This window comes from Callithrix jacchus, chromosome 11 (genome assembly GCF_049354715.1).
Source record: "Callithrix jacchus isolate 240 chromosome 11, calJac240_pri, whole genome shotgun sequence".
Taxonomy (NCBI): Eukaryota; Metazoa; Chordata; class Mammalia; order Primates; family Cebidae; genus Callithrix; species Callithrix jacchus.
Window position 1 is genome coordinate 98,065,851 of NC_133512.1, and position 141,416 is coordinate 98,207,266.

The 141,416-nt window shown below is 46.3% G+C and overlaps 3 protein-coding genes, 6 non-coding genes and 2 pseudogenes across 71 annotated transcripts in view; 5 read left to right on the forward strand and 6 right to left on the reverse strand.

The window, feature by feature from the left end:
• Nucleotides 1-5,429: 5,429 nt before the first annotated feature.
• On the reverse strand, nt 5,430-24,212 carry KRABD3 (KRAB domain containing 3). Of its 35 annotated transcripts, none has more exons than XM_078343495.1 (18): nt 24,160-24,212; nt 21,573-21,753; nt 20,072-20,198; nt 19,629-19,748; nt 18,780-18,935; nt 18,264-18,416; nt 17,131-17,262; nt 16,745-16,918; nt 15,796-15,951; nt 14,821-15,018; nt 14,092-14,265; nt 13,526-13,699; nt 11,259-11,411; nt 10,539-10,721; nt 9,583-9,783; nt 9,356-9,496; nt 8,161-8,271; nt 5,430-6,774 (listed from the first exon to the last, which is right to left on the reverse strand). In XM_078343495.1, the coding sequence occupies exons 3-18, from the start codon at nt 20,103-20,105 to the stop codon at nt 5,936-5,938; spliced, it is 3,099 nt and encodes a 1,032-aa protein (XP_078199621.1). In that variant the 5' UTR covers nt 20,106-20,198; nt 21,573-21,753; nt 24,160-24,212; the 3' UTR covers nt 5,430-5,935. The 35 variants fall into 35 exon arrangements, with proteins under 35 accessions (XP_078199621.1, XP_035110334.3, XP_078199623.1 ...); XM_035254443.3 differs by having other exon boundaries at nt 18,264-18,419; XM_078343497.1 differs by having other exon boundaries at nt 20,072-20,211.
• Nucleotides 24,213-24,550: 338 nt separating this feature from the next.
• LOC128928445 (uncharacterized) lies at nt 24,551-84,559 on the forward strand. 8 transcript variants are annotated; one of them, XR_013524160.1, is made up of 4 exons: nt 24,974-25,562; nt 64,572-64,877; nt 78,764-78,884; nt 83,586-84,559. XR_013524160.1 is itself a non-coding variant. In XM_078343544.1 (3 exons), exons 1-3 carry the CDS (start codon nt 25,352-25,354, stop codon nt 83,626-83,628), a joined length of 375 nt encoding a protein of 124 aa, XP_078199670.1. In that variant the 5' UTR covers nt 24,551-25,351; the 3' UTR covers nt 83,629-84,559. The 8 variants fall into 8 exon arrangements, 4 of the variants coding, with proteins under 4 accessions (XP_078199670.1, XP_078199668.1, XP_078199669.1 ...); XM_078343544.1 differs by lacking the exon at nt 64,572-64,877 and having other exon boundaries at nt 24,551-25,562; XM_078343542.1 differs by lacking the exons at nt 64,572-64,877; nt 83,586-84,559 and adding an exon at nt 79,090-79,370 and having other exon boundaries at nt 24,551-25,562.
• On the reverse strand, nt 30,644-30,715 carry TRNAC-GCA (transfer RNA cysteine (anticodon GCA)). The gene has a single exon. It is a non-coding gene; the product is annotated as a tRNA-Cys (tRNA).
• Nucleotides 51,237-51,308, forward strand: TRNAC-GCA (transfer RNA cysteine (anticodon GCA)). The gene has a single exon. It is a non-coding gene; the product is annotated as a tRNA-Cys (tRNA).
• TRNAC-GCA (transfer RNA cysteine (anticodon GCA)) lies at nt 65,141-65,212 on the forward strand. The gene has a single exon. It is a non-coding gene; the product is annotated as a tRNA-Cys (tRNA).
• On the reverse strand, nt 83,651-83,722 carry TRNAC-GCA (transfer RNA cysteine (anticodon GCA)). The gene has a single exon. It is a non-coding gene; the product is annotated as a tRNA-Cys (tRNA).
• Nucleotides 84,560-85,481: 922 nt separating the features above from the next.
• LOC144578416 (asparagine--tRNA ligase, cytoplasmic pseudogene) lies at nt 85,482-87,309 on the forward strand (annotated as a pseudogene).
• Nucleotides 87,310-94,939: 7,630 nt separating this feature from the next.
• Nucleotides 94,940-141,416, forward strand: part of LOC103794958 (zinc finger protein 746) — a 47,969-nt gene continuing 1,492 nt past the window's right edge. The window contains exons 1-13 of one of the 22 annotated variants that reach the window (XM_078343527.1): nt 94,940-95,148; nt 98,021-98,320; nt 98,401-98,527; nt 99,537-99,650; nt 111,863-111,991; nt 113,194-113,301; nt 114,783-114,876; nt 118,571-118,623; nt 119,543-119,758; nt 134,583-134,696; nt 137,214-137,369; nt 138,333-138,510; nt 138,707-138,886. In XM_078343527.1, the coding sequence (XP_078199653.1) occupies nt 94,966-95,148; nt 98,021-98,320; nt 98,401-98,527; nt 99,537-99,650; nt 111,863-111,894 (756 nt within the window). In that variant the 5' untranslated portion in view covers nt 94,940-94,965 and the 3' untranslated portion in view covers nt 111,895-111,991; nt 113,194-113,301; nt 114,783-114,876; ... (4 more) ...; nt 138,333-138,510; nt 138,707-138,886. Of the gene's footprint in view, nt 95,149-98,020; nt 98,321-98,400; nt 98,528-99,536; nt 99,651-111,862; nt 111,992-113,193; nt 113,302-114,782; nt 114,877-118,570; nt 119,930-134,582; nt 138,511-138,706; nt 138,887-139,656; nt 140,429-141,416 lie in introns of those variants that run through there. The other 21 variants (XM_078343537.1, XM_078343522.1, XM_078343524.1 and 18 more) reach the window with 21 other exon arrangements.
• LOC118143748 (large ribosomal subunit protein eL19 pseudogene) lies at nt 109,764-110,349 on the reverse strand (annotated as a pseudogene).
• Nucleotides 114,065-114,136, reverse strand: TRNAC-GCA (transfer RNA cysteine (anticodon GCA)). Its single transcript has one exon. It is a non-coding gene; the product is annotated as a tRNA-Cys (tRNA).
• On the reverse strand, nt 119,424-119,495 carry TRNAC-GCA (transfer RNA cysteine (anticodon GCA)). The gene has a single exon. It is a non-coding gene; the product is annotated as a tRNA-Cys (tRNA).

Below are 141,416 nucleotides of genomic sequence, written 5' to 3' on the forward strand. Positions count from 1 at the left end.
GATTACAGGGATGCACCAACACGCCTGGCTAACATTTTTTATGTTTTAGTAGAGACAGCTTTCATCATGTTGGCCAGGCTGGTCTTGAATTTCTGACCTCAGGTGATCTGCCTGCCTTGGCCTCCCAAAGTGCTGGGATTACAGGCATGAGCCACTGTGCCTGGTCCTACAGTTTCTTTTGTAAGAAGATGTTTGATCTTACAAAATGCATTTTTTTTCAATGGTATGGGACTATTCAGGTTTTCTTTTTTTTTTTTTCTTGAGTCTGTTTTAAGTTGCATTCTTGTGGGAGTTATTTTCATTGAATTTTTAGCATTTTGGCAAAAAGTTGCTTATAATATAATCTTATTGTCTTCCTATAGCCTGCAGCCACCTGCAGTAATGTCACCTTTTTCATTTCTGAGACTGGACTGAGCATTTGTGCTTTCTTTTTTCATTGATGATTTCTTCAGAGGCTAGTAGTCCATGTTATTAGTTTTGTGAAGAAACGATATTTGGCTTCGTTGATTATATCATTTACACGTACGCTATTTCAGTAATTTCTGCTCTTCTATTTGTGTGCCCTTTTAAACTTTTCTTTGGATTTCCTTTGCTGTTCTGTTTGTATCTCCTTGTGAATTCTGTCCTTCCTTTCCCACATACTCATTTACTTTGTCTACACATTTCTAAGTACTGATATCACTTTATGCCACACATTTTGATATGGTACTTTTTTTCTTTTCTTTTTTTTTGAGACAGGGTTTCATTCCATCACCCAGGCTGGAGTCCAGTGGCACAATCTCAGCTCACTGCAAACTCTACCTCCAGGGCTTGAGTGATTCTCCCACCTCAACCTCCCGAGTAGCTGAGACTACAGGCACATGCCACCACACCTGGCTAAATGTGTGTGTGTGTGTGTGTGTGTGTGTGTATTTTTTTCTGTAGAGATGGGGTTTTGCCATGTTGCCCAGGCTAGTCTCAAACTCATGGACTCAAGTGATCTGCCCACCTCGGCCTCCCAAAGTTCGGGGACAACAAATGTGAGCCACCATGCCTGGCCTGTGGTACTTTCTTAGTAGTGGGAAATATTTCACATTTCCATTATGATTTCTTCATTGACACATGGGTTATTTTAGCAGTATAATTCTCATTTTGAATATATAAGAATCTCTGGTTATAATTTATTTCTAGCTTAAAAGGTAAAAGTATTGACAGAGAACATACCCTATATAATTTCAATATTTTTAATTTATTTAAATTTACTCTAGGGCTTATAATATCATCAATTTGTGTAAATGTCCCATGTATGCTTGAAAAGAATGTGCGTTAAGTAGTCCCACAGCACAGTTTTGTTTATTTGTTTGAGATGGAGTTTCACTGCAGTGCAGTGACGTGATCTCGGCTCAGTGCAACCTCCGCCTCCTGCGTTCAAGCGATTCTTGTATCTCAGCCTCCCAAGTAGCTGGGATCACAGGTGCATGCCACCATGCCCGGCTAATTTTTTGTAGAGACAGGGTTTCACTGTGTTGGCCAGGCTGGTCTCAAACTCCTGGCCTCAAGTGATCCATCTGCCTCAGATCACTTAGATGTGTGAGCCACCGCGCCCGGCCACATGGATCACTTAGATGTGTGAGCCACCACGCCCAGCCCCATGGTGTGCTGTTGTGTATGTGCGTCAATCCGGCCAATTGTGTTAGGGAGCCTGTTCCAACCTTCTACATCCCTCCTGATTCGTTCTATCAATTTCTGAGGAAGATATGCTAAAACCTCCCAAATATGATTGTGAATATGTGTGTGTCTTCTTTTAGTTCTTTACATGTTGAGGCCAGGAGAGGAAAAACTGGAATGATTTTGTGTGTGTGTGTGTGTGTGTGTGACGGAGTTTTGCTCTTGTTACCCAGGCTGGAGTGCAATGGCGCGATCTCAGCTCACTACAACCTCTGCCTCCTGGGTTCAGGCAATTCTCCTGCCTCAGCCTCCCAAGTAGCTGGGACTACAGGCGCGCGCCACCATGCCCAGCTAATTTTTTTGTATTTTTAGTAGAGATGCGGTTTCACCATGTTGACCAGGACGGTCTCAATCTCTTGACCTCATGATCCACTTGCCTCGGCCTCCCAAAGTGCTGGGATTACAGGCGTGAGCCACCACGCCTGGCCTTGGAATGATTTTTTAAACCCACAACAGTGTTAATACAAAGTAAGGCAGGAAATCCCCTCAGAAGAGGTGGGATAAACCAAAAGCACAAAGCAAGAAGGTCTGTTCAAGCCTAAACGGATCAGTCATTCGATCACATTTAAATGGATTAAGGGCTCCCAGTGAAGAGCAAAATTTGTCAAGATGGTTTATGAGATAAAATCTGTAGGTTCTGCATAGGAGTCACATCCAGAACACAAATCCACACAAAGGGCAACAGCATGCCTGGTGCTCTTGACCAAGAACTCTTAGAGGGAGCAGTGAACTGTGGTGCTTGCACCCCCCCAGGCCAGCCTCCTTTCATTAGGTTTCCCAGGGTGGCCAGGAAATCATAGGGACACGAGGAGCCCATTCATTTGTATTTTGAAGCAGAACCTTCACATGTTGCTGCCTGCTGGGGAACTCTGACTGGCACACTGGGAAGGTTGCACCCAGGTCAGCCAGGACCTGTTCGACCAGCCACCCTCCAGGATGGGGTTAGCAGACCTGGAGCCTTCTCTGTCCCCAACCTCAACCCCTGGAACTCCTTTGAGTTCCAAAAGGTCCTTCAGTTTTCCCATCAAAGCGACCATATTTCCTCTTCCAAGCCACAGCGTACAGTTCTTAGAGGAGACGGGCACAGTACCGAAGACCTACACGCATCCAGATTTCCCAATGGATCCCTGATGCTAGAAAGTGTTTCAGTGACTGCGGACAGATCCTGTGTGCACCCCGGGAGTCCTGTGGGAATTCCCCCGATGCTCCCTGGAAGTCTCGAATGTTCTAGAGGATGTCTGGGAGAGGAGGCAGCATGCTGGTGGCACAACCAGCCCCAGCCCAGTGTGGGTCCCCATGGAGCTCCCTTTTACAGGGGTCAGAGCCTTTCTCAGCAACTCAGTATTTCTGAATCCACAGGGTAAGTCCAGCTTAGACCAAGGAGCTGAGTTCCCCCAAATGAAAACTGTGTCAATATTTACTCCAAGAAGGCAAGAGCCCAGTCCTTCGTGGATCCTGGGATCAGGAATGGCTGGTGGTCACAAGGACGAACTCTCCCGGCTGCTCTGTGTGGGGCACAGACCTAGACCTAGAAACCTGCTTCTGAGGGAGGGACATGGCTGCAGACCATGGGACTTCTTACCACTTAAACCTTATAATACACATTCTTAGAACAATTTCAAACTTATACAGTCCAGCTGGATCTGGACCACCTAGACCAGGCTGTCCTGAATACCGTCATCTGTCCTAGCAGGCAAAGGCCAGGAGGGGGCATCTGTGCTGGCACTAGTGAGGCTCAAGCTCTCTTCCCAGCTCTGCTGGTTGAAGTCTGCCTGTGATAGTCACTTAAAACTACCACGCTCATTTGTCAGTGCCTGACAACTAGGGTTTGTGTGATGGCTGTTTGTGAAGCCAGCAAAGCAAAACCACGTGAATGTGCCACACGTTAAGGTGGTCCCTCTCCCATTGAGCCGACAGCCCAGTGGCCTCAGCTTAGAAGTGAAAGGAGAGAAGGGGATACAGGCAGGCAGGATGGGATTGGACCAGCTGCAGCAGGGGTGGGCACGAGTCCTCTCCTCACAGCCAGTCAGGACACGGGTGGTTTCTCTTGTCAACCCTCCTGTGAAACTGTGTCCCACCCCTTGCTGTGTCCCTGAAAGATGCTCCCCACCTATTATCACAAGGAGAGCGCCTCAGGCCGGGGGAGCCTAGAGCCTTTGTCTCCCGGATTCTGTGCAAGCACGGCTGTGAGCAAAGAGCCTCTGTATTTAAACATCCTACTTGCATGACCTTAGGGTCTGTTTCCAGTCACTTTGGGGCTCACTCTAGACCTGAAAGCATCTTCCCATCCCTTTGTGATACTCAGTCTCTAACGGGTACTCCCTGTGCCTGGTGTCCTTGCCCTGCTACTTCCACAGGGTGGCTAAGGGCAAGGGCTTCAGCTCCCAAGCCCCTTGCTCAGCTGCAGGGCACTTAGGCTCCAGATGTGTTCCCAGTGACCCTTTATTTAGGGAACACACCAGGCCCTGCAGCCACAAGGCACTGCTCCTGTAGTCAAGGTGGGCAGCTGGCATGGCCCAGGCCACAGTGCTGGTATCCCAGGCTCCTCAGGGACCTGAAGGCAGGGCCAAGTGTGCCAGCCCACACCAGGCTGGCCCTGCCAGGCAACAGGTACACACACAGTTCCTGAAGCCGCCTCAGGTCAGATGAGGGATTTGGGGCACACAGGTTGCACTTTGCCTGTTGGGAAGATGCTGTGAGGGATTGATAGCCAGGCCGGTTCCCATGTACTGCCAAGCACCAGCTGAGGGGGCCGTGAGAAGGCACATTCCACTCACCAGCACAGAAGTGGGCTAGCAACACCTGGTCATGCCTTTTCCCAAGACAAACCCAAGAGGACTGGCCCAGCCCTTCCGGTGTGTTACAGGCTGAACCGTGCCCCTCCCCAAACATATATGGTGAAGGCCTAACCTCCAGTACCTCCAAATGTGACCTCCCTTGGAGAGGGGTTCTTCTTTTTTTTTTTTTGAGACGGAGTTTCGCTCTTGTTACCCAGGCTGGAGTGCAATGGCGCGATCTCGGCTCACGGCAACCTCCGCCTCCTGGGTTCAAGCAATTCTCCCGCCTCAGCCTCCTGAGTAGCAGGAATCACAGGCATGCACCACCATGCCCAGCTAATTTTTTGTATCTTTAGTAGAGACGGGGTTTCACCATGTTGACCAGGATGGTCTTGATCTCTTGACTTCGTGATCCACCCGCCTCGGCCTCCCAAAGTGCTGGGATTACAGGCTTGAGCCACTGCGCCCGGCCGGAGAGGGGTTCTTTAGAGAGGTCCTCAGGTTAAAACGAACTCATTAGGGTGGGTCACAACCCCATACAACTGCAGCCCTGATAGGAAGGGGGAATTTGGAGTCAGATGTGTAGAAAACGCCATCTGAACAGGAAGACAGACATCACAGGCAAGGAGAAGCCAGAGGCAGATCCCCACTCTCAGCCCAGAGAAGGAACCGACCCTGACAACACCTGGACTCCAGACTTCTGGCTTCCAGGACAGAGACAGCAAGTGCTGCGGTTGAAGCTGCCCAGTCAGGGGTCCTCTGTGCAGCAGCCGCAGGGGACTCACAGAGTATGTGTTCCGGGAGTCCTGTGGGAATTCCCCCACCCTTTCTGGCCCTCTTGAAAGTTCTCAAGGTTGTCTGGGAGAGGAGGCAGCGTGTGGTTGCACAACCGGCCCTGCCCCGGTGTGGGCTCCCCTGGAGCTCCCTTCTACAAGAGGCAGGTCCTTCCTCAGCTAGTCACGTCTTTAATTTCGGAATCCACAGGGGTAAGTCCAGCTTAGACCAAAGGGCTGAGTTCTGCCAAATGAAATCTGTGCCCATATTTACTCCAAGAAGGCAAGAGTCCAGCTCTTCATGGCTCCTGGGATCAGGAATGGCTGGTGGTTAGGAGGCACTCTCCTGGCTGCTCTAGCTGTGTGGGGCGCACATGGCCTGCGCACACCACCCACGTACAAGCTTGGGCAGTTCCAGTGGGAAGGACAGGAGAGGGAAGCAGCGTTGGATTGAATCCCAGGAAGGCCAGACAGAGGCTGAGCAAGGCAGCCCCACAGCAGCCTCCCGAGCAAACAGCACCTGCGGTATCTGCACAGTTGGGACAAAGGGCAGGGCTCCCAGCAACAGGAAGAGAGATTGCATCCCCTGGGAGGGTGGCCTGGGGTGGGGTGACGGGGCTTCCACGACACCACTGTACCCTCAGCAAGAATAAGCAGAGGTGGGGATGAGGAATGCCATTAATGCGCCCCCCACCTTGGATCCCTGTGCTCCCCGCCCCACAGTTCCTCCTGGAGGGCTCTTGGGACTCCTCCCAGCAGGCTGCTCGGCTCCTTGGGCCGGTCTGGGATCCCGGCTGGTGCCACTCTCGAGTTCAGCATGTCTGTATCCGCACTGGTGGCAGGAGAGGCTCCCTGCGGGGGTAAGGCAGCGGGCACTAAAGGGGGAACGGGACTCTGGCGGCCCCCGGCATGTCCCAGGAGGGAGTGTGCTGCTGGTGTCGTGTGGCAGCTGGGTGCGGAGGACCGCAGCTGCTGGGAAGGGCTGCGGTGGAGCCCTGGAGCTTCTGCCGGCGGAGCATCTGGAGGCAGCAGAGGTGCCCGGTGAGCGGTCCCTCTGGAGAGTCCTGGCCGGTCACCAGCCCTGCAGCCCTCTCCCTGGCTGCGCAGAATCTTCGGTTTAGGCCTGGTGGGGCCCTTCTGCCTCCAGTAGGGTAGGTGTCTGTGACCAGGGCCATGAGCCCAGCGAGGTCCCCGAGGGAGGGTCCACATCCAGGAAGCTTGGCCCATCAGCCCAGGGCCTTGGGGGCGCCTCCCCAGCCGATTCACCTGGGTCCTCATGGTGGCCACCTCCTGAGCCAGGCCTGCCAGCGCTGTGGCGAGCCGATCCAGCTTCTCTGCGAGGGCAGCACCAAGGCTGTGCAGCTCCTGCTGCAGGGGCTTCCCACAGGGGCACGGCGGCTGCGGGGACATGACTGGCAAAGCAGGAGGTGCGGCTTCCAGAGGGGGCAGCTCCGGAGCCAGAGACTCACGGGGCGGCTCAGGCGGGCCCTGGGGAAGCAGCTGCCCATGGGTCTTGGCTAAAACCAGAGCAAGGACTGGTCAGAGTTCCTGGTCTGTAAGGACCCGTCTCTCCCCAGCGGTACCCTGAACTAGGGCCTCCTCTAAGGCCCGGCTTCCAGAAGGGAAGGAAGGCGAGTCGGGACTGAGAACACTGATGCCAATGCTTATGACATGAAAACTGGTTGCATCTCCTGGCTGTTCCCCATACTGACAGGCAGGGTACCCGCAGGCTGGGTTTCCATGCTGAGCAGGCTTTCCTAGACTGCAGATTCCTACCGTCTAGGAATTGGGGGGTCTTTGTGTTGTTGATGAGACCTCATGGCAGCCCTGCCTGGGAGTCAGTGAGAAGGGCCCAGAGCACCCAGGACAGCATGAGGCCAAGGCCGTGCGGACCATCCAGGAGATGGGCCAGGAGGGCCAGGCCAGCTAAGGGTCTCCTGCACATTTCTTGTGGGGTTACCCTGGGGCCACTCCAGTACTCAGTGCTCTTGGCGACAGGCAAACCACAAGGGTTCCCACCCCCTTCTGCCTTTACTCTCCCTATTCAGAAGTTGCAGATTCATAGGATTTTAAGTCATAAGCCTTTTTTTTTTTTTTAAAAGGTCACCTAATCCCTCACCCTAAGTTCCCCTGGAGCTGGTCCCAACCCTGGGAAAACCACTAGGAAGGCTTGGCCAGGCCTATGCCATTCCCACCCTGCTCAGCCCCAAGATGGGTGCAGAGATGGCGTCTTCCCCGTTTCTCTGAGCCCCCAGCTATGGTTCTGTCCTTCTCTTTCCAGCACGTTCCAGGGCTTTAAACCCAGGAAAAGGCAAACCCTGGAGTAGCTAAAGGACTCAACCGCTGTTTGGTCAAGTTCTTGGCCTGGAGACTCCAGCCAGGACATATACAGAGGACAGGAGGCTCGGTGGCCCCAGGCAGCTCAGAGCTCTCAGCAAAGCGGTGGCGCTGGGACAGAAGCCAACACCAATAAGAGCACTTGCTGCAGGCCACACTGAAAGCTCCTGGTGTGGGGCTGTCCCCGAGGGACCCAGGGCACCAGGTGCCAGCCCCCTGCATGTCTCCACCATGGGTCCGCAGGGGCAGGTGTGTGACATGGCGCCAATGCTCTCACAATGACTGTGGCCAGGTCATCCTGGCCTCAGTTTCCTCACCTATTCTCTAATGTCCCCTCAAGCCCCAAACTTTGATTCATCACTTCTCAATTTCCACCTCTAAAAGGTGTGTCTGCTTTTATGAAAATCTAACTGGTTCTATAATAAACACTGAAATGAAATATGCAGCCTGAAGCGGCTTACAGGAAGCCTTCCTACCCATGACCCAAACCTGGAAAGCTATTTTCCCCAAGCTGGGACTCTGGGTCCTGGCCCGTGCAGAGGGAATGGGGGAAGCCACCAGTTCACCTGCAACTCTGGGTCTTCTGTGTCCAGGCTCCAAGCCTCTGGATGCTTCACTAACCCTGGGCCCAGGCCTTTTCTCCAGCCGAGAAACAGGGCAGGGATCCCCAGCTGCACCTGCAAAGAGAGCAGAGACCTTGGGGCAGGGAGACGATCGTTTGGCCAGAGCCATTCTGACATACCCTAGAATACCAACCTCTCAACTTTTAAACAATGAGGAAATGAGATGGAAGACGGACACTTGGCCCATGAGGGAGCCTAATTCTGGTGGAAAGGCCCACTGTGGCCCATGTGTGTGGTGCTCCTGCCCTGTCTGGAGGGGGCTCCAGCAGGAGGCAGTGACTGGGGAGGCAGCTGGGAGAAAGGGCTCTGATCTTCTGATATGTGAGTGCTGCCCCAGTGAGACTTCCAAGGGCGTGTGGGGGCATCCTGGGCATGCTGGTCCACACTCAGCCCACTCTGCCATTTTCCACTACGCCCACTGGGTAGTGAGGAATGTGGCACAGCACAGGGCCAGGGCCTGTAAATGGAGCCTGGCAGGAGTTGGGGAGAGCTCCCTCCCCTGGCCATTTCTGGCCTCCTCGTCCTCCTCCCCCTCCTCCACCACTGCTTCTCCCTCCACCCCCTTGTCCTCCAGCACTCCTGAGGGGCCAGGCCAGCAGGTACCCTCTAAACTCTCTTTTCTCCCAGGCAACTGGGACCGGTCTCCCGTCCCACCTTCTGCTTTTCCTGCTGGGAGCAAACAGTGGGTCACAGTGAGACTGAGAAGCAAGGTGGCCTGGGGCAGCAGGCAGCATTTCTAGCTTTCCTAATGCGACACTCTCCAAGACGTCCCCCAGGTGGGGAAATCTCACTTTTGAGACTTTTTTGTTGATTGCCAAGTTTTACAAGCATACACTATTATTGTAGAAATACATCCATATCTGTCTACAGACAGGTGTGTATATTAGCAAGTGTATAGGCCATGTACGTGGCATCAAGCAGGTGGCCCAGACCTCCCTGCAGCTGCTCACCAGCACAGCAGCAGCCCTGCCCTCCCTCTCGGACACAGCTCACCCTACAAGGAACTAAAGCACCGCCAATGTACAAGACTCCCTGGCAAGAGCCAGGCAAAGTGACAGGTGGGACTCAGAGGATCCAGTCTGGACTCCTGGCCCTCTGGGGGATGCACGGGCAACCCCTCAGGAGACCCCAGGCTCACCTGCACCAAGGCTGCTGCAGTATCTGGGCTCTGTTCTCCTGGGGTCTTCACCAGGGCTGCTGCCACTGCTGCCAGTGGGAGTCCCACCGGGGCATGGGGACAGAGGAACAGGAGGCTTACAGCTGGGAAGGCGGTCCCTCTCTAATACCACAAACAAAGCTGGCATCAGAGTGATGACCAGTGCCCTGGCACACACCCCACCATCCTCCCTCCCCACACAGGCTCACCCTGGAGGAGCGGCCTCCAGAGTTCAGGCTCTGGCCTCAGGTCTTCTCCTTCAGAGCCGCTGAAGCTGGAGCTGGAGCTGGAGCTGGAGCCAGGGCTGGGGCTGGTGCCTGCCACGCAGGCAAAGCGTAAGGGTCGCACAGGCAGGATCCCCCTCAGGGCGCTCTCCAGACAGTGCAGCGGGGAGGGCTTGGGGGCAGGCCCTGGGCAGGGGACCAGAGAGTGCTCTGTCATCAGTCTGAAGAGAGCCAGGCCTCTGCCTTAGCGTCTGGGCACACAGAACCAGCCCCCTTTCGGCTCAGCCCACACCCAACATGAGTTCTGGGGGACTCTAAATGGCTCCCTCTCCTGCAATAGAAGTAGGACAAAAATGAAGCCAGAGCCTGGCCAGGACCCCAGCAGCTTTGGAAAGTCTGCCGGGGAACTTTCCGGAAATCTCCAGTCCTTGCAAGCCATTAGCAGTCAGGTTCTAGCCAGGCCTGGGTCTCACAGGCCAGGCGGCCTCTCCCCCAAGGAGGTGCCATCCCTGCACCTGAGTATCTCACAGGGGTCAGAAATCCAAGGGCAGGGTTCTGTTGGGGCCCGCCCTCATCTGGCTGGAGGGTCAGCAACACTGCATGTGGGATGCTGAATAGCAAAGGCATCCCACCAGCCCTGCAGCAGATCCAGGAAGGAATCCTGCTGGAAGTTAAACCAAGAAGCAGCAGTAGACAGCGGGAGCCCCCAAGAAGCTTCTCCACTGGACAAAACTGATGGATGGACACAATGATCTTCCCACCCCCACTTCTTGTCACTTTGTGACACTTTATCTTCCTGTTTAATGAACCTTAGTTTCTGTCCTCTGGGGAAAGGATGAGGCGTAGGGAAGGAACAGAGGGACCGAGAGGGGAAGTCTATTTCCTTGCCAACACCTTAACTAAAGTGTGGCTGTCGGCACTAAGGGCAGGTGCCAGCTCACCCTCTGGGAGCCACCTCCACACTCGTGGCCTGGTGGCCCCGGGGTCTTTGAGCCCCCGCTGTTGGCAGGCAGGGACGCAGCTGGAGGTGAACACCTGTGGGCTGGCCAGATGGAGGCTCCGGGTGGGCGCTTCTCCCCCACCCTGCCCGAGACGGGCTGACTCACAGGCCTCGGCCCTCAGTCCTGTTTTAAAGAGAAACCAGAAGGCCTGTCATCCCCACTGTGTCAGCTTCATACTGCCATAGAAGGGACAGGGAACAGTTTCTGCTGCTGCTGGGCTCTCAGTCACACCAGCATCAGGAGTCGGAAACACCCACCCTGCTGTGTTCCTGGGAGCGCCCGAACCCTCCAGAACCTCTCTGTTTCCAGACTCAGCTGCATGGACCCCTGGGGTCCAGACACTAAGACACGCGGGGCCAGCACGGCCAGGACAAGGACTGGTCAGAGTCCACTCAGCCTCAAGGAGCCAGCTCCAGCTGGGATGGTGGAGCCACAGAGAGTGGCGCTAAGGTGTTCCCGTCCCCGTCACTTGGATGCCAGCAGGTCTGCACATGTGTGCTGAACAGACTATCCGGCTTTCTGGCCTCCAGAAGGCTCTGCCCAGGCCTGTTTCCAGAACACCATGCTGGCTCAGGTGGGAATCTGAGCCCACAGGTGCAGCACCCAGGGCATTCTTGGAGATGCCCTGTCTACGGGCAGGGCCCCGGCAGCCACTATTACCTTCCTTGTCTGCTGTCCAGGTCCTGGGCTCTGCTCTCCTCGGTCCCCTGTCTGCTGCTGAGGAGCAGGGCCAGGCAGGCCATGGCGCAGGCACAGCTATCTCCTTGAGACAGTTCTCCAGACCCTGCAGCGGGGAGCTTCCTGGTGGGCTTCCTGTGAAGAGCAAGTGTTCGAAAATGAGGAGGGCTGTAGCTCAGTCTCTGCAAACCGCAGAAGCCTCTCTTCTGCTGTGTCCAGGGAAGGAGGGTCGCGGGGGTGCTAGGTACAGAGCACTGGACTTGTCAGTCCTGGCCCTGGGGCAGCCCTGCTTTGGCTGCCGTGGAAGAGGCTGGACCTGTCTGGACACCCGCACAGAAGCCTGGCCTGCGGCTGTCATGAGGACACCAGCCACAGGTGTAGGTTCTAGTCCTCCTGAGCACACCTAGCTGCCACCACTGTGAGGGACGACGCATCCTGTGTGGCCAGCACAGGGGATGGCCCTGCAGATGGAATGTGCTAAGACTTCCTTCACCAATCACAGCAGGGGAACAACATAGGCCCCCCGTCGTCTGGGCCAGGACAGGCCAACACACATGCAACTTCAACTCAGCAAGAACTAAACACACCGCAAACGTCCTATTTCCAGTGACAGGTACGCGAGTAACGGGAACTAGATGGACTGAAACACTAGAGCGAGGAGAGCCCTTCCTATGGAGCAGACAGTGCTGCCACTCTCTTTCCTGGAGGTGTCTGCTGATGCTTCTGGGCCCAGGCATAGGGCGAGAGAGCAACCCTCAGAACTTCTGAATGTCCACGGGCTGGAAGGGCAGCGTGGAAAGCAGAGGACCTCCGCATGCATTTTCTCCACAGCACATCCACTGAGTTCTGGGGCAACAGAGGGAGCCAGGAGGTGGCTGGAAGCTTCTGAAAGGCAGTGTGAAATTTCCTGCAGTTTGGGTAAATTAGAAAACAAGCAGGATGCATGTAGCATGCTACCGAGTACCACGCTGCTGTTCCAAAGAAAGCGGTGCTGGTGGCCAAGGAATATGAACGTATACAAACAGGTCAAAGACAAAGGCTGACGACAGACAGGCTGGAGGGGACAACAGATGCTGCCCTCTGTGAGAAGGAGGGCAGTGAACTCACAGCAGTGGGGGGAGGGGCTGGAGGACAGACGAGGGAAGAAGACTTCATTTTTCCCACATAACCATTTTAGCTTTTGAATGAAGCTATGCGATCATATTACCTATGAAGTCAGTTGCATTTTGAGGAAAATGCCCCACACCCAAGGGGTTAATCCGTAGTGGGGCTTGGGATTTCAGGCTGCTGTGGATGCTGGCAGGTCCCAGGCCTTTTCTACAGGCCCCATAGGCCTGGCTAGTGCCGTGGCTGCAGCAAGAGGCCTGTTCAGGAAATATGTTTGCAGCCAGAACACGGGCGAGCGCGGAGGGACCAGGTCCACAGGACAACTCAGACAAAGAAGACTCGGATTATTTGGGTGGGGGAAAGAAGAAGGCCAAGAGGGGATGCTGAGAGTCCCACAAGAGCCCCAAGTCTGCAGCAATGACTCTACTGGAGTGACCAGGGAGGCACAGTCACCAAGCACACTCCTACGTGTCTCTGACATGAACCTCACTGTACATTTTCCTAAACTGCAGGTCAGTCTCATATTACAGGTAATTCTTTGTGGCTAGGGTAAGGAATTCAATGCAAAAGGAAATTGTTATATTTATTTATTTATCAGATGGGGCCTCGCTGTCACCCAGGCTGGAGTGCAGTGGTGTGATCACAGTTCACCACAGCCCCAAATGCCAGGGCTCAAGTGATCCCTTGCCTCTGCCTTCTGAGTAGCTGGGACTAAAGGCATGTGCCCCTCCACCCAGATAATTTTTTAAATTTTCTATAGAGATGGTGTCTTACTATGTTGCCCAGGCTGGTCTCAAACTCCTGGCCTCAACTAATCTTCCTGCCTCAGCCTCCCAAAGTGCTGGTATTATAGGTGTGAGCCACTGTGCCCAGCCCAAAAAGAGATTTTAAAATAAATCTTAGACATTATCCTGTCTCTCCTGAGACAAGTCACTAAAACGGAGCCCCCTCTCCACTCTCAGCTCCCACAACCCACCTAAGATAAGTCCCACCTGTGCTCCTGCCTCAGTATCCCTGGCTCTGCTCTTAGCACTGGCATAGGGGTCTGACCCAGTCAAGTCAGAGAGACCAGGCAGGGGATGTCTTGAGTCTTCCTGATGAGTCCCCAGGATGAACCCCAGCCTTGGGCTGGCCCAGCTCACCTTTTCCAGCCTGCTGCCCCTGACTCCCCACAGGGCTCCCAAAATCCAGGTCCCAGTCGGTGCTGCTGGATGAGGAAAAGCTGGTGGGGGTTCCTCGGGGGGCCAGGGGCCGGGCGGGGACATCTCTCACACAGCCTTGCAGGCCCAGAGGCAGAACAGGCTCCCTGGTCGCTTCTGCAGGGAACAGCACAGTTGTGGTCACCAGGGGGCTCACTGGAGAAGAGACCCCTGGGTCCTGGAGTGCACAGGCACCAGAAGACCCTGTCCTAGGTACCTCCCACTAGGGTTTCCCTATGGTACTGATTAAATTCCTGCAGCACGTTCCCCACAGAAACCCCACAGTGAGTCTCGTGTGACTGGAGAGTTCTGAGAAGGAAGTAGGGCAGGAAGATCTGCACTGGCTGTCACCAAATGCGGGCAGCTGTTTGGGGGTGAGAATGAAAGGGGATCTAGAGGAGTGGGCCTGTGCCTCAAGAGACGGGGAACACAATGACCTCACAGTCCTCAGCATCTGCCTCTGCAGCCCACCCAGGGACACACACCCCACACCCATAGCCACAGTCTACCTTCACTGTGTGATCTGTGGGGCTGCAGTTCAGGCCTCTGAGACCCACAGACTCCTGGCTGGGGGTTCTGTGACCAAGAGGTGGCCGGTGGCTGCAAAGGTGATGGCCTGCTTGGGGGAATGCCCTTCAGACAGGCTTCCAGGGCTTCCAGCGGTGAGCTTGAGGCACCGGCAGCTGGGATGGGAGAGCACCCTGTCACTACCTCCCACACACCCCAACCTTGCCCATCAGGACCGTGGCGGCTGCGCCTGATGTGCTTTCTGCAGGGGTGATAAGTCCTACACCAGGCTCTGGGACCCGACAGGCAAGAAACCCTTCTGTGGGGGACAGATCTGCTCTTGCACCCCACCCCGCTCCCTGGAAGGCATGAAGATAGGAGGGGAGCAAGGAGGGACACATGTTAGCAGGGCCAGCGTCTGGGGCCAGGAATCACTGCAAAGTGAAGGTCCAAGGCAGGGGGGCTTGGGCAAGGGCCTGGGCTGAGGAGGACCTGGAGGAAGGGGTCCAAGGAGGACCACTGCTTGGGAAGGAAGACCAGGGGACAGCTCCCTGCTGAGAGCTGCTTTCCTGGAGTCTGGGGTAACCCTGCCAGGGACTGACAAGCACATGGTGAAGACCACCGGAGCGGCCAACCCCAGGCCTCACCTTCAGCCACAGTCAACCCCAGGCCTCACCTTCAGCCACAGCCAAACCCCCTCACCTTCAGCCTCAGCCAACCCTAGACCTCACCTTGAGCGTCAGGGCCCCAGCTGGCCCCAGAGACTCCTCTGGTGTCTCTGATGGCAGAGGGGCTGAGGGACTGTCTGCCAGGCTGAGAGGATGTGGGTCCTGGGGGGCTCTGGACCCAGTTGTTCTCCATCTTCACAGAGACCAGGCCACCAGCTCCAGGACCAGGACGGGGAGCGGGGGTCAGGAGGTGTCCAGACCCTGCAAGAAGAGGCCACTAGGAAGCCCAGGATTCAGGCCTCAACTCGCCTTGAGAGTCCCTTGAACCCTTAATAGGGTTAGGAGGGGCTTCCAAGACCCCTGTGCCTCCATGGCAGTCACCGGCTCAGACTGCTGTCACTTGTCAATCACCAGTGTAGAGACTGAGTCACACAGCTCCTCTCCTACCACGGCCCCTTGGGGTGCCTCCGAGGTTTCCTCCAGGCCTTAAGTCCCTGGACAGCACCAATCATGTCTTTCCCCATGGCCAGCATGCCTGACTCCACCCAGCTGCCCAGGGCTTTGTTCTGAGAAGCAACAAGCTGAGGTGACATGCACGGAAATGTGAACCCATGTGTGGGCTGGGTGGGCAAAATTAGGATTTGGGGTTCCCAGCCCTCACACACATAGCAGGAACCCCAAATTTCAGTTATGCCAACCTGGCTCAAACACACAGGGACCCTAAATCACAACGATGAGCTGGCGTCTGCTGGGCTAGAACTCTACCCTCACTTTCTTGGTCTTGCTCCCTCCCCACTTTCCTTTTGGTACGTCCAGCTCTTCCTCAAAGAGCCAGCCTACGAATTCTCAAGTGCTGCCCAAGCCCCTCCTACACAGCTTACTCCATTTACACAGTGGGGATCCCCTGCATCTGGCTCCACTCCCTGACAGGCCAGTGTTGGGGCCTGAGTGTCTATGGTGGGGCCACATACAGCCCTGCCTGGGGCAGGGTAATGGAGGACGTCTGGGGGCCTTCCCAGCTCAGTGAGAAGCCTTTACCTCCAGAACCTCTTTTCCAGGCCCCTGGATCCTCCTGTAGTCGTGGGTCCCCCACTCCTGAGGGACTGGGATGCCTGGCCTGGGCCTCGGGAAGCTCCTTCAGACAGTTCAGCAGACCCTGGAGGGGACAGTCCCCTGAAGCTGCCTCTGTCTTCACTAAAGGAAAAAGGAACACGTTTTCACCTGGAGCCCAGTATCCTCAGCCTTCATGACAAACAACAAACAGAGGACAAGTTAGAAGGGCATAGGGCCAACTCTGAAGATGAGGATCTTCCAGCGGCTCACAGAGTCTAGTGGGAGCCACCGTCTTCTCTGTGCCTGGGTCCACCCACCTGCTAGAAATGGATGGGGCAAAGAGGGAAGGCATGGAAGTCGCCCTGAAGGCAGACATGTGGCATGTCTGAGGACAAATTGAGAGAAGTGGGCTGTTGGGGTCACTGCTCAAGACCGCTCTGTGGGTCCTGAGCAGAACTTACATCGGAGATCGATGGAGTTGTACAGTAAGTACATGACTGCGGTTAAGCTCACCGTGACCCTGTGTGTGGGAATGGCCAAGGCTCAAGACATCAGCAGCTTTCAGGGTCTGACTCCAAGACCCGTGCCCCGGCCCCTACACCATGCTGTCCAGAGCCCAAGCCCACCCCATGCATCATGCCTGGCGTCAACACAAAGTGACACATGAGCACTGCAGTTCTTCCCCTCGGGTCCCAGGCTGGGAGGAGGAAAGGACATGAAGAAACCAGGGCAAAGCCTGCTTCCAAGTTTCCTTTTCTCAGCTAACCAAGCGCTGGCCTTAAGAGAGCCACCTGGCTCCAGAAAGGTGACACTGGCAACACAACAGTGGCCAAGCTGGTAACAATTCCTCAGGGAGACAGTTTGGAGCAGGAGGAATCGCTGCTGAAATGCAAACCAAGCTTCAGAGGCCTGGGCCTGAGACCCCAGCACTCACCTGCCCAGGGTGGGCTCCCAGGCCCCAGGTCTGCTTTGGATGGCCTGGACGTGCCCAGGCTGGGCAGAGGTGGTAGGAAGGTTGGGGATGTCTCAGGGTGCTGGGGCCCAGGCACGAGGATTTCCTTCAGACAGTTGATGAGGCCTTGCAAGGGGCTGTTCCCAGGAGAAATTCCTGTGGCACACACAAGGTTGGCCGACGTCAGTGCAGTCCTGACAGGGCCCCAGGGCTGCAGCAGGCACTCAGGTCTCTGGGCAGCTGAGAGTCCCGCCCATGAGAATATGTTTGTGGAGCTGCCACCAGGCCAGGACGGGGAGCAGCATGCCCTCATGTGAACTAAACAGGCCTCCCCTTCATCACACCCCTCAGGAAAGCCCGCCTCTCACCGGCCTGTGAGGTCCCTCTCTCCTGTCCTCCCTGGCTCTTCCTCTCGCCAGGGCTAAGGGTCGGAGGGCTGGGCTCCCCGCCAGGGGCTCCTGGGCCTTCCTTCCTCGTAGGCCATGGTTTATTGGCAGTTCCTATTGCAGGAGAAGACAGGAGGGCCTTTCTAGCCCCAGCTCCAGATGCCAGGAGTCACCTCAGATCAGATCTGGTCCCCGCAGAGGACAGCCCTCTCCAGCTGCCCAAGTCCCTGCTCCAGGAGGGCTGAGGGCCTTTCCCTGGTTCTTTCTGGTTTAACTGTAAACAGCAAGACTGTTGGTTCACTGTGAACACCCGAGACCCTTCCCTGAGCCCAGCCTCCAAATTTGGCTCAGCAAGTGATGTTGGCAACCTGGACATGTAAGCCACAATCTCACACTCACGCTTCTCAGACCAGGGCACACAGAGCCCCAGAGCAAGGGTGCCCAACAACTCCTGGACACCAGATGAAACCACAGCTCAATGGGGTATGTTTCTGGGGGGTGACAAAGCCACGCAGAAACCACCGTGAAAAAGTCAGAGCTGCCCTCTCGCCAGCTATGCCCATGTTCTCCAAGGGTGGCACATGGCCTGGCCGTGGGGAACAGCAGGTGACTCTGCCTCCCCACCTGTGACAGTTTTATTCCATATTAATTTCAATTATTTTTCATAAAAAGTTAGACAAATGCAAAATTTGTGAGAAGTTTTAAAAATAAAATGTGACCCCAGAGAAATCCTAGTAGCTCCCCTTGCCCTGCGCTGCTGTTAGGGTTGCCGTGATGAGATGATCTGAGGTCAGGCCAGTGCACACAAGTGTGCGAATGTTCCTGCCGCGGGCCTGCGTGTTAGAAACTGCCGGAGGCTTTCTGTGCACAAGTACTCAGAGATCCGGGCAGGATAAGAGCCTCCCAGGGACTGGGTATCACACCTCTTCTTTGGTGTTTACACCAGAAGCTAAACATGTCCTGCTCCCTGGGGTACTTTGTCAACAAGAGAATGGAGCCACAAGGGAACTGAGTCTTAGAAAAAAATGAAGAGGGCATAGGCTCCAGGTTCCCTGATGCCGCAGTCAGGGCTCTTGAAATGCTGGTTCTCCCTATCCCTGCTGTGTCAGACTCACTGGGAGGGAGAGGACTTCCCTGGACTGCATCACCAGGTGGGCCACTGGAGCACGAGCTGTCGGTGGGTGTGGTGGCCAGGCGGGACTGGCTGGCAGGGCCGTCCGGAAGGCAGTTGAGCAGGCCTCGCAGAGGGCAAGGTTCTCTTGCCACAGCTGCTATCAGGAAAGAGGGAGAAGACAACAGCTGGTAAGATGCCCCTAACATGGTCACACGGTCACATTCTGGGTCCCTTCCTTGCCATGTGCTGTTAACAATGACCAGGATGTCAGCCATCACTGGGCTCTGAGTAGGGCCACGGGGCATGGGGGATGACAAAGTCACACAGAAACCACCATGAAAAAGTCAGAGCTGCCCTCTCCCCAGCTATGCTCACGGCCTGGCCATGGGGAACAGCAGGTGACTCTGCCTCCCCACCTGTAACTGGGAGCCCACACACTGTGCAGCGCCATGGACTCTTGCTTCATCGTGGGGAGTGCAGAGGAGGCTGTGTGTGCTGCCTCTGCTATCTGACTTACCCTCGGGGCTCGCTCGCTCTCCATCCAGGCTGGCTCCCTGGCTCTCACTCTCGGGGCTATCCATGGCACCCTTGACTTCCCCAAACAAGAACTCTGGGATCTCCTTCACCAGCTGCACCAGGGCGGTGAGGTGCAGGCTGTGCCGGGGCTGTCCCCCTGCAGAGACCACAGTGAGCCCCGTGCCCCTGTGGCTGCTCAGCACTCACACCTATGTGTGTGTTTCACAGCCAGCATCCCACACAATCCTCCCAGCCACAGGAGGAGCAGCCAGAGGAGACACTGTGTCCCATGAGATGTAGAGGACTTGGGCTCAGGCCAGGCACTCTGGCCAAGGGAAAGCCAGGGCATGGGGCCAGGGCCTGGGTAACAGGGCTCTTCTGTTCTCTGTTACTCATGAATCTCCCTGCCTCAAAGGGGGATGCCCAGGCGGGCTGCTTCCACACCTCTCCCACCATCTGGGCTCTCTGCCTTTCCCGGAACCCCCTAAATGCCCAGCTTCACCCAGTCTGAGCCAGTGGAGCACATCCACCATCTGAGGTCTTGGGATGTGAGCCTTGTGGCAGGACTTTTGGGAGCTGTGGGCAGGTTCTGCAGGGGTGGCTGGGATAAGGCTTCAGGGTGGTGGCAGGTGGGAGGCCTGAGGCAAGAGGCAATCTCCAGGGTGACCCCAGGCTTCCTCTGAGTGCTTCCCTGCATGACAGGCTTCCAGCCCAGAGGCATGAGGGGTGGAAGTCCAGGAGGCTGTGGTAGGGGAGCCAGGGAGATGGGAGGCTGGACTGGGCAGGCTGAGGTTGTGCACTGCCAGTGGCTGAGGACTTGTGTGTGGGAGAAGTCTGCCAGATAACTTACCCTGGGGACCTCCGCAACCAGCAGGCTCCTGCCCCTCATCAGTGCGGCTCCCTCCCCCAATAGCTCCTCCAGGCTCTGAGGGTGACAGGAAAGCAGAGAGGGGGAGCAGCTCAGCTGTCCCTGGGAAAGAAGAGGGAACTGTGGCCCTGGAAATGGAGTGACCCCACCTTGCACATGGCCACGGAGCAGCCCAGGCCACTGCGTGTCTGTGCATGTTCACATGATCACTTACACTCAAAGAACCACAGAGTGGCTGGAACCTCAGAGGCCACCGCATACCCCCCACCAAACTGTACATAGAACCGGGCCCAGGGACGCAGAACAGCAGCAGCGTGAACAATCCCCAGATGGAAAGACTAAGGCTGCCGCGTCCCAGGGACCATGGTCTCCCTTCCACCGCCCACCCGGCTCCTGCCGCATGTGCTGCTGCCTCCCATCCTTACCCACGGACACCAGCGTCTCGTAGTTCTCCCGCATCACGTCTCGGTAGAACTCCCTCTGCCCCTCCTCCAGGAGCCGCCACTCCTCCTCCGAGAACCTCACAGCCAAGTCCTTGAAGGTGATGGACACCTGCAGGCACAGTCTCCGGGGGGGTTGGTTGTTCTATCCCAGGGGGCCCAGCCTAGATGTCCCTGTACCTGGTGACCCTGCCCGGGCCTCCAGGTGCATGCTGGGGAGCAGGAGAATAGCCAGAGCCCGGGACAGGGTATGAGGTAGGAATCCCCTCAGGAGACAGTGCTGGCGGTGAGCTGCGTCCCTGCAGACACCTAACCCCCGTGCCTATAAATAGGACCTTATTTAGAAACAGGGTCACTGCAGAGGGAATTAGTTAAGATGAGGTCATACTCCTAAGTAGGGGGTCCCTTAGTCCAGTATGACTCATATCCTTATCAGAAGAGACACAGAGACAGACACACGGGGAGAAGAAGGCTGTGTGAAGACAGGCAGAGACTGGAGCGATGCCACCACAAGTCAAGGAATGCCCAGGGCCACCAGAAGCCACGAGAGGCAAGAAGGATCCTGCGCAGAGCCTCGAGAGGGAGTGTGGCCCTGCCCACACTGTGACGTGGGGGCTCCAGGCCTGCAGAGCTGTGAGAGAATACGCTGCCATTGTTCACCCCATTTGTGTGCAGGTTAGAGAAGTGCTCAGAAGAAACCTGGGGCTGCCCTTGGAAGCTGTGGGTCACCAGAGTCCCCTGCACTCTGTACCCCATCTCCTAGTCTCTGTACACATCTCCTCCTATCCTGGGGCTTCTTAAAATAACAGGAACATTTTTGTCTACGTTTCTTTAAAAATGGTCCTTCAGTGGACTTTAACGTGGCCCTCAGACACTAGAAAATGACCAGCATCAAGAAGCTTGAATTTAAAATTATGGAAAAATTAACTGTGCAAATTAAGCAAACAGGAGGTAAATTATGGGAAGGGTCCTTCCTGTTGAGAATGAATGTTAAACTATTTATCTGTAAGAACGAATTCCTGAAGAAAACGAAACGCTCCTAATAAAGCAAAGATAATTCACCAGTTGTTTCATCTGCTCAGGGCAGTGATTTTAATTAATTAATAAAGACAGGATATTATTGCCCAGGCTGGTCTTGAACTCCTAGGCTCAAGTGGTCCTCCCACATTGGTCTCCCAAAGTGCTGGGATTACGGGCGTAAGCCACCATGCCCGCCCAAGTCAGTGATTCTAAAAACCGTCCCAGATCAGGTGTGGTGGCTTCTGGCCTATATGGTGAAACCCCATCTCTGCTAAAAATATAAAAATTAGCCAGGCGTGGTGGTGGGCGCCAGTAATCCCAGCTACTTGGGGGGCTGAGGCAGGAGAATCACTAGAACCTGGAGGCGTAGGCTGCAGTGAGCCGAGATCATGCCATTGCACTCCAGCCTCTATCTCAAAAAACAAAACAAAACAAAACTGTCCCTGTCCCATGCAGTCACACCTACCAGTGCCGGGGCAGTCCCTCCTGTGACTGCCTGCCTGCGGCCCAGAGGCCCATGGGAGAGGTCCCATGGCCTTCACCTCCTGCCTCGATGTGCAGACTCTCCCTGAGCAAACCTCTGTGGCTCTGGCCCAGGTATGGTCACTCCCTCTCAGGAACAGTCTCAGACACCCTCCAAAACTTTTCTGAAAGAGTCATAAACATTTCTTCCTGGTGTCTTGGAACAGAGAAAATGTAGCCAACACCAGGGTCTACACAGAACAGCTCACAGAGCAGCTCTAGACCGCTGTCCTTAGGAAGGCAAGGCCTGCTTGGCGGGAGGGCCCCGGGCTGGCTTCTAGGCATTTAGGTGCCAGGAGGCTTCCCACCATTTCCTAAATGATGAGAGTGGCTCAAGATGCCTAGATTGCACAAACAACCTTGTGTGTGCCACACCCCTGCCTTCCTTCTGGGAGTCTGGAATTTTGGTTCATGCCAGGCAGAGGACTCCCACGTGACATTTTAGTGGCTCAACACAGAGCTCGCAAGGTAGGTCTGAGCCCTAGGTAAGAGCACCACATCAGCTGTGCTGGTTCCACTGGTACCACTGCTGGCCTGATGTGGCTGTTAAGAAGTTCTGGACCCAGAGGCTGGGGCAGAGCATGGTGACTGGGGCTTGGCCTCAGGAGCCAGGCTGCCAGAATTCCAATCCCTGCCTTGTTTCATATTAGTTTTGAGACCTCAGCCAAACCTAACCCATCTGGGTCTCAGTGAACTCACCTGTAATATGAGGATCACAACAACCTACCTCACAGAGATGTTGTGAAGACAAAACAAATATGGGAAGACTGCCTGGAACCAATGCAGGGACTATTAACACTAAGTGCTACGATTAGTAATACTGCAACCAGGCCTATCTGCCTAACACCCACTTGCAGGTCTGCCCCGCCAGCTGAGCTCTTCCACACACTGCTCCTGACCACCGGTGCCTCTCGCTCCAGGCTAAATATATCCCCACTCTTCCAGGAATCCTATGAGATGCTTTCCAGGCCTCTCACCAGCTCAGCCTCAAGGCAGACTGTTTTGAGACCAAATTCTTATAAAATGCAAATGGGAACTGACTGTGGCCAGGGTAGGCGCTTCTGCCAGTGGCCTCCCTCTGCCCCAAAAAAGCAAAGGAAGAGTGAGGGTTTTGTATGTGAGGGAGAGAGCAAGTGTGAGAGTGCAAATACTAGGCCACAACACTCGTCTTCGGGAGGAAGAAGGCCACCATGGCTGGCTATGCCCACGCACCACCAGACTTCCTTCTCAGGCCTCACTTCACCTCCATTCCCCAACTAATGGAGAAAAGCTTTCTGGGCTGATCCGGGAGGCTGTAACCTGGCACACCGGTCCTCCTAACACAGTCTTCCACTGTGTCACCAGCCCAGCACAAAAACTGCAGCTTCAGTGGCTACTGGACCTGTCCCTCTCTCAGGGTCCTTCCCAGCCCACACCTGCTCTCCAGGTGGGAGTGGGTATCAGGCTCGGGCTCCCAGATCAGACCCTGGCCCAGGACCCCTCAACCTGGAGGCTGTGCTCACAATCCCCTGGCCTTCTGGAAGCCCTCCTTGCTCCCCTCCACCTGACTGTAACCTACCACTCCCCAAGGTCACTCCTGGCCACCTTTTCCATGAAGCTACGTGGCGTGAGGATATTCCCCTCCCCAAACATCAGATCTGAAAGGTCAGTGGCCCAAACTCATCATTTTACAGAACAGGAAACTGTGGTATGTGGTATGGGGACGCCCTAGGATGGGGCCATGGGCATGTCTCAGCAAGGTTGTCCCTGGGCTACTTAACTGTGCAGCCAGCCCTGAAAAGGACACTTGACTGTCCCTGCCCAACAACATCCAATTTGCCTGGCCTCTCCTTTCTCCCCAAATGCTTGGGAGCACTAATGATGCCAAGGGCCTGGCACAGTGTATGCTCTGCCTAGCACACACTACCCCCCATCCATGGCGACCTCAGACTGGCCGAAGTTCAGGAGCCACCACGGTCGCAGAACTGGCTCCAGATGTCCATCCAGAAGGACGTGCAGCAGCTCCCCACTGGTATCAGCACCAGAGTTTCCTGGCATCGTTACAGCCCAAACAAAACTCAGCCCAAACGGTTCCCAGGCTGTCACAGCCTTGGGCTCTCCCTCCAGCTCTTGGATCTAAACATCTTACCTGGAGGCTGCCCAGGACAAAACTTGGGACTCGTTCTATCTTCTGTTTCTCCCCGTTTTCACGTCCCCATCCCCCCGGGATCCAGGATTCCACCAAGAATAGAAGTATGAGATTTACTCTCTCCCTCCGAGGCCTTCATGCCCACCCTACCAGGATAACTTTTAATAATAGAAGCCACGCCAAGGGGATTTCCCCAGGTGGATACTGGGACGTGGGTACCCGGGGGGCGGAGAACTGGAGGGAGGTTGTCTGAGGACCTGAACTTCCCGGCACGAATCCCCGAGCATCAGGCCTGCCCTGCCCCGCCCAGCCGATCCCGAAGTTGAGGGGTCCCAGCTCTTTTCCGCCCAGCAGCCTTCGGGGCCGCACTGCGCCGAGGGGTCCGCGCGTCCGCCTGCCTTACCTTGCGCGCCATCCCCGGACTCAGCCTCCCCGCCACTCCTCGGTTTCCGGCGCGGCCCCGCCGCGGGTGCGCGCGACCCTCGTAGGCGGCGGCCCAGGTCGGCGCAGGAGGAGGCGGGGCCCTGGGCCGCGGGGGAGGGGCGGGGATGAGCGCACCCGGGCCCCCCTCCAGCCTCGTTGAGCCCGCCCCGCGCGCCTCGCATCCTTTGGTGGGTGGTCACGTTTCAGCCCTGAGTCTCCAGCCGCGGCTGCCCGGCCGGCGTAGGCGCGGACTACACTTCCCAGAAGGCGCCGCGGCACCGGCCCGGAAGCGGGGCGCGGGAACAGGGACGGGGAGGGAAACGAGGGGTGGGGCGGACCCGGCTGCGGCCTCGTCCCTGCCCCCTGCCCTTATCCCCGCCCACAGCTGCGGGCAGAGGTTGGGCTCCAAGACCCGCGGGGCCGGCAATGGGCGTGCAAGCCCACTGGTACGCGCTGCCCATCACCCATTCTTTCCCGCAGCCAGCACTGAGCGCATCCCATGTGCCAGGGGCTGATGCTTGGGATGAAAAGGAACCCATCTTTCCCAGAGGCTGCGGTCCAGGAAACCCGACCCAGAGTGGAAGAGGTCGAGGGTCCGTCCGGGCCAAGCCCCCGCGCGTCCTCAGATTTGTCGCCCGCTCCCCTGCTCCCCACAGCCGTGACCTACCTGCGTGTCACATTTTGCGTGCCTGTTTGCTGGTGTGGTAACCCCAGTTGTTCCTGGCACGTAGTAGGCCTCAAATAAACGTGTGATGCTGGAAGGAAGCGGGTCCCACCCTCCTCCGCCTCCCCCTGCGTTTCCCGAATTCGAAGGCCGGCTCCGGGCGGACTTGGCGAGAGCTGGGCGCTCCGCGGGTGCGGGCGAGGCGTAGCGAGCCTGGTTTTCCCGTCTGGAGAAGGACCCCCGTCATTTTTATAGAAGGTTCCGGGAAGGGGCCCTGCGGGGCTATGCCTGCTGTGCCAAGCAGAAGCTTGGAGGGGAAGGGGAGGCTGGGGTCCCGAGCAGAAGAAACGCTGTTCTGGGTTTGGAAGCCGGTCCAGACCCTGCGGACCACAGAGCGCTCTGCCTGAGCAATATCGGAGAAAAGGAAAGGGGATTCCTAGCTCAGCCGCCCAGGGCTGGCCCTTGCAGCCGCGCCGGCTGTGATCACCTCCTAAAATTCCGGGGTACGATGCTGACACCCCTTGACCCGGTCTCCGAGGAAAGGCGCGCGCCTTCCCGGGCAAAGCCTCCTCGGTCATACTCGAGACACCTTAGACAAAGGACCGGCGTGTGTACTGAACAAGGACTTGGAGATATCACCAGGGCCCCACCTCGCGAAAAGGGAAAACTTAAAAGTCCAACATCTCATCTCAAGAGCCCTACAGGCCACAGCCCTCAGGGTAAGTCCCCGCCAGGGCTTTAGGCCGGGTCCCACCTCCCTGCCGAAGTGAGGTGGGCTCCTCACAGTAATGTGTTCCTGCACCCAGCTCCTTTCCACCGCCCACCCTCTGGCCCTTGATCCCTAAACTTTAAAATCCCCTAAACCTGGCCGGGCACGGTGGCTCAAGCCTGTAATCCCAGCACTTTGGGAGGCCGAGGCGGGTGGATCACGAGGTCAAGAGATCGAGACCATCCTGGTCAATATGGTAAAACCCTGTCTCTACTAAAAATACAAAAATTAGCTGGGCATGGTGGCGCGTGCCTGTAATCCCAGCTACTCAGGAGGCTGAGGCAGGAGAATTGCCTGAACCCAGGAGGCGGAGGTTGCGGTGAGCCGAGATCGCGCCATTGCACTCCAGCCTGGGTAACAAGAGCAAAACTCTGTCTCGGAAAAAAAAAAAAAATCCCCTAAACCAGGGGTCCCCAACCTTTTGGGCCCAGTTTTGTGAAAGAGAATTTTTGCATGGACGGGGAGAGGGGTTGTTTTGGGATGAAACTGGTTACATGTCAGATCACCAGGCATTAGATTCTCCTAAGGAGTGCTCACCCTGCATCCCGCATTCACAACAGGTTTCTGGCTCCTACTAGAATCTGTCACCTGCTGATCTGACAGGAGGCTGATCCCAGAGATAATGTGAGCCATGGGGAGCGCCTGTCACTACAGATGAAGCTTCCCCTGGCTTGCCTGGCCGCTCACTTCCTGCTGGGCTGCCCAGCTCCTAACAAGCCAGGACTGGTACTGGTCCACAGCCCGTGGATTGGGGACCCCTGCCTTAAACACTTGCATAAAGAAATCTCCATCCAAGAAAGATGCACCTTTGTTTTAACATGTGTAGGTTCTTGGCACCTCTGATTCAAACTTCCACTTCCTGGCTAGGCTTCCTGCCCTGTTTGTGGACCATCAGTCACTAAAAGCCATTCACCAACATGAAATTTGCTGCATGGCCAATTACTTAAATTATGGAGACACTTCCTGGCACTCCCACCCCACAGATTTTAATTGCACTATTGACCTGGTACATCTGTATTAACCTCAGTCCCTATGTGTGTGTTAAAAAATAGTGGTGAAGTCCAGTCCTGAACCGGGTTTATTGGGTGGCTCTGGGGACAGACAAAGGCAGGAGTAGAGATAAAACACATCTTTAAAAAATCCTTGCTGGGGGCAGGCATGGCGGCTCCCGCCTATAATCCCAGCACTCTGGGAGGCCAAGGCTGGCAAATTGCTTGAGCCTGGGAGTTCCAAACCAGCCTGGGCAATGTGGTGAAGCCTCATCTCTACAAAAAATACAAATGTTAGCCAGGTGGAGTGGTGCACCCCTGTAGTTCCAGCTACTTGAGAGGCTGAGGTGGTAGAATTGCTTGAGCCTGGCAGGCAGAGTTGGGGGTGCAGTGAGCCAAGATCACGTCACTGCACTCCAGCCTGGGTGACAGAGCAAGACCCTGTCTAAAAAAAAAAAAAAAATCTACAATTTAAATTGGTTGTTTAGCAAATTGATACTCGGTGGTTTAACTTTCACCCTATTTGGTTTTTGGCTATCTGGTCATCCTGTGACTTGACTTTTGGTGAACTAGTCAGCAGTTTTCCCAAATGAATCTGCTAGTTTTCTCTAAAGGCAAATTGTGCTGGCCAATCCTCCATGTGAAAATGGCTGCGACTTTAAAATATTTTCTAATTTTCATTATGATTTCTTTTTCCACCCATGAGGTTATTTAAAAGTACTTTTTAATTTCCAAATGCAAATCTTTTATATGAGTTACCAGTTTGCTTTTGAGTTTTGCCTTATAGCCAGAGAATGTAGTATGTGATGTTGATTTTTTAGAATTTTCTGAGACTGCTTTTGGGCCAAGTGTGCAATAGATGTTTGAAAATGTTCCATGTTTGCCTAAAAGAGTACATATATTCTAATACTGGTGTAGGATCTAGTGAGGGCTGTAAAATCAAGCTTATCGATGACTTTGTTTATGGCTTCTATAGCTTACCATCTTTTTTGCCTTTGGAACGATCAGCTACTAAAGAGGTGTTAAAATCTCATATCAAGATTGTGCATTTTTCAATTTCTCCCTGAATTTGTGACAAGTTTTGCTTCCTGTATTTGGAGGCTATGTGCTTACAAACTTAGAATTGTAGCCGGTTGCGGTGACTCACGCCTGTAATCCCAGCACTTTGGGAGGCTGAGGCGGGTGGATCACGAGGTCAAGAGATCGAGACCATCCTGGTCAATGAGGTGAAACCCCATCTCTACTGAAAATATGAAAAATTATGGCTGGGTGCGGTGGCTCACGCCTATAATCCCAGCACTTTGGGAGGCTGAGGCAGGTGGATCACGAGGTCAAGAGATCAAAACCATCCTGGTCAACATAGTGAAACCCCGTCTCTACTGAAAATACAAAAAATTAGCTGGGCATGGTGGCGCGTGCCTGTAATCCCAGCTACTCAGGAGGCTGAGGCAGGAGAATTGCCTGAACCCAGGAGGCGGAGGTTGCGGTGAGCCGAGATCGTGCCATTGCACTCCAGCCTGGGTAACAAGAGCAAAACTCCGTCTCAAAAAAAAAATAAAGTTCTTTCAGTAAGGATATGTTAGAAGTAGATACTTTCTGTTATATAAAATGTCTTACATTTTTCTCACTCTTGAACGATAGTTTAGCTATGGAGAGAATTCTAGGTTCCAGGAGAGAATTCTCATTCATGCCTTCAATATTTTATTCCACTGTCTTCTGACTTTAATTGCTGCTGTTGAAAAGTCTGCTGTCAGTCTAATTATTTCTTTGCATATGATTTAACTTTTCTGGCTTCATTTAAAATCATCTCTTTACCTGTGGTATCATGAAGTTTCACTGCAGTTGACTAGGTATGGGTCTCTTATTTACCTTTCTTGGAACTCATGAGTCCTAAGTCTGAGGTGTCACATCTTTGTACAAGTCTGGAAAATTCTCAGCTATTATATCTTTTAATATTGCCTCTTCCCCATTATACCTTCTTCTTGTGGAATTTGTATTTGACATATGTTGACCCATTTATTCTGCTCCATCTCTTTCAGCTACTCTTTCATATTTTTTATTTTTTTACCTTTGTGCTTCATTATTAGTAATTTTTAAAAGATATATATTCTTTTACTCCTAAATCTCTCTTTAGCTTTGTCTAATGTGTGTTTAATCTGTTAATTAAATGATCAATTTTAGTGACTACACTTTTCATTTTACACGTATCTGCTTAAGCTTAAAAAAAAAAAAATGACAGGCCGGGTGCAATGGCTCACACCTGTAATCCCAGCACTTTTGGAGGCCAAGGCAGGCAAATAAAGGAGGTCAAGAGATTGAGACCATCCTGGCCAACATGGTGAAACCCCATCTGTACTAAAATACGAAACTTAGCTGCGTGTGGTGGCGTGTGCCTGTAGTCTCAGCTACCTGGGAGGCTGAGGCAGGAGAATCACTTGAACCCAGGAGACGGAGGTCACAGTGAGCCAAGATTGTGTGATTGCACTCCAGCTTAGGCAACAAGAGCAAGATTCCATCTAAAAAAAAAAAAAAGAAAGAAAAAAGAAAAGAAAACACAGGTGTCCACACTTTAAATTCCTCATGTCTTTAAGATTTTTAACTGTTCTTGCTTTATAGTATCCCTCTTGATCTGACTTTATTACTTTATTTTGTTTGGTGATTCTCACCCAAAATAGGCTTGTTCCTTGTATATTTTATTACTTTGAAGTGTGAGGCCATCTTTAACCAGGCTTTATCAGTAGGAATACTGTACAGCCTGGCTTGAGGGTATGTCCTTCAGAGTTTGTTTTTGCTTCTTTTGGATACTCTAGAATCATTGTTATCCTGAGCACTTTTTATGTTAACTCAGGTTGAGGAATTTCTGAACCATGTAGCTAGTATAAATTCAAAGCCCTAACAAGTGTGAAGATAGGTGTATGGTTATGGATTCTCAGGGGTGATGCCCTCCACCTCCCCAGGAAGAGGAAGATGTCTTATGTTCTTATGCGAGAGGATACATTTTTTTCTATGCTTTTACTAATATTATAAAAGTTTGACTTGTTACAAGAGAAGGGAGACTCAAGTCTTAAGCCAAATCTCCTATACTCACATGGCTGTGAAAACTGAAACACCTTGGTTAGCTTACCACAACCACCACAGGCATTCCCAGGGTCAGCCCATATTTACCTATCAGGGTTTTAGTTCATCCCCCACTGCCCCCGCCAGAGATATGCCTTACTGTTATGAGAGCTCAGAGACATGTGTAAGAATATACATTCACTATATCTTATCTTGTATTTCTGGGTGTCTTGAGGTAGGAGGAGTTTTGGATTATCTAGTTAAGAATGTTGATGGTAACAGAACATTTCATTTTAAAATAGCACCCCTTATTTTTTTGTTCAGCTATCCTTTTCATTGCTTGATCATTTCTTCACTGGACTATTTTGCTCACCATAGACAGTTCTTGCTTATTTCTGCCTTTCCTGTGTCCAGCATTGAGTAGGAATCCAGTGACAAGTGAATGAATGATTCCATAGATGAATGTGCAATTGAGAACCGCTGCTCTGATGTCGGGAGGCATTGTGAAGGTAGAGCAATGTCAAAGAGCCCACGCCTCTGCAGGGACAGTGGATTGGGGCAGTGTTATGCTTGAGCTGGCCTGCAGGAATTAGCACATCTTCCCAACTCCGTGTTCATGATCTCATATTTGTAGCTTGAAATTAGCCATGGTGGGATTATTTTTCACTCCGTGAAATTGGAAAACACTACAGATCACCCCCCACAGAGCTGGTCGTTAAACATTTACCAGCACATCACCGATTTGCTGAAAACCTGTAGAAAATGAAACAAAACCAGGCAAAGTAGAACAAAAGCTTTGGTAAGTGAAACAAAAAGTCCAGGTTGAAGGAATTTACCACTCCGAGACTGTGATGCTCAGTGACAGGGCTTGAAGTTGGTCCTGGCTTTGCCCCAGATTTAGGGAGGCTCAGTATCCTAAAATTTAGGATTGGAGAAGGGTGCTGAATCTTCAACCCAGCTCCAGAGAGCAAAACAAGAACACAGCAGGGGGCACCTGGATTTGAACCAGGGACCTCTTGATCTGCAGTCAAATGCTCTACCCCTGAGCTATACCCCCAATGGGAGTATAAGCCTAAGCAAGTTCTTCTATCTGTGCAGGCATGCCCACCATTCCTATAAAATTTTACCACCTGCTCATTCCAGCTGGGCCTCCTCAAAGCTGCCAAGCCTCCCTAACTACAATTATATCTCCCTGATGCAAAACAAGTGACAGCTCCCCTTCCTGTAGCAGCTTTCTTGCACTTTCTGGAGGACCAACACTGGCATTTAGAGCTGAAAAGCCTTCAGAGTCACTCATCTGTGCCTTTCCCAGTGCACACTTGACCACAGAGATTCAACATTAGTGTTCTTCCCAGGCACACAGACTCCTTTGTGGGTAGAAAGTCTCATAAGTGCTGAGGCAGGAGACTGAAGCCCCAGCCAGTTCCTGTTTAATAAATAGAATATAGAAAGAAGAATCTAGTTAGGAATAAGTATCATGAATGATTAGCTATTAGTCTTATTGAATATTAAGTATGAGTGATTAGATGTTAGTCTTATTGAATATTAAGCCTTGATTAAAGCCTTCTTGTACTTTATGCATAATTATCTAGGAAGTTCAGGTTGCTGTGGTAAGGGACTGATAAGGGACACTATGAAATGGCCACCAGGAAAGAGCGTTAATACCTGTTGAACATCGACTGGTGTTGATCAGCAGAGATAATCTGTTGAATGCCGAAACCAAGCCCTCTGTCACACCCGCGTAAGGGTTGCTGGAAGGCATGTAAAATCTCTATGGTAGTGCCAGTGCTTGGAGAAGCACCCACTACTCAGCAGACCTTGGAAGAGAACATTCCCTGTCCTTTCCCCACCTTACTCTTGTGGAAAGACTGATAGCAGTCAGCCCAACCCGCAGCTACTGGGGGCTTAATTGTCTCTATGTGGTGCTGTGCTATATTGGTTGCAATCTGTGTCTGCTTTCCCCTTCTACTTCTGCACCTGGTTTCTCTTTTGAAGATAGTAAGAAGTAGCATAATTTTGAAGCCTTTGTTCTTACTTGGCAAGTATAACACGAAGTGCTGATGCGTCTTGCTGCTTCTGCTTCAGCTACTTGAAAGTCCTGGGACCCTTGTTCCTTAGACACATGATCTGTTTGAAGAGTCACCCTACTTACCCTGCCCCTCGGTTTTGTACCTAATAAAAGTCAGAGTGTCCAGGTACTCAGGGCCGTTACCAGTCTCTGCGTACTGGTGGTAGTCGTCCCCTGAGCCCAAACTCTTTTTCTCTTGATCTCAGTGTATTGTGTCTTTATTTCTCCAGTCTCTCATCTCCGCACCCGTAGAGAATACCCTCTAGACCCAGCAGGGCTGGACCCTCCACTCCTTGACAGATTAAATCTACTTTCTGACTTTGGGTTCAGGACCCTGTTACTAAAAGAGACTCTCTTATCTTCTCTTGTACCTGTCTTCTATTGGGTCAAAAATGCTAAAAACTTCATAGGTAGAGCCATATAAATAGATTTATACACACCCAAGACCATGGAGGGGACTGGAATATGGACATAGAAAAGCAGGAAGGTGCTACACAGGAAGCATTTTCTGCAAGGAAAAGCTCATGGGAACTCCAAGATTTGAACTGGTGCATGAACTGGACCCCTGGGGCCAGTCCTCAGACTCCATGCCCCAGCTTCAGAGATCAACAAGGGCAGGTGGCAAGCACCAGAGTTTAAACCATGGACCATGGTAAGCTGCTTCTCCTCTGACTATGCTCTAGTTCAGTGGCTCCTAATTTTGGGGAGACATAGGGCACAGGGAGCTGAGGCTCAGGGAGTGAGACTGGCAGGAGAGGGGTCGTTCCAGGGGTGAGTACAGGAGGAACTGGGCTGGAGGAGAGCAGGCCTGGCCAGGCACTAAGAGTGCAGACACAACCTCTGCAGATGGCAGACAGGGGCAGTCCCACTGAGGGCAGGCTGCATTCACTCCCAGGTGTCTAGCTTGGGGATTTGGAGAGTTAGCACTGCCGATCACCAACATAGCACTTAAGAGGGAGAGGAGGTGGGGGAAGGGATAAGGGAGGAAGGAGAAGAGAAGAGAGAGGAGGGGAAGAGAGAAGTAGAGGAGGGGGAGAGAAGAGGGAAGAGGAAGTGGGGGAAGAGGAGAGGAAAGTGAAGGAAGAAGAGGAAAGGGAGGAGACAGAGGAGAGAGGAAGAGGAGAAGTTTGAGTGTGGACTTTCTGAGTGTGAGTTTTCTGCAAGAACTATGGAATGAGAAGAAGAGAATTTTGTTTTATATGGGCAGAGAAAAGAGTGGCCAGCAAGTCAGGCAGGAGGAGAAGCAGGAAGGAGCAGTGTCCTGAAAGCAAAGGGAGGAGAGTTCTAAGAAGAGGGAAGAAGGGGACAATAATATTTGTTTAAAAATCATAATAATAGGCCAGGGATGGTGGCTCACACCTGTAATCCCAGCACTTTGGGATGCTGAGGTGGGTGAGTCACCTGAGATCAGGAGTTTGAGACCAGCCTGGCCAACATGGCAAAACCCCATCTCCACTAAAAATACAAAAATTAGCTGGGTGTGGTGGCATGTGCCTGTAATCCCAGCTACTTGGGAGGCTGAGGGAGGAGAATCGCTTGAACCCAGGAGATGGAGGTTGTAGTGAGCCAAGACCACGCCACTGCACTCCAGCCTGGTCAATGGAGCAAGACTCTGTCTCAAAAAAAAAAAAAAAATACTACTACCAATAATAACATCTCTTACACAATGCATATTCTGTGCCAGGCATTGTTCTAAGTGTTTATATATATTTATTGGCAACTGAGTATTATCATTGGAAGGCAGTTATGATGGGAGAGAGGTAGCAGGTGGGCAGGGAAGACAGCCTGCCTCAGTTGAGGAATGAATGGAATTGACAGAGATGTGAACACAGAGCTGGGTGAGCACTTTTCTTCCCAGGGCTGGGATAGTAAGCATTTCAGCTCAGTGGCCCAGATGGTCTCTGTCGCAACTGCTCAGCCCTGCTGTTGTTCAAGAACAGGTATAGACAATAAGTAAATGAATGAGTGTGGCTGTGTTCCAATAAAACTTTATTTACAAAAACAGGGAGCAGACAGGATTTGGCTGTGGGCTATCTTTCGCTGACCTCTGAAATAGAGCACACCTCGATGAAGAAATGCCTGGGCTGGGCGCAGTGGCTCAAGCCTGTCATCCCATCACTTTGGAAGGCTAAGGCAGGATTGCTTGAGGCCAGGAGTTTGAGACCAGCCTAGGCAATGTAGCAAGACCGCACCTCTACAAAAAGAAAGATGAAAAATGTAGCTGGTCATGGTGGTGTGCACCTATAGTCCCAGCTCCTTGGGAGGCTGATGCAGGAGGATTGCTTGAGCCCAGGAGTTCGAGGCTGCAGTGAGCTGTGATTGCACCACTGCACTCCAGCCTGGGTGACAGAGCAAGACCCTGTCTCTAAAAAATAAAATTAAATTAAAATAAATAGAGAGGCACACCAAGATGGCTGTGAGGAGGCAACACCGGAATGCAGCTCCCAGCGAATGAGACACAGAGGGCTAGAAGACTTCACAATTCTAAGTGAGGTGCCGGGTTCATTTCGGTGGGACTGGTAGGACTCTGAAAATAGCCCAGGGAAGGCGCCAAAGCTGGGCTAGAGCCACCCAGGGAGGGTGAACCAAGACAGGGCGGCGTGTCCCCACCTGGAATGTGTAGCTGGCTTGGAGGGTCCGGGACTTCACCCTCTCGGTGCTCCAATTCGGATCCTGTGCTTACCTCATCCCTCCTACAAACCAGTCACGAGAGCCCTGCCAGACTGAGGGGCACCATGGGTTGTTGATGCAAATCTGAGTGATGGTTCCTGCCTGGTGCCCCAAGTTGTCAGCACGGGCCTGGGCGGAAGTTTGGACCAATGCCAGCAGGATGAAACAACCCATCCCACAGAAAGAGGTAGAGTTGCAAGCAAGGAAGCAGACTATAAGGCCTGGCCGGCTCCACCCCCACAAAACTCAAACTGAAGCCAGTGTGCCAGAGAGCTTGACAGTGAAACACCAGTTTAACCCCAACTGGGAAGATCGAGCTCAGAGAAGGAGAGACGCCATTGGGAAAGCCAGGCTAATTTCACCTGCAAACAAACCCCAGGGGAAGACCACCTAGGCAGCAACCTGACTGAATGGGAGGCAGCCCAGCAGCGCCTCTACAGGCCAAAAAAGATATAGCTCCAGCTGCAACAGAAAGGACATCCACTCAGATTCCTCCCAAAATCACCAACTTCAAAGATCAAAGGGAGATAAATCCACGAAGATGGGAAGAAACCAGTGCAAAATGGATGAAACCATCAAAGACCACAACACCTCTTCCACTCCCAGGGATCACAATTCCTCACCAAGGGAACAAAACAAGACAGAAAATGAGTTTGACAAATTGACAGAAGCAGGCTTCAGAAGGTGGATAATAACAAACTTCTCTGAGTTAAAAGACCATGTTCTAACCCAATGTAAAGAAACTAAGAACCTTGAAAAAAGGTTAGACGAAATGCTAACTAGAATAACCAGCTTAGAGAAGAACATAAATGACTTGATGGAGCTGAAAAACACAGCATGAGAACTTCACGAGGCATACACAACTTTCAACAGCCGAATTGATCAAGCAGAAAAAAGGATATCAGAGATAGAAGATCAAATCAATGAAATAAAATGAGAAGGCAAGATTAGAGGAAAAAGAGTGAAAAGAAATGAACAAAGCCTCCAAGAACTATGGGATTATGTGAAAAGACCTAATCTATGCTTGATCAGAGTACCTGAATGTGACAGGGAGAATGAATCTAAGTTGGAAAACACTCTTCAAGATATTATCCAAGAGAACTTTCCCAGCCTAACAAGGCAGGCCAACATTCAAATCCAGGAAATACAAAGAACACCACAAGGATATTCCTCAAGAAGAGCAACCCCAAGGCACATAATCATCAGATTCACCAGGGTTGAAATGAAGAAAAAAATCCTAAGTGTAGCCAGAAATAAAGGTCGAGTCATCCATAAAGAAAAGACCATCAGACACACAGTGGATCTCTCAGCAGAAACCCTACAAGCTAGAAGGGAGTGGGGGCCAATATTCAACATCCTTAAAGAAAAGAACTTTCAAGCCAGAATTTCATATCCAGCCAAACTAAACTTCATAAGTAAAGCAGAAATAAAATTCTTTTTTTTTTTTTTCTGGGGGGTAGGGAGTGCTGGATTGGGGTGGTATTTTTTTTTTTTTTTTTTTGAGGGAAAAAGAGAAAAAGAAGGGGAAAAAAAGAAAAAGAGGGAAAAAGGAATATTACTTCATTCCTAAAATGGGTTTCAATAATGGCCGATCAATATTTTGAGTGTTTAAAGTGGTTAATGCATATTTTATGTGTTTAAAATGGAGACCTCTATTGTGTTTATTTTTTCTGGCTCTGAGTTCAAGTCCTGGATATCGTTATCAATTTGTTGTCTCGTTGAATCTAAATCTCATTATGTGTCTTATGTATCTGGGTGTTAAGATCTCTTATTGTTGCATTAATCCTTTTACCCTTGCATCCTTGTAGCTTTGAAATCTATTTTATTAAGTGTGAGAATTACAACTCCTGCTTTTTATTTATTTATTTTTGCTCTCCATTTGGTTGGTGAGTTTTTTTTCCATCCCCTTGTTTTGAGTCTTTGTATATCTTTAGATATATCGTTAGATTTTGTGGATAATGTATATTTTATGTGTTTAAAATGGAGAGCTCTATTGAGTTTATTTGTTCTGGATCTTAGTTCCAGTCCCGGATATCGTTATCAATTTTCTGTCTCATTGAATCTAAATCTCATCATGGGTCTTATGTATCTGGGTGTTAAGATCTCTTATTATTACATTAATCTTTTTACCCTTGTATCCTTGTAGCTTTGAAATCTATTTTGTCAAATGTGAAAATTGCAACTCCTGCTTTTTATTTATTTATTTTTGCTCTCCATTTGGTTGGTACGTTTTTTTTTTCCAACCCTTTATTTTGAGTCTATGTATATCTTTGGATATACCGTTAGATTTTGTCTGTATCTTTTGATTGGGAGATTTGGTCGATTTAAATTTAGGGTTGCTGCCGTTTGATATTAACTGGCTATTTTGTCCTTTCGTTGATAAAAATTCTTCTTTATGTTAATGCTCTTTACTTTTTGGTGTATTTTTAGAAAGGGTCATACTGGTTGTTCCTTTCTGTGTATAATGCTTCTTTTAGAAGTTCTTGTAAAGCAGGCCTGGTGGTAATAAAATCTCTGAGTACTTGCTTGTTCCTAAAAGATTTTATTTTTCCTTCAAATGTAAAGCTTAAATTGGCAGGATATGAAATTCTGGGCTGAAAGTTCTGTTGATTAAGTATATTGAATATTGGCCCCCACTCTCTTCTAGCTTGTAGGGTTTCCGTTGAGAGATCTGCTGTAAGCCTAATAGGCTTACCTTTATGGGTAACTTGATCTTTCTCTCTGGCTGCCCTTAATATTTTCTCCTTCGTTTCGATCTTGGTGAATCTAACCATTATGTGCCTTGGGGTTGGTCTTCTTGAGGAATATCTTTGTGGTGTTCTCTGTATTGCCTGGGGTTGAATAGTGTCCTGCTTTGCTAAATTAGGAAAATTTTCCTGGATAATGTCCTGGAGAGTATTTTCCAGCTTGAATTCATTCTCTCCGTCACATTCAGGTACACCTATCAAGCGTATATTAGGTCTTTTCACATAGTCCCATATTGCTTGGAGACTTTGCTCATTCCTTTTTATCCTTTTTTCTCTATTCTTGTCTTGTTGTTTTATTTCATCAAGTTGATCTTCGACCTCTGATACCCTTTCTTCTGCTTGATCCATTCGGCTGTTTAAGCTTGTACATATTTCACTAAGTTCTCGTGTTGTATTTTTCAACTCCATAAGTTCATTTGTATTCCTCTCTATATTGTCTATTCTTTTCAACATTTCATCTAACCTTTTTTCCAAGTTCTTAGTTTCTTTACATTGGGTTAGAACAAGTTCCTTTAACTCCCAGAAGTTTCTTATCATCCACCTTTTAAAGCCTACTTCAGATAATGGAAGACAGTCCTTTTCCATCAGGGCTTGTTCCGTTGCTGATGAGTCCTTTTCCATCAGGGCTTGTTCTGTTGCTTATGAGTCCTTTTCCATCAGGACTTGTTCCGTTGCTGATGGGTTCTGATTTCGAGTATACTCGGCCTTCTTAGGCTGTTTTTTCCCCTTCATTGTGGATGCACCGCCTTTCTAATTAGGTTTCTGAGTCGACGTCCGACTTATTGATTCCCAGTGCTGGGATCCGAGCAACCCACTGTGGCAGCCTAAATAGCAGCGATAAAACTGATGGTGCTCTTCTGCCCGGGAATCTCTGGTCTGGCTTCCCTCTTGAGTCCGCAACAAGCGGCTCTGACTTCCCAGAGCTCCAAACTCTGGTCAGTAGGGGAAGCAGTCCCGTTGGCTCTGCATGAAGAGCTGCTGCGCCAAGACGCCGGCAAAACCGCTGTGGCGGCCACAAGAGTCGCGGTGGCGGCCACAAGAGTCGCGGTGGCGACCCGTGGGGCTCCTCCACTGGGAATCGGCTGATCGGTGAGTGACGAAAATTCGTCTAAAAGTGTGGTGTCGTTTCGTTCTCTGGGCTTTCACTGGGAGCTACAATCCTGAGCTGTTAGTGGTCGACCATCTTGGATCCTCTCAGAAATAAAATTCTTTACTGACAAGCAATTGCTGAGAGATTTTGTCACTCTAAGAACTTCCTTACAAGAGCTCCTGAAGGAAGTACTAAATATGGAAAGGAACAACCAGTACCAGCCACTGCAAAAACATACCAAATGGTAAAGAACAACAATGCAATGAAGAAACTGTGTCAACCAGCAGGAAAAACAACCAGCCAATAACAAAATGGCAGGATCAAATTCAAACATAACAATATTAACGTTGGATGTAAATGGCCTAAATGCCCCAAACAAAAGACACAGACTGGCAAACTGGATAAAAAGTCAAGACCCATTGTTGTTCTGTATTCAGGAGACCCATCTCACCTGCAAAGACTCACAGATACTCAATAGAGCAGGGAAAGCCTCTTACCTTTATAGTTAGAGACTTCAAGGGTCAGCAAGGCCCTCTCCAAGGAAAAACAAAAACCCAGTATGGCTCACTTGGAGCCATTCTGCTACTCTGAACCCAGGCTGGAAGCCAGGGTCTATGTCCCAGACTTGAATCTCTTTCATTCTTTTAGGACAAATGAAACCACAGAAAGTGATCTCTAAGACTTTGAAGAGACGTTGACCTTGAAGGAAGAAAAAGGAAAACCCGCTAAGTTAAGAAGCAACAACTCAGAAGAAAGGGCTAGGTGGAGTGGCTGGTGATTTAAGTGAGGGAACATGGTGTGTTGAGAGGACGGTAGAATCTGGGGTCAAACCTGAATGAGCTCGGGTGCTTGGGCAGGTTCCTCAGTGTATCTGAACCTCAACGTTTATTTCCAAATGAGCTTGCTCACCCTGGACTTGCTGGGTTGTGGTGAGAATTTGCTGGGGAATAACAGTTGAAGTTCCTTACCATACCTGGCATATAGTATTGCTGTGTAGAAGCCAGTTTCCATCTGTTCCTCTTCCATACTCCTCTACAAAAGTCAAAGTCGCACAGGCAAGGTGGCTCATGCCTGTAATCCCAGAACTTTGGGAGGCTGAGGCAGGCAGATCACCTGAGGTCAGGAGTTTGAGACCAGACTGACCAACATGGTGAAACCCCATCTCTACTAAAAATACATAAATTGGCGGCTCCTTTCTCTTCTGGCCCTAGGAGCTTTGGGAACCGCGGCTTGGGTGCAGACATGGCCAAGTCCAAGAACCACACCACACACAACCAGTCCCGAAAATGGCACAGAAATGGTATCAAGAAACCCCAATCACAAAGATACGAGTCTCTTAAGGGGGTGGACCCCAAGTTCCTGAGGAACATGCACTTTGCCAAGAAGCACAACAAGAAGGGCCTAAAGAAGATGCAAGCCAACAATGCCAAGGCCATGAGTGCACGTGCCGAGGCCATCAAGGCCCTCGTAAAGCCCAAGCAGGTTAAGCCCAAGATCCCAAAGGGTGTCAGCCGCAAGCTCGATCGACTTGCCTACATTGCCCACCACAAGCTTGGGAAGCGTGCTCAGGCACGCATTCCCAAGGGGCTCAGGCTCTGCTGGCCAAAGGTCAAGGCCAAGGCCAAGACCAAGGATCAAACCAAGGCCCAGGCTTCAGCTCCAGTTTCAGTTCCAGCTCAGGCTCTCAAAGGTGCCCAGGCCCCTACAAAGGCTTCAGAATAGATATCTTTGTCTGCCAATGTGAGGACAGAAGGACTGGTGTGACTCCCCTGGGGCTGCCATCTGCATGGGGCTGGAGTCCTCCTGTGCTATTTGTACAAATAAACCTGAGGCAGGAAAAAAAAAAATACATAAATTAGCCGGGCGTGGTGGTGTGTGCCTGTAATCCCAGCTACTCTGGGGGCAGAGACAGGAGAATTGCTTGAATCTGGGAGGCAGAAGTTGCGGTGAGCCAAGACCACACCACTGCACTCTAGCCTGGGTGACAGAGCAAGACTCCATCTCAAAAAAATAAAAAATAAAAAAGTGATCCATGTTTTTCTAGAAGTGACCTGGAAAGGGATCCTCTACAAGGGGGACCCAGATGTGTAGTCAGTGTCAGGGAAAGCATTAGGATGGGGCAGGGGACTCTTTAGCACCACCACCAGCACCCAGCCCTCCCCGCTCCTCCAGCCCCTCCACCTCATCCCTCACTTTCACAGGAAACAGTGCTTGACCTTGCCTTCTCTGTCAGAAAAAATACGGAGCTGCTTGGCTTGACCTCCTTCATTTCTTTAACCAACATTTCAGTGTATGTCATGTACCAGACATTGTGCTAGATGCTGGAATACAGAATGACCAGATTAAACTGGTTTTGGCCTCTGCTCCCTCCATGCCTCACACCCTGTCTTTCCCCATCCACACTCCATCTTCCCTCTCCTCTACCATCCTTTCTTTCCTAAAGTTCACCTCTCTCTCATGCTGTTGCTTCTGTGCACACCAGCTCCTGATTTTGGCTCCTGGTTCAGCAAACCTCCTCCTAGCTCTCTCTCCTCTATCTTCAATGCCTCCCTCTCCATAGAAATGTGCTAAGGCAGATTCATCTCATGCAAGAATGAACTGTGCTACAAGTAACAAAATTAACCTGAGGGTAGCTGAACCCAAAAGGGAGAATTTATTGTCACAACCAGTAATATCTTACGGAATGTTGGGGCAGAAATGCAGCCTCCATTTCTCTGTCCGTAGTGCAGAGACATGGTTGGTAGGGGCCAAAAGTGGATGCTACTGTATTCCAGGAACAGCAAAACTTATTAGAAATTACAGTTTTCCCCAAGAAGATGATAAATCAGGTGTGAAGTTAATGGTAGATGTCAAGTTGAGAGAGGAAGACAGAGCAAACTGGTAGTTGTTGAATTTCAGATGTACAGTGCAGCAGAGCACTTGCGACCTATGTGTGGAGTAACAGATACTCTGCTTAATTCTGGATGAAATTATTGATGAGCAGAATCTGAATCAGATGCAGGGAAAATGCTTCTCAACTCTTTGTTCTGCTCATCACTGATAACCTCTGCTCTGGAGAAGATACTTTCCATGCGATTAAGGCTTACCTGATGAGGCTTGTGAATATCAGAAAAAGTTTGTGGGCATCAGTTTCACCAGGTTCAGCTGCAGTCACCAAGGGTAGCGCCACACAGAAAAGCCTACTCCTAAATGTTAATTCACTCAGAAAAAATACGTTTCTTGATCACTGTGGAAGGAAGTAGTGGAAACGGGCACTGACAAAATGGCAGCCACTAAACATATGTTGTTTCAGCATCCTGCCCAAAGCAACAGGGAAAGTGTACAGGAGTCTGCTTTTTGATGTATGCCGGCTGCTAATGATGGCAGCAGCAGCCCATCTGGAGTGGCTGCTGCAAAGATGCCAACTGCAATGGGGTGGAGGGGCAGGAACAGGTGGGAGCCCTGCCTTTTATTGAGTTGACAGGATGGGAGCCCCACCCTCCCAGGCACTGGTGCAGCCATCCAGTCAGGGCTCTGGACCTAGGCATCCCTGCGGTCTCAGGGGCCCAGGAAACTCCATGTTTCCTCAGGCTTGAAAGTGCCTGCTCCTACTCCCAGGCCTCTCCCTACTCCCAGTGCCTGCTCCAGTGTGGAGCAGAGTTGTGGCTGAGCCTGGGCGCTGTCATGACCTGGCCGGACATGTTTGCATGGACTCGGGTTGACGCTGACATGCCAGCTCTCTGCCACCTCAGCCCCCTCCAGACTTTGGGCACTGAGGAGCACAGGATGGGGACTGAGGGCAGCTCAGTGTGGGCCTGTCAGGCACCCTTGGCATGAAGAACCTGGGTGCCATGGAGGGCAAGTTGATGGCAGGAGGCAGACAGGTTTTTGAGTGGAAAGGGGCAGGTTCTTGCCCACCTTCAAGCTAGGGATGGCTGGAAGCCTGAAGGCCAGGCTGTCAGTTCTGGGTGCAGTCCTCCCTAGGGAGTGAGAACTTACAATGCTTTTCCTGGGCTGCCCACGGCTATCCATGGACCAGTAAGCCCATACATCCTTCCTTCTGAGCCCATGAAAACCCTAGATTCAGCCTGACTTGGACAGATTGCCAGCCTACAAGCTATAGGAAGGAGCTATGCATTTCCGGTCTCCAATGAGATGTTCTCCTGCTCAATGAAGCTCCTCTCCACCTTGCTCACCCTCCAGTTGTCCATGTACCTCAATCTTCCCAGACATGGGACAAGAACTGGGGACCCACCAAATGGCAGGATTGAAAGAGCTGTAACACAAACAGCGTTGAAATATGCCTTCCAGCTCTCCAGGTAGCAGGAAACAGGAGAGAAGAGCTGTGGCCCTTAAGGGAGCCCAGACCTAGGGGTTCCCAGAGCCAGGACTGTAACACCCTCTTCGGGGCTCTGTGGTTTATGGCATCTCCAAGATTTTGGGTGCCATGTCACTTCCCCTGTCCATACACTAGTGCCCACAGTGGAAGCTGCTTGCCATACATCTGGTCCAGCACAGCCTTGCATGGGGCCAGAGTTGGTGCTTGTGCTGGTGCCTGGAGATGCCCGCTGCCATAGCAGCTGATGTACCTGGCTGTACACAGTGGCCAGACCCCACACTCACTTGCTTACACACCCCTGGCCACTCCACACCTGGATTGCTTGGAGGCATGGGATCCAGGGCAGTAATGTGGGCTGGTGGGCTAAGTGGCCTGAGCCACCTGCCACAGAGGTTTCTGTTTAGGGAAGAGGCACTAAAATAAATTCTGTGTCACTGAGAGCGCTTGCACGAGTGTTTGAAATGAGAGAGGAGATGAAAAGATGTCTTCAAAAGGCTGATAAGGACCATTTCTGTGACATAGAGAGGCGTGGCTCAAGAAGAACATCTCAGGCATTCACGTATTTTGAATACCCAGAATTTATCACACCAGGGCTTCAGTACCATGCTTTGTTGTTGTTTGGTTAAGAAGTTGTTGTTGTTTGCATCTGTGGTGCACACAGTTTGATAGTTGAGTGTCTATCTTATTCTCTATGCTTGATGGTTTTCTTCATCCATGGAAAGGAATCAATGGTGTGTTACTGGGCATATTTTGAAACCGCATTTCAATGCTACAAATGAATCTAAAGAAATACCTCCCAGAGCCAAAGAGTGGACTAGAAATCCATTTACTAGTGTCTCCCATGTTGGAATATTCATGTCTCTGGACTTAAGGACTTGTCAGTGTATTATCTGAGTGAATGCTGAAAGCAGTCTTTAGTGAGAAATTTAATTCCTGGGTTCATTTAACAGGAATACTCATAACTAGCTGCCACAGTCCCCAAACAGTTGCTACCATTCCTTCTAACCTATAAGTTATTATTCCTTGGGTGCTTGGCTCACACCTGTAATCCCAGCGCTTTGGGAGGCTGAGACGGACAGATCATTTGAGGTTAGGAGTTTGAGAGCAGCCTGGGTAACATGGCAAAACCCCATCTCTACCAAAAATACAAAAATTAGCTGGGCATGGTGGCGCACCCATGTAGTCCCAGCTTCTTGGGAGGCTGAGGCATGAAAATTACTTGAACCTTGAGAGGTAAAAGTTGCAGTGAGCTGAGACTGTGTCACTGCACTCCAGCTTGGGCAACAGAGTTAGACCCTGTCTCCAAAATAAATAAAAAATAAAAATAAATGTTTAAAAAGTTATTATTCTTAAGCTTAGTAGAAATAAATGAAATGAAATCAACAGATTTGTAAATTTAACCTAAGGTTCAAGCTAGCTATCTTTAAGCCAGGTAAAGATAATTTGGTGAAATACAGCAGATGATATCTTGCCTCTCACCATTGAGAAACAACCATTACTCATTTAAAAAATCATATTTTACTTTTTATTCTGATGAAGACAAATTGATTTATCTTTTTAAAATAGCTTTTGTCTTTTGTGTGGTTTAATTTGGAAGGTTTCCCCCACCACCACATTTAGTTATGTAATGCATCCAGAATCTACCTTTCTGTATGGTGCTGTTTTTGTTGTTGTTATTTTAGTATGGATAGCTAGTTATTTCAATGTCATTTGTTGAACAATTCAGAATTTTCCCCACTAGTTTGTAATACTACTTTCATCATGTATAGGAGGATCATATATTAATTATCCAACCTGAAACTTTTAAGAGTGAAAGGGAATGCTATTCACATTTATGCTGGAACGACAAGCATAAACTGGGACTGTCCCAAGTAAAGCAGGACATACATTCAGCCTTTTCAAATGCCAAGTTCCCACATGTGCATGGGGCACATTTTCTGTTCCATTTGTTTGTCTGTCTGTTGCTATGTTTCACCAGTTGAATTCCCTTTGTAAGTCGTGTCATCTGGTAGAACAAGTCCTACCTTCTTTTCATATCTGAAACTGTCACGGCAAGTCTTAAACCCCTGCTGTTCTTTATTTTGTTTTTTTTTTTTTTCGTGTTCTACTAAAATCTTTTTTTAACTTTTGCTTAAATTACACCAAACATAATAAAATTGGAGAGGACGGACATCTTTATAATATTGAGTTCTTCATCTGTGAATATGGTAACATCTCCATTAATTCAGGTTTCCTTTATATCCTTCAGAAATAGTTTATCATTTTGTCTGCAAAGAGTTTACACATATATTACTTTTTTTAGCTCCTTATGGTTTTTGTTTTTGTTTTAGTAGGAGTTGTGCTGTAATTCGTCATCTAGTTGCTGACTGTGGGTTTATGAGGAATCATATCCATTGCTGTAGGTCAATTTCGCACTCAATAATCTTGCGAAACGATGTTGTTAGTCCTAATAATTTGTTTACACTTTAAGTGTTGGCAATCATAATATCTGCAAAAAGGGCACGTGGTCTCTTCAATCCTTAAAAGATTATTCTTTTAATATATCTTTCTTATCGTAGAGGTTAGGCTCTCTAGCACAATGTTGAATAAGTGATAGTGGGCATCCTTGTTTTTGAATTTAACAGGACAGCTTCTCATGTATTACGTTTGCTGTTGGTTCATGGTGAATTCTACTTATCAGATGAAGGAAATTTGTTGCTATTCTTGATTTGCCATGAGTCTTTTAAAAAAATAAATATATATTGAATTTTACCAAATCCTCATTTATTGAGATTTTATAATTATTCTCCGGTAACATATTAATGTGATGGATTTCCTAGTGAAGAAGCATCCTTGTATTCCTAGAATAAACCCTCCCTGATAATAAATTATTTAAAAAAAACATTGTTAGGTTTAATTTGCTAATATTCATTAAGAATTTTTACATTTAATTTTGCAAGTGGAGTTTATCTGTATGTGTGTGTTCTTGCACAATCTTTGTCTGACTTTGAGATGATGTTATACCAGCCTTACAAAATACACTGCGTAGTTCCTTCCCTGCCATCTGGGAGAGACAGGAATAATGTGTTTCTTGAAAAGTGTGAACAAAAGTTCTCTGAAAAAGGACTTCGGAGGAAACAGATTTTATTCCAGGAACAGTTTGCAAACCAGGGAGGCACAGTCTCTCTGATGTAAAATGAAGATGCCTTCCAGAGACCAAAAGGAAGGCTGAGTTTTACAACAAAAGTTTCTGCCCAGGTTCTCTGTGAGGTCTGTTTATGCAAATGAAGGCTTGAAATTTGCTTAGTACTGATTAAGACAGCTGAGTTCTGATTGGTCAATACGCCACCACGCCCAGCTAATGTTTTCTATTTTTAGTAGATACAGGGTCCCAGTTATGTTGTCCAGACTGGACTTCAACTCCTGGGCTCAAGCCATCTGCCTGCTTTGGCCTCCCAAAGTGCAGGGATTACAGGTGTGAGCCACTGCACCCAGCCCAGGTTTGCATTTGTTCACAAAAGTTTTGTAGAAATCATCTATAAAGCCATCTTTGTTTTGCCCAGTTTTTAATTAAATTTTATCACTTATTGAATTTATTTCTAAGATATACATTTTATCTGAGTACATAAGATGATATTGTATAACATAATTTATTTTGTAGTTATCATATCTAATTGTTGTAAACTCGTTCACGGTAGCTCATGATTTTTTGCATTTCTACAGTATCTGTATTTGTATCCCTTTTCCTTTCTTATTTTTTTAATTCATACGTTCTGTATTTTTCTTGATCAGTTTTGCCAGAGCTTTGTCTAACTTATGATTAATTTCAAAAACTAACTCTTGGATGTGTTCTTCTCTGTTGTTTTCTTGATTTGTATCTTGTTTCTCTTTGTATCTTTTAAATTTCCTTCCTAGTATTTTTAGGCTTTATTATTCTTTTTCTACAGTCTTATGTTGAATGATCAGCTCATTAATATTCTTTCGTCTTCAAACATAACTATTTGAATGTCACATTAAAGAAATCTTTCATATACAGTGCTTTGTTGTGTTTATATTGTCATTTTTTGATAGTGTGTTTCTGAATGTATGTGGCATTTTAATATTATTTTATTAGAGTTTTCTAATGTTTCTGCATTGTGATCAGTATGATAGTGATTCCTTAGATTTTTAAATTATTTTTATTTTTATTTTTTTTGAGACAGGGCATTACTCTGTTGCCCAGGCAGGGGCGCAGTGGTGCAATCATGGCTGGCTCACTGCAGCCTGGAACTCCTAGGCTCAAGTGATCCTCCCGCCTCAGCCTCGCAAGTAGCTGGGTCTACGGGCACATGCCGCCACACCCAGCTAGCTTTTGTGTTTTTGTTGTGGGTCTTGTCGTGTTGCCTAGGCTGGTCCAAAACTCCTGGGGTCGAGTGATCCTCCTGCCATGGCCTCCCAAAGTGTTAGGATAACAGGGTTGCACCACTGTGCCTGGCAGAATATATTAAAGACTTATTTTCTACCTTAGTATTTGCTCAGTTTTTGTAACTATTCTGAGTGCTTTAACAGTATATTTGCTGTATTTGTTGATGATAGTTGCCTCTGACTCTCTCTCTCATCTTTCTTGTCCTCTAGAGAGGGCAAGAGAGATTTTAACATATTTATACATATATATTCTTGGTAATTTGAGTATTTAACTTTTTAAATTCCTTTAGCCTTACTCATATTTTCACCTTTGATCTGTTTCTGACAGATCAAAGAAATCTCTGATTGGGGATTTATAGTTTTTTTGAGTAATTTTGTCAATTTTTGCTGTAGATAGTTCAAGACAGCATGGTTGAATACCTTGAAGGATTTTTTTTCTCTTATTATAATGTAAAAATCTCTGTTTCCATGATTTTTTTTGCTATAAATAAATTTTTATTTCTGATATAAATATTTCTTCTGATATCTTTTCTTGGTCAGTCATTTTCAGTTACTTTATTTTAAACCTTTATTTTTATGTTTTGAGAAAATCTCTTATGAACGGCTAGCTGTGGATATATTTGAGTTCAATTCATTGATTTTTTGTGATTACTAATAGATTTAAACTTATTCCTATCATTTTGCCTTTTTCATTTTCTTCTTTTGTCCTTCTTCCTCCTTCTGTACCTTCTTCTTCATCTTTCTTACTGTTTTGGATCAATTATTTAAAAAAAAATCTGCTCCCATTCCTACTGGTTTGTAAGTTATGTATTTTTTTCCAGTGGTTACCCAGTACTTTTTAACGTGTATACTTAATTTTTCTAATAAGATATTTTCTCACTTGTAAATAAGATAGGGAATTTGCAGTATTGTAACTTCTCTCGGAACTCTCATATTTCTTGTATTATTACCTGGTGTATTATACCCCCTTCACCACCACATGTTCTTAAGCCCAAATAAGCTGTGTCGTTATTTATCATTTTTACATATAACATTTATGTTTAAATTTGTTTATCTACATGTTTATCTCTTTCTTTGTTTACTGTTCATTCATTTATTCAACAAATACTTTTGATTGCCCAGTAAGCATCGGGCACATAGAACAAGACAGATGAAGTGTCTGGCTTCATGGGGCTTCCATCACAGGGAGGGAGAGGATCATTAACAAAAATCGATATTACTATAATGCAGACCTAATAAGGACTGTTAGGAAAAGGAAAACTGAGCAAGGGGATAACAAGTGATGGGGGGGATGAACGCGGTGGCTCATGCCTGTAATCCCAGCACTTTGGGAAGCCAAGGAGGGAGGATCGCTTGAGTCCAGGAGTTCCAGACCAGCCAGGGCAACATAGTGAGATCTCATCTCCAGCAAAAATATTACAAAAATTAGCTGGGCATGGTGGTGCGGCACCTATGGTCTCAGCTACTCAGGAGGCTGAGGTGGGAGGATCGCTTGAATCCAGGAGGTCGAGGCTGCAGTGAGCCCTGATCCTGGCGCTGCACTCCAGCCTGGGCGGCAGAGCGAGTGATGAGAGGGTTTGGGTCAAGCGGCCAGGAAGGCCTCCGGGGGCGCCCACGCCTGGGCCGGGCTCTGCCTGAGGCGAGGGAGAGCCGCCCTTATCGGGCAAATGGCGCGGGCTCCCAAGTGGGAAGGTGGTTGGTTCCCTGGAGGCACAGCAGAGAGGCAGGGCTCTGAGGGGAAGGAAGGAAGGAGCCGGGCCGGGATCCTGCGCGTTATTCGTCCGGAGGGGAGCGGGCGCTGTCAACCCAGGGCAGAGGGGACCGCCGCAGGGTTCCAGCGTCCCTGCGGAGCCGGGACCATGGACGCGGGGCAGGGACCGCAGCCGGAGCTGGTGGGGGCTATGACAGCGGCTCCGGCGCGGGACCCGTGGCTCCCCGGGGTGCGGCGGCGAGGGCGGGCTGGGGTGGCGCGGGGCGGTCGCAGAGCTGAGCGGCGGTGCCTAGGGCCGGGCTCACCAAGGAGGCGCCTGTGCCTCAGTGGGCAGCGGGGGGAGCGCTCGTGACTGCGCGCGGATGGAGATGCCCATGGGCGTCGCGAGGAAGGACCGAGTGACCGAGGGCGCCTCCCGCCGGGAACCGGGAGGCTGCGGCGGCGTGGGGCGTCCCCGGCGTCCCCGGCGTCCCCGGCGTCCCCTTCGCTCTTCCTGGCTGCTCCTTCAGGGAGGCTGCGCTCTAATACCCGCGCCTAGGGGGCGTACATCGGAACGGCTTTATTTCGCCGGACGTTTGGCTGTCAGTTTACCTCGGTTCAGAATTCCAGGTCAGAGGTTCTTTTTCTTCAGCACTCAAAGAGCATTTCCTAACAGTACAGTGTCAGTAACACAACTTTACTATTCAACTTCTCAGTTCAGCAAAGCATCATGACATTATTTCATTTCGAAATGACATGGTTCTCGGGCCTTGACAGCCAAAAGGACGTGTCTACTAGGCCCTAATAATTTAGACTGTATGTTTCAGCTAAATGTTTTTTAAACTAACACACAAATAGTAAAGGAAGAAATTACATATTTTCTTTCTTTCTTTCTTTTGAGACAGAGTTTCGCTCTGTCGCCCAGGCTGGAGCGCAGTGGCGCGATCTCAGCTCACTGCAACCTCTGCTTCTGGGTTCAAGCGATTCTCCTCTCGGCTGTTATCAGGTGATCCACCCGCCTCGGCCTCCCAAAGTGCTGGAATTACAGGCATAAGCCACCGCGCCCAGCCAAAATTATATAATTTGAAAATGAGAGGGCCGGGCGCGGTGGCTCAAGCCTGTAATCCCAGCACTTTGGGAGGCCGAGGCGGGTGGATCACAAGGTCAAGAAATCGAGACCATCCTGGTCAACATGGTGAAACCCCGTCTCTACTAAAGATACAAAAAATTAGCTGGGCATGGTGGTGTGTGCCTGTAATCCCAGCTACTCAGGAGGCTGAGGCAGGAGAATTGCCTGAACCCAGGAGGTGGAGGTTGCGGTGAGCCGAGATCGCGCCATTGCGCTACAGCCTGGGTAACAAGAGCGAAACTCCGTCTCAAAAAAAGAAAAAGAAAAAGAAAGAAAACGAGAAAACTAAACATTTTGAACAATCCTTCTTGAGGAGGGAAATGTTACAAGTAAAGGAAGTAAAAATAAAAGAATAAAAATGCAATTAAAAATGAAAAAATAAAAGCAAAACAAAAAATTCTTAGTAATTGTGACCGTTCTGGATTTAATCTGAGAATATTAATTTTTTAAAACTATGTATAACGGGCCAGGTGCAGTAGCTCACGCCTGTCATGCCAACACTTTGGGAGGCCAAGGCGGGCGGATCACGAGGTCAAGAGATTGAGACCAACCTGGACAACATGGGGAAACCCCGTCTCTACTAAAAACTCAAAAATTAGCTGGGCGTGGTGGCATGCACCTGTAGTCCAAGGTACTTGGGAGGCTGGCGACAGAGCGAGACTCTGTCTCAAAGAAAACAAAACAAAAACAAAGAAACAAAAACCATGTGTAACAGTGCATGTATTCAATTTGAGGCTGTGGAATTTGAGATATGGTTAGAGTTTTTTTTCTAAAACGTGTTTCCTACTAAAATACAGGAGTGTTTTTTGTTTGTTTGTTTGTTTGAGACGGAGTTTCGCTCTTGTTACCCAGGCTGGAGCGCAATGGCGCGATCTCGGCTCACTGCAACCTTCGCCTCCTGGGTTCAAGCAATTCTCCTGCCTCAGCCTCCCGAGTAGCTGGGACTACAGGCGCGCGCCACCATGCCCAGCTAATTTTTGTATTTTTAGCAGAGACGGGGTTTCACCATGTTGACCAGGATGGTCTCGATCTCTTGACCTTGTGATCCACCCGCCTCGGCCTCCCAAAGTGCTGGGATTATAGGCGTGAGCCACCGCGCCCGGCCAGGAGTGTTGTATCTATTTTATACTCTATTTTATTTTGTTTATGTGAATGATTTTAACTTAACTATACCACTTTTTAAAATAAGAATATATTTCTAATTAAAAGAAAGCAATGTTTAAAAAGGTATAAACCCACAGGACAAAAAAGCAGATGGGTGAGCGATAACTGATTTCACACAGAAGAAAAAGGCAGTGACGGCAAGAGCCTGCGGAGGAATCAGCCCCGGGGAGTAATGAGATCAGAGGGCGTGGGTGTGAGGGTTGCAGCCAGCAGATTCTTGCGGGCTCAGTAGGAGTGAGCGAGGATCACCTTGCACTGTAGGACACCGGAGCATTGCAACATGGTGAAGTAATACCAGCTGGGAAAGTAGGCAAGCTTTGGGGGTATAGCTCAGGGGTAGAGCATTTGACTGCAGATCAAGAGGTCCCCGGTTCAAATCCGGGTGCCCCCTTCTGGTTTTCTTTCTGCTTCCGGATACCCTATGAACTCTACCATTCTGAGTCCACTCAAGTCACCTTCAGCACGCAGATTAGGTGAGTTGTTCAGGTGGCTAATTTCATTCAGGGGCTCATGGACTGGTAGGGAAGGTGGCTCCTTTTTTTTCAAAGGTCATCCGGCTCAGAAAATGGCTGTGGGAGGCTTCCATCATGACCCAGGGTGGCCATTTGTGCTTTGGGAGCTCTCATGTACTATTTATCTTTCCAAAGGAGAAACATAGGCAGGAATGGGGGAGCAGGCTGAATGAAGCCTGATGGCACCAGAACAGCCTGGGCGCTCCTCCTGCGCAGAGTTCCTGGACCTCAGCACGAGGCTCCAATGAGTAGTTCTGAGGAGAGCACTGGATATTTAGTTTTAAAAACAGCACATACCTCCACTCTTCCCCCTGCCTCCTCCTACCAAGCACCCGCTAGATGATTCTGACACGGACATTTAGGGGAAAACTATGCTAGACGGTTCTGAAGGGCATTCCTCTCAAACTGGCCTGATTATCAAAGCTGATGTCCTCTGCAGTGGACTGAGGGCCACAGGCGCAGACGGCTGCCAGGTGGGCAGAGGAGGAAGAGGGTGGGAAGGAGACTGGTGGGAAAGGTGTCTATCTGCCATGGAGACCTCCTAGGTTTCATGAAGACCACGAAAACATCAGTGACTTACTCTGCAAGAGCTCTGGATATCGCTACTGGGTGAGAAGGTGCTTGAGAGAACAGCAATGACTCATAGGTCAATCATTTGAACACAGATCACGTGGTCTTTGATTCATAACCCAAATAGCCCCAACCTGCTGTCATTTTTTTAAATTAAGATCTTATTTTTCAGAGTCATTTTAGGTTTACAGAAAATGTTACAGAACGTATGGAAAGCAGAAGTACAGACAGTTCCCTCCCACCTGTTTCCTCATCATTAACATCTTGGTTTAGTGTGGTACATTTGTTAAAATTAAGGAATGAATTTGATACATTATCATTACCTGACATCTATAGTTTACATCACAGTTCACTTTTTGCATTGCACTTATGGGTTTTGACAAATGCATAACGTCTTGTGTCTTCTGTTACAGTATCATACAGAAGTGCTTCCCTGCCCTGAAACTGTTCATCCCCATGCCCTGCCTGTTCACCCCTCCCTCCCTCCCCACAAAACCCAGGCAACCACTGACCTTTTCACTATCTCCCTCGTTTTGCCTTTTCCAGAGTATTTAGAGTTGGAATCATACACTGTGTGGCCTTTTTTGGATAACAAAACAATAAGCATTTAACTTAACAATAAGCATTTAAGGTCTTTCTCTGTTTTTTTGTGGTAGTTCATTTCTTATTATTGCTGAATATCATTCCTCTGTGTGACCCTGCTGTCAGTCTTGCTCAGGTTTGGAGTTAGCATTCTAGCTAGATTACATCTTCCTGCAAGGAGAGAGACAAGAAGCAGATGAGGCCTTTGCCAGAAAACCACCCCAAGCTCTGGCAGCCTCGAGCAATTTCCACAGTTTTTTATTCTGGCATAGATTCAGTCCCACTTATGTTGCTTGTGGAAGGTATTTGCAGTTGTCTTTTTTACACCCCCAACATTTGAAATTCTTTTCTATGTTTGGGGGGAATCCAAATCTATATGTGACTCTGAGTGGAAACCAGGACCTAACTATGCTACAAAAGCCAAAAGTACCAGATTTTTTCTTACCACTGGGCGTAAAAGTGCCCTAAGCTTGGCCAGTCACATATACATGTGAGACTTGGAATGTGGAATGAGGAAGCAGGAAGAGTTTGGAATGCACTCCAGGGAAGGCAGAGGTCTGGCATTGGCAGCGGGGCTGGTGGCTGCAACCAGCTTTCAGTGGGGGCATAATCAGCTCCCTAACCAGGACATTGTATGGGCGTATTCTGACTCCTTGGCTGCCTTTTAGTCCTAGCCATTTTCTGAGTGTGGATCTCTAGGTTTCCTTTAGTACTGTGAGGTTTTTTTCTGACGTCCTGCCAATAATTGCCTTATTTGATTCAAGTGGCCATTGCCAGTTTCTATTTTTGAGATAGAATGTTGAGAGTATGAAAACTAGTATATGGAGTGGGGTGAAGGAAGGAAGAGGAATATGGCAGTGGATACCTGCTTTTATTGGGACTGAAAGCAGTAAGCATCTGGCTATTTATTCAGGAATTAGAACCTGGCGCTCATTGATATACAATAACAAAATAGATGATTTGAGTATCACATGAGTCACTTGGAATGAAGTGCTCATGTGGGCACTTTGGTTTTGGTGTACTAAGTTACTGTAGAACAGCATGAAGCCCTGTGGAGTGGGGTGGCTAAATCTGTGGGTATTTGCAATGGTCTGCATGTGTCTCCCAAAATTCATGAATTGAAAACTTAATCCCTAATGCAATAGTGTGGGAGGTGGGGCCTAATGGGAGGTGTCTAGGTCATGAGGCCTCTGCCCTCATAAATGGATTAATGCTGCTATTTTAAAAAAGATTGCAGTGGCGAGGTACAGTGGCTCATGCTTATAATCTCAGCACTTTGGGAGGCCAAGGTGGGAGGATCACTTGAGCCTGGGAAGTCAAGGCCAGGCAACAGAGTGAGATTCCTATCTCCAAAGATGGGGGAAAACAGTTTGCAGGAGTGAATTTGCTCTCTTCCACTTTTGCCATGTGAGGATGCAGCAAGAAGGCCCTCACCAAATGCCAGCAGTTTGATTTTGGACTTCCCAGCCTCCAGAACTCTCAGAAATAAATGTATGTTCTTTATAAATTTTAATCTGTGGTACTCGGTTATGGCAGAATAAAATGGACTAAGCACTAGAACTTAAAGAAAGAAAATGAAGTTCAAATGTCTCAATACCCTACTCTAGGCAAAGCCAAGTGTAGAGAGCCTTATCTTTTGCTGCTGAATGACTGAAAAAGCCCCAAACCAAAAGCAGTATTTGATCCTGTGGATTGCTGAATTGCAACATCAGTTAAATTAATAGTTTCCTTATGTCTCATGTGTGAAAGGTAGGATACTGATCAGAAGAGAGTGGGATCCAAGATTTTCCAAAGGGCTATATCAAAGATTTTGAAGATTCAATGTACCTTCAGCCCCAGACCTATTGAGATTCCCCTGGCAACATTCCCTTCTCCTTGTCCATTGAAAGTGTTTCTGCCTTGCTTAAGGGAGCCACCTTGCCAGAGTAAGCCAATTCCCTTACCCCACCACACCAGACATTGGGAGACACAACTAGAGTAAGACTCCAACATGCTGTAGGGGTGTGTCACTTATGAAGGCATATCTAGAAAGTTAAGGCTTCCACATCAAACAAGCAACAGGCTTAAAATATGAGAAATGTATGTGGAAAAGGATTTTGAGAACCCCTAACCAAGAAAAAGTAAAATGCTACAATAGAAAGTTTTCACTTCATGCAAAAGCAAGCATTGAAGAATGAATAGAGGAAAAAAAGGCATGAGACACAAAGAAAATACAAATATGGCTGACCTAAACCCGGCTATATCTACAATAGCATTAAATGTGAATGCACTAAACATCCAATCAAAAGGAAAAGACTGTCAGACTGGATAAAATAAATAATATGTAACTGTATGCTGTCTGCAGAGTCACTCTTTAGATTCAAAGATACAAATAGATTGAAAGTAAATGATGGAAAACATATCACATATAAAGTAATCATAAGAAAGCTGGAGTCACTATAGTAATATACAACAAAAGATACTTTATTATTGTTATTATTTTGAGACAGGGTCTCACTCTGTCACCCAGACTGTGGAGTACAGTGGTGTGATCACAGCTCACCACAGCCTCAACTTCTCAGGCTCAAGTGATCCTCCCACTTCAGCTTCTCAAGTAGCTGGAACTACAGGTGTGCAATCACCCTAGCCAATTTTTGTATTTTTTGTAGAGATGGAGTTTTGTCATGTTGCCCAGGCTGGTCTTCAACTTCCAGGCTCAAGTGATCAGCCTGCCTTAGCCTCCAGCAGTGCTAGGATTACAGGCATGAACCACCACACTTGGCCCAAAATACTTTTAAACAAAACATATTACTAGAGAGAAAGAGGGACATTTTATAAAAATAAAATGATCAATCTATCTGAAATAAATAAAGCATTTAAACACATATGTATCTACTAATGGCACCAAAATGCGTGAAGCAAAATCTGAAGCATATGTGCACCCAACATAAACTGGAGCACCCAGATATATAAAGCAAATATTAGTAGAGCTAAAGAGAGAGATCTCAATACAATAAAAACTGGAGACTTCAGCATCCTACTTTCAGCATTGGACAGATCTTCCAGACAGAAAATTAATAAAGAAACTTCAGGCCAGATGTGGTGGCTCATGCCTGTAATCCTAGCACTTTGGGAGGCAGAGGTGGGTGGATCACCTGAGGTCAGGAGTTCAAGACCAGCCTGGCCATCATGGTGAAAAGCCTGGGCATCATGGCCCATCTTTAAAAAAATAAAAGAAACGTCAGACTTAATCTGCACTATAGACCAAATGAACCTAATAGGTATTTACAGAACATTTCATTCGATGGCTGTAGAATACACATTCTCCTCAGCACATGGATCATTCTCAAGGATAAACCATATGTTAAGCCAAAAAACAAGTCTTAAAATTTCAAACATTCTAAAATTATATTAAGTATCTTCTTTGACCATAACGGAATAAAGTAGAAATAAACAAAAAGGGGATTTTAGAAACTATACAAACACATGAAAATTAAACAACACGTTCCTGAATGACCAGTGGGTCAATGAAGAAATTAAGAAATAATTTTAAAATTACTTGCAACAAATGGTAATGGAAACACAACATACCAAAACCTGTGGGATATAGTGAAAACAGTACTAAAAGGTAAGTTACAACAATAAGTGCTCACATCAAAAAAGCAGAAAAACGTCAAATAAAATATCTGATGATGTATCTTAAACAATTAGAAAGACAAGAGCAAACCAAACCCAAAATTAGTCAAAGGAAAGAAGTGATAGAGACTAGAGCAGAAAGAAATGAAATTGAAATGAAAAATAATACAAAAGATTAATGAAACAAAAAGTTGGTTTTAAAAAAAAGACAAAAAAAGTTGACAAACCTTTAGCCAGACTAAGAAAAATAATAGAGAAGATCCAATAAACTCAAAGAGAAGAAGAAGACATTGCAGTTGATAGTGCAGAAATCCAAAGGAGCATGAAGAGGCTACTATGAACAACTATATGCCAATAAACTGGAAAACCTAGAAGAAATGAATAAATTTCTAGACACATACAACATACCAAGATTGAACCAAGAAGAAATCCGAAACCTGAACAGATCAACAGTAAGTAATGAGATTGAAGCTGTAATAAAATCTTCCGGGAAGAAAATCTCAGGACCTGATGGCTTCACTGCTAAATTTTACCAAACATTTAAAGAATTATGCCGGGCGCGGTGGCTCAAGCCTGTAATCCCAGCACTTTGGGAGGCCGAGGCGGGTGGATCACGAGGTCAAGAGATGGAGACCATCCTGGTCAACATGGTGAAACCCCGTCTCTACTAAAAATACAAAAAAATTAGCTGGGCATGGTGGCACGTGCCTGTAATCCCAGCTACTCAGGAGGCTGAGGCAGGAGAATTGCTTGAACCCAGGAGGCGGAGGTTGCGGTGAGCCGAGATCGCGCCATTGCACTCCAGCCTGGTTATCAAGAGCGAAACTCCGCCTTTAAAAAAAAGAAAAAAAGAAAAAAAAAAAGAAGAAGAATTAATATGAATCTTACTCAAACTATTCCAAAAAAATAGAGGAGGGAATACTTCCAAACTAATTCTATGAAGCCAGTATTACCCTTGTGCCAAAATCAAAGACGCATTAAAAAAAAAAAAAGTAAAGTACAGGCTGATACCTCTGATGAACATTGATTTAAAAATTCTCAAGAAAATACTGCAATTCGAATTCAACGACATATTAAAAAGATCATTCAGGCAGGGCATGGTGACTCACGCCTGTAATCCCAGCATTTTGGAAGGCCAAGGCCAGTGGATCACTTTGAGCTCAGGAGTTCGAGACCAGCCTGGGCAACATGGTGAAACCCCATCTCTAAAATAATACTAAAATTAGCTGGGCATTGGCAGCATGTGCCTGTAGTCCCAACTACTTGGGATGCTGAGGCTGGAGAATTGCTTGAGCCTGGGAGGCCTAGTTTGCAGTGAGTGGAGATCACCACACTGCGTCCTGCCTGGGTGACAGAGTGACCCCCATCTCAAAACAAACAAACAAACAAACAAATAAATAATTCATTATGACCAAGTGAGATTCATCTCAGAGATGTAAGGATGGTTCAATATATTGCAAATCAATCAATGTGATACATCATATCAAGAGTGAAGGACAAAAAGCATATGATCATTTCAATTGATGCTGAAAAAGCATTTGGTAAAATTCAACATCTCTTCATGATAAAATCTCTAAAAAAACTGAGTATAAAAGAAACATACCTCAACACCATAAAAGCCATATGCAACAGACCCATAGCTAGTCTAATACTGAATGAGGAAATCTGAAAGCCTTTCCTCTAAGATCTGGAACAAGACAAGGATGCCCACTTTCACCGCTGTTATTCAACACAGTACTGGAAGTCTTAGCTAGGGCAGTCACACAAGAGAAAGAAACAAAGGGCAACCGAACTGGAAAGGAAGACGTCAAATTATCCTTGTTTGCAGATTGTATGACCTTATACGGCAAAAATCCTAAAGATTCCACCAAAACCTATTAGAACAGGTAAATTCAGTAACGTTGCAGGGTACAAAATCAACATACAAAAATTAGTAGCATTTCTATATGCCAACAGTGAACAATCTGAAAAAGAAATTAAGAAAATAATCTCATTTACAATAGCTATGAGTAAAATAAAATATCTAGGAATAACATTAACCAAAGAAGTGAAAGATCTGTATGATGGAAACTATAAAACATTGATGTAAGAAATGGACGAAGACACTAAAATGGAAAGATATTCTATATTCATGGAGGAATCAATATTGTTAAAATGTCAATGCTACTTAAAGCAATCTACAAATTTAATGCAATCCCTACCAAATACCAATGGCATTCTTCACACAAATAGAAAAATTAATTATAAAATTTATATGGAACCACAGAAGACCCAGAATAGCCAAAGCTGTCCTGAGCAAAAAGAACGAAACTAAAGGAATCACATTATCTGATTTTATACTACAGAGCCATAGTAACCAAAAATCATGGTACTGGCATAAAAGCAGATATAGAGACCAATTGAACAGGATAGAGAACCCAGAAATAAATCCATACATCTACAGTTCGCTCATTGTTGACAAAGGTACCACAAACGTACCTCAGGGAGAGGACAGTCTCTAGTAAATGATGCTGGGAAAACCCGGTATTTGTATGCAGAAGAACAAAACTAGACCCCCATATTTTGCCACATACAAGAATCAAATAAAAATGGATTAAAGACTTAAATCTAAGACCTAAACTATAAGAAAACATTGAGGAAACTCTTCAGAACATTGGACTGGGCAAAGACACCTTAAGCAATACTCCACAAGTACAGGCAATCAAAGCAAAAATGAACAAATGGGATCACATCAAGTTAAAAAGTTTCTGGACAGCAAAGGAAAAAAATCAACAACTGAAGAGACAACCCACAGAATGGGAGAAAATATTTGCAAACTACCCATCTAACAAGGGATTGATAACCAGAATTTATAAGAAATTAGACAACTCAATTTAAAAAATCGAATCCAATTTTAAAATGGGCAAAAGTTCTGAATAGACATTTCTCTAATGAAGACATACAAATGGTAAACAGGTATGTGAAAAGATACATCTCAACCTCATTGATCATCAGAGAAATGAAAATTAAAACTATGTCTTCATCTTACTCCAGTTAAAATGGCTTTTATCCAAAAGATGGGGAATAAATGCTTCTGAGGATGTGAAGAAAAGGGCACACTTGTACAACCGCAATGGAGAACAGTTTGGAGTTTCTCAGAAACCTAAAACTAGAACTACCATATGATCCAGCAATATACACAATAGCCAAGATTTGGAAGCAACCTAGGTGTCCATCAGCAGATGAATGGATAAAGAAAATGTGGCATATATACACAGGGGAGTACTATTCAGCCTTGAAAAAAAATGAGATCCTGTCATTTGGAGCAACTTGGATGGAGTAAGTTCACTTATTTCACATGTTAAGTGAAATAAGCCAGGCACAGAAAGACAAACTTTGCATTGTTCTCAATTATTTGTGAGACCTAAAAAAATTTTAAACAATTAAATTCATGGAGATAGAGAGAAAAGTGATGGATACCAGAGGCTGGGAAGGATAGTGGGGCAGGGGAGTGGGATAGTTAATGGGTACAAACATGTAGTTAGATAGAATAAATAAGACCTAGTATTTGCTAGCACAACAGAGTGACTACAATAAATAACAACTTGTACACTTAAAAATAACTAGAAGAGTATAATTGGATTGTTTGAAACACAAGGAAATGATAAATGTTTGAGGTGATGGTTATCACATTTACCCTGATGTGATTATTATGTATTGAATACCTGCATCACAATATCTCATGTACCCCATAAACATATACACCTACTATGTACCCACACATTTAAAAGTAGAATCAATTAATATAATAAATTATGTACATAGAACAAACCCAAAATATTACATGATCATCTCAATAGATGCAGAAAAAGCATTTAGCAAAATTAAACAGCCTTTCATGGTACAAACACACAAAAACGGCCGGGCGCGGTGGCTCACGCCTGTAATCCCAGCACTTTGGGAGGCTGAGGCGGGCAGATCACGAGGTCAAGAGATCGAAACCATCCTGGCCAACATGGTGAAACCCCAACTCTACTAAAAGTACAAAAAATTAGTCAGGCATGGTGGTGCCTCCCTGTAGTCCCAGCTACTCGGGAGGCTGAGACAGGAGAATTGCTTGAAACCGGAAAACGGAAGTTGCAGTCAGCTGGGATCGCGCCACTGCACTCCAGCCTGGCGATAGAGCAAGACTATGTCTCAAAACAAACAAACAAACAAAAAAAAACACTCAAAAAACTAGGAAAAAAAAGGAAACTTCCTCAACCTGATAAAGGGCATCTTTGGAAAAATCTCACAGCTAACATCGTACTTAATGGTGAAAGACTGGATGCTTTCCTCCTAAGATCAGTAGTAACACAAGGATGTCTGCTCTTACCATTTCTATGCAACATTAGACTGCAAATTCTAGCCAGGGCAATAAGCAAGAAAAACAAGTCATTCACAATGGAGAAAAAGTAAAACTATACCTATGCACAGATGATATGATGTTATGTATAGCAAAACCTAAGGAATCCTCTAAAAACTGTTTAATAAATGAGTTCAACAACATTGCAAGATATAAAGTTAATATACAAAAATAAATCTATTTATATAAACTTATGAACAATCCAAAAATGAAATTACCAAAACAATTTGATTTACAGTAACATCAAAAAAATGTTTAGGAATAAGTTTTACAAAAAGCCTATTATCTGGAGCTAAAACACTGTTCAAATGGATTAAATACAATCTAAGTAAAAGAAAAAAATACCCCATGTTTATGGATTGGAAGACTTTCTATTGTTAAGATGATGCAATAGACTGAACGTTTGTGCCCTCCGCCCCACCCGCAAAAAATCATATGTTGAAACCGAATCCTTAGTGTGATGGTATTTGGAGATGGGACATTTGGGAGGTGCTTAGATCACGAGGATGGAACCTTCATGAAGGGGATTAGTGCCCTTATAGAGATTCCAGAGTCTCCCTTTGCCTCTTCTGCCCCTTCTGTGGCATCGGGATGCAGTGAGAGGATAGCCATCTATGAACCAGGAAGTGGGCCCTCTTCAGACACCAAATCTGCCAGTGCCTTGATCTTGGACTTCCCAGGCCCCAGAACAACTAGAAATAATTCTTTGTTATTTATAAGCCACCCAGTCTATGAAAGTTTGTTATAGCAGCCACAACAGACTAAGGTAATGCTTCTACTCATCAAAGTAATCTACAGATTCAATGCAATTGCTGTCAGAATCCCAGTTGACTTTGTAGAAATACAAAGTAATCTCAGATAATCTGCCTGCCTCGGCCTCCCAACATGCTGGAATTACAGGCATGAGCTACCATGCCCAGCCTGTTCATATTTTAAAATATTTGTTTCTTTGTGTTTCTCTTAGTGGGTTAATTCCAATCTCTTCCTTGTCTTTAAGCTCTGAAGTGCTTTCTTCTACTTGTTCTAGTCTATTGTCGAACCTTTCCAGTGTATTTTGTATTTCTCTCTTTTTCTTTTCTCTTTTTTTTTCTGGACACAGAGTCTCACTTTGTTGTCCACCCTGCAGTGCAGTGGTACCATCTCAGCTTACTGCAACCTCTGCTTCCCAGGTTCAAGTGATTCTCATACGTTAGCCACCCAAGTAGCTGGGACTACAGGTGCACAATGGCTAATTTTCGTATTTTTTAGTAGAGACAGGGTTTTGCCATGTTGGCCAGGCTGGTCTCGAACTCCTAACTTCAAGTGATCTACCCGCCTCAGCCTTCCAAAGTACTGAGATTACAGGTGTGAGCCACCATGCCCGGCCTAGGCTATTGTCTTGATGCATAAATTCTACTTTCCATGTCAAAGATGAAAAATTATTTTTCATTATTTTTCTTTTGTAAAACTGCTAATTTCCTTTTCCCATCTCTAGTAGTATTGTGGTAAAGTATTTTGTATTTCTCTAAGGGTGTCTTTCATTTTCAGAAATTGTCATTATTTTTTTTCATGATACCTATTTCTCTTGGAGACGTTTTCATCCTTATCCTGTATTTTTTTAAAAATTTCTTTAAGTTGGTTTTAACCTTTCTCTGGTACTTCCTTGAGTAGCTTAATAATTAATCTTCTGAATTCTTTATTTGGCAATTCATAGATTTCTTCTTGGTTTAGATCCAGCAGCTAGTGTGATCTTTTGAGTGTGTTATACAAACTTATTTTGTCATATATCCAGAATTACCTTTCATTTGGATAGACTGTTTTAGTGGAAAGATCTGCAACTCGAGGGCTTCTGTTCAGATTCTTTAGTCCCATAGGGTGACCCCTTGGTGTAGTGCTCTCCCCCTTCCCCTAGGGATGGGGTTTCCTGAGAGCTGGACCGCGGTGATTGTTATTGCCCTTCTGGGTCTAGCCACCCAGCAGGGCTACAGGCTCTGGACTGGTGCTGAGGAATGTCTGCAAAGAGGTCTCTGCTGTGAGCTGTATTCAGGTCTCCCAGCTGAAGAAACCAGCACCTGCTCTGGTGGAGGTGGCAGGGGAGTAAAATGGACTCTGAGAGTCCTTGGTTGTGGCTTCATTTAATGCACTGATTTTCTTAAATGTTGGTTGTACTAGCAGTAAAGCTGTCACGTGGACAGACTCAGGATCTCTGGTTAGGCAGGATGTTACTGGCAGTGGAACTAACTGTTGTTTTTTTTCCTTCTTTGGAGAAGGATGTTCTATTATTCATTGCTGTAATGGCTTGAGTTGGTTGGCCTTTAGCCAGGAGGTGGCCCTTTCCATGAAGCACCAGCTGTGGTAGTAGAAGAGGGATATAAGCTTGCCCTAAGTTGGCCACGGTAAGTGTTCAAGTTTCTCAGGTGATTGGTGGGGCCAGAGAACTCCCAAGACCTTATGTCTTTTGTCTTCAGCTACCAGAGTGGGTAGAGGAAAACCAATAGGTCAGGGGCAGAGAGGGTCTGAGCTCTGACTCTCCTTGGGTGGGGCTTGCTGCAGCCACTGCAGGGAATAGGGTGGGGGGTTCTCGGGCCAACGGAGTTATGTTTGAAGGGGGTTAAGGCTGTCTCTGCTACATTATACAGGTTACCTGGAAAGTGGGAGAAAGCTAACAGTGACAGGCCTCACCCAGCTCCCATGCAGTCAGCAAGGCCAGTCTCACTCCCTCCAGGCCCTGTCAACAGCACCGAGTTTACATTCAGGTAGCTGGCACACAGGGCTGCAATCCTGCTTAAGGCTCCAAGCCTCCCCACTGAGAAAGCAAGCAGGGCTTTCAGGCCTCATCCCTCCTGTCTGCCCATGCTGTCAGGTACAGCTCCTGTGCTCATATCTACGCTTCTCATTCATCCCGTGGATTCTGCTTGGGAAATTTCTTGCTGAGTTGAAATTATTACAAAGTTCAGCTAGAAGCTTCTTTAACCCTGTAGTCCCTCTGTAATTCTGCTGGCTGCCTTCCCTAAGGACCCTTGTGAGATAAAGTCAGAAATGGCTTCCCTAATCTTGAGCTGGAGTCTGGGAGTGCCTAGGGGGCCCTTCTTGCTGCTTCTTCTACTTTTATATTTTGCTCAGCTCCCTAAATCCATTTCAGCTCTAGGTAAGGTTAAATCCTACTCCTGTAATCTGGGTGTTTAGGTTCCACAGTGAAGATGTGTGTTCAGAGGTAGACCTTCTCCCCTCAAACATTGGGAACTCACAGTTTTTCAGCTACCTCATGGAGTTTGCAGCAGAAATCTGCTTCTTTAAAAGGATCTGTGAGTTCTTTTGGTTTTTCTGGTGTGTTCCTATGGTGGTTCTTGGAGCAAAAGTTCATAATGTGAATCTCCACATGCTGTTTTGTTTGTCCAAGTGGGAGCTGCACGTTGGTCCTCTCTTCCATCCACCATTTTCTACACTCTCAGCATTTTAATTTCCATGAACCAGTTTCTGTGACTGTGCATCCTTTCCATTTTGTCCAATCTTTGAATGTAAATGTTTATTGCAATAAGTCTGTTCTTATACCATCAGTATATTGGAGGTGTTCAATGTGTAGAAATCTTGTCTTTTGAGTTCATAGATCTTTGAGTCAAGAGAAGCCTCATCTGATTCAATGTAGATCACAAAAGCCTGGACTCTGTCTAATTGAATGAGGCTTTGAGAGCCTTGGGATAGAGGTGAGTATATTTTGCACTTGGTTGAGATGTAAATGATTATGACCAAGAGGGCAGTTCGTGGTAGAGGAAACTCTCGGCCCTGGATGTTGACTTATTTCTGCATCTGTGGCCTTCGGCTTCTTTTCAGATCTTCCCACTGGAGGTGAAACATGTTTTCTTGCACTTGAGTTACGGCTTCGTCTTGTGACTGGCCATGATCAATGAGGTGTTCTCACATGTAATGCAAATAGGGGCTCTAAAGCAGCTTGCAAAGTTAGGCCTGCCCCTTCGTGTTTCTGCTGTCTCTATAAGCAAATTTCCCTTGCCAGGTGCTACTCCTCCACCCAGGATCATGGAATGGACGCACATGGAGCAGACCTGAGCCAGCTCAGACAGAAACCAAGCACAGATGGACCCACATCTTCAAGCAGGGACACCAGGTCAAGCTCAGCCTACATCAGCTGATTGGCATCCATGCTGCTGACCTATGAGCATGAGAATACATGCTTATGGTTTCAGGCAGCTGAACTTTGGGATGATTTGTTACGAAACATTGCTGTGGAAATAGCTGACAAATAGAGCCTTGATTCTTAACACCTGCCTCTCACCCCACCCGCATCCCCTACACCCATCAGGTATGCGTAAGGAAATGGGAGGAGGCCTCATTTGAAGGAGTTCAGGTTGTGGCTACAGAATACAAAGTATCATTAGACAAGTGAAGGGTCTCTGGTAATGGAGGGGTGGACACATGACCCGAAGAGCAGTCTCTAGTCAGTTGTGGTAGGGCTGCCAATTTCCACAAGCTGGCCGGGAATGAATACAATTTACAGTGCACTACAGAATCCTTGGGTGTGGTGACACAGGTGAAATAGGCTAAGGAGGAATCTTTACCAGGCAAGGGGGTATAGCTCAGGGGTAGAGCATTTGACTGCAGATCAAGAGGTCCCCGGTTCAAATCCGGGTGCCCCCTGCCACTGCTTGGCTGTGGGTTCTGTTTTTCTGATGTTGAGCTTGTCACCCTTATCACCGTCCTTTCTCATGTCAGTTTTCACAGGTGACTTCATTTTTCTGGCACAAGTCATGGTCAGGTCACTAATACTACGCATGTGTTTCAGAAGTTCTAATTAGCTGCTATTCTTTGAAGAAGTTTTTATTTGAAGTCTATATTATGCAAGGACAGGCTGAATCAGAGGTTACCCAGTCTGACTTTGCATCAGAATTACTGACGGATCTTATTACAAACACAGACTACTCCCTAGAAATTCCAATTTAATAGGACTGAGGAGGAACTGGAGAACTTCTACTTTTGAGGGGGCAGGTGGGGCATAATCCCCTGTTAATTCCAATCCTAACATCCAATAACTCTAAGTGGCTGGAAAATTGTTTTGGAACCTACAACAACATGTCATCCTACACAAGATCACAGTGGGAAGCATCAGTGGCGTTCAAGATAATGACTGCCTTCAGTCCATCATAGAGGGCATGTGGGGTGCTGAGCTACAGGTAGTGGCAGTGGCCAGGTGTGTAGAGGTGGGAGAGTGTGGGAAAGGTGGGGGACGTCAGAATGAAGCTGTGGGCATGGTAGGAGGGTGACCAATTGCAATGGCACAGTCAGCTAGGGGTGGTGGCACTCCATTAAGTGATTTCTCGACTCCCTCCGTTAAAGTTTAGAATTGAATCATGCTCAAGGCAACACTAGTTGTTTTTGAGTAAAGCATATCATTGACGATCCACAGGCACTGACTCAAATTCACATGCTCCCTACCTACACTCATTTCTTCCCCTACTAACCAGGGTATTCAAAAACAGTTTCCTTTCACCTCGTGAGGTCCCTGCAGCTGAGTCTTCTGCAAGGAGAGATGAAAGGGTAAGGAGATTGGTTTGTCCCATGCTCCTCTGTACTTTCCTGCTGCCCCATGTGACCTGCCCAAATCTGCTTTGCAGGCCTGATTCAGTCTTGATTGCTTTTCTTTGGTGAGCATTTCTCTTGTGTTTTCTTGTTTTTCTCCCCATTCTTCCCCAGCCTGTGAACCCTCTGTCCACGTTTTGAGGATCCCCAGTTGTGTGAGGCGCAGTGGAAGACATGGCTCTGCTTGCAGCCCCCGAAGCTGAAGGAAAAAGCCACTTGCTCTCTTTGTCTTCCTGGCACTTCTGGCCACTCAGGTGCCCCCAACTGACCCTATGCATGCAGACTGAGTGAATTGTAGAGGCAGAGACAACTTAGCATTTATTTCCCAGCTGGCAGAGCTCAGGCACTGTCTAGCAGCTCCCTAACCAATGTGACTTCCTGATAGCCTGGCTGCGTGGGTCCCCTAGATCTCCCCTGCTTCAGAAGCCTGAGCTCCCTGACACACGGACAATGGCCATCTTAACTGTTTCACTGGACAGAACCCATTTCTGTAACAATGTCCCTAGGCAGCTACCACAGTTGGAAAGGTTGCAGGTAAAGGATCCTAAAGAAAATGGGGTGAGTGTAGGATGGATTTTCTGTTGTGATTGGGATTGCACATAGTAGAAATCCAGTTGATTGTTCAGGGTTGAACATCTGGGAGCCACAGGTCTCTGGGGTGAAGTAACTGAGTAACTGATCACCTGGATGCAAAGCTGCTTGTCACCTGGTAGGCATTCAGTGGTTGCTGTGGCCGGCACCCATTCTGTTTGGTCAGTGTCTGTGTTGTAGCTGTGGTTAAATATTTCAAGTGTCACTCCTTGGAATAAAGTTCCCGCTGAAGGACAGAACTTTTAGGGACCAGAGCAGTATAGAGGGCCCAGCCGAGTCTGAGAGCGTTGGGAAGCTCAGAGACATGCAATGGAGAGCTCAGACGTCTACAACGCCCTCTCCAGACACGGATGGAATGTGCAGATATCCCCACGACTGCAGCAAAAGACTTGGCTCTTGCTGCTGAATACCTGAGATAGCTGAAAAATAAAAAGGCCGAATTGTTCATCCTCAATTATCATTGGTTTCACACTTTCCTGATCTCTCGTGTTATGAATTTTACTTCAGTGATCGCTGCAGGGAATTTTTAGAAGATGTCAGCAGACCACCTCAAACTTGAAGACAACTTGTGGCCAGGTGGGGTGGCCCATGCCTGTAATCCCAGCACCTTTGGGAGGCCAAGGCGGGTGGATCATGAGGTCAACAGATCGAGACCATCTCCACTAAAACTACAAAAAGTTAACTGGGCATAGTGACACGCACCTGTAGTCCCAGCAACTCGGGAGGCTGAGGCAGGAGGATCACTTTAACTCGGGAGGCAGAGGTTGTAGTGACCACGATCATTCCACTGCACTCCAGCATGGTGACAGAGTGAGACTCCATCTCAAAAAAAAAAAACAAACTGCTACACTCTACTCTCATATTAGCCTTTGTTGGCATACTTCTCTATTCCTGAGATAATAGTGGCAGTGAGGAAAAATGCTTACGTTCCATGAGTCTCCCTGATTAGTCAAGAAGAACACTAGGGAATGGATTCTATTTGCCAAATTCTACCTACATGTATATATATATATTTTTTTTTTAATTTATTTCTTCTTATTATTTTTTGAGACAGAGTCTCACTCTGTTGCTAGGTGCCAGGCTGGAGTGCAGTGGTGCAACCTCGGCTTACTGCAACTTCCACCTCCTAGGCTCAAGCAATTCTTCTGCCTCAGCCTCCCGAGTAGCTGGGACTACAGGCGTGCACCATCACACCCAGATAATTTTTGTAGGAGAGACGAGATTTCACCATGTTGGCCAAGATGATCTTGATCTCTTGACCTTGTGATCCACCTGCCTCAGCCTCCCAAAGTGTTGGGATTACAGACGGGAGCCACCATCTCTATTTTTAATAATCCAGAAAGTTACTTTCTAATGGCTATGTGCACATACACACATTTGATATGTCTCGTTTTGAGTGTCTATGGTGGCCTATCCTTTCAGCTTTTTATCAAAAAATAAGTTGATAAAAAAAGTTATTTTTTTAATCAAAAAAAATTTGTGATAAGGGAAACAGCCTTGGCACTAAATCCAAAAGGATATTTGGCAGATGCTTCAGCCAAAGAAAAAGAATAAGAAAACACTGGTTCTTAAGTTTCCCTCTTGTCTCACGTGTCCACTGTGACAACTATGTTTCTGTCGCCAGCACAGCAGCATTCCTTGCTGAAACAGACCTTGGTGCAGACGTCTCGGTGATACTGAGGTAGTGGACATGTGCGTGGTTTTTGGCTGCCCAGTGTCCGTTTCCCTTCCTAATAGCCTGGTTTCCCTGAGTACAGTCTGGAGGACTAGAATGCAGGATCTTCTATAACCTTGACATGGACATGCCCTGATGCTAGCTGCATCATATAGGTGCCCTTTTCTTGGTCCTTGAGCCCCTGGGCTCAGGGACAAGTGCCCAGAATGGTTGGCTCTGGACCAGGCAAATGCCATCTCAGGCCACGCTGGCCTCACGGTGAGATCACTGCTGTGCCCTCAGAATCTTTTAACCCCATATGGTCCTGCCTTTACCAGGCCTTGTTCTCTGCCTCCTAACAGTTCTTCCAATAAATTATCTTATTAAAATTAACCAGTCTTTTTCAGCAGTTTGTTGAAAAAAAACCCAACTGATAACAACTACCTTCACCCTCTTCTTACATGTCAGTAACTGGAAGACCAATGTATTTGGAGTGACCTGTGGAGGAGGGAGGGCAGCTTTGTGAACAACCTGTTTGCTTCTGCAGAAATGTAAAAGCACTCCCAGATAGTATAGCCATTTGGATTGCCAAAGAGAGATGCAGAATCAAGTCTGGATGCCAGGTCCTCAGGAAGAGGGCAGATGGGATTCTGATAGTCCAGACCTGCCTTCACCGACCCATTGTGATTCTGTTAGAATCAGTTTCTTTTCAGATAAAAATATCCCTTGTTTAAGGCAACTGGAATTGTTGTTGTTGTTGTTTTACCAAAACTAAATTATTAGAAAAAAGAAAATAGGTTATTTAGTTTATGTTTACTTCCTTTCAAAAGTGCAATTATCCTTTTTTTTTTGAGACGCAGTTTCGCTCTTGTTACCCAGGCTGGAGTGCAATGGCACGATCTCCGCTCACTGCAACCTCCGCCTCTTGGGTTCAGGCAATTCTCCTGCCTCAGCCTCCTGAGTAGCTGGAATTACAGGCACGCGCCACCATGCCCAGCTAATTTTTTGTATCTTTAGTAGAGACAGGGTTTCACCATGTTGACCAGGATGGTCTCGATCTCTTGACCTTGTGATCCACCCGCCTCGGCCTCCCAAAGTGCTGGGATTACAGGCTTGAGCCACCGCGCCCGGCCAAAAGTGCAATTATTCTTACTTTGATTTTATGACATGTTAACCTTTTTTGTTAACATGTCATAAAATCAAAGTAAGAATAATACAGATGGGGTCTCACTATATTGCCTAAGCTGGTCTCGAATTCCTGGGTTCAAGTGGTCCACACACCTTGGCTCCCAAAGTGTTGGTATAACAGGCATGAGCCACTGTGCTCAGCCTGTTTTAACATTTTTTAAAGTCTAGATTACTTTTTCATACAAAAAAAAAAGCAACAACAACCTTTTAGGGCAGTTTTCTTCATGGCTGCATAGTATTCCTCTGCGTGGCGGGCACTACAATTTGTTTAGCCAGTTCCTAATAGTAAGACGGTCGTTCAGTTTCTGCTTTTTACTCTTACAGACAGCGCTGCAAAGGACCTTAATAAAGATGCATCTGTTTGTCACCTGGCTTTACTTTTAGTATAAATTGCTAGACATGGAATTTTCATGTATGCATATTTTAAGCCTCTCTGTGGTCAAATTTGTCTCCAGAAAAGCCCCATGGGAGTGCACATCCACCAGCAGTGTATGAAGTACCAACCAATGGATTTTTTACTTGTGAGATGTACATACAGATTAGCATATATATGCATATATGTGCAGTTTCATTAACCACCTATGTATCCACTGCATGGGTCAAAAATTGAACATTGCCACCCCAGCCCCAGGATCCCTGAGTCTCCCTTCCTTATCACAGCATCTTTCTTGCCTCTATCTTGATTTTTGTGCAAATAGTCTACTGGCTTATATTAATCATTTTACCACCTGTGTAATGCATCTCTAAACACTGTCATTTAGGTATGCCAGTTTTAAAACCTGATGCAAAATGGATCTTACTACAGGCATTCTTTTGCAGCTTTTCTCTTTTGCTCAACATAGTCTCTCAGAGTCATCATTTGTTTGTGTATAGCTGTGTTTTGTTCATTTTTATTGTTATATCATATTTCATTATAGAAATACATCAAATTTGCTTATCCAGTTTTACCATTAAGAGATATTTGTGGCTGGTTGCGGTGGCTCACGCCTGTAATCCCAGCACTTTGGGAGGCCGAGGTGGGTGGATCACAAGGTCAAGAAATCGAGACCATCCTGGTCAACAAGATGAAACCCCGTCTCTACTAAAAATACAAAAATTAGCTGGGCACGGTGGCGCGTGCCTGTAGTCCCAGCTACTCAGGAGGCTGAGGCAGGAGAATTGCCTGAACCCAGGAGGCGGAGGTTGCAGTGAGCGGAGATCGTGCCATTGCACTCCAGCCTGGGTAACAAGAGCGAAACTCCGTTTCAAAAAAAAAGATACTTGTATGTAGCCTCTGTGTCTGGGGTCTTTTACCCAACACGTGTCTGAGAAGTTTCTCCAAAGCTTTGTATGTAGCTGTAGCTCATGATTTTCCATTGCTGCCTAGTGTTCTCTTATATGACTATACTGCACTTTGAAACTTACATAAATACATGCTTCAATAAGTTTGGGTCTGTGTTTGGATTCTGTGTTGGGGTCCATTGGATTATGTGTCTGTTCTTGTGCCAATAACCCAGAGTCTTAATTTCTGTAGATTTTGATAAGTCTCATTACTTGACAGTGGAAGTTGTCGACTTTTTCTTTTCTAAAATAGTCTGCATTCATCTTGATCCTTTCCCTTTCATCCTTGTTGCTGCTTATAGTTGTAGTGTGTCTATTCCCATTTCCGTTTCATATTCTATCCTGTGAATATACCACAAGTTATCTATCCAATTACATGTATGTTAGTGCAGATTCTAGTTTGAGGCTGTTATACATGGTACAGCTATGAGCATTTTGTATGTTTTTTTGGTAAACATGCAAAAAAACATTTGTACGCATTTTTAGAAGAGAATTTTCTGGGTCACACAGTTTGTACACATTCACCTTTAGGAAATACCAGCAGTTTTTCAGACCGTTCTAGTTCATACTACCGTCATCTAGTCATTCCATATGCACACCACATGTGCTATTTTCTGTCTTTCTCATTTTAGTGATTCTGGTCAAGAGCAAAAATTATGAATCTTAGTATTGTCCAATTTACCATAAGAAATGACCGCCTATGTACATGTTCGAAGTCATGAAGATGGTGTATTTTGAAAGTATTATTACCATATCTTTCACATTTATATCTGTAAAACCATCTGGAACTGATTGCTACAAGTGGTCTGAAATAGGTTAGGTTAGTTTTTTTAAAAATATGGGCATCTAATTGACCCAGAATCACTTATTAAAAAGACCATTCTTTCCCTACTGTTAGTGTCACCTTTTCATAAATCAGGTGACCATTTATGTTTGATTTTTGTTGGACTTTATATTCTGTTCCATTGGGTGATCTATCTTTGATCCAAATGCCACAGTGTCTAAATTACTATAATTTATAATACATTTTATTATGGAGATAAAATGCACATAACATAAAGTTCACTATTTTAAGCATTTTAAACTGTACAATTCAGCCAGGTGCGGTGGCTCACACCTGTAATCCCAGCACTTTGGGAGGCTGAGGCAGGCGGATCACCTGGGGTCAGGAGTTTGAGACAAGCCTGGCCAATATGGTGAAACCCTATCTCTACTAAAAATACAAAAAAAAAAAAAAAATTAGCCAGGCGTGGTCGCGGTCACCTGTAATCCCAGCTACTCGGGAGGCTGAGGCAGGAGAATCACTTGAACCCAGGAGGCAGAGGTTGCAGTGAGCCGAGACTGCACTACATCACTCCAGCCTGGGCGAGGAGCAAAACTCCCTCACAAAAGAAAAAAAAAAGGCCAGACGCAGTGGCTCATGCCTGTAATACCAACAGTTTGGGAAGCCAAGGTGGGCGGATCACGAGGTCAGGAGATGGAGACCATCCTGGCTAACATGGTGAAACCCCGTCTCTACTAAAAATACAAAAAAATAGCTGGGGTGATGGCATGCACCTGTAGTCCCAGCTACTAGGGAGGCTGAGGCAAGAGAATTGCTTGAACCCAGGAAGTGGAGGTTGCAGTGAGCCGAGGGCTCGCCACTGCACTCCAGCCTGGGTGACAGAGAGAGACTCCGTCTCATAAATAAATAAATAAATAAATAAAGTGTACAATTCAGTGGTTTTTAGTTATTCATAATGATGTGCACCAATACCACTATCTAATTCTAGAACATTTCCATCATCCCCAAAAGAAACCCTCTACCACCTGATTCTCCTCTCCTCCCATCTGCTGGTTGACACTAATCTACTTTCAGTCTCTCTGGATATTTTTATTCTGAACATTTATGTAAAGGGAATCATACAATATGGGACCTCCTTTGTCTGGCTTCTTTCACTCAGAATAATGTTTTCAAGGTTCATCATGTTGCGCCATACACCAGTATTACATTCCTTTCTATGACTACATAATATTCCATTATATGGATATACCATACTTTGTTTATCCTTTCATCAGTTGGTGGACATTTGGGTTTTTTCCCATTGTGGGATTATTATAAGCATTGCTGCTGTGAATACTCAGGAACAACTTTATTTATGACCATGTTTTCAATTCTCTTGGGTATATGCCTAGAAGTAGAATTGCTGGGACATACGGTAAATCTATGTTTAAGATTTTGAGTAACTGCCAGACTGTTTTCCAAAGTGAAAAACACTTTTCATTCATACCAGTAATATATGAGGGTTCCAATTTCTCCACATCCTCACCCTTACTTGTTTTTACTTTTAAAAATTATGATAACCGTCCTAGTAGGTGTGAAGTGATATCTCACTGTGGTTTTGATTTGTATTTTTTTAAGCTAATAATCATGTTGAATATCTTTTCATGTATTCATTGGCTATTTGTATATCTTCCTTGGAGAAATGTGTATTCAAGTCCTTCACTCATTTTTAATTGGGTTGTCTTTTTACTGCTGAGTTGTTAGATTTCTTTATATACTCTAGATACGAGGCCCTTATCAGATATATAATTTACAAACATTTTCTTCCATTCTTTGGGTTGTTTTTCACTTTCTTAATAGTGTCCTTTAATGCACAAAATTTTTTAACTTGTCTTTTTCTTTCACTGTTTAAGCTATTAGTATTATATTAATAGTCAAAAATTATTTTCTAATCTAAGACCATAAAGATTTACAACTATGTTTCCTTGTGAAAGTTTTACAGTTTTAGCTCCTATAAATTAAAACTGTAGTCATGTAAATCCCCTACTCTTGGCTCTCCTCAGAAATTTGCACTTCTGTATAAATGTTAAAATCAGTTTGACTATTTTATAACAAAATTAAAATCTCAACTGGATTTTCATTGGGTTTATGTGAATTTGTAGATTAATTTGGGAAGAGTGGACATTTTTACAATACTGAGTTCTTCAAATCATGAATATGATGTATTTCTTTATTTGTTTATATTATCTTTATGTTGTCTGAAAATTGCATTGCAATAGTCACCACAGAGGAACTTGTATGATTTTTGTTATATTTATTATTAGACATTTGACTTTTTAAACGCTCTTGTATATACTATACATTTTTCTTTTCTTTCTTTTTCTTTGAAATGGATTCTTGCTCTGTAGCCCAGGCTGTAGTACAGGGGCATGAGCTTGGCTCACGGCATCCTCTGCTGGCCGGGTTCAGGCTATTCCCCTGCCTCAGCCTCCTGAGTAGCTGGGACTACAGGTGCGCACCACGCCCAGCTAATTTTTTTGTATTTTAATAGAGACAGGATTTCACTATGTTAGCCAGGATCGTCTCGATCTCCTGACCTCGTGATCTGCCCGCCTCGGCCTCCCAAAGTGCTGGGATTACAGGAGTGAGCCACTGCGCCCGGCCTAATACTGTACATTTTAATTTTATTTTCCATGTGTTTGTTGCTAGCATTTAGAAATACAACTAAAGTTTGCATACGGAACAGATCTTGTAGCCAATGACCTAACTCATTTGTTAATTCTAGTAGCTTACTATAGGTTATTTTGGATAGTCTACTTTCATAATCATTTTGTTTGATAACTGATTCATTTATTTTCAATTTTCATTTAAAATGGCTAGCAGTTTTGAATAGAGTGGTGATAGCAAGCATTCTTGTCTAATTTATGATCGTGGGGGAGAGTTTCAATATTTCACCATAAGATAATGTTGACTGTGAGCGTTGATGTCCTTTGTCATGTTAAGGAAGTTCATTTCTATTCCTACTTAACCAAAAGTCTTTACAAAGAATGAATGTTGAATTCTATTCAGCTTTTTTCTTCCATCTATTAAGACAATTTCATTATATGTCTCCGTTTTTTTGTTAATGTAATGAAGTCTATTAGCCAATTCTTAAATATGAAACTACCCTTGCACTCTTGGAATACAACTTAGTTGTGCTGAATTATCCTTTTGATATTTCATTGGATGGTATTTGCATCTATCCTCGTAAAACAGATTTTTTGTGTGTTTCTCTTTCTTGTAATGTTGTATTAGAACTTGTTATCAAGGTTATGCTGGCTCATGAAATGAATTGGGAAGTGTTCTCTGTGTTCTTTTCTCTGAAAGAGTTTGCATAAACTTGGTGTTACTTTTCTTTGCAAGTATTTGGAAGAATTTACCAATGAAGTCATTTGAGCCTGTTTTTGTTGTTGCTTTGTTACTGTTGCTGAGAGGTTTTTTTTTTTTTTTTTTTTTTTTTGAGACGGAGTTTCGCTCTTGTTACCCAGGCTGGAGCGCAATGGCGCAATCTCGGCTCACCGCAACCTCCGCCTCCTGGGTTCAGGCAATTCTCCTGCCTCAGCCTCCCGAGTAGCTGGGATTACAGGCACGCACCACCGTGCCCAGCTAATTTTTTGTATTTTTAGTAGAGACGGGGTTTCACCATGTTGACCAGGATGGTCCCGATCTGCTGACCTCGTGATCCACCCGCCTCGGCCTCCTAAAGTGCTGGGATTACAGGCTTCAGCCACCGCGCCCGGCCTGCTGAGAGGTTTTAAATAATGAATTTAATATGTATCACACTAATCACATTTTCTGTTTATTCTGTTTAAGAAGATATGTTTTTAAAGAACTTGTTTGTTTACCTGACAATTTATTTTGAATTAAAGATGATCATGATCAAATCTTATCTGTTTAAAGTCTGTTGACTTTGTAGTGATGTCCGTTTTCATTCATGATGTTGGTAATGGTAGGGTTTCTCCCTCTCTTTCTGTTTATCTTCTTAAGTGTTTCTAGAGTTTATTGGTTTTATTATTTTTGATAAATCGATGTTTGGCTTTGTTGCTTTTCTCTGATTGTATGATTGGTTTTTATTTCATTGCTTTCTCCTCTGAAATTAATTTCAGAGGAGAAATTTGCTTGTTGTTTTCTTCTTTTTTGCTTTAAGGTTAAATTGCTGTTACTTTTTTCTTGATATTTAGGTATAAGCATAGATATAATGCTTGGTAAAATTCATACTCTTAGTTGAAGATAAAAGAAAAAAAACTGAATATCAGTTATCTGATATAAGAAAAATAAGGCTAAATGTCAGATAATCTGATCAGTTAAGAGTATGAATTTTGGCTGGGTGCAGTGGCTCATGCCTGTAATCCTACCACTTTGGGAGGCTGAGGTGGGTGGATCACCTGAGGTCAGGAGTTTGAGACCAGCCTGGTCAAAAAGGCAAAATTCATCTCTACTAAAAATACAAAAATTAGCTGGGTGTGGTGGCACATGCCTATAATCCCAGCTACTTGAGAGGCTGAGGAAGGAGAATTACTTGAACCCGGGAGGTGGATGTTGCAGTGAGCTGAGATTGCGCCACTGCACTTGACAGGAGCAAGACTTCATCTCAAAAAAAAAAAAAAAAAGGGTATGACTTTTACCAAGCATGACTTTACCTGTAGCATATGAATTTTGACTTGTTATATCTTTGTTAACATTTGGTTCAAGATACTTTTTAATTTCTATTTTGATATCTTTTTTTGCTTATGGGTTATTTGGAAGTGTATTGTTTAGCTTCCAAGAAGCTGGGGATTTCCTAATTATTTCTGTTTCTGATAACTTGGCCTAATTCAGCTATAATATGGTCCAAAAATGTTCTCTATGATTTTGATCCTCAAATTTGTGGCAACTTACTTTACATCACCAAATATAGTTAAATTTGATAAATGTTCTGTGTGCATTCAAACATATAAAATGTGCCATTGTATGGTGCATTGTTGATTATATATCAATTAGGTCACATTTTTTGGTTGTGTTTTTCAGATTCTTCACATGCTTACTAACATTTTATTTGCCTGCTCTATTAGCTACAGAAAAAGATACGTTAAAATCTGCCACTACGATTGAAGATATGTCTATTTCTACTTTTAGTTCTATCCATTTTTGTTTTATTTATTTTCACACCATATTTTTGGGTGCATTCAGATTTGGGATTATAATAGCTTCCTGCTGGATTGAACTCCTTGTCATTTTTAAATATCCCCTTTACCTGTAGAAACTCTTGCCAAGTTCAAGGCTATTTTGCATCATATTAATAATGCCATCCTAGCCTCTTTGGTTACTGTTTGTATGTCATATTCTTATTTATATTTTCACTTTCCATTTTATGTGACCCTCTGCTAGAGCTTCATCTAAGCAACTTATAGTGTGGTTATTTTTTCTCATTCAGTCTGAAAATTTTATATTTTAATTAAAGTTTTAAATACTTTTATATTATGTAAAGTAGTTACTGTTGTGTAGAATTTTATTTGGGTTATTTCCTTTCAGCACTGTAAACTGTTGTTCCATGCCACCTGGCTCCCATAATTTCCTTTGGCAAATCATCTGTTAATTGTAAAATTTGATCCTTTTCCTTAGAGGCTGCCTTTCAGATTTCTCTTCCTCTCTCTCTCATTCTCTCTCTCTCTCTCTCTCTCTCTCTCTCTCTCTTTCTGAGATGAAGTCTCATTATGTCACCCAGGCTGGAGTGCAGGGGCATGATCTGGGCTCACTGCAACCTCCATCTCCTGTGTTCAAGTGATTCTCTTGCCTCATCTTCCCAAGTAGCTGGGATTACAGGCACATGCCACCAGGCCTGGCTAATTTTTGTATTTTTAGAGAGATACAGCTTCATCATGTTGGCCAGGCTGGTCTTGAACTGACCTCAAGGGATCTGCCCACCTTGGCCCTACCAAAGTGCTAAGACTACAGGCATGAGCCGCCAGGTCCAGCCTCTTCCTCTCTCTTTAAAAACTGGTTTTATGGTAATCTATCTAGGCATAGTTTCTTTTGGCTTTGTTTGTTTGTTTTGTCTTTTGTCTTTTCCTCCATCACCTGTGGACAGTGTTAATGGTCTCCTTTGTGTGTTTTTTTTCCTTTTGACTAACTGAATTTCTTTAAAAAGTGAGTTGATATTTTTCATTAGGTTTGGAAAATGCTTGTCAATTAACTTTCACGTCTTGATTTTGTGTTATACACTTTCTTACCTCCTTTTGGGATTTGAATAACATGTAAGAACTTTTAACTGTTTCCCATTTATATCCTATTTTCCTTTTCTTTTCATCCATTCTTCACCTTTCTTTGTTTCAGTTTGGATATTTTTCTGTTGGTTTGTTTTTCTGTTCATGAATCCACTGGTCCACTGTGAATACATTTCTGTTAAATACATGTATTAAAATTTAATGTTAAATATTATGATTTTTTGTTTTAGAATTTCCTTTTGAATTTTTTCTTACAAATTATAATGTGAAATTCTCCACGCTTTTTCTGTTTCTGTTTTTTAAAATATATTATCAAAGTTATTTTAAATTCTTTGATATCTAGGTCACTTACTTCTACTGTCTTTCTCTTGGTTTTGTTCATATTTCTCTCACTCTTGGTATACATAGTATTCTTTATTGAGTGCCAGACTTTGTGTATTAAGAGCATAATGGCTCCCGATAAAATTAGAGTCTACTAGACAAAATTCACTCTCCTTCTTCTTCTGCTTCTCCTTCTTTTTTGAAAGAAGGCAGAGTCCAGGGATGTGTAAAAAGTGATTTCAGGGAAATGAAGAGAATGTGGATTGGGAATCTGGTCTCATTAAACTTGAAGATGATGAAAATCTAGGTAGTTGGGGAGATAGAAATCCAGAAGCCCATGTCAGAATGCAGAAAAGTTGAGTAACTCTTGCCTGCAGTCCCATCAGGACCAATTTGTAGTTCCCAGATTATAAGTGGCCTCTGGGCAAGATATTGGTCCTACCAGTTTGAAGAAAGGAAATAGCTCATGTGTCACTGTGTAAGATCTGTTCCACATGGACTGAAACACAGACCTTCTTCTGTCTGTATCACAGAACTCTTTCCTGTCACCGAAGTGGAAGAGCTGAGAATGAGAGCCAAGGCTGATCCCCGTGGGTGCCAAACTTTGATGTCCATGGAATCTGCGGCATCCCCCAGTCTCCTAGCTGAAAATAGGTGAGTGATTAAGAGAGTGGAACTTTAAGAATTATTAGGTGTATTTATGGGAGCATTTGGAATACTCAGTTTATCTCAAATCACCAACTCTACCTAATCTCCAAGCCTGCCCCTTCTTCCCACCTGAAAGCTAACCAGCCCAGATAGAAGGGTTTTCATGGCAAGAGATCTGTTTCCCCACCTCTTATTGTCCCTTGTCCTACAGTGAGAGTAGAATCTCAGCTGAGCCTGGGCACCAGTTGCTGGGAGGTGAAGACTCACACACCAAAATCATTTCCAACTGGCTAATGTATGTCAGCAAAATCCTCAACAGTATGTGTGAATATGGGTTCTTGGAGTATTTTATAAAGTAGAAACCATATAATTTTAAATGAATCTGAATTTTTTATTTGGAGTGTGCCCAATTAAAGTTCTATTTAAGATACCATAGCTGGAGCAGCTGGGATAAACCTGTTTGCTCAGTTGGTGGACCTAAGCCTGGATTCACAGGAGGCCAATTCCAAATGTATTTGAGATGCTCGGGATTTCTTGCTGTAATGTAGAAAGAATCCGTGGGCTTCAGGGGGTAGGTAAGCTGGAGTGAATTTACCACACGTGACTTGCCCTGGCTTGAACAACACATAGGTGTGTGGAGGTTCTACATTCTTGAAAAGAATTCTGGTAGCTGTTCTCTGTAGACAGAGATGCTGACAGGAGGCATGACAGTGGAAATCGAGTGCCTGATTTCAGTGGGGCTGGGATGATCCTAGGGTGTCAGAGGCCAAGCAGCGTGATACTTTAGCTCGAAATGAACTTTGGGTGTTACTTCATGGTCTGTGCCACACAGGTCTTGGCTGTGGCTCATCAGTGGTGAGGTTTTTAGGCCTGAGAATGGGGAGCCCATCCTGGTCCCCTTGATGTGTAGATCTGAGCTACTGCCGTGGCCAGCACAATGCAGGTTCCTGGCCTCTGACCCAGTCCCCAGTTCTGAATCTGCTCAGAGACCCTGCCTCCCTTGATGACGGGGAAGCTGAGCTTGAGAAAAGGACTCTGCCAAAATACCAGGTCATGGCCTGTGAATCCTCCTGCTAGATTTTCCCTAATAGGCCCTTCATCCGTTTGCCTGGAAACTATACTGAGAAGTGGGAAATATTTGCATAGTTTTGGGATTATTGGTGGTCTGCTGCATCTATGAAGCTTCTGAAGGTCCAATAGTTTGGGAACACCTGAATAGCCCAGAAAAGACCACATCTGCACCTTGCCCTGTTCACCACCACCATCAGAGAGGGCTTGAGAGACCAAAGTTACTTCCCATGGTGTGCTGCTCCCGCCTGAAAGGCTTTGTAAAGGGCCTAGGGCAAAAGAAGCCCCTGCAGCTGGGGGTAGACACAGCACAAGCAGCCCTGCCACCTGGCTGTACTGCCACAGCTGGGCTTGGGGCGTCGAAGGTCTCCGACAGATGGAGATGCTGTCTGTCATCTCCAGCAAGCTGGGGTAGGGGAATTTGTCACTCATCCTTTGGTGATCAAGTGAGTGAAACACAGAAATGGGAAGAGTTTAGAGTTCATTTTGGTGGTGTCACAGCTCTGGTGTGGATCCAGGGTGAAGTCACTCTTCACAGCCCATTGTGCGTGTGACTCTGGCTGAGGCCTGGCTGCCTAGTGCCTCTAGGATCCTGCCCAACTCCTAAGCCGCTGGCTCCAGGCTTTCCTTCAGCGTTATGAGCAGCCTGACAACTGTCACCTTATCTGTTTCAGGTAGTCAAAGCTTCTGGTTTTGTACCCAAATTTTCTACCTGCTGTATAAATTGGTGTTAGGAGTGCGTTTCAGGCCACAGATCATTACGGAAATGGTACTGATTATCCAGACTGGCTGAGGCTAGATTTGGAGGCACTCCAGTTAATCTTTGGGTCTAGGAATATGGCATAAGCTATAGCCCACGCTGGAAAAATAGCTAAGAAAATTATTGCTTCTGTGTCCTACTTGGAGTAGCTGGGGATTATTTTTATTGTTTGATCAACTTGCTGATTAAAATCAGAAATCAAAATTGTTCAGAGACAGATGAAATTGAGATGCCTGAAGACCCCTGAACAGTAACTCTAGACTTTGAGAGACTGGAAAGTTGGAATGTACTAAATTCATGTGACGTGCCCTCACTCCCAACCCCATAGCTTCCACCAACACAATGGTTAGAAGAAAACCCCTTTACTACATTATTTAGAAACACGTCATTTTCTGGAGTTCTGGCATCTTTGAAAAGCCTTTTAATTGTGTGTCTTTGTCAACCAGTGAAAGACGCTACAGCCAAAATGAACTCTCTAATTCAAATCGAGCACGAACCCCTGTGCCACAAGTCTGGAACCTATGCGGCCTCTGACTATAGCGGGAGACAGACACCATGTGTCCCTGTGGATGTGCCTTGCTGGAGAAGGAGCCCAGTTTGCCTATGGTCTGATGTGCCTGGGCCGTGTTTCAGCCAGTGGAGGGAGGGATTCCTCATCCCAGTTCAGAAGCCCCTTTGGGCCTGGGCTTTGAACCCCCAGACAGGCAGGCTCATGCCTAATCCCTGTCCCTCATATGTGCTAACCTACTGAGTGACACCTTCTGAGACAACTGGGCTGCTCACCAAGAGGGCATGTTCCACCTTCCCTAGGCTCAGCCCTGCAGTCCAAGATGTTGAATTTGGCCTTGGGATAACAGGTGGAAAAGGCAGAAAACGGCAAAGAAGGGCTGGGCGTGGTGGTTCTCTTCTGTAATCTCAGCACTTTGGGAGGCCGAGGTGTGTGGGTCACCTGAAGTCAGGAGTTCGAGACCAGCCTGGCCAACATGGCAAAACCCCGTCTATACCAAAAATACAAAAATTAGCTGGGCATGGTGGTATGTCTCTGTAATCCCAGATACTTGGAAGGCTGAGGCAGGAGAGTAGTCTGGGTTTGGGAGGTGGAGGTTGCAGTGAGCAGAGATGCACCATTGTACTCTATCCTGGGCTACAGAACGAGACTCCATCTCAAAAGAAAAGAAAAGAAAATGGAAAAGAAGCAAAATCCAGCAGTGGTCTAAAGGGTGAGGGTGGGGTGGGGGGGTTGATTTTAAAATAAATGTGCATGAGGAAGAGGCAAAGGAAGGAGAGATGGAGCGGATGATGATTCCAGCAAGGAGTGATGTCAAAGCTCATGCACCCAGCTTGAGACAGAAGAAGGGACCGCACAGTGCAGAGGAGGCCCTGGAACTCAAATTGGGGGTCAGTGGGAGAGGGCCAGAGCCAATGGCCAGAGAGGGTTGGTTCGTATGAGATAGCTCCGCCAGGACATGGGATCTAACCTGGAATAAACAGAAACTATTGCGGGTTTAAGGAGGATCCCTCCCCTGAGCAGGCCACATCCTTAAGCGGTGTCCATTGGGAACTCATCTGTGGTAGGTTTCTGGTTCAGAGGAAGAGTATTTGCCTGCAGGCAAGAGGTCCATGATGCAAATTTAGTGTCTCTTAGTGCTAGACTTTCAGCTGGAAGTCAGTCAGATGACTTCCAGGGGCGGCCCCTCTCACTGGGCCCATTGAGGGCTCAGCAGATGGGGAGCAGCGGAAGCAGAGGGGCAGCAGGCCTGGTCATGTCTCGCCCGGGGTTGGGTTAATAGAGAGAGCCCAAGACCAGCTATGTGGAATTTGGTCACAACCCTTCTATTAATCATGCGTGTGTGCTTAATTATGACCTCTCCTCAAGCCTATAACATCGTGTTCCAAGCTAACGTGGCAGTTCCCAATCTGACTTTCCATTGGAATCATCTGAGGAGCTTGTTATAAACAGCTCCGTGGCCCCACTCCCAAGCATTCTGATTCAGGAGGTCTGAGTGGAGCATATGAGCCTTGATTTTCATGGGAGCAAATGTGCTCTCGTCACCACACATGCCCCGTGCTGCAGTGGACAGGTGAGCCGGGGAAGCAGCTTTCAGTCAATCCCGAGGCCCTCCCAGAGCAGCCACGGCTTTTATGCTGCCACCTTCGGCTACAGAGTGCAAGGTCTTCATCACATAATCATGAGATGAGCTTTAGAGGACAAATTAAAAGGTTCCAATCGGGGTGCCCTCTACCTGTTCTTATTTTTACTTACTGATTTTGGAATCTGACTCAAGCTTCCTTTCCCTTATGGGAGCCCATGATCTAAATCTGTCTGCATGGAGAAGAGAAAAAAAATAGGCTGATGGTGTCCAGTCAGTCCTCTAGAAATCCCCAGCTAACTTTCTCTATCATCCCTTGTCCTTAGTCTGTCTCACAGAGCCTCCCAGAATCATGCTCTCCCCAGTCCATGGTCTGGGCGGGCCGGGGTGTGAGTCTGCAGCAGCCCCAGGTGGGGAATCCAGAACCTGGAGACAAAGAGCCAAAGTCCAGAAATCTATGCTCATTAGATTTCTCATGCCCATTGGAGGTGAGCGTGCTGTTGCTGCTGGTTCAGGTACTCCTGTGCCTCGGCCCAAGCTGGGTGCTTTGGGGAGAATACAGCAGGACTTAGAAACATGGCCTAGCCTTCTCTTGAGGATCACATGGACCTTAATGGGGAGATTCTGAACAACTCTGGAATGTGGGGTAGTGGTACCCAGAAGGCTAGAGGAGGCAGGGGTCTGTGCCTTACAAACTTTAAAGTCCATAAAATCACATGAGGACTATGAGTCTGCACTTCAGAGATGCTGTGGGTCCAAGATTTGATATGCTGTGTCATTTTTCCCCAGGGTGGATTGGGAAGAGCTTATGACCCAGGATCCACTTCGGTGATTAAAAGAAAAACAAAATAGGTAAGGGGCACCTGGATTTGAACCAGGGACCTTTTGATCTGCAGTCAAATGCTCTACCATTGAGCTATGCCCCCAGGCCCAAGAAGATGGTATAATTAACACCCTTTTCATGTGTTGACTCACCAAGAACAAGACTCAGCTCTTCTGGTTGGGATGTCAAGGCCGGTTCTGTGTCTCTGAACTCTGGCCTCCCTCCTGTCACTTACACTTCCTCCCCCATCACTTCTGTGTGCACCTGGCTGAGGACACCCCAGAGGCCTGGTTGAGCTTTATAACTGGAGAGACGCTTCATCTAGATAATTCTCTGACAGTAGCAATTGTTGAGCATCATGTCAGGTGTGCTGGGCTGGGGACAGAATTCTGCGTGACACCACCCTCCCCTGCACTGAAAGGAGGCCCAGAGCCTGTGTCTGGGGCTTGTATTTGACATAGAATACTGTTGATAATTTGCCAAGTGATAAGCAAATTCCTTTTGTAAAAGAAAGCTACTTAAAAAACAATACTCAGAATACCAAAAATGTGGCACATAATACACCACGGAATACGATGCAGCTCTAAAAGAAGTACGAAATCATGTTCTTTGCAGCAACATGGATGGGGCTAGAGGCCATTATCCTAAGAAAACTAACGGAGGAACAGAAAACCAAATACCGCATGTTCTCTCCTATTAGTGAGAGCTAAATGATGAGAACACATGGACACAGAGAGGGGAGCAATACCCACAGGCACCTACTTGAGGGTGGATGGTGGAAACAGAGAGAGGATCAGAAAAAAATACCTGTGCTTAGTACCTGGGTGAGGAAATAATCTGTACACCAAACCCCTGTGACACGAGTTTACCTAAATGACAAACCTGTATATGTACTTCTGAACCTGAAATAAAAATCTGACTGAGGGATGGATGCACAAAACGCCATGGCACGTGTATACCTATGTAACAAACCTGTACGTTCTGCACATATACCCCAGAACTTAAAGTATAATAAACATAAATAAATAAAATAAGATAAAAACTAAAAGAGGCCGGGCGCGGTGGCTCACGTGTATAATCCCAGCACTTTGGGAGGCCGAGGCGGGTAGATCACGAGGCCAAGAGATCGAGCCCATCCTGGTCAACAAGGTGAAACCCCGTATCTACTAAAAATACAAAAATTAGCTGGGCATGGTGGTGCGCGCCTATAGTCCCAGCTACTTGGGAGGCTGAGGCAGGAGAATTACTTGAACCCAGAAGGCGGGAGGTTGCGATGAGCCGAGATCGTGCCATTGCACTCCAGCCTGGGTAACAAGAGTGAAACTCCGTCTCAAAAAAAAAAACTAAACTAAAAGAAAAAAAAAATTAAAAAAATCATACTCTGTTACAGAGTACCGCTTCTAGGAATTTAACCTTCAAAAATATTCATATGTGTATGAAGACACATGTATGTGGAGACTCATCACACCCTCCTGGGTTCAGGCAATTCTCCTGCCTCAGCCTCCCGAGTAGCTGGGATTACAGGTACGCGCCACCACGCCCAGCTAATTTTTTTGTATTTTTAGTAGAGACAGGGTTTCACCTTGTTGACCAGGATGGTCTCGATCTGTTGACCTCGTGATCCACCCACCTTGGCCTCCCAAAGTGCTGGGATTACAGGCGTGAGCCACCGTGCCCGCACAGCCATTTTTTAATTCATTACAGCCAAACACTGGAGACCATCTAAATATCCATGGGCAGGGAATTGGTAAAAACATTACAGTACATTCGCAGGATGAAATGCAATGCAACGGAATCAGTAAGCTGGATCCACTGCAGTGGCACGGGAAGACGCTTCAATGAAACATTAAGTGAAAAGCAGATGCACAACAGGTGTATGATATGAGCCCATTTTGGCTTTAAAAAATACCTTATATAGGGTGCACATTGGGGTGCTAAGGCGGCGGCGGTGTTGCGTCTCTGTCCTTGGAGGTGATCACGGCCACTGCAGGCATGGCACTAGGCTTTGATGACAGTAGAAGAACCATTTCCTACCATTTATGTAGATTCACAAAAAGCAAATGAGAGGTGGGATGTTATTTCTAAATCGCAGATGAACAACATTAAAAAGATGTGGCATAGGAAACAATGAAGAGTGACTCCCGGGATAAGAAAGAGGCAGAAGATCATTTACAAAGAGAAAAGAACCTGGAGAAGCCAAGAAGATTACCAGTAAAAACGATCCAAGTCTCCCAGAGCCAAAATGTGGGAAGATTAATGAGTTAGAAGGATATCAAGGCCAACGAGTAAAGGTGTTTGCCTGGGTCCACAGGCTACGTAGGCAAGGAAAGGATTTAATGTTTCTGGTGTTGCGAGTGGAACAGGTTTTCTTCAGTGTTGTCTTGGCGGATGAGTTGTGTCTGTGCTACGGTGGAGTCTCTTGTCCATGGAGAGTAGCGTTGCAGTGTATGGAACGCTAAATCTTACCCCAAAGGGCAAGCAGGCTCCAGGTGGCCATGAGCTGACTTGTGACTTCTGGGAACTCATTGGCTTGGCCCCTGCTGGAGGAGCTGACGACTTGCTCAATGAGGAATCTGACGTTGACGTCCAGCTCAACAACAGACACATGATGATCCGAGGAGAAAGCATGTCCAAAACCTTCAGAGTACGCTCCATGATCACCAAGTGCTTTAGAGATCACTGCTTTGATGGGGGGTACTGTGAAGTTGCTCCTCCAACATTAGTGCAAACACAAGCAGAAGGTGGCTCCACGCTCTTCAAGCTTAACTACTTTGGGGAAGAGGCATTTTTGACTCAGTCCTCTCAGTTGTACCTGGAGACTTGCCTCCCAGCCCTGGGAGATGTTTTTTGGATCGTGCAGTCATACCGGGCAGAACAGTCCAGAACACGAAGGCACCTGGCTGAGTACCCTCACGTGGAAGCGGAGTGTCCTTTCCTGAGCTTTGAGGACCTCCTATACCGGCTGGAGGACTCGGTCTGTGCTGTGGTAGACCGAGTATTGAAGTCACCTGTAGCCAGCATAGTGTATGAACTCAACCCGAACTTTAAGCCCCCCAAACGGCCTTTCAAACAGATGAACTATTCAGATGCTATCATGTGGCTAAAAGAACACGATATAAAAAAGAAGATGGAACTTTCTAGGAATTTGGAGAAGATATCCCAGAAGCTCCTAGAGACTGATGACAGACACCATTAATGAACCAATCTTGCTGTGTCGATTTCCTGTGGAGATCAAGTCCTTCTACATGTAGCGATGTCCTGAGGATCCCCGTCTTACTGAATCTGTGGATGTGTTGATGCCCAATGTTGGTGAGATTGTGGGAGGCTCAATGAGTATCTGGGATAGTGAAGAAATACTGGCAGGTTATAAAAGGGAAGGGATCAACCCCACTCCCTATTACTGGTATACAGATTAGAGAAAATACGGCACATGTCCACATGGAGGCTATGGCTTGGGCCTGGAACGATTCTTAACGTGGATTCTGAATAGGTATCACATCCGAGACGTGTGCTTATACCCTCGATTTGTCCAGTGCTGCAAGCCATAACCCATTCTCCAGAAGTGCGGAGGAAAGATTATGAAAAAAAACAGGCTGCCTCTTTAAAAAAGGAAACAAAAAGCCAAAATCTTCCTTTTTCATTCCATTGGGGTTTTCTATTTCTTTTTTTTCTTTCTGCTACCATAAAAAGTACCCCAAATCACCTGAACATCGAGTGATATTAAGGTTGTTATCTTAAGAAAAGATATCCATTACAAAGTTTGGGGGAAATATCGGGCATGAAACTGTAGTTAGGGATGCTTTCCAGCATTTCATTCACCTCATTCAAGTTAATCATTTTATTCAAGTTTTATCTGTGGAATTCAACAGTTTTAGATCATGGTCTAAGATACTCCAGTAACTTAATCTTCCTGTCCTTTTAAGTGTACCTGGAATTCTTTGATTTATTTTATTGCATCAATGAGTTAAAACCAAAATCTTGGAGGGGAAATTGGCAAGATGGTATAAACATGTGCTCATATTAGACCACAATATAATTCAGCAGTAGACACTGGAATCAAATGAATACAGTCTTTTGAATCAGTTGTTAATCTTTTCTAAGTCTGCATAGCTGATTATAAGTCTGAGGCATACTGACTGATATGGAAGAATTTATAAAAACAGAGTTGCCTTAAAGGTGTTGAAGTAAGAGCATAATTTTGGGGAGAATTCTTCAGTGATTCACAGCATCCCTCTTAGCATTAGTTTAAGGTAAAGAGGCAGACTGATCTTCCCTCTTTCCTGGTAATTCCTAAGTAATTAAGAATAAATAAATTCCAAATGAATTTGCAGCTGGGGCCGGGCGCGGTGGCTCATGCCCATAATCCCAGCACTTTGGGAGGCTGAGGCGGGTGGATCACGAGGTCAAGAGATGGAGACCATCCTGGTCAACAAGGTGAATCCCTGTCTCTACTAAAAATACAAAAATTAGCTGGGCATGGTGGCGCATGCCTGTAGTCCCAGCGACTCGGGAGGCTGAGGCAGGAGAATTGCTTGAACCCACAAGGCAGAGGTTGCTGTGAGCCAAGATCGCGCCATTGCACAGCCTGGGTAACAAGAGCAGAACTCTGTCTCGAAAAAAAAAAAAAAAGAATTTGAGCTGGAATCTTAATAACAACTGTAAGTGGCGGTTTTAGTTGCTACCACTCTGTCCTTACATCTCATCTGTGCTATGTTATTAACTCACAGCAGACTTATTGGATGGCTTCATTTTAGATTTAGTTAATTTCTCCCCCAAATGCATGTCATGTATTCTCAATAAGCTGTACTCCCAGCAGCCAATAAATGAACACGAGTTAAAAAAAAAATACCTTATGTATGCGTATAATAAAAAGGTTATACACACAAACAATGGTATATATGCATAAATGTGTTCATGTGTATGTGTGTGTACATAAAATACATGCATATTGTTATGGATATATGTACCCTGTAGAAGGAAGTAGATCAAATAGTTACCATGGTTAATAGTTAAGTAATAGACCCATAGTTAAGGGTGACCCCTTCTGCCGAAGTTTGCTTTTGAAGCTTCAGTATGACATAAAATAGTTACAAAATCTAAACACAACATAGAGCTTTATTTATGCTTTCACCTGTTGACATTTCATCCTCTGCAAACTATCTTGGCCTCATAAGGGCTCACTCACTGAGCTATAGATCCCGGTGGTTTGTCTTGGAAATAGAAGAACAATATCCCTATCCCAGGGGGAATGCCTGGATGGAGAAGGAGATGAATTAAGACAACTAGGAAATGCTGAGACAGTCTTTGTTCCTGGAAGATGCTGTTCAGGTCCAGTTTTCTTGTTTTGTTTTCTTTCCGAGACGGAGTCTCCCTCTGTTGCCCAGGCTGGAGTGCAGTGGCACAATCTTGGCTCACTGCAACCTCCACCTCCCGGGTTCAAGCGATTCTCCTGCTTCAGCCTCCCGAGTACCTGGGATTACAGCCATGCACAGCCATGCCTGACAAATTTTTGCATTCTTAGTAGAGACGGTGTTTCACCATGTTGGCCAGGCTGGTCTTGAGCTCTTGACCTTGTGATCTGCCCGCCTCGGCCTCCCAAAGTGCTGGGATTACAGCCGTGAGGCATGGTGCCCAGCCCCAGGTTTAGTTTTAAGTGCTGTACACATAAGTGTGAAAGGAAAATAAATTGTGGGGCCCCTAAATCACTTAGCTGAAGGGAAAAGTCAACCTGGGAACTGCTTAGGGCCAACCTGCCTCCCATTTTATCCAAAGTCACCCCTCTCCTCACTGAGATAAATGCATCCTGACTGCCTCCTTTGGAAAGGCTCATCAGAAACTCAAAAGAATGTAACCATTTGTCTCTCATCTACGTGTGACCTGGAAGACCCCTCTTTGCTTCCAGTTGTCCTGCATCTACCTTGAGGTGTCCCACCTTTCCAGACTGAACCAATGTACACCTCACACACATTGATTGATGTCTCATGTCTCCCTAACATATATAAAACCACCACATTCTAGCCTCAACATTTGCTGGTTTCAGAAAAAAATGAAATCTTTACCCTAGTGTCTAATAAAAAAGAAGTTAAAACATAGGCACCTACTTAAAATGTCAAAACTGAAAATGCAGAGGGGTTATCTGGATCTGAACTGGTGTCTCGTTGGTCTGCAGTCCAGTACTCTACCCCTGAGCCATACCCCATCCTACTAGTGTGTGGGTTAATTAATGTCTTTGACTTGTACCATCACACCCAGATGACCAGTAACCTATGAGTTGCCACTTCACAATGGAAGCTCCTAGGAGCTGCCAGACCCGCCTGAGTGAAAACTCACTGACCTTGTGCATAACAAGAGGCAGTCCCCCTCCTCAAATACCCCAGAGCCTGTGTCTTCCCTGCCTCGAGTCCTTGCGTGCAGGTAGCAGCCTGGAAAACACTGCCGCTGGCTGCTAGAATGGCTTTCAGCATCAACCTCCAGTGCCTGTCATGGTGGGCACCTGCAAGAGAAACTCTGTGTGACTGAGGTGTCTGTTCTAACACACTAAATGACAGAGTTGGGCCTGGCTGTCCTAGCCAAGTATTCCATTCAGGGCATTTTCAACACTACTATAATCTAGGACAAAAGATGATTCTTCCAAATTCCACTTCTTCAGTTAATATCCATGGAGAATGATGGAGAAGGAGTGACTCCAAGAGAGAATTGGGTAGCTGAGTAGATTTCGGAATCCCCAAAAGCCTTAAAAGGGCCAATGCTAACCTAGTTTTAAGGACCAAAATATGTTGCCAGAGAACAATGCCACTTGACTCTTTCATTTTTTTTTTTAAACGACAGGGTATTGTATTGTTACCCAGTCTGGAGTGCAGTGAAACAATCATAGCTCACTGCAGCCTTCAACTCCTAGGCTCAAGCAATCCTCCCGCCTCAGCCTCCCAACTAACTGGGACTGTTGGGGTCTGGCACATCTGCCAGGGGGCTACCAACCCGCGGGAGTCCCCAAGACCACCAACGTAGATGTCTCGTTCAACCTGAGGGAGAGAGTGCGCAGAAGTGAAAGAAAAAAAGGAAAGTGGAGTCTGGAGGTCTGCGCAACTTATGGTCAAAACGCAGCAAGTTTATTCTTGTGGGTTACAGCTTTTATACCTTTTTTCTTGTTACATTTACTTTATCTCAGCAGAAAAGGGGTAAACAGAAAGGAAATAGAAACTCCATAAAAATAGTTATCAGGTGCTTGTGATAACCGCTCACAAAGCAGTTTAAGGGGGCTTGTGATAATAGTTTACAAAGCAGTTTGTTTTTCAAAGATACACAGTGCAAGCAAACAATGGTGCCTTTAAGGTGGCTTGTTAATCCTGTTTTCCATCAGGAGTTAGATCAAAGGCTTAGATCCAGGGAAAATATGGGCAGGGGTCTCTTGTCCCTTTTAGGCATCTCAATTGTAGCAAGTTTATTGCTTACACAGAGACTGATGGGGACATGAAAGCAGACAGCACAATGTCTTCATAAACCGCAGACCTTTGCTTTGTATTCTGTTTTTGCCTCAGTGACTCAGCCTGCGACCTTTGTCTCAGCTCAACAGCCCTTGAGAGGGGGGAGTGCATATAGGTCCAGCAGCCAAGATGGGGCGAGTCACACTAACTGTCTCAAGCCCTTGGCACAAACGCTGGAACAATGCCACTTGACTCTTTCATTTTTTTTTTTTTAAGTGACAGGGTATTGTACTGTTACCCAGGCTGGAGTGCAGTGAAACAATCATAGCTCACTGCAGCCTTCAACTCCTAGGCTCAAGCAATCCTCCCGCCTCAGCCTCCCAACTAACTGGGACCACAGGTGTGTGCCACCATGCCCAGCTAATATTTTTTATTTTATTTTTTTGTAGAGAAGACATCTCACTATGTTGCACAGGCTGATCTCAAACTCCTAGCCTCAAGCGATCCTCCTGCCTTGGCCTCCCAAAGTGCTGGGATGACAGGCATGAGCCACTGTGTCCAGCCTCCCATGTGACCTTTTCTGATGGCAGACAGAGCCCTGTCCCATCTAGAAGGAACACTTGGAGTAACAATTGGGTTAGCTCCTTTTGACTTCCTCACCTGTACCAAGGCCCCACCTCTGCTCTCGTCACAGGAGCTGGGAAACTGTCCCTTCTGCGAACTGTCTTTCCCTCCTACTGGAATTTTCTCCTTTACCCACAGGCCTTTGTCTTGTAGCCCTGGCAACTTACTCAGAAGGCAGCCAGCAGCCAACCAGTCCTCTCCACTCCTGGTCCAAGGGCCTGGGAAAACCCTTATTTCCACAGTGATTGCTATGATGATGTTGAATTCCTTCAAGGAACACAGAGATGGTCACTTAAGTCCAGACTGCCTTTTGCCCCACTGCTCATGTCCTTCAGGACACACCATGAAAGCCCTAGTTCCCCCAGGAGCCATATTGCCATGGATGTAACATCTCTGTCTCCTCAAACAGGAATAAGGCCCCTTTTCCAAGGCAATCCGGGAGTAGCTCTTCCAGGCAACATGGCAGGGACTGACCAACATGTTGCTGGCTTTGAGGAAGGTGACCCTTAATCCTCTTAAGCTTCTGCGACCACTTCCCCCTTGACTTCGACATTGCATTTCAATAGGAGACGTAAAGGCTACCAGAGCGGGCGCTACTCTTAATCGCTCTCCTAGAGTTCGTACGTGTGCTACGGAGGAATCTTTCGGGAAGGCATTGTTTTTGCTTAAACACAATCAACCCCCCCACCTGGTCACATACCCCACACTTCATGGATCAAGACCCTTTCGCATGTAATTTCTAGGACTGTAAGCCTTTAAAAGGGCAAGGATTTTCTTTGTCAGGGAGCTCTGTTGTTAAGGTATTTTCCCTGCTGCAGCTCCCTGCTGAATAAATCACCATCTGCTTCCCCGTTCGGTGTTCAAGAGGTCTGCTTACAGCCGATCCTTCAGTCTTGATAACGGAAGTAAATTATCACGCAGAGTGACCCGCAGAAAGGCCACAGTGAAAGAGGAAGCAGTAGTCTTCTACAGGGTCCCATATCAAGTAGTGAAAGGAAGGCAGGACTCAGGGACATTTGCAGAATAATCTAGTCCAATCTCCTCATTTTACATATGAGGCAAGTGCTGAGTGACTTGCCCAAGTATCTCCACCGGTTAATGACAGAACTGAGAGGTCTCCTGACTCCCCCACAATTTCCCTGGTGCTCATGTTCCGGCCTAGACAAGGCTTGAGTGTGTTCTGATAACCCTGTGGCTTTTTCTTTTTTATAATCCAGAACATTACAATGAAGCTAAGGAAGCTCAGAGTGCCTCCCCTGCACCAGCTCTGTGCCTCCTCCTAAATTTGTAATTTTGCTGAGGAAGGAGACCCAGGCACCTGGGATCAACTCCTCCTTGACCTCCACACTGCATTTCAATAGAAGAAAAGGCTGGCCACTGGCGCCTCCTGAATCGCCGTAAATAACACACTTGGTATCAGGGAAACTCTGGAAGACACTGTTTTTACTTAAACAAGATTAAACCCCCACCCCACTCCTCCATCCGGAGACCAGAACCTTTTCACATGTGATTCCTAAAGCCGTAAATCCAAAACCCATTTTCTAAGGCTGTAAACCTAAGATTCTTTCATGTGTAATAGCTAGAGTGTAAGCCTATATAAAGGCAAAGCCTCTCTTTGTTAGACGAGCTGGGTTTAGACAAATCATCGCCCAGCTCCCAGCCATAATAATAATAATAATAGTAAACCCCTTCCTTCCCTGTTCCGTGTCAGAGAGCTCTGTTTCTCGCGGCCGCTCCTGCTACATTGCGAGGCTTTTTCTTAATCATGTTCTCCCAGATTACACAAGCTTCAGACCCACAAAACTTAGGTCCACCTCTAGCAGCGGAGATGTGTTACTTGCAGGGGAAGGAATCATGCGGAAGAGCTGAAGGGAAAAAACAGGAAAATCCTGGGGCAGGTCCAGGGACATTCTACAGCTCATGGAGTGAGTAGGGTGATTTTACCCTTTGCGGGATTTACTCCAAAAGACAAAAGGATGCCAGGGGCTCCAGGAAAGAAATCTCTGAACCCCGTCATTTGAGGGGCAATCGGTGAGAGACGTGAGGCATCAGAAAACAGGTAGGTTGTGTCTGTGACCGGTAGAAGAAAGTCGGATGCAGGAGCATTGGCAACACGGTGAGTTAGGTCTTCCCCCACGTGACTCCTGGGGCAATTCCTTTTATACACACAAACAAGAATGCAACCCGGATGATGCCCGAGATAGCTCAGCCCACGCTGATGAAGAGAAACTAAGGGACAATGTTCCGATCCCGGTCCCTAGGCCAGGCAAGTCCCACAGACTCCGCACTAGGTGGCGCAGTTTCCACGGCTGGAAAGAGCCCCAGTCAGTCCAGGAGTCTGAAAGGCAATGAGCCTCTGTAACCACGTGGGAGGCCCGGTCCAAGGCGCCCTCCATCCCCAGTCTCTTAAGGACTTTTAAATTTTTATTTTTCTCTCCTTGTTTAAAAATACTATCCTTGTTATTGAAAAATTAAAACATAAATTAGAAAATGCATAAAAACGGCCTGTGGTCTATTAAACTATTTTGTCCATGTTGATATATGTATGCTTCCAAACTTTCAAAACTATAGATATGCATGCACACGGTATATAATGCTACATGATGTCATAATTTTAAAACAATAACAGGATCGTTCTGCACAGGCTTTTTCTCTTAAAATATGAACATCTGTCCATACCAAGTTCTTCCCCAAAATAATGTTCAGTAATGGTATTGCGTTCCACTGCTCATGCCATTAAAAATATTTACTGTAATAAACACATGGTAGAAAATGCTACGTGGTGTCTACCGGGGTTTACCGAATATATTCCTCCCTATTATTGGAAGTATTTATCCCATTTCAAACACAGATGGGGTGAGTTACAGCTGTCCCCCACAACAAAGAGCCCGAACCTCCAGGCCCAGGACCTCCTGCGGCAGAAGTGCTTGTTCGCGCGCCGGGACCCTGCGGGACCAGGGAGCGACCGCCTTGCCGCGGTCACCCCGGGGGCGCCCTTCCCGGAGGCCTCTGCTCTCCCGTGGACGCGGCCAGGCTGGTCCCATGAGGGGGACTCTTTTGGTAACCAAGTCACTCTGCTTGGGTCGCGGGGCCAACGCAGTGACTGTGCGCGGGCATCCGGCAGTCGGGGGAGGGGGGTGGCGAGGGGTCGGCCAGGGGTCGCGGGTTCCGCTCCTGGTAGCGGGCCAGCTCCGTGCCTGCCGTTCGCCTCCCGTGCTGCAGGTGGGGCTGTGTGGCTGCGCTGCCTCCAGGAAACCGCACGTACCTTCGTCGGCAGGCCCCGGCCCCGGCTCCCAGCATGCAGTGTGGATCCGCCGGCGCTGAAGGCGTTGGCGCAACTGCGGGCGGTGCAGGGCAGTTGCTGCCAGGGAGGAGCGGCGGCGGAGGCAGGGCGGGGCGGGGCGGGGCGGGCCCCGCCTGTGGAGAGCACTGGGAGGTCGGGCGTGGGGCAGCGCACGGCGGCGGCGGGGCTGCGGTTCAGGTAAGGACGACCTGCGCGCGGCTTGGGGCCCCGGGGCGGCCTGGCAGTAATACCGCGCTTGGGGCTCCGGGGGACCTACTGCTCTTGCCGGCCGGGCCCCCCAACTCCAGTCCGAGCCCGAGCGCCGGCAGAACGGTTGTCCCCGCGCCGGGGCCGCCCTACGCCAAGTGGTGGGCTGTAGGGGAAGGAGCGTCAGGGGGCCGCCCGGTACCGCTGCTCACCCCTCCTGGCGTTCTGCTGTGCGCCTCTGTGATTTGAGCGGGGCTTTAAGGGAGGCTCGGATTTCATGAGGTCGAGCTAGACGGGTGGAGCTTTCAGGGAGGAGGATTGCGCAGAGAGACGGGACAGAGCAGGGCGTGTTCAGGTGAAGAGGGAAATTTAATAATAATAGCTGTAATTGCTGCATAATAAAGTTTACTGTGTTGTATTCGATGTAAAATCTAACCCTTACCTCTGCTGGAAATTAACTAACTCCCTGTAAAACCTACCTTATCTATTCTCCCCACATTCTCAGCAAAGTTCCCAGGCATCTCAAGACTCCTGTTTTCCTTGCTGACCAGCTGCAAGGTCACAGGGGAAGTTAACACCCAAAGAATGTACAGTATGTTTCTCAAAATGCTGTTTTCAAATGTAACATACATCACAAGACATGTTAGAAATTAATTAACTGTTCTTTGTTCTAGCTTCTGTAAACCTGTTAGCTGCTAAGTCATCCTGCATGTATAAAAGTCAAGCCCTGTCTTTGTTAGGCGCTCAGCCTTGGGATGTTAATCCGCTGAGCCTGTGGCCACTTTAATAAAATCCTCTTGTTTCACCCATTGGTCTGTCCAGTCTCGTGAATATTCTGCAACGCAGGAACAGAATGGAGTCTCATGAGCCTGGAGAAGATGCTTTTAGTTTGGAGGCAGTGGGAGAGGAGGCTGCAGAGACTAGGAAGGGGCCTGCATGCCGGGACTTGATCCTGCGAGTGGGCGGCTGGTTAGGGTTCTGGCTCCTCTTTACCATCAGCTTCTCTCAAGCAAAGAGTTTGGGCTCCCCTGGCAGGAATCTAAGGACAGCCCCACATGTTCCAGCCACCAGTCAGTAAGAAGCTGGGCTGGAATGGGCAGCGCACAGTCACCACCTCCCACCACATAGTGTGGAGGCCTCACACAGGGCTTCCCGGCCCCATCACAATTGTAAGAAAACCGTGCATCCTGTTGTCCATGTGTAAAAGATGAATATTGTCCTGATAAAGTAGTTTATGCAGAGGTCCCTTTCATGCCACACGAAGACTGTAATGCACTTGGAGGATGGGTAGGATTTCAGTGGATGGGGAGCTGGTGACCAGGTGCGAGGATGCTTCTGGAGTAAACTCTTGGCGTCTGCGATCACGTGACAGGGATTGATCTGAGAAAGGAGAGGCGAGGGAAGGAACAGTAGCCTTAGGTGGAGGGCAGACTCAAGCCCAGAACCAAGTTGGGCCACCCAGGTGCCTGTGGGACCTATTCTTTGAGAGCAAGACCCCACCTACATCCGGGTTTTTGCCTAGAAACAGTTCTGCCTGTCCAGAACCTCCTAGCCTTGAAGACCCCTTAGAGTCCTGCCTTCTTTGGATCCTGCTTCCTTCCAAACAGCCAGGCTTTTGACTGCCGTCCTGGACAAGTTTTTGTGGGCCTCTGCTGAAACTCTCCCTTTGTCTCTATTTTTTGAGGTGTCTGTTTTCATTCTAGTTCTCAGTGACTTTCTCTAAGTGAATCCACACTGGTTTCTAGTAGCCACTTCTTCATTTTGCGAATAGTCATTAATCTCTAGTTGAGGGATTATTTTGCAGAATGTCCTAAGGCAGCATCAGTCTTTGGGCATGGATACTGGGAGCTCCTCTCTGCCCTCTCACCTTCAGATACGGGTGGCTCAAGTAGTCTGGTTTGCCACCTAAGGCAAAATGTGCCTGTTCTTCCTTGTCACCAGCTGCTGGTCACTAATACGCCATGTGAATGTTTCCAATGACAAGGAAGCCCCTCCTCTCTAACTAAGATGGTTATTGCCCATATGTAAGTGTAACTTTGTGGCATATGTCAATTTTTCTCACCAGACTGCAGGGCATGTCACTGCTCCTGGTGCGGCTGCGAACATGTCTGAGGCCATTGTTTTAACCTTGAGAGGGGTGGGGATTGGGAAAGAGAAAGAATCTTGTGGGGCTCATGCAGTGTCAAAAACCTAACTGGCCAATGGAGGTTTGCAGTCGTGGGGATTTTAGCTTGTGGGGGAGGGGTAGATGAGAAGGGACAAAATGAGACTGTCCTGGAGGAAGAGGAACTGGCCATTAGATTTTTATGTTTATTAACAGAGGACATAAAATGCTTTAAAATAAAAAATATTGAGCAATACTCTTCTTTGCGCCGTTTCAGTGAACCAGCTGTTTTTTTTGCTGGGTCATCAGTAGTCAGTTACTGTGTAATGAAGACAGGAGGGGCAGGCTAGGCTCTAGTAAATCTGCAATTTACCATTTCTCCACTAAAATGCCCAGCAATGCTAAGTCACTGTTTACATAGCAAAATTGCACTGGGGATTGGTGTGAAAAGATGCAGTACCATGTTCAGGGAGCCCACAGTTGTAAGTGTGGGGAGGAAATGACTGTGTAGGGTGCTGAGTGCCATGATAAAGGTCCACACTGTGCTGCAGAGGCCTGGAGCAAGGGCACCCACCCACACATAGACCTAAGATACCCAAGCATTGATTGCCAACTTGAGATCTGGCATGTGGTACGGGATGGCCCCACTTGTCCACACATACGGGCTCCCAGCCCCGCTCCCCTGTGCTTAGGGGGAGAGGGGCTCAATGAAGACAATGGGTGGAATGAATGATGCTGTTTCTCTCTTGTTTCTGAAAGATTTCTCCGTGGACAATGGCAGCCACGATTCAGGCCATGGAGAGGAAGATTGAATCACAGGCTGCTCGCCTGCTTTCCCTAGAAGGTCGAACTGGGATGGCTGAGAAGAAGCTGGCCGACTGCGAGAAAACAGCCGTGGAGTTCGGGAACCAGCTGGAGGGCAAGTGGGCCGTGCTGGGAACCCTCCTGCAGGAGTATGGGCTGCTGCAGAGGCGGCTGGAGAACGTGGAGAACCTGCTTCGCAACAGGAACTTCTGGATCCTGCGGCTGCCCCCGGGCAGCAAGGGGGAGGCCCCCAAGGTAGCCCTGGGATGCCCTGGGGTGTGGGAGCCCAAGGGGCAAAGCCTGTGAGTGAGTGAATGTGACACTTGTGGTTTCAGGTGCCCGTGACCTTTGATGATGTGGCCGTGTATTTCTCCGAGCAGGAGTGGGGCAAGCTGGAGGACTGGCAGAAGGAGCTCTACAAGCATGTGATGAGGGGCAACTACGAGACGCTGGTCTCCCTGGGTAAGGCCTGACACTCATTTCTCTGTTAAATGGGATTTTGCAAGTCCTCAAACTTCTCTCTCCACATAGTTGTTTCCTGGCAGTGATATGTGAATCACCAGAAACATTGTTTACCTTGCAAGTTGTTACCTCCTGTGAAAGATGAGCCCTGGGTGATGGAATCAAAAGCTCCCTTCTCCCTGTGCAGAGGGTCCCAGAATGCCAGGATAGGAAAGGTGGCGGTGTCTCTTCTCTGCAGGCCCAGGGTGTGGACCTTTCTGTTGGTGCTGACTTGGAGCAAGGAAGGCCCCTCCTGCTCTCAGATCCAGTATGTAATCCACTCACATTTGAGAAAGACTCTTTCTTTCAGCCTTCTCCCACAGAGATTTGTGGCCCTTACGGTGACATGCCTCAAGGTCAGTGGATAACGTGGGCAGACGGTGCTGCTTGCAGCAGACATTTTCTTCATGCCTCAAAACTCTGCTTCCCTCAGCCCCTGGGGCTACTGCTGCTCTCCTCCTTTGATCCTGCCCAGGAAGGGCCTGGACTCTGTTTCTTCCTGGGCTGATTTCCTCTTCCTGATGGTTTCTGTGTGACCCCAGAGCTGAGGGCAGTGAGACCTGATAGAGAGGACAGGAGCAGGTACAGTCGTGAGGTGACATTTCATCAGCACAAGTGTGCCGCTGTTTCACATGCACGCTCTGTGGCAGTTTCTTCACTCTGGCACTGCTGACATTTGGGACCGGGTGATTCTGGGTCGGGGCCGTCCTCTGCGTTGTAGGATGTTCAGCAGCAGCCCTGGCCTCTACCCCCCAGATGCCAGTCACCTCTCCCCAAGCCCTGGGCACAGCGATCAGAATTCTGTCCAGACTTTGCCGCACGTCCCCGGGAGGAAAATTGCCTGTGACTGAGAGCTCCTGCTCTATGACGATCAAGAGATTTCCTTTCTAGACCACTGTTGGTTTTCCGGGCTGACTGTCCCCAGCTCTGACTGGAACGAGGTGAAAACTAACCTTCTGTCTTTCCTCAGACTATGCCATCTCCAAGCCCGAGGTCCTCTCCCAGATTGAACAAGGGAAGGAGCCGTGCAGCTGGCGCTGCCCCGGCCTCAAGATTCCAGATGTTCCTGTGGACCCCAGTCCAGGTAAGGGCTGGGAGAAGGCCAGGGAGGCATCAGGTGATCTGCGGGAGACAGACGGAAAGGCCAGGAATGGTGTGATTTTCCCAGAGAGAGCCGAGGAGACACATCAAACTTACTTGTGTTTGGTCTGAGTTTTTTTATAGTGGAGTTTTAACCTCTGACTTACTCAGCTAATGCTCCAGGAATGAACACTTTCTATCAGGGAAACAGGTGGCAAACCTACTCTTTTAGGAAGAGTCAAAGCCAGGGCACAGATGACAGGAGGGAGAGGAGGACACTGAGAGGGAAGGCAGGAGAATAGTCGACTCTTGAACAACACGGGGACCAAGGGTGACAGACCCCAATCCCACGCAGCCCAAGGTCTATGTCTAACTTGACTCTCCAGAAAGTTAACTGCTAATAGTCTCCTGTTGACCAGAAGCCTTAATGATAACTATGTATAGTCAATAATACATAATTTATATGTCCTGGTTACTATGTATTGTATTCTTTAAATAAGCTACAGAAAAAATGTTAGGAAAACAAGGAAAAGGAAATATGTTTACTACTCATTAAGTGGAAGGGGGTCCTCATAATGTCATCATCCTCAGCGTCATCTTCAGACTGAGTAGGCTGAGGAGGGAGAGGAGGGGTTGCTCTTGCTGTCTCAGGGGTGGCAGAAGAGAAGGAAATTCACTTATCAGTGGGCCTGCATAGTTCAAAACCATGTTTTTCAAGGGTCAGCTGTATATTGAAACCAAGATTAATTCAAAGCTTTGCAGAGAGTCAGCCTTGCCTCAGAGAACCATTCTCAATTAATTGATGAATTAATGTATTTATTTTTAATTTGAGATGGAGTCTCCCTCTGTCGCCCAGGCTGGAGTGCAGTGGTGCTGTCTTGGCTTACTGTAATCTCTGTCTCCTGGGTTTAAGCAATTCTTCTTCCTCAGCTTCCCAGGTAGCTGGGATTACTGGTATCTACCTTCATGCCCAGCTCATTTTTGTAGTTTTTTAGACTCAGGGTTTCACCATGTTGGCCAGGCTCGTCTTGAACTCCTAATCTTAGGCCATCTGTCTGTCTTGGCCACCCAAAGTGCTGGGATTACAGGTATGAGCCACTGCGCCCATCTTCAACCTGAATTTAGAGCAGCGGCAGTTGTAGAACATAAACCCATTGGTCAGCCGTATGGTTCGGTTGATTTAGAAGCACACATTTATTTAAGGTGAATCTGGTTACCAGATACCAGTGTCTCAGATTTCCCTGGAGCTGCTCAGCACCTTTGAAAGTTAAGAGAAAGACAGGTGGGCACAGGAGAAAACGAAATTCCTAAAGTGAAGTGAAGACCTGCTGGGTCATTTGACCAGGGAGACCACATCTCTGGCAGGCTGGACCCCTGATTCCTCCAGAAGACTCGCCCTTGACCGTCCCACCTGCCTTGGTTTTCCCTTTCGTCTGAGACTGAGAAAGGTGGTGTTATGCAGGGGCCTCCTGCACTCCACCTGTGTGAAATTAAATGCGGCTCCCATGTTTGTCATCTCATCTCAATTAGATTGGCACTTTCTTAAGGGCAGAAGCATGTTCCGAGCGGGCCACTTTGCCAGTCGTCATCAGGACATTCACAGTTTAGTTCCACAGATGCATTTTGAGCATCTTCTAGGTGTCAAGGACAGTGCTGAGCGCTAGAGGACAGAAAGATGGCTGAGAACAGATAGCCTCAGGCTGGAAAAGAGGGTTACAACCCAGGCGCGTCCAGCCTCCTAGCCTGGGTGGGAGGTTCTCAGTGGGTGGGTTTCATTGTGTTTACACTGTGTGTGGAGGCTGCCCTCGCTTCCACACCATCATTAAATGAGAGTAAAGAAGTCCCCCAAATTATGTTGGTTGCTGGTAAGATCCCGCCACACTCTGTCTGCATCGTATGATGTTTAGCAGCATCCGTGGCCTCTACCCACCAGTAGACAAGATGAACAGAGACAAACTCCACTGTCCACCTTGAGCCTGTCAGCAGGGATCCTGTGTGGCCTTTATCCCTGTCCTCTTGGTCCAAGAAACCAGGAATCACAGCGCATCCTTTGCCATGTTTGGCCTGGCCCATCGCCTTGTGAGACCTCACCTCACCTTCTCACCTCCTGCATGCTCCTCCGCTGAGCCTTATGGGACTCAGGGCTCAGCAGGCCTGCCAGGTTCTGAGTGTTCCCTGCTCGGACTGAGCTCCAGGGAACTGCAGCCATCCTTTTCCCTGCCTCCCTCAGCCCGGGTCTACTGGGGACAGAGTCCTCACCCCTCATGATTGCACTTCTGATACCCTAACTCTCTCCCTGCCTCTGTGTCTCATTTCTCATATTTTTGCTGCCTCTGCAGACCTTCCCTCTCTTGTCATTCTTCCTGCTCTCAGTCATGGCCGTGGCAGCCTCCATGCAGATAGTTCTGTGCCCCCTTCCCCTGCCCATGGCCATCCATGACTGTGATGACAGTGACTGCACCCTCCTCCCCGACCCTTTCCATCTCCAGCACACCACTCCCGGGCTGCCTCCCACCACCCCTCCAGTTCCCTGTCTGGTGTCCTGATTCCAGCAGTTTTCCAGCCCTTCAGGACCTGCAGGCCATCGATCTTGCTGCCTTTTCACTGCCTTGCTTATCATCTCCCTCCATGCCCACCACTGTGATCCCTGCTTGTACACAGCCTCAGTGTCCTTCCCTTCTGTTGTTCATTGTATCTGCCTGGTGAAATCCATCGGCACTCTACACCTGCAGCCAAGCAGCTGCACGTGGCTGCAGAGAACCAGGCAAGCTGGCTGCTGGTATCACGTGACATCCACGACCAGTGACTTCAGTGGGCGCTCTGCCACACAGTCGCACTGCGTCTCCCTAGCCCAGGGGCCGCCGCCATACTGTGGCTGAGGACCAAACCTAGCTTATCTGTTTCTGTATGGGGCATGCCTGAGAACGGTTTTATATTTTAACCCCCCTTTTTTAATTAAAGAGAAATACACCACTCACAGCCCTCCCCACGTCATCTGGCTGCACCTGTGCCCCCTTCTCTGCCTTCACTCCTGTGACTGCCGAACTGTTGACTCTCCAACCAAAGCTGCACTTCCACCTGGTGCTGCATCCCAACCCATGCCACCTTCTCCAGAGCAACACAAGCAATCCTGCCTTGACCCCTACCCCTGCAGCCACTGCCTGCTTCTCTGCTCCCCTTGGTGATTTTTTGTTTTTTTGTTTTTTGCTGTTGTTTGAGATGGAGTTTTGCTCTTGTTGCCCAGGCTGGAGTACCGTGGTACAATCTTGGTCACCGCAACCTCTGCCTCCTGGGTTCAAGTGATTCTCCTGTCTCAGCCTCCTGAGTAGCTGGGATTACAGGCATGTGCCACCACTCCCAGCTAATTTTGTATTTTTAGTAGAGATGGGGTTTCTCCATGTTGGTCAGGCTGGTCTAGAACGCCCGACCCTAGGTGATCTGCCCACCTTAGCCTCCCAAAGTGCTGGGATTACAGGCATGAACCACCACACGCAGCCTCATACTTGTTTTTAATTTTAAAAAGTATAGCCATCCTAGCAGGTGTGAAATGGTATCTCACTGTGGTTTTAATTTGCATTTTCCTAAACTAGTAATTACGTTGAATATCTTTTCCCTTATTGGCTATTTGTATATCTTCCTTGGAGAAAGGTATATTCAAGTCCTTCACTCATTTTTAATTGGGTTGTCTTTTTACTGTTCAGTTGTTATACTCTAGATACTAGACCCTTATCAGATTTGTAATTTGCAAACATTTTCTTCCATTCTGTCAGTTGTTTTTTTCACCTTCTTAATAGTGTCCTTTCATGCACGATATTTTTTAACTTGTCTCTTTTTTGTGTGTTTTTGGTATTAACAGTTAAATTATTTTCTAATCTAAGAGGATAAAGATTTACAACAGTGTTTTCTTGTAAACGTGTTACAGTTTTAGCTTTTATATATTGAAGGCATAGTAAGTCCTCACGTCTTGGCTGTCTTCAGAAATTTGCATTTCTACATAAATTTTAAGATCAATTCGATTATTTTATCAAAGAAATTAAAATATCAGTTGGATTTTCATTGAGATTATGTGAATTTATAGATCAACTTTGGAAGAGGTAACATTTCTACAATATTGAGTTCCCCAAATGATGAATATGGTATATTCCTTTATTCGTTTATATTATCTTTAAATTCTCTTCCAATCGCATTGTAACATTCACTCTAGAGGACTTCTATAATTTTTGTTATTTTTAGTATTAGACATTTGACTTTTCAAATGTATATACGATACATTTTCATCTTATTTTCTACGAGTTTGTTGCTAGTATTCAGAAATACAACTAAGTTTTGTCCTGGGTCGAGTTCAAACTGATGTGCTGGCTGCAAAACTCTAGGGAGAGGGCTTCAGTTTGCTGGACTTTGTGGGGTGGGACCTGCCTAGCCGAGCACCTGTTTCCCTTCTTTCTGGGGGTCTGGTAGTTCTGTTCCACAAGCGTTCTCTTACTTAGTCAAACCTTCTGCCCAGATCTGTGTTGATAGCGCGCGCTTTTCAGCCCGGCGGCGCTCTCCTGTGCTGTGGGTTGCAGAGGCCACGGGGTAAGAACAGTATCTGGACTAGAGTGCCAAGGGGTATGGTCCCCGATCCTCTTCTTTTTGGGGGTCGGGTAGTTCTGTTCCACAAGCATTCTCTTACTTAGTCAAACCTCCTGCCCAGGTCTGTGTTGATAGCGCGCGCTTTTCAGCCCGGCCGCGCTCTCCTGTGCTGTGGGTTGCAGAGGCCACGGGGTAAGCACAGTATCTGGACTAGAGTGCCAAGGGGTATGGTCCCTGATCCTCCGGGACAGTTGCACTTCCTGGGTGGGACAGTGCCCCACCCTGCTTCGGTTAGCCCTTTTTGGGCTGTTCCCACTGTCCGACCATTTGGACCAGTCCCATTGAAATGAACCTGGTACCTCGTTTGGGAATGTGGAGATCGCTGGCCTTCTGGGTGTCTCTCACCGGGAACTGCTCTCTGGAGTTGTTCCTATTCGGCCATCTTGACAGAAGTCCTGGCCAAGTTTTGCATTCTGAACTGATCTTGTAGCCAACGACCTAACTCATTTGTTAATTCTAGTAGCTTATCTATAGGTTATTTTGAATAGCTACTTTCACAATCATTTTGGTTGTTAACTGATTTATTTACTTCTTTTCAATTTTTATTTAACCCTTTAATGTCTAGCAGTTTTGAGTAGAGTGGTGATAGCAAGCATGCTTGTCGAATTTATGATCATGGGGGAAAGTTTCAATATTTCACCATAAGATAATGTTGACTGTGAGTGGTAATGTTCTTTGTCATATTAAGGAAGTTCATTTCTATTCCTGCTTTGCCAAAAATCTTTACAAAGAATGAACGTTAAATTCTATCCAGTTTTTTTTTCCTTCCGTCTATTAAGATAATTGCATAATATGTCTCCATTTCTTTTTGTTAATGTCATGAATTCTGTTAGCCAATTCTTAAATATTAAGCTACTCTTGCACTCTTGGAATACAACTTAGTTGTGCTGAATTATCCTTTTGATATTTTATTGGATGGTATTTGCATCTATTCTCATAAAAGAGATTGATTTGTCATTTATCTTAACTTCTTACCAAGGTTATGCTGGCTCATGAAATGAATTGGGAAGTGTTCTCTGTTTTCTTTTCTATGACAGATTTTGCATAAACTTGGTGTTATATTTTTTTGCAAGTATTTGGAAGAATTTACCAATGAAGTCATTTGAGTCCGTTGTTGCTATATTACTGTGGTTGAGAGGTTTTAAATAATGGATTTAATATATATTACACTAATCATATTTTCTATTTATTCTCCTGTTCAAGATGTGTTTTTGGCCAGGCATGGTGGCTCACGCCTGTAATCCCAGCACTTTGGGGGGCCAAGGTGGTAGGATCACCTGAGGTCAGGAGTTTGAGACCAGCCTGACCAACATGGAGAGACCGTGTCTCTACTAAAAATACAATTAGCCTGGCGTGGTGGCGCATGCCTGTAATTACAGCTACTTGGGAGTCTGAGGCAGGAGAATCGCTTGAACCCAGGAGGCAGAATTTGCAATGAGCCAAGATCGTGCCATTGCACTCCAGCCTGGGAAACAAGAGTGAAACTCTTGTCTCCAAAAAAAAAAAAAGAAGAAGAAGAGGAAGAATATGTGTGTGTTTTTGTTTGTTTGTTTGTTTTGAGATAGAGTCTCACTCTGTTGCCAGGCACCAGACTAGAGTGCAGTGGCACAATCTCGGCTCACTGCAACCTCCACCTCCCAGGTTCAAGCAATTCTCCTGCCTCAGTCTCTGGAGTAGCTGGGACTACGAGCGTGCGCCACTGCACCCAGCTAATTTTTGTATTTTTTTTTAGTAGAGATGGGGTTTCACCATGTTGGCCAGGATGGTCTCGATCTCCTGACCTCGTGATCTGCCTGCCTCGGCTTCCCAAAGTGCTGGGATTACAGGCTTGAGCCACCATGCCTGGCAATGAGCCACCATGCTCGGCAATGAGCCAAGATCACGCCATTGCACTCCAGCCTGGGAAACAAGAGCAAAATTTTTGTCCCCCGCCAAAAAAAAAAAAAGATGTGTTTTTAAAGAACTTGTTCATTTGCCTAAGTTGACAACTTATTTTGGAATAATGTTTACCAAGATACCTTCTTATCTGTTTAATATATGTTGGTTTTGTAGTGATGTCCCTTTTCATTCCTGAAATTGGTAATTGTGGGGTTTCTGCCTCCCTTTTTGTTTCTCTTGATAAGTGTTCCTAGAATTTATTGGTTTTATTAATTCCAGTAAGTCAGCGTTTGGCTTTGTTGGTTTTCTCTGATTGTATAATTGGTTTTTATTTCATTGATTTCTCCTCTGATGTTTATTATTTGCTTCTTTTTACTTTTAAGGTTAAATTGCTGCTCTTTTTTTCTTGATTTTTAGATATAAGCAGAAATATAGTTCTTGGTAAAACTCCTACTCTGAATTGAAGACAAAAGAAAAGAAAAAAGGCTAAATATCAGATAGGTAATAACTGAATATCAGGTAACTGATATTCAGCATGTTTTCTTTTCTTATACGTTCAGTTAAGAGTAAGAGTTTTATCAATCATTACTTGAGCCGCACCATATGAATTTTGATTTCTTATATCTTTGGTAAACGTTTGGTGTGCAATACTTTCTAATTTCTATTTTGATCTCTTCTTTCCTTGTAGATTATTTGGAAGTGTATTGTTTAGCTTCCAAGAAGCTGGGAATTTCTTAGTTATCTTTTTTCCCCTTAATTTAGCCTAATTCATCTACAATATGGTCAGAAAACATGATTTCAATCCTCAATCTTCAAATTTCTGGCAACTTACTTTACATCACCAAGTATAGTTAACATTGATAAATGTTCTGTGTGCTCTTAAAAGGATGAAATGTGCCACTGTATGGTGCACTGTTCATTATTATCTATTAGGTCGTATTTGTTGATTGTGTTATTCAGATTCTTCACATGCTTACTGATATTTTATTTTCCTCTTTTATTAGCTACTGAGAAAGGTGTATTAAAATCTGCCACTGATTGAGGATTTGTCCATTTCTACTTTTAGTTCTATCCATTTTTGTCTCATTTATTTTCACACTGTGTTTGGGGTGCATTTGGATATTCCCTTTATCTGTAGAAATGCTTGCCAAGTTAAAATCTATTTTGCATTGTATTAATATTGCTGTACCAGCCTTTTTTGATTCATTGTTTGTATCAGATGTCTTTCCACTTTATGTGACCCTGTACTTAAGGTCACTTTTTGCTTCACGTGACCCTGTACTTACGGAAGCTTTATCTAAGCAACTTAAGAGTGTAGTTTTGTTTTCTCATTCATTCTGAAAATTTTATATTTTAAGTGGAGTTTTAAATTCTTATATATTATTTAACATAATGACTGTTGCATACAATCTTAGTTGGGTTATTCCTTTCAGCATGTGAAAATTTTCTTCCATTGTTACCTGGGTACCATAATTCTTTTCAGAAGACATCTGTTAATTTTAAAACTTGATTTCCCAGCCCCACCCCCATCCCATCCCCAAGATTGCTTTTCAGATTTCTCTTTCTCTCTTTTTAGAAATCAGTTTTATGATAATATAATGCAGGCAGGGTTTTCTTTGGTTTTGTTTGTTTGGGCTTTTGTCCCCTCCCCCATCTTCTAGAGACGGTGTTAATGGTTGTCTTTGTTTGTATCTCCTTTTGTTTAACAGAGTTTCTTAAATAAGTGGGTTGATGTTTTTCATTAGTTTTGGGAAATGCTTGTCAGTTACATCCTTTCACATCTTGATTTTGCTTCATTCACTTTCTTACCTTCTTTTGGAATTTCAGTAACTCTTAAGAACTTTAAACTGTTTGCCATTTGTATCCTGTCTTCCTTTTGTTTTGTCCATTCTTTACCTTTCTGTGCTTTAGTTTAGATAGTTATCTAAAGTTTCTATTAAACACGTGTTAAAATTTTAATGTTAAGGGCTATACTTTTTGTTTTTAGAACTTCCTTTTGATTTATTCTTACAAATTTTAATGTGAAATTCTCCATACTTTTTCCCACATTTTCTCTATTTCTCTGATTTCTGGAATATGTTGTCAAAGCTATTTTAAATTCTGTGATGTCTAAATCACTTGCTTTTACTATTTCTTTTTTCTCTTGATTTTGTTCATATTGCTCTGACTCTTAGTATACCTAGTAATCTTTATTGAATGTCAGACTTTGTGTATTAAAAGAATAAAGCTTCTAGGTACAATTATAATCCACTAAACAAAATTCACTCTCCTTTTTAAATTTTTTTCTTGAAAGAAGGTAGAGTGGAGGGCTGGTGATCTTAAACCAATAAGGAAATAAGCACTCTTTCCTGCTAAGAAAAATGAAAATGCAAGTTTGGTAATGCTCCTTCTGTCTGTGACTTGTCCCACTTTTTGAGTGCGACCCTTCCAGGTTTGTAATAGAAAACCTGGCAGGTCTTGGTCTCTTCAACCCTCAAAAAGTCTGCTCTTCTTTTTAGATAGTTTGGACTTAGATTTCTAGCTTCTTGCTTCTTAGAGCTTCACAACTCAGCAGTTTTCTTGAGGGGTGAAACCAGCTGTGTATTTGAGGACTCCAAAGTCTTTGTTTTATACTCCAGCATCGCGCAACTGCCAAAAGCTCCTTTGGTGTTCCTGACACCTGTGTGCTGGTGCCAACACTGGCAGCTCAGCCACTAGCTGGGCTTAGAATTGGCAAGTATCCCAGAGAAACAGTGGCTGCAGATCCTCCGTGTCAATTCACTACTTGCTTCAGGGCTTTCACTCATCCTAGTGTGCTCTTTCCCCTTCCTTTATCCAGTGAATTTTCATCTTCTTAGAACCATGAAATTATTGGGAATTCTGTTCTGTTTTTTCCCCAGAGATTTTCCTTAATTTTATAACCTCTTGCCCCACATAGTTTCAGAATTCTAAAAAGTCTAGAGGTAAAAACCAGCTATGTGTTTGGTGTCCCGCAAATCTACAGTCTTGTCATAGCTACCTTGAGTGACCACCAGATTTCACTGGGTTCTCAGTCCCCCAGCAACCAGCCTGTACTGGGAGCTAAGACAGATCATCAGCCTGCGCCCAAGATCGGAAAATGTCCCCAGGTAAAATGTGGCTGCAGTCCCTCAACTCATGTCCCAGAGGTTCTCTCCTCTCTGGAATTCTAGTTCTTCTAGTCCTTGCTGCTTCTGCAGCTCTCTGATGCTTTTTAAAATATGAATTGCCTTTTCTGGCTGGCTTTTCCAGCTCTCCTTGGCATGCCACAAGCTCCACCTTACCTGCAACAAAATTACGGAAACATGGTTTTAAGAGTTATTTTGGGTAGAATTAAGAGAGCAACAAGTGAAAAGGTCAGATTATGGATAAAACGGAATTCCTTAGCTTCTATTTCCTTTTTTATTTGTAGGAAAGGAGGAGGATTATTTCTAAGTAAATACAGGAGGACAAAGAGATAGGGAGCCTGATAGGAAGCCACCAAGCAGCTGGTGATTAGCCTAACTTTTCTCCCAAGAAGAGGTTGGGTTCTTTTTTTTTAACATGCTTGTTTTATTTTAATGGCTGACCTATGTAATCATGGAGGCCAGTATGTACACACAAAGGGGGAGCTTTTATTTCTTGGTCTCTTCCTCCTTGGACAAAGTCTTGATGATCTCCTCATTTTCTGGCCTGGTGCTTGTGTGTTTCCTTGGTCTTACACCTGCAGGCCTCAGCCTGGTCAGCCAGGAGCTTCTTGCCTTGTCTGCCTTCAGCTTGTGGATGTGTTCCATGAGAATCCGCTTATTTTTGAACACATTCCCCTTCACCTTCAGGTACAGGCTGTGATACATGCAGCGATCAATCTTCTTAGATTCCCAGCATCTTCTGAGCAGCCGGCACAGAATTCTTGTTCTCGTCTCCATGTGACGTTCTCTGGCATTCGGGCATTGGCTGTACCCTTATGCCTACCTATGCCTATGTGCCTGCCCTTCCGGTGGGCCAGGGTGTTTTTCCGGCATCAAGCCCGGGAATGGACCGGCACAGGCTTGCGGATGATCAGCCCATCTTTGATTAGCTTCCGGATCTGCTGACGGGAGTTAGCATTGGGGATTTCATTGATCTTATTTGAGTCTAACCAGACCACCTTCTTGCCACAGCAGAGGACACTAGAGGCGAGCCTCTTCTGAAGCCTGAGCATACTCATGGCTGCGGCCACAGCAGTTAAAGGGGAGATTTGGTTCTTAACTATAAGTTTGGATGAACAGGCATCAAAATATCAACATACATTTAGCTTGTGGCAGTTTAAGCAATTTTACTTTTTTCTTGATGCTTATTCGTGTTGCCTAACTTACTAATCTTTTAACATTTTATATCCTATATATTTTTTTTTGAGACGGAGTTTCACTATTATTACCCAGACTGGAGTGCAATGGCACGATCTTGGCTCACGGCAACCTCCGCCTTCTGGGTTCAAGCAATTCTCCTGCCTCAGCCTCCCAAGTAGCTGGGATTACAGGCGCACACCACCATGCCCAGCTAATTTTTGTATATTCAGTAGAGACAGGGTTTCACCTTGTTGACCAGGATGGTCTCGATCTTTTGACCTCGTGATCTACCCGCCTCGGCCTCCCAAAGTGCTGGGATTGTAGGCGTGTGCCACAGCGCCCGGCCAAACCTATATTCTTAATTATATATTATATTCTTAAATTCTGTGAGGCACATTAGAGAGATTTGAAGAAGTTAAATTACTAGTAGTTATATTAGAAGTATATTTCCTTGCTAATCTAAACAACTAAGTAAACTGTTGCTCCAAGAATAAAACACTCCATTGTGCCCTGATGATTCTTTGCAGTCCCAGTGAGTGTTCGGCTTCTGTCTCACTGGCATCACTCCCACAGTTCCTTGCCTCCATCTGCTATGTCCTTTCAGGTGATTTAACTTTCTCTGCATCCTCAGGATCTGTGTGGTCTTTCGGCCTTACAGTAGTAACTTCCAGGGGAAAGGTCCACAGAGGCAGAGATCTTGATTCTAATGCCGGGAATATTGGAGGACCGAGCTTCGAGGCTCATACAGCCAGCCTTTGTGCCTGGTCCTGGCTCTTCCACTTGTGCTGAGCTAATAGTTTGGAGCCGGCATGGGGCTAGGACCCCTCTGGTAAAGTGTTTCCCTTTCAAAGCCAAGGAAAAGTAAATGAGCGGGGAGAAGAGCAGAGAGTTGAAACCAGCATTCATCGTGATGGCAGTGGCAGCTTCCTAGCCCAGCTAGACTGAGGACTTCCAATTCAATGAGCCTTGCTCTGCAGTCTTCCATGAAGTGCAGGAGGTCCTCGCCATCCTGTCAGTGATTGCCCTCTCTGCCTCCACTCACCTTAGATGGCCTCTTCTTTAATCAAAGTACCCTGGCTGGCTGATACCAGGGATGCCTAACAAGTGATTTCAGAAAAACGAAGGCAGTGTTGATTGGAAATGTGCCTTCTTTAAACCTGAAGATAACGAAGACTAGTTAGTTTGCGGGGATAGAAATGCAGAAGCCCATATCAGACTGTAGAAAAGTTGAGCAACCTTTATCTGCAGTCCCATCAGGACCAGTTTGTGGTTCCCAGATTATGAGTGGCCTCTGGGAAAGATGGCTGGTCCTACCAGTTTAAAGAAGGCAAACAGCTCACGTGTTGCCGTGTATGATCTGTTCCACATAGACTGAAACACAGGCCTTCTGTCTGTATCACAGAACTGTCTGATCTCCTGCCACTGAGTAAGTGAAACAGCTGAAAATGAGAGCCAAGGCTGATCCCTGTGGGTGCCAAACTTTGATGTCCATGGAATCTGCGGCATCCCCCAGTCTCCTAGCTGAAAACAGGTGAGTGAGTGAAAGTAGAACTTCAGGAATTATAACGTGCATTTATGGGAGCATTTGGAAAACTCGGTTTATCCCAAATCACCAACTCTACCTAATCTTCAAGCCTGCCCTTTCTTCCCACCTGAAAGCTGATCACCCGAAATGGAAAAGGTTTCCCCACCCCTCATTGGCCCCGACCTACGGTGAGAGTAAGATCTCAGCTGAGCCTGGGCACCAGTTGCTGGGAGGTGAAGACTCACACACCAAAATCATTTCCAACTGGCTAATGTATGTCAGCAAAATCCTCAAGAGCATGTGTGAATATGGGTTCTTGGAGTATTTTATAAAGTAGAAACCATATAATTTTAAATGAATCTGAATTTTTTATTTGGAGTGTGCCCAATTAAAGTTCTATTTAAGATACCATAGCTGGAGCAGCTGGGATAAACCTGTTTGCTCAGTTGGTGGACCTAAGCCTGGATTCACAGGAGGCCAATTCCAAATGTATTTGAGATGCTCGGGATTTCTTGCTGTAATGTAGAAAGAATCCATGGGCTTGAGGGGGTGGGTAAGCTGGAGTGAATTTACCACACGTGACTTGCCCTGGCTTGAACAACACATAGGTGTGTGGAGGTTCTACATTCTTGAAAAGAATTCTGGTAGCTGTTCTCTGTAGACAGAGATGCTGGCGGGAGGCATGACAGTGGAAATCGAGTGCCTGATTTCAGTGGGGCTGGGATGATCCTAGGGTGTCAGAGGCCAAGCAGCGTGATACTTTAGCTCGAAATGAACTTTGGGTGTTACTTCATGGTCTGTGCCACACAGGTCTTGGCTGTGGCTCATCAGTGGTGAGGTTTTTAGGCCTGAGAATGGGGAGCCCATCCTGGTCCCCTTAATGTGTAGATCTGAGCTACTGCCGTGGCCAGCACAATGCAGGTTCCTGGCCTCTGACCCAGTCCCCAGTTCCCGTGATGGCGGAGAAGCTAAGCTTGAGCAAAGGGCTCTACCAAATACCCAGCGATGGCCTGTGAATCTTCCTGCCAGATTCGCCTGATAGGTCCTTCAGCCATATGCCTGGAAACTGCATTGTGGAATGGGAAATACCACATAATTTTGGGATTATTGGTTGTCTGCTGCATCTGTGAAGTTTCTGGAGGTTCAGTATTTTGGGGAGCATCAGAATATCCCAGGGAAGACCACATCCTGCATCTTGCTTTGTTTAGCTACCACCACCATCAGAGGGGGCTTGAGAGACCGCAGTTACTGTCCGTGGTGTGCCGCTCTCACCCAGAAGGCTACAGACTGCAAGGTGTTCATCAGATAATACTGGGGTGAGTCTTAGGACTGACCAAAAGGTTCCGGTCGGGTTGCTTTTTACCTGTTCTTATTTTTGCTTACCGATTTTGGAATCTGACTCCAGCTTCCTTTCCCTTGCTGGGCCCATGATCTGTATCTGTCTGCATGGAGGAGAGAAAAGAGGCTGATGGGGGGGTCAGTTTAGTTCTCTGCTAAGCCCCAGCAAACTTCCTCCATCATCTTGCTCCTTGCCCTTAGTCTCCTAGAGCCTCCCAGAATCCTGCTCTCCTCTGGTCCATAGTCTGGGTAGTCCAGGGTGTGGGTCTGCAGCAGTCCTAGGTGAGAACTTCAGAACCTGGGGACACAGAGCCAAAAGTCCAGGGTGCGGCACTCTGAGCCCAGTAATCTAAGCTCATTAGATTTCTCATGTCTATTGGAGATGGGCATGAGGCTGCCACTGGTTTAGGTACTCCTGTGCCACAGCCCCAGCTGGGTCCTGTGGGAAATATAGCAGGACTTAGAGACATGGCCCAGCCCACTCTCAGGGATCACATGGATCTTAATGGGTAGATTCTGAACAACTCGGCACAAGTGCTGGAGTGGTACCCAGAAGGTTGGAGGAGGCAGTGGTCTGTGCCTTACAGACTAAAGTTTATAAAATCACCTGAGGACTAATTGAGTGTGCAATTCAGAGATGCTGTGGTAGAGATTTGATAGACTGTGTCATTTTTCCCCATGGTGGATTGGGAGGAGCTTGTAACCCAGTACCCACTTTGGTGATTAAAAGTAAACCAGGGTAGGGGGCACCTGGATTTGAACCAGGGACCTCTTGATCTGCAGTCAAATGCTCTACCCCTGAGCTATACCCCCAGGCCCAGTAAGATGGTTTAATTAACCCCCTTTTCATGTGTTGACTCACCAAGAACAAGACTCATCTCCTCTGGTTGGGATGTCGAGGCTGGTTCTGTGTCTCTCAACTCTGGCCTCCCTCCTGTAACTAAGACTTCCTTCTGTATCACTTCTGTGTGCACCTGGCTGAGGACACCCTGGTGGCCTGGTTGAGCTTTATAACTGGAAAGACACTTCAAGTCATCCAGATAATTCTCTTTGACAGTAGCAATTGTTGAGCATCATGTCAGGTGTGCTGGGCTGGGGACAGAACTCTTAACTGGATGACACCACTCTCCCCTGCACTGAGAGGAGACCCAGAGACTGTGTCTGGTGCTTGTATTGGACATAGAATAAGGTTCATGATAATTTGTCAAGTGAAAAGCAAATTACTTTTGTTAAAAAAAAAAAAAAAAAAAAAGTTTAAACCAAACCCCCATGACACAAGTTTACTCATATGACAAACCTGCACATGTATCCCTAATAAAAATTAAAAGAAAAAAAATTAAAAAGATAATACTCTACAGAATACCACTTCTAGAAATTTATTCCTCAAAAATACTCATATAAGTGCATGAAGACACATGTATGAGGAGACTCATTACAGCTGTTTTTGAATTCATCACAGCCAAACACTGGAGACCATCTAAATATCCATGGGCAGGGAATTGGTAAAGACGTTACAGTACATTCGCAGGATGGAATGTGATACAATGGAATCGGTAAGCTGGATCCACTGCACTGGCATGGGAAGACGCTTCAGTGAAACATTAAGTGAAAAGCAGATGCACAACAGACGTATGATATGAGCTCGTTTTGGCTTTAAAAAATACGTTACATACAATTATACAATCTGTGATATATTCAAATCCATCTCTAAATGAACTAGTGGAGATGTCCAAAAGGAAGCTGGAGTTCGAGGGCAGGTCCTGGCTAAAGACATACATCTGTGGGTCTCCTGCCCATTTAAGCCACAGGACGGAATGAGATCAGTGAGGAAGTGAGTAGAAAAGAGAAGACGTCTGGGGACTAGGACCTGGGCCATTAAATGTTTAGAAATGGGGATGCTAAGCAGAGAATTACAAAGAGAACAACAGAGAAAGAATGACAGCCCCCAAGTCATTTCCAAAAAATGCTACAGAGGGTCTGAGTCAAAGATGAGAGTCACCCAGGACAGATGGCCACCAAGGACTGTGACAATCACAGTTTCAGTGCAGTTGGGTCGGTGTTTCCTGGGAAGCCTCCTGACCCTCCTGATGGGTGGAACTCCTGCCACATGCTCCCATGCACCTGTATGTCTATGGAAGCAGGCACAGTTTGCCACAGTTACTGCAAATGTGCCTGCAGGGTTCATTGTATATCATGAATGGTGAATACATACATAAATTTTGTTCAAAAGTGTGAACAAAAAATAGAGGCTATATTGATGGAATGAGATTCCAGGCAACGCCAAGGGGTGGATGAAGAACACAGGATGTGCTCCAGAGAGGAGCAGGCAGGCTTTGTCTCTTAGCCAGGAGGGGATGAGGAGAAGGTGAAGATGCAGAGCAGCAGGGGATGCTGAGAGGCCTCCACAGCCTTGGTCTTCTCAGTCAGGTAGAAAACAGGTCATCCAAAGAGAATAGAAGTAGGGTGGGACTCATTACTTGGGAAGAAGGGCAAAGCGTGAACCAGGCACTGTGGGAAATGGAGAAGGGTTCAATTAGAAAGGAATAAGATCATGGCTCATTAGCACAGAGGTGCTGGTTGAGATCAGGCTGGTGTAGATTTGCAGTGGGACTATATGGCTCTACAATTTACTCCAGCAAAGACTGACTCCCTCAGAGCAAAGGTGGGAAAGGCCAATGGCGAGTGTCTCCATGGAAGCAGAAGGGCTTATGAGGGAGGTAGATAGACCACAGGCCAAGCCCTGAACCGAGCCGGAATCATGAGTGAGAGGCCAAACACAGGGTCCTTGATGGGCAGGCAGATAGCTGAGCCCCAGGGTGGCTCTCCGCTTATGGGAACAGAAAGAGGCGGATAAGATTAAGGTCAAGATGAGGATAATGAACCATTTTCAGTAATGGTAAGGAAAACAGGTAAACAACAGAAGAGGTGTCATAAAAGGACTTCTCTGATTCTAAGATCTTGAAAGAGAATAGCTTGAGTGATAATCAGGTTTGGATATGAATGCTGAACACCCAAAATGACAAAGGATTAAAGCAAAACCCAAACAAACCAGAAGCTTCCTTTTCTGCCACATAAAAGTGCACACAACCAGGTGGTCCGGGCATGGCACTCCATTGGGTCAGGAACCCAATTTCTTCTTTTTGCCTGTCTGGTCCGCTTGGCTATCATCCCAGCATGCCATTGCCCACAGTAGTGTGTCTACCTCCCAGCCAGCGGGAAGGAGGAAAAGACAAGCGTCTCCATGTAAGAACATGCATCCCTTTCACCTACATCTCATTGACCAGCCTTATGCCTGTGGCCTCACAGCTCCAAGGGCATCTGGGGAGTGCACTTCTTCTGGGAAGCTGCATACCCAGCTAATAACCAAGAAGGAGGGTAGAAGGCACTGGTGGAAAACTCTGAACCTCTGCCTCACCACAGCTCTTGAGAGGCACAGTGAGTGGAGTTTGTGAACATTCCTAAAACCAGGAAGATGGAAATCTCATGAGGTCATTGCATTGGAAGCACATTGCCTTGCAGTTTGACATTCCTGAGGATGAAGGCAGAGGGAGGTGAGGAAAATATGATTGTTAGTCTGGTTCTAAAAATTTCCTCTAAGTTTGTGGAGTCCCAAATATCAGAGAAGACATCAATGGGGAGAGGAGAGCCCACGCTCTGAGAACGAGATGGCTCTGAGAGAGAAGTGTGGTGGGATGGTAGCATCTGGAGGCAATGAGTAGACTGAGGCTGGGAGGGTGAAGGTGGCCTCTCTGTGCAGAGGTTGAAGGGGAAGGATGGCTTCAGGGAAGGTGGCCTTCAGGTCTGCAAGGAGGGATAACAAGGAAGAGTTGCAGGGAAAGGTTCAGGAGGAAGGAGAGTGTTTACAGAGCAGCTAGAGGGCTGGTGGGCTTGGGTGGAGGAGCTGAAACAGTAGTGGGGATACAGGAAGGACGCTGCCCCGAGAGACCATTTGCACTATCAGAAAACATTCGAGGGCGGGACGGGAAAGAGCAAGCACCCAAGTTCCAGGCCAAACTCTTAAGTGTTTGTGAAACTGGAACAGCAGAAACCATGTCTTAAAACATTCAAGATTTTGTGGGTACATACTGGGTGTGTATATTTACAGGGTATATGAGCTGTTGTGAAACAGGCATGCAACGGGAAATAAGCACATCATGGAGTATGGGGTTTCCATCCCCTCTAGCATTTATTCTTTGAGTTACCAGTGCCACTTTTTGGAGGGGAAAACAAGTACTAAATGAATCAAAAGGAATCCGCTTTGTTGAAAAGGAGTTTATGAAGTACATCATTGAAGATTAAGGAAGTCCTGTTTTTCAGGCTCCTGTCTCTTATAAAGAAGGTCAGAAGACACAGGATATTTTCATCTCAGGGAGTAGAGCAAAGCACCGTTTGCTAAACGATCAAATGAGACAGAGCCTCAAGTGACACCACACTTGACCAGGCTGTATCTTTAATGCCTTCTTTGTTGTGTTTTCCTGCCATTCAAGGTAGAGATAGTAAGACTCTCTTGCTGTCACATAGCCTGTTTTTAACCTATCTAAAACATTACAAGAGCCTGTTTTTAACCTATCTAAAACAGAAACTTCAGTTGTTTATATAAATTTGAAGAATTATTAAATGTTTTAGGTAGTTTTGGAAAAGGTTCATAAAACAGGATTAGTGTGAGGGATACTAAAAATCATGAATTGTACTTCCGAATTCTATGCTGTATTGCTGAACCTCCATGAATTTTGAGATTTTGTATCAAAAACACTGTTCATTCTCCAAAGCATAGAAAGCCATCATGTCCTTTAGTTTTTGAGATTGTTACTACCAAATACCCAGTGATGACCTGTGAATCTTCCTGCCAGATTTCCCCTAATAGGTCCTTCAGCCATTTGCCTGGAAACTGCATTGTGGAGTGGGAAATAGCCACATAATTTTGGGATTATTGGTTGTCTACTGCATCTGTGAAGTTTCTGGAGGTTCAGTATTCTGGGGAGCATCAGAATATCCCAGGGAAGACCACATCCTGCATCTTGCTTTGTTTAGCTACCACCACCATCAGAGGGGGCTTGAGAGACCGCAGTTACTGTCCGTGGTGTGCCACTCTCACCCAAAAGGCTACAGACTGCAAGGTGTTCATCAGATAATACTGAGATGAGCCTTAGATGACTGACTAAAAGGTTCCAGTTGGGTTGCTTTTTACCTGTTCTTATTTTTGCTTACCAATTTTGGAATCTGACTCCAGCTTCCTTTTCCTTGCAGGGCCCATGATCTGTATCTGTCTGCATGGAGAGAAAAGAGGCCGGTAAGGTCAGGTCAGTTCTCTAGGAAGCCCCAGCAGACTTCCTCCATCGTCCTCCTCTGGTCCTGAGTCTGCAGCACCCCCAGGTGGGAAATCCAGAACACGGAGCCAAAGTCCAGGATTTGGCACTCTGAGCTCCCAAATCTAAGCTCATTAGATTTCTCATGCCCGGAGGAGGTGGACATGAGGCTGCCGCTGGCTCATGTAGTTGTGTGCCTCAGCACAAGCTGGGTGCTGTGGAGAATACAGCAGGATTTAGAGACATGGCCCAGCCCTCTCTTGGGGATCACATGGATGTGCCTGGGGAGAGTCCCGACAACTCTGAGGAAGTGCTGGAGTGCTACTCAGAGGGCTGCAGAAGGCAGGGGTCTGTGCCTCACAAACTTGAAGTTCATAAAATCGCACTTTGGGAGGCCAAGGCGGGTGGATCACGAGGTAAAGAGACCGAGACCATCCTGATCAACATGGTGAAACCCTGTCTCTACTAAAGATACAAAAAATCAGCTGGGCATGGTGGCGCGTGCCTGTAATCCCAGCTACCCAGGAGGCTGAGGCAGGAGAATTGCCTGAACCCAGGAGGTGGAGGTTGTGGTGAGCTGAGATCGCGCCATTGCACTCCAGCCTGGGTAACAAGAGTGAAACTCCGTCTCAAAAAAAAAAAAAAAAAGTTCATAAAATCACCTGAGGAATTGAGTCAGCACTTCGGAGATACTGTGGGTCTGAGATTAGATATGCTGTGTTATTTTTTTCCATGGTGGATTGGGAGGAGCTTATGACCCAGGACCCACTTTGATGACTAAAAGTAAAACAGGTAGGGGGCACCTGGATTTGAACCAGGGACCTCTTGATCTGCAGTCAAATGCTCTACCCCTGAGCTATACCCCCAGTGGTAAGAGGATAGTGTAATTCACCCCCTTTTCATGTGTCCCCAGCACACCAAGAGCAAGACCCAGCTCTGCCGATTGGGATGTCCAATCCAGTTCTGTTTCTCTGAACTCTGGCCTCCTGTCACTATTACTTCTGTCTCCATCCCTTCTGTGAACACCTGGCTGAGGACACGCTGGTGGCCTGGTTGAGCTTTATGACTGGAGAGACCCTTCAAGTCATCCAGATAATCCTCTGACAGTAGCTGTCGAGCATCATGCCAGGTGTGCTGGGCTGGGGACAGAACTCTAACTGGGTGACACCACCTTCCCCTGCACCGAAAGGAGACCCAGAGTCTGTGTCTGGAGGCTTGTATTTGATGTAGAATACTGTTTGTGATAATTTGTCAAGTGAAAAGCAAATTGCTTTTGTTAAAAAAAAAAGTTACTCAACAAATACTACTCAGCCTTTTGAAAGTGTGGCACATATACACCGTGGAACACTGTGCAGCCACAGAAAAGAATGAGATCATGTCCTTTGGAGCAACATGGATGGAGCTGCAGGGCGTTATCCTTAGCAAACTAATGAGGAGGAGAAAACCAAATGCCACATGTTCTCACTTCGAAGTGGGAGGTAAATAATGAGAACATGTGGACACAGCAGAACACCACACACTGGCACCTACCTGAGGGTGGACAGTGGAAGGAGAGAAGATCAGCCACTATATGCATAGTATGTGGCTGATGAAATAATCAGATCCCTGTGGCATGAGTTTACCTATATGACCTGCATGTGTACCCCTGTACCTAAGATAAAAGAAAAAAAAAAACATTAAAAAGATGGTACTCTACAGAGTACCACTTCTAGGAATTTACCCTTCAGAAGTATTCATAAAAGTGTATGAAGACACATGTAAGCAGATGTTCATCACAGTGGTTTTGAATTCCTCGCAGCGAAACACTGGAGATCATCTAAATATACATTGGCAGGGAATTGGTTAAAACCAGACTTTGTCTCTTAGCCAGGAGGGGATGAGGAGAAGGTGAAGGTGCAGAGCAGCAGGGGATGCTGAGGGGCCTCCACGGCCATGGTCTTCTAAGTCAGGTAGAAAATAGGTCGTCTAAAGAGAATAGAGATAGGGTGGGACTCATTACTTGGGAATAAGAGCAAAGCGTGAAGCAGGATTGTGGGAAATGGAGAAGGGTTGAATTAGAAAGGAATACGGTCGTTGCTCATTAGCAGAGAGATGCTGGTTGAGGTCAGAATGGTGTAGATTTGCAATGGGACCATTTTTCTGTGTCTACAGTTTTCTTCTGTAAGAACTGGCTACCCCAGAGCAAAGGTAGGAAAGACCAAAGGTGTGTGTATCCCCAGATGCAGAAGGGGAAGGTAAACAGACCACCGGCCAAGCTCTCAGAGGAGCTAGCATCATGACTGAGAGGCCAAACATGGGGTCCATAATGGGCGGGCAGATAGCTGAACCCCAAGGTGGCTCTGGGGTCGTAGAAAGAGAGAGAGAAGTACAAGATTAAGGTCAGAATGAGAATAATGAACCATTTTCAGTAACAGTATGGAGAACAGGTAAACATCAGACAAGGTACCATTAAAGGACTTTTCTGATTTTCAGATCTTGAAAGGGAATAGTTTGAGTGATGATCAGGTTTGGCTATGAATGCTGAACAGTTAAAGCAAAATGGAAAGAAACCAACCAGAAGCTTCCTTATCTGCCGCTTAAAAGTCCACAGCTAGGTGCTCCAGGTATGGCTTTCCATAGGTTCAAGAAACTGATTTCGGCCGGGCCTGGTGGCTCACACCTATAATCCCAGCACTTTCTGAGGTCGAGGTGGATAGATCACCTGAGATTGGGAGTTCGAGACCACCCTGACTAACCTGGAGAAACTCTATCTCTACTCAAAATACAAAAAAAAAAAAAATTTACCTGAGTGTGGTGGCACATGCCTGTAATCTCAGCTACTCGGGAGACTGAGGCAGGAGAATCTCTTGAACCTGGGAGGCAGAGGTTGCAGTGAGCCGAGATCATGCCATTGCACTCCAGCCTGGGCAACAAGAGGGAAACTCTGTCTGAAAAAAAAAAAAGAAGCTGATTTCTCCTTCCTGGCTGTCTGGCTGGCTTGGCTTTCATTCCATCATGCCAAAGGGTGACCACATTAGCATCTCATCTGGAGGACAGGGACAGGAAAGGGTCAAGTACCCAAGTTCTAGGCCAAAGCGCTAAGCGTTTGTGAAACCGGAACAGCAGAAGCCACTTCTTAAGAAATGTAAGTGTTTGTGGGTACATACTGGGTGTGTATATTTACAAGGTACATGAGCTGTTGCGAAACTGGCATGCAATGTAAAATCAGCACATCATGGGGAATGGGGTATCCATCCCCTCAAACATTTATCCTTTGAGGCACCAATGCCACTTTTTGAAGGGGAATAAAAAGTATGAAATAAAAAGTTCACATCTCTTGTTAACAAAAGGAATCTGCTTTAATGAATAGGAAATTATGAAGCACATCATTGAAAACAAGAGTTGTGTTCAGGCCACTACATCTTATACTAATAAGGAAGGTCACAAGATACAGAATATTTTCAACTCGGGAGAGTAGAGCAAAGCGCCATTTGCTAAATGATCAAATTAGACAGAGCCTCAAGTGACACTACACTTGACCAGGCTCTGTCTTCAGTGCCTACTTCTCTGCTGTGTTTTCCTGCCATTCAGTGTAGAGATAGTAAGACTTCCTTACTTTCAAATAGTTTTATTACAAGAACCTGTTTTGTTTGCTGTGTTTAGTTTAGTGTTTAAAGTATATCTGAACAGAAATAACCTGTTTTCAATTAATCTTAAATAGAAACTTCTGTTGCTTTTATATAAATTTGAAGAATTATTAAATGTAGTTAGTTTTTAAAAAGGTTCATGAAATAGGATTACTGTAAGGGATACTAAAAGTCATGAATTGTGCTTGTGAATTCTATGCTGTATTTCTGAACCTCCATGAATTTTGAGATTTTGTACCAAAAAAGCCGTTTGTTCTCCAAAGCATGCAATACCATCCCACCCTTTAGTTTTTGAGATGGTTGATATAAATGAGTGATCCTTTCTGCAGAAGTTTGCTTTTAAAGCTTAAATATGATGTAAAATTGCCTTTGATGGAACATCTAAACACAATATGGAACTATATACTTTCACCTGTTGACATTTCATCCTCTGCAAACTTGGCCTCATAAGGGCTCACTCACTGAGCCAGAGATCCTGGTGGTTTATCTTGGAAATAGAGAACAATACCCGCCTCCCAGGGAGAATGTCTAGATCGAGAAGTTGAAAAATTAAGACAGCTAGGAAATGCTAAAGCAGCATTTTTTCTTGGAAGATGCTCTTCTGGTCCAGTTTTAAGTGCTGTACACACAAGTGTGAAAGGAAAATCCATCTTGGGGCCCCCAGATCACTAAAGGGAAAAGTCAGGCTGAGAACCGCTTAGGGCAAACCTGCCTCCCATTTTATTCAAAGTCACCCCTCTGCTGACAGATAGATCTGTATCTGATTGCCTCCTTTAGAGAGGCTCATCAGAAATGCAAAAGAATACAACCGTTTGTCTCATATACCTGTGACCTGGAAGTCCCCTCTCAGTTTGCAGTTGTCCTGCCTTCACCTGGATTTGTTCCACCTTTCTGGACTGAGCAAGTGTGTATCTTACACATATTGATTGATATCTCATGTGTCCCTAAAGTGTATAAAAGCAAGCTGTGCCCCTGCCACCTTGGGCACAGGTTGTCAGGACTGCCTGAGGCAGTGTCACAGACATGCATCCACAGCCTTTGCAAAATATACTTTCCCAATTAACTGAGACCTTTCTCTAGATATTCTGGGTTTGCATAAGGAGGGATAAGAAGACGCAGAGTGGGAACAAGGCAGCCTTAGGCTAAGGAGTCTTCCTGGAAGCTCTGCTAAAGTGGGGTCTTGCCCTTAGCTATGGTCTAGAGCATCCTGGGGAGCTTTCACCTGCCTGGACCCCACCCCACAAGTTCTGATTTAATTGGTCTGGGGTGGGGCCTGGGAAATGGCACTTGTATGGACTCTTCAAGTGATTCTAATTTATATCTGGAGTTTAGAACCACCACAGTCTATCCTCACCATTTTCTTGTTCTGGAAAAAAATCTTTACCGTAGTGTCTAATAGGTTAAAATATAGGCGCCTATTTAAAATGTCAAAATTGAAAATGCGGAGGGGGTATCTGGAATTGAACCGGACACCTGTTGGTTTGCAGTCCAATGCTCTACCCCTGAGCTATACCCCCTCCTGCTGTTGTGGGGGTCAATTAATGTCTTTGACTTGTAGGGTCACACCCTGATGACCAGTAACCTGTGACCTGCCACTTCACAATGGAAGCTCCTAGGAGCTGCCAGGCCTACCTCACTGAAAACTCTTTGACTTTGTGCATAGCAAGAGGCAGTCCCCTCCTCAAATACCCGGGAGCCTGTGTCTTCCCTGCCTTGAGTCCTTGGTTGACCAGTAACCTGTGACCTGCCACTTCACAATGGAAGCTCCTAGGAGCTGCCAGGCCTACCTCACTGAAAACTCTTTGACTTTGTGCATAGCAAGAGGCAGTCCCCTCCTCAAATACCTGGGAGCCTGTGTCTTCCCTGCCTTGAGTCCTTGGTTGGGGGCAGCAGCCTGGAAAAGCACTGCCACTGCTAGAATGGCCTTCAGTGTCAACCTCCAGCGCCTGTTATGGTGGGCACATAGAAGGGAAACTCCGTGTGACTGAGGTGTCTGTTCTAACATATTTAATGACAGAATTGGGCCTCTCCTCTCCCAGTTTTCCAACACAAATACAATCTAGGACAGAAGATGATTATTCCAACTTCACTTTTTCCATTAATGTTAATGGAGAATGATAGAGAAGGAGCAACTCCAAGAAATAGTGAGAAGTCAGTAGCTGAGTGATTTCAGAATCCCCTAAAGCCTTAAAAGGGCCAACATTAATATAGTTTCGAGGACCAAAATGTGTTGCTAGAGAACAACCCCACTTGACTTGGTTTTTTTTTTAAAGTGACAGGGTATTTTCCTGTCCTCCAGGCTGGAGTACAGTGAAACAATTAGAGCTCACTTCAGCCTCCCAAGTAGCTGGGACCACAGGTGTGTGCCACCATACCCAGCTAATATGTTTTTATTTTTTTGTAGAGATGGAGTCTCACTCTGTTTCCCAGGCTGATCTCAAACTCCTAGCCTCAAGCGATCCTCCTGCCTTGGCCTCCCAAAGTGCTGGGATGACAGGCATGAGCCACTGTGTCCAGCCTCCCACGTGACCTTTTCTGATGGCAGACAGAGCCCTGTCCCATCTAGAAGGAACACTTGGAGTAACAATTGGGTTAGCTCCTTTTCACTTCCTCAGGTGTACCAAGGCCCCACCTCTGCTCTCGTCACAGGAGCTGGGAAACTGTCCCTTCTGCGAACTGGCTTTCCCTCCTACTGGAATTTTCTCCTTTACCCACAGGGCTTTGCCTTGTATTTTTGGCAACCTTCTTAGAAGTCAGCTAGCAGCTCCTGGCTCAAGAGCCTGGGGGAACACTGGCTTCCACAGTGATTTCTATGATAACGTCAAAATCCTGTGGCTTTCCTTTTTGGCAGTAGGGTGGACTGCCAAGGAAAATGCAAAGGATTGATGAGCCTGCAAGAGCACAGAATGCCCTGCTGGCAGGGCTGGGCAGCAGCCTGAGTCCAGGAAGTCTGGGACATCTCTGGATTCTGGTGGCCCAGATGTCAGTAGTACAATGATAAATAGGCATTTCTAGGAAGAAGTCTTAGGCCCCACACATGGTGAGGAATCACGATTGAGACTGCCTTGCACAAAGACAGGATACAAAAAGGGTTGAGCTCTTAAGGAAGGAGTGAAGGAAAGACAGGAAAAAGAAAGTCCCGAGAATCCCTAGCTGCGGACTGACTGACTGGGGTTTAGTGGACCCTGAATTGATGTCTTTATTGGATCTGAAAAACCGCAGGCAACTTATTTCAAGTTGGAGTTGGGAGTGTAGTGCCATAGGCTCCTGGCCAAGTGAAACTCCTCCCCAGACTGCATCAGGAACCAAGCTTCAAAGAATTCCCATCGATAGAGTTTGGACAGTTAGAAGCCTGGGAGAAGTAGTGCTGCATGGATACTAATGGTGTGGATTGTGAAGCCAGACAGTCTGGGTTCGAGGCCTGCCTCTGCTAGAAGGCCTTGGGCAGGTTACTGCCCCTCCCTTTCTTCAACTGTTTCACCTGTGAAATGGGGGTATTAAGAGTGTATACTTGATGGATTGTTTGTAGATTGAATGAGTTAATCCATGTAAAGTGCTTAACACAGGACTGGCACATAATAAATTCTGTATAGTGTTTGCTGAACAGACAAAAAGTTTGCAGGGAAATCAGCCAACATTCATGAATTGGCTGATAAACACAAGTAACAGAATAAAAACCCACACGGCAGGACATGGTATCTATTGCACATAACCGATGCAGGGTTTTTACCCAAAATACATAAAGAATTGAACAAGGCAATTAAAAAATAGACAACTTAGTAGAAAAATGAGAAAGAGACTCGAGCAGTTACTTTATACATTTGGACATCCAAGCGACCAATAAGCCTGTGAAAAGATGCCCAAACCTCATGAGTCTAGAAAGATGTAAATTAAACCACAGTGGACTATTGCTAGAATTGTTGCTAGGATGGTTAAAATGAAAGGGACTGACGGAACCCAGTGATGGTATGTGGAGTCTTAGTAACTCTCATCCCCTGCCAGTGGCAGTGTTGTTTGCTATAACCACTTTAGAAAACCATCTGACATTACTGGCTAAAAATTATAACATCAAAATAGATGAAGAAAAGCATCCAATCAATTTCAACACACCTTCAGGATTTTTAAAAATTCTTGGGAAACTAGGACAAATATTCTACCTCCTTAATATGCTACGAGGTGTCTACCTAAAACATAAAAAGAAATATTATTTAATGGTGGGATGTTGAAAGCTTTCAATTGAAAACTGAATGCAAGACAAAAATGTTCTTAAATAAAAGAGAAATGGAAACTGAATTGAGGAGCAAAAGGCTATGAAAAATCACCAAATGTACTTTCCAAATAAATCAACTAAGACATTCCAGAAATGAAAACTATCAATGCCTTCCTTTTTATTAAAATACAACTCAGAGTTATATTTCAGAAATCTTCAATGTACTGCTCAATTAATTTGTACACATGCACACGTATGTACCTACCTCCTGAATCAAGATATAGGAAATTTCCCCTTCCCAATTGCCCTCTCTCCCCAAAAGGTAACACTATTCTATCACTATGGACTAGTTTTACTTGTTGTTGATTTTATATACATGGAATTGTACTTACCCCTTTGAATCTGCCTTCCTTCACCCACAATTAAGATTTATCTGTGTTTTGCCACTGTAGTGGTTCTTTGTTCTTCTTTTTCACTCTGTTGCCAGTCTGGAGTGCAGTGGTGGGATCTCCACTCACTGCAAACTCCACCTCCCGGATTCAGGCAGTTCTCTGCCTCAGCACCCCACTTCTTCCACCAAGCTGGGACTACAGTTATGCACCACTACGCCCAGCTAATTTTTGTATTTTTAGTAGAGATGGGGTTTCACCATCTTGGCCAGGCTGGTCTTGAACTCTTGACCTCGTGATCCACCCGTCTTGGCCTCCCAAAGTGCTGGGATTACAGGCGTGAGCCACCATGCCCCGCCTCTTTATTCTTTTAAAACTCTGTTTAGGATTCCATTATATGACTAGACCATGATTTATGTACCTATCGTACTGTTCATGGACACTTGAGTTGTTTCCAGTTTGGGACTATTAAAAGAAATGTTGCTGTGAAAATTCTTGCATGTACACATACACTCTCTGATGTCTGTTATCTAGGAATATAACTATTGAGGAAGAGGGTGTTTCTATTTTCAACTTTAGCCATTTTGATGTTATAATTTTTCTCCCTTAGTCTCTTGTCTTAGTTTGGATTTCTTTAGAAGTAGACCCTGAAACTAGGATTTAAGAGCAAGTAGTTTATATGGGAGATAAGTTCAAGCAACACCAGTAGGGAGTGGTAAGTCAGAGAAAGGAAAGAAGTTAATAAAAGTTGATGCCAGCCTACATAACAGACAGAAGTTCTCTGAAAGGAAATGATACTTATTTAGGGAATGACGTTTGGCGATGGGAATACAGGTGTCACAGTAAACTGTGTGTTTGAGGAGGTTGTGGTAAGGGAAAGTTTTTAAAGGCAAAATGAGAAGGATTACATAAATTGTTTTGGAGAAACAATTCTTGGTTACAGCAATCAGTAACAAGGGTGGCAACAGTCCAAAGCTTGTTGGGCTTTTGCTGTGTGTATGTCCTTGCAGAAGTATTTTTTGTAAGTGTGTAAGGTTGCAACAGCCTCTGGGCAAAGTTGTGGGTTTTACAGAGTCTTGTGATAGTTCTTGTCATCAGGAATTCATATATAAGAACCCTACCTTCATGGTTTTCCCTGGCTCCATTTGTTGGGTTGTAACACAAGTGACTCCATTTTCATTCTGACAACTTTCACAGTGGAATATTGGGACAAGTTGCCATCATAGGCAACTGGAACTTAATACTACTAGGGACTTTGTAAGAATGTACCGCATGCTTTAGGGTTATCCTCTCCAAAAGAACAAGGCAACTGGTGTGTTTATCCATCTACTCCCATCAGTCATAGGCTGAGGGTTGCTTTTGAAGGTTGGGTGGAGATTCTTGGTCCTCTTAGCCTGTCATATGTTTGGGCAGCCTGAGAATGCCCTCAGACATAAAGTTATAGGTGCTGACGGTGGAAATTGGGGCCTGCATGCACAAAAATGTAAGTTCTGAAGGAATATCAGTGGAGCACCAACAGGATTTACTATATCCTGTAGTGTGATGAATTACACTGATAGGTTTTTCTAATGTTAAGCCAACCTTACATTCTCAAATGATCTTAATTTGGTTATTATGTGTTATTCTTTATGTAATACTGAATTTGATTTATTAATACTTTTGCTTATGTTTTTAAAGTGGATTCCATGTTAATATGTGAGGTTGTCCTGTTTTCTTATATTGTCTTTGTTATTTCTATTTTTATTTTATTTTATTGAGACAGTCTTATTCTGTCACCAGACTGACATGCAGTGGCACAATTGCAGATCACTGCAACCTTTGCCTCCTGGGTGCAAGCAATTCCCCTGCCTCAGCCTCCTGAGTAGCTGGGACTACAGGTGTGCACCACCATGCCTGGCTAATTTTTTGTATTTTAGTAGAGATGGGGCTTCACCGTGGCTAGGATGGTTTCGATCTCCTGACCTCATGATCTGCCCACCTCAGCCTCCCAAAGTGCTGGGATTACAGGCACGAGCCACCATGCCCAGCTGTCTTTGTTATTTTTTTATAACAAGTTTAACTAGCCTCATAAAATGAGTTGGGAAAGGTACTGCTGTTTTTAGGTTTCTGTTCTCCAGAAGTGTCCGTGTAAGACTTAGATTATTTCTTTCTGAAGTGTTTGGTATAACAGGCATTGAAACTATCTGTGCCTGGAAGTTTTTTGTTATTTTTTTAATGGCAAAATGTTTCATCATGAATTCAAGTTAATAGTTCTATGATTAGTCATAATTTCTGTTTCTTCTTGTGTCAATTTTGATAAAAATTAAGCCAGATATTGAGGACAAATACCACTAGTATAAGCATAAAATAAGATTTATTTGGGAAAAGTTACACACAGTGCATCTCTGTTTCAAGGAGACGTGTTATTGAGCAGGACACAGTTAGACACACTGTAGCAAGTACTCCAGAAGAGGCATTCTGTCTCTGTGCCACATCTATATTTACAGGGATGTTTGGAGGGAGCACTTAACAGTAGAAGCTTCTTGGCAAAAGAATCAGCCTTGCTGGTAGACAGGAGAATGTGGAGCATTGCCACCCATGGCTTATGAGGCTGGCATATGGCACCTGTATCAGCTAAAAAATTGTATTTTTTTTCTTCAAACCAGCTTAGTTATACTAAACTAACTAAAGTGGATTAATAAGGAGGGAGAGAGACCCAAGACCATCAAGTAGACAAAGAATTTCTCTCATGTAAGTTTTATTTTTCTAGAAATTTTTCCACATAATGCAAATATTTTGTTGGCATAAAGTTGCTCATAATATCATCCTATAATCTTTTTAATTTGGGGGACACTATAATAACGTACCCTTTTCTCTCCTGATACTGGGTATCAGTGTCACTTTGTCAGTGTTGTCTGCGTTACTACTTTTATTGTTTGTTTCAAAGAACAGTTTTAGCTTTATTGACCCTTTCTCTTATTTGTTTTCTACTTAATTTGTGCTTTGATTAATTAATTTATTACTTTCTCCTTTGTTTTTTCCTTGGGTTTATTTTACTATTATTTTACTATGCCTTTTGGGAGAGATGCTTAGTATTTCATTTTAACCTTTTTTTAAAAATAACACTATCTTTGCATAAGATACTATTATTGAGGTAGGCCATAAGTTGCCCTCCAAGTATGCTAGAGCTGCAGCTGATAAAGTTCAGTACCTACTATTATTATTTAGTTCAAAATATTTTCTAATTTCTATTACAATTTATTCTTTGACCCATGGGTTATTTAGAAGTAGAATTTTTAGTTTCTAAACATGAAGGTTTTCTTATATTTGTTGGATTTGCTAGTTATTTGATGTTATTAATTTCTAGCTTAATTTTAGTCAGCAGACATGCTCTTGATGATTTCAGTACTTCGGAATTTGGTAAGACTGGCTTTGTGATTTAGTGTACAATTCATCTTTGTGTGTGTTCACATGTGCTTGGGAAAAATGCATGTTCTGCAGTTAAATGCAAGATTCTTTACATGTTGGTCAGGTCAGGTTTGTTAGTCATGTTGTCCAAATCTGTGTCCTTTTGATACTGTGTGTGCTTGTTTACAAATTCACAGGGTTTTTAAGATCTCTCACATGAAAGATCTGGCGGAGGTTTGTCCATTTCTCTTTTTCAGTTTTGTTAATTTCCGCTTATTATGTTTTGAGGCTAGGTTATTAGGTATACCAAATTTAGAATTACTATATGTTTTTGGTGAATTTGTACTATCAATACAAAATGACTCTCTTTGTCCCTGGTAATGCTTCAGATGTCAAAAACTATTTTGTCTGGTATTAATATAGCTACATCATATATAGTTGTCATAGGTACAGATACCTTTTTCTGTTCTTTTATTTTTAACATTTCTATAGCCTCTCTCATGAGCAAGATACAGGCTTTTTTTTATAAATCCAGTGAAATATTTTGTGTTTTAAATGGGGAATTGAATGCTTTACATTCCATGTTTATGCTGGTACACTCTTGATTAAATTTCCTATCTTCTTTGTCTGGCAAGTTCTAGTTTCTGTTTATTTCCTTCACTGTCTTCTTTTGGAGACTATATACAGAGATCCTCACAGTTAGAGGTGAGAGTCCACTGCAGCCAAGCCTGGGATGAACTGGTAAAAATCTGCCAGTATCCCCTGAGCAAATAGATTCCTCCACTGAGGGGATCACCCAAAACGTGGTAATGTGTGGCTGACGGGAGGTAGAACTGGGCTGTACACAAGGAAACCAGTAACCTGGTCTACTCCTGAGAGTGAGCTAGACACCTTGAGCCAGGATCTGCATAGAATTAAAACATGAAGAGCTGGAGACTAAAATCTTTGGCACTTTCCCTGTGGCCACCTAGGCAGGGACAAGTGTGTCTGGGGACATCAGTCTTCTCAGTGCCCATTGAGAGGTGGACTCCAGAGAGGAGCAGCGCTGGATCCCGGCTCCAACAGAACGACACCCTCCTCTTTGCACTGTCCAGGTCCCTCTGCTCAGACTGCAGGTCCAGCAGCAGCCTGCTGTCTCCCCACACTCTGTCCTTGTGATGCGTTACCTCTGCTTTACGGAGAGGATCGAAGCAGCCAGACCTCAGCTCCTCGGCTTCCCACCCTACCACAGAGACATCTCTCTTCAGCTGTTATCAGCCCCTTCCCTTCTGCCTCAGGGAAAACATTCTCCTCTTTTCTTCCAAAGCAAACCACCCCATCTGTACTCTTTTTTTTTTTTTTTTGAGACGGAGTTTCGCTCTTGTTACCCAGGCTGGAGTGCAATGGTGTGATCTCGGCTTACCGCAACCTCCGCCTCGTGGGTTCAGGCAATTCTCCGGACTCAGCCTCCCGAGTAGCTGGGATTACAGGCACGCACCACCGTGCCCAGCTAATTTTTTGTATTTTGAGTAGAGACAGGGTTTCACCATGTTGACCAGGATGGTCTCGATCTCTTGACCTCGTGATCCACCCGCCTCGGCCTCCCAAAGTGCTGGGATTACAGGCGTGAGCCACCGCGCCCAGCCCCATCTGTACTCTTGTCCCTATAACTGAATCGATTGAATTATTTCTCAGTCTTGTTCCTTCCCCCACCCAAAGCATGCCCAGTCTCTACCCTAAGTTAGGTTGTATTGGCCACTTTCCACTGAAGCTACTGCCATATTTCTCTCTGGAAAAAAGGAATGTTTATTTCCCAATTCTTCTTTCTCATATTTTCCTCATCCCTTAGATCTAATGAGTCACCAAGTCCTATATATTTTATCTTGAAAGTTTCTCTGCATTTCCTTTTTCTCCTCTGCATTCCTTTTCTTACTCTGTGTCACTGGGCAAGGTATTTAACTCTATATACTTCAGTTTCTCCTTCTTAAACAGGGATAAGTTTCTTAGGACAAATCCGATAACATGATAAACTGCCTAGTAGGCTATTAGAACATAGCCTACTGGGGGTTCAGAAAATAACACCAGTTCCTGTCCTTGTCTTTTGGCAAACTCCAAACCATTCTCTGTAATGTCTCCTAAATGATCTCCTGAAACAAATGGCCTGACTGGTTGCTTCATTTTAGGGCACAGGACTCCCTGTGGCCCACAGAACAGTCAGAATTCAGATGGTCATCGTGGTTCATGCCTGTAATCCCAGCACTTTGGAGACCAAGGCGGGCAAATCACCTGAGGTCAGGAGTTCAAAACCAACCTGGCCAACATGATGAAACACCGTCTCTACTAAAAATACAAAAAATTGCCGGGTATAGTGGTACACAGTTATGATCCAAGCTACTCAGGAGGCTGAGGCAGGAGAACCATTTGAAGGCAGGAGGCGGAGGTTGCAGTGAGTTGAGATCGCACTGCTGAGCTCCAGCCTGGGCGACAGCAATACTCCATCTCAAAAAAAGAACACTGCAGAACCTCTGTCTCTTTTGTTGGAGTAGCTGAGCCAGGCTTTTGGCCTACAGGGTTGAAGCAAGGGTGTGAATGAGCTCTGGTGTGGGAGAAACTGATTCTCCAGGGGAAAATACCTGCCCTACGTGGAAGTGCTGGGTGCTGTGATGTTTCTCCCTTGGTCTGGCCACCACTCCAGTGCACAAACTGCTGCTGTGGGAACGGAGCAGGGAGATGATAACTTGGGGTACCATTCGCTGTCTGTTTCTGGGTGTCTGCTATAGTACAGACCTGGTCCGCCCTGGAAAACCCCAGAAGCATTCTGCATCACAGCCTCCACCTTCTATTTGAGAATCCAGTAGAGTTGGAGAAATTACATAGATGCGGGAGAGGGAGCTAGATACCAAAAATATGAGGGATACCTATGGAACTGGTGCAGGAAGAGAGGGGAAGAAGTTATCCAGCCAGGTTGCAGCTGGGTTGGCCTGACCTGTAGCTTCCAGTTCCAGGGAAAATCATAGGTGGAATGGATGAAAAGAAACTGGAATATGACCAACAGCTTCTGTGAAGAACATAACAGCTTGTATGAATAGAAAAGGTGCAGTAGAGGGCACCCAGATTTGAACTGGGGACCTATTGATCTGCAGTCAAATGCTCTACCCCTGAGCTATACCCCGTACTTGTTGTAGGTGTCTAATAAGCACCTTTCATGTTGGTAGTCACACCCGGCAGTCCTGCAGCACATTGGAAGTTCCTACTTATTTCTAGAGAGTAAGACCAGCAACTGATTCTAACACAGACTCACCCCAGAAAAGTCCATCCCCAATTCCCAAACCCTAGCCTCTGCTCACATGCCTGTATGTCTCCCCCTTTCCCTCAGTCTGTGGTGACAGCAGCAGCTGGGATCAGCGTTTCCATTTACTGCCAAACAGTGTTTAGGTCTACATGTCTGATGTCTTCTTGTTTACACTATAAAATAGCAGTTTGGTGACACAAATTGAGACACATGCAATACTGACATCTGAAGTTATCTCTCAGTCGGGGATGTTTGCATTAAATCCAGTTCATGAAACAGTTAAGGACGTTCTTGGGCCTTTATTTGAGTTGTCCTGGGAAGCATCATGGAGACAGCATAGCATTAGGACCACACAGCACCTTCAGGTTTTGGCCAGAAAACTCTGCTGCTAGTGTGGAAAGCTCTACCCTGAACCACACCTCCATCTCCAGTGCATGACTGTTTTTAACCTTACATATATATATATTTTTTAATCTAAGTATCTTGTGCAACTGTTTTTGAAAGCCAAATACTACTTTTAAAGCTTATAATAAAAGAAACCTCAATCCTTTGTATTTCCCTCTTGCCACCCAGAGGCAGCCACTCTCCACCCTTTGGCTGTTTCTTCTAGTCTGTTTGCCTCTATAATTTTAAGTAATATAAATATGTCATAATATACTATGTATAATTTATCAAATTTAGATATCATTAGCTGACATTTTTGTAGATGAGGATTAAAACTCTTGCCTTCTTCCCTTCTGTTTTCTAATTTGTTTACTGTGTATCTCAACTTTTTAGATAAAATACTATATATTTACCCTCTGTTCAATTTTATCTTCCATGTTTTAATTATTATGGGGTCAATAGTTTTTATGGCCAATCTATATAACCCTAAGCTGAACAGAGAGTTTTGATAGAACTTTTTGTTTTTCCTCAAGTTAGTGATAGTCTCACATTTTCAACTGCCCAGTTTTCTTAGAACATCTGTGATTTCCCACAACCTTTCATTGCTCCATGAAATGCCTGTCAAAACAGCTTACCACATTGTAAAAGCTGTTAGATCATTAACATCTCCACTTCTTGTTTTCCAGTAACTCTGCAGCTTCCTGCTGTGTTTGCTCTGCTGGAGAGCCTTCTGCACAGCCCGTGCCCTGGGACTTCCTCCAGCCTCACCGGGACATTCTTCCCATCTCTGTCTCCTGCCTGTGAGTCTCTTCTTCCTGATTCCAAGTCTCGAATGCTTATTAATTTACTTCCTCATTTTGGCAGAGGATGTCTTCCAGTTGCTTTCTGGGACTGGTGAGTAGAGGTGCATTTTTAAAGACTTTACATGCCTCAGAATGTCCATAATTCTATTTACACACCTGATTAGCAGTCTGGGTACATAGATTTCTAGTTTAACTTACAATCCTTCATATTGTGAGGATTTTTCCTGTTGTCTTCTAGTGTCTAATATTGCTGTTGAAAAGTCAGGTGCAGTTGTGATCCTCTATCTTTTGTCTGTCACCTGTTTCTTTCAGTTTTTAAGCTTTGACGATCTTCCCTTTTGTCCTGATATTCTCTAATTATACTATGATGAAGATAATTTTTTATTCATTGTGCTGGGCATTTGGAGAATCTTTTCTAATGGATAGCCAAGTCCTTTCCTTATGCGTAATCTTCCTGTATAATCTCCTGTCCATCATGTTCTCTTTTTGGGACTTTTATTAGTGTGTGTTTGTTTGTTTGTTTGTTTGTTTGTTTTGAGACAGGGTGTTGCTCACCATAACGTTGAACTCCTGGCCTCAAGTGATCCTCCCATCTTAGCCTCCTGAATGGCTAGGCTTACAGACATACCCCATTATGACGAACTAATTTTTTTTCTTTGTAGAAACAGGGGTCTTAACTGTCCAGGCTGGTCTTGAACTCCTGGCCTCAAGTGATCCTCCTACCTGGGCTTCCCAAAGAGCTGGGATTATACACATGAACCACTACACCAAGCCTACTAGTTGTTTTTCACACATCTTGGTTTTAACCTCTGACTTTATTATTTTTATCTCTCTTATTATCTTTTCCTTTGTCTTTTTGTTTTATTTTACTTTCTGGGAAACTGCCTCACCTTTATTTTTCAAACTCTCTATTTAATTTTTTATATCCTCTATCCTTTTTTCTTAATTTCAAACATTATCTGTTCTCTAAGTGACCCTTTTTATGTGTCTTGTTTAACAGATGGAATACTTTCTCATATCTCTCTCAGGATACTGATTCGTTTCTTTGATGTTTTCCTCTCTTCCCAGCTAATATACAAGTGAACCAATGACCTGCAGTTCTGTCTGTGCAGGGATAATGACCAGTCAGATTCTCTCTTTTCAAGATGTTTAACATAACAGATGCCAAGAAAGGGAAAAGGAGCTGACAGCAGAGGGGGAAGCTGAAAAGACATGCAAAGAATGGCCATAAAAGATATGAGTATGTCGAATGATGAGTGATCAGAAACTCCGAGTGATGTGGTACAGGTGTTAGTAGAGCAGGAAAGCCGACGATCAGGTTGGCTGTCAGTGAGGTCCTGTTAGAGAAGGGGCAGTCTAGGCCTGAGTCCTAAAGCTTCATTAGTGATGTCAGAAGTCACAGTCCCAGCTTCAAAGGCCTCAGTTGTCTGAATATTTCTGGATCCCCACGAAAAGCCCATGACTCCTGTTTTATTCTCACTGCACACCCCTGCCTATGATGACCCTGAGACACTCCATGCCTTCTAACCCAGTGGCAATATCATCAGGGTGGGAGCTGGCTGGCTGCTCAGATGCCCCCCAGGCAGAGTCTCATCATAAGCACCATGTTTAGGTCTCACCTTTCTGCAATGTTTCAATTTCACCCAAAGCCACAGTTTCAAAAAATGAACATTATTTCACGACTCTGGATCTTCCCATTATAGAACTATTCACACTCCCTAATCAGGGCTCCCTTCCCACATTAGGACAGGCAGGGGGACTCCAGCAAGGCCGGCGTTAGGGTGGAGGTGGCTGTGCAGCCCCTGGGGTATTTGCTGCTCTAGGCCAGAGCACCCTACCTCTGCCTGCCCAGCAGCAGAGCCCCTCTCCAGGGATTATTCAGGTCCTGCTGGGAGGAACAAACAGCAAGTCACTGGACCCTTCCCCTTCAGATATGTTAGAAGGACTTCCTAAGTCCCCGTCAGCAACACATGTACAAACTGTCTGTTGGAGAAGGTACCTTCTACAGACATCAGATTCTCAGAAGGTGAGCTGATTTTCAAGTTACAGTAGCTCCGTAGCTACCAGAAGAGCCCAAGTGAGATCTGACGAAGTGGTTCTAGCCTCTCTATCCACCTGCCCTCCAAGGAGCTGAAGACTTCAGGCTGAGGAGGGCTGGCTGAAATGGTCGGAAGACGGGACTGAAAGGGAAGCAAGGCTTGGCCTCTTAGCAGGGGAGCACACCTGCTAGTAAGCCGAAGCCACTCTAGGTGTGAAGAAAGAGCCGCAGGCAAGAAGAGCATGGGGCTCAGCTCCCAGAGTCAGAGATACTGCTTGGCCAGCCCATGCCAGTGCTAGGGTACAGTAGCTGAGTGCAGACCAAAAGGCCTTGCTTCCAGTCTAAGCACCCTTCGTCTGGGCTTGCATTTAATCAGCAAAGACAGTTCTGCACTTCTCAGTTCTTTGACCCAAGAAGCCTCATTCTGAATCTGGAAAGTCTGTAAATAAAACTACGGTTAACTTTGAATATCACAGGTTTGAACTGTGGGTCCCCTTAACACAGAGATGGTCTTCTGCCTTTGCTGCCCCAAGACAGCAAGTCCAGCCCCGCCTCTTCCTCTTCTTCTTCGGCCTCCTCCGTGAAGATGACAAAGAATAGGACCTCTATGATGATCCACCTCCTCTTCTATAGTAAATACATTTTCCCTTCCTTATGATTCTCTGAATAACATCTTCTTTTCTCTAGCTTTCTTTATCGTAGGACCGCAGTGTATAACACATAGCACATACAAACCATGTGTCCATTGACTGTTTATCAGGAAGGCTTCCAGTTATCAGTAGGCTATTAGTAGTTATGTTTCGGGGGAGTCAAAAGTTATATCTGGATTTTTGACTGCAAGTTGGCAGGGGGGAGGGGTGTCAACACCCCTAATTCCCTCATTGCACAAGGGTCACCTGTATGCATTGTGGAGCCTTAATGAAGCCCACTTTAGCCTTGGCAAGTGCCTCATCCCAAGCTCCCATTTCTCCCTCTTGGCCCTACCCACATGGGCCCTTATCCCTCACCATCTTTAAATCTCATCTCCCGTTGTAAAGTCCAGATGAATGTAGCTTCCAGAAGTTACCTCAAAAAGAAGCTTTTCTATGTCTTGGGCCCTCAAAAAAATAAGAGTTAATTAAATTACCCAGTGCTCCTCTAAAGGAGAAAGGCAGTCATCTTGGGGATGATGCACTGTTTTCCCACCAGGCCAAGTCATAGACCCTGGCGTAGAGCAGACACAGCCTCTGCCTGGCCCAAGGTCTGCTCCAGAAAGTCAGGTAGACTCAGGGCTGTCCAGCCCTGCAGGCCCATCCCTCTCCTGAGCTACTTATGGGGGCTGGAAGTGTTAGTCTAATGGGGCTCTCCTTCCTAGAGGGGACCTAGAGAACCGGTGGTCCAGGGGTCAAGTGGGGAGGAGACGAGGGTGCAGAGCCAGAGTGCTAGTGCAGAGCCAGCCAATGAGAGACCTGGATGCAGAGGACATAGGGGAAAAAGAAGCCTGGAGAGCCAAAAAGGACAGAGGGTAGCTCTGAGCTGCATTGCATTGACCCATCTTCTGTGGCCTCCTGTTCCCCTGCTTGTCCCTGCCCCACCCTTGCTGCTCCACTCCCCAGGCTCCCTGTCCCCACGCACTGCAGGGCCCACTCTTGATGCCGGCCGGTGCTGAGGCTCCTCCCTCCTGCATGGCTCCTGCCTGTAGCTCTGCAAGAGCAAGGCCACGCTTCCTACATGAGGCTCCAACTTCCTTCCTCGCATCAAAACTTGCAAAGAAATGGACTGGCCCCTTAGAAGGTAGCAGTGTTTGTTTCTTAGGCTAATATGTTATGGGAGTAAGCAGATTGCAGCTACAATTATGTTGTTATGGACTATTTTACTCTTGTTTGGGGAGAAAACATTAAGCAGAATTGGGTTCAGATCTTTGCTTTTGTTTTTTCTTTTCTAAAATAGTGTTATAATTTTTTTGTTTGTTTTCACTCTTTGCTTTTAGCTGTTGTTGCTTTTGAGTCTATGGAGAGACTAGATGGAGTGAGCCCAGCAGAGCATGCTGGGCAAGAGAGGTCCTGCGTCCCAAATCAGAATTTCAAGTGGTACAAAATGAGGCAGTAAACCTGCATGTGGAGGTCCGATATCGCTTGCAGAAGTGAATTGAACAGATGTCTCTCTTTTGGTAAGGATGTGGTTTTATTGACTTGAAATAAGAATGTTCTCGAGCAACAGCTGGTCACCCATGGGATGCTGCCACAAGGAATAATTGAGCACTGACTCAGACACAGGGGAAACCACTGCCTCTGCCAGTCTTTCTCCCAGATTCCAGCAGTCAGCGTTGAGCATTTCACCTTGTTCACCTCCCTGGGAAGACGTTGCAGCTCACTTGCCCCAGTGGGCACTGGGAGGCTCTGCTCGGGTGGGAAACAGATGCCCCCCAACATGTACATCTGGTGTTTCCCATATGAAGCAGGTACAGGGGTCCTCACGTGAACACAGGGGCAGGGAAGTAGCCCCAGGGCATAGTGTGGAGCCTCGTATGGGGAAACAGGGATTAGGGAGGGGCAAGGAAGAGGAGTTGGCCAAGAGGTAGCAGGTGGTCATCTAGACGGTCATGATGGGTGAGGGGTCTGGCATCTCACTTTTCAGATGTGGGGATCTGGTAAATTTCGGTTTCTTATTACTATCTGGGAAGACTGCTGGTAGGTTTCCTGAGAACACAAATGTAAATTTTGCCTTGGGTTTCAAGAAGGAGAGGGTCAATTTCTAGGTTTATTCAAGAAAAACCATAAACCTCAGTTCTACAGGACAGTTGGGCCTGTTTCAAGGCTCTGAGGATAAGGATTAATGAGGGGACAGAGTCACCTGGAGAAGTTCACTGGGGCCTACAAGAAACTACAGAGGCTTTCTGGCAAAGCTCTCTGCTGTCTACTCTCTCTTCTCTCCTTGCAGGAAGATTCCAATACCATTCCAGACCCCAGAGGTGAAAAGGATTTTGTTCAATAAGTAGAAAACTGAAGGGCTGTGGGAGGCACATGGATTTTAACTAGAGCCCTCTTGGCCTGCAGGCAAATGCTCTACCTTGAGTTGCACCCTTCACTTGTTAGAACTGTTTCTGATAAGTGCCTGTGCAGCCACATCAACACCTCAGTTTCTTCTTGGTCAGTCCATCGGAACAGCCCCACTGCAGACAACCCATTCATGCTCTCCTCTTTCCCTAAACCCCAACCCCCTTCCACCTGTAGGCAATCCACAGGCCTACAGCTTCTCCTCTCAGTGGGAAAGACATCAGCTTGGAAAACCATTAACTTTATCCTAGAAAGGCTTTTTAAATGACCCAGCAGAGCAAGTCCTCAGACGGCCTTGGCCAACCCAGTGCGTCTCTCTTTTCTTGGTTGTAGTTCTCAGAATAACTGGAGAATGTGCCGGGAGTGCTGTGTCCTGAGATAAGGAGGAACTATCCTAAACCCGGACTCTGTTCCCCTCACACCTAGAACAGGACGTCCTGCAGCACGTTAGCCCAATGATCCAAATTGCCCTTGGGGTATAAAACCGAGAGCAGAGGGTGTTCAGGGTCCCTCAGCTGCAGTGTGAAGTGGGACACACAAAGGTGAGACTCCCTTCTGCCCTGGGCAGCTTCCTGAGCCTTGGGGGACCAGCTCACCCGAAATCCCAGGCTTCTGTTGTCCCTTGCCTGTCTGAGGAATAAAGTTGCTTTGCTTAACTTGCTGTGTGAGTGTTGTGTCTCCGGACTTGAGCAAGTGGTACAAACTGCACATTAATAATTGGTACATGCTTCATAAGTAGTTGCTTAATTTTGCAGCCCAGGAGATCATCTAGTGTTTCTGTGATGTGGGTTGATGGAATGAAAGAAAAATAAAACTTCTCAGACCTAACAAATCAGAATCTCCAGATGGCATTCTGGTGCTCAGACATGTTTGGCAACTTTGATTTTAGTCTGTACTTGCACGTTATATGCCTGAGAGAAAAAATGAAGACTGACATTAAAGGCCTGCCTGAGTTCACACATCACCTTAATAACAAGACCATAGCTAGAACCACATTCCTGGTTTTGGGACTTGCCTGAGTTCACACATCACCTTAATAACAAGATCATAGCTAGAACCACATTCCTGGTTTTGGGACTTTTCATTGGCCCAGCGCATAGATGACTAGATTCCTTTCCGTGTCTTCTTTCTCCACTTCCTTCCTACCAACCTCCCCTTAATCTGCCATAGGACCTGGGGCAACCTGAAGGTACTGATTGGTATGTGTCTCCGGTATTTAAAAGAGACTCCTCTCAGGGGGCACCTGGATTTGAACCAGGGACCTCTTGATCTGCAGTTAAATGCTCTACCCCTGAGCTATACCCCCTCAGCTTCTAGGAGTATCTAATAAATACCTTTTCACCTGTGTTGCAACACACATCTATGCATTGAAATTTACATTGACTCTTAGACAGTTTTAGAGATTTGGAAATTTTGCCTCACAGCAAATTAGCCCTTTTGGCCCTCTTCTTCCTTATATATCCCTCCCTACTTGGGCCCCTAAAAGGCCCCTCAGCTCACAACTTGCCATCTCAGGGCTGCTTTGAAGGCACTTGCTTGAAGAATCATCGCCAAGAGCTTGGCCACTCCTTTCTTCCTTCATCTCCTCCTTAAAGTCCACCGACTTGAATATGTACCCACATCCTCTTGCAGATCAAGAGGTCC

Coding starts and splice junctions, on each gene's coding strand:
- KRABD3 (XM_035254437.3), bottom strand. Junction 18,420..18,779: donor AGAGCGAGCGAGCCCCGAGG/GTAAGTCAGATA, acceptor CTTTCCTGATAG/CAGCTGTGGCAAGAGAACCT. Junction 10,722..11,258: donor CTGGACAGCAGACAAGGAAG/GTAATAGTGGCT, acceptor TCTTTAAAACAG/GACTGAGGGCCGAGGCCTGT.
- LOC128928445 (XM_078343541.1), top strand. CDS start 49,008: ATGGAGATGCCCATGGGCGTCGCGAGGAAGGACCGAGTGACCGAGGGC. Junction 49,255..78,763: donor ACCTCGGTTCAGAATTCCAG/GTCAGAGGTTCT, acceptor TCTGTATCACAG/AACTCTTTCCTGTCACCGAA. Junction 78,885..79,089: donor AGTCTCCTAGCTGAAAATAG/GTGAGTGATTAA, acceptor CTTGTCCTACAG/TGAGAGTAGAATCTCAGCTG.